Source organism: Drosophila biarmipes, chromosome 3R (genome assembly GCF_025231255.1).
Source record: "Drosophila biarmipes strain raj3 chromosome 3R, RU_DBia_V1.1, whole genome shotgun sequence".
Lineage (NCBI taxonomy): Eukaryota > Metazoa > Arthropoda > Insecta > Diptera > Drosophilidae > Drosophila > Drosophila biarmipes.
The window spans coordinates 21345134-21470795 of record NC_066616.1 but is presented as its reverse complement, the minus strand read 5'-3'; the positions used below and the strand labels follow the sequence as shown (position 1 = coordinate 21470795).

General features: G+C 42.6%; 17 protein-coding genes and 1 long non-coding RNA gene across 22 annotated transcripts; 10 read left to right on the top strand and 8 right to left on the bottom strand.

Moving 5' to 3' along the window:
* The first annotated feature begins 656 nt into the window (after positions 1-656).
* On the top strand, positions 657-1940 carry LOC108026354 (general odorant-binding protein 99a). The gene is made up of 2 exons (XM_017097261.3): positions 657-814; positions 1469-1940. The coding sequence occupies exons 1-2, from the start codon at positions 773-775 to the stop codon at positions 1883-1885; spliced, it is 459 nt and encodes a 152-aa protein (XP_016952750.2). The 5' UTR covers positions 657-772; the 3' UTR covers positions 1886-1940.
* LOC108026353 (head-specific guanylate cyclase) lies at positions 1925-5393 on the bottom strand. Its single transcript, XM_017097260.3, has 5 exons — positions 5260-5393; positions 4154-4417; positions 3791-4031; positions 2380-3725; positions 1925-2312 (listed from the first exon to the last, which is right to left on the bottom strand). Exons 2-5 carry the CDS (start codon positions 4387-4389, stop codon positions 2108-2110), a joined length of 2028 nt encoding a protein of 675 aa, XP_016952749.1. The 5' UTR covers positions 4390-4417; positions 5260-5393; the 3' UTR covers positions 1925-2107.
* Positions 5394-5880: 487 nt separating this feature from the next.
* LOC108026042 (lysoplasmalogenase-like protein TMEM86A) lies at positions 5881-7944 on the top strand. The gene is made up of 4 exons (XM_017096736.3): positions 5881-6086; positions 6819-6988; positions 7045-7235; positions 7384-7944. The coding sequence occupies exons 1-4, from the start codon at positions 6066-6068 to the stop codon at positions 7707-7709; spliced, it is 708 nt and encodes a 235-aa protein (XP_016952225.1). The 5' UTR covers positions 5881-6065; the 3' UTR covers positions 7710-7944.
* Positions 7941-12582, bottom strand: LOC108026376 (condensin complex subunit 1). The gene is made up of 6 exons (XM_017097297.3): positions 12362-12582; positions 11812-12283; positions 10859-11754; positions 10657-10798; positions 10514-10601; positions 7941-10457 (listed from the first exon to the last, which is right to left on the bottom strand). The coding sequence occupies exons 1-6, from the start codon at positions 12486-12488 to the stop codon at positions 8049-8051; spliced, it is 4134 nt and encodes a 1377-aa protein (XP_016952786.1). The 5' UTR covers positions 12489-12582; the 3' UTR covers positions 7941-8048.
* A 271-nt stretch (positions 12583-12853) lies between these two features.
* On the top strand, positions 12854-14256 carry LOC108026417 (mitotic checkpoint protein BUB3). Its single transcript, XM_017097345.3, has 2 exons — positions 12854-13164; positions 13218-14256. The coding sequence occupies exons 1-2, from the start codon at positions 12973-12975 to the stop codon at positions 14004-14006; spliced, it is 981 nt and encodes a 326-aa protein (XP_016952834.1). The 5' UTR covers positions 12854-12972; the 3' UTR covers positions 14007-14256.
* LOC108026416 (pickpocket protein 19) lies at positions 14061-15947 on the bottom strand. The gene is made up of 5 exons (XM_017097344.3): positions 14974-15947; positions 14770-14922; positions 14583-14712; positions 14332-14521; positions 14061-14274 (listed from the first exon to the last, which is right to left on the bottom strand). The coding sequence occupies exons 1-5, from the start codon at positions 15838-15840 to the stop codon at positions 14061-14063; spliced, it is 1554 nt and encodes a 517-aa protein (XP_016952833.1). The 5' UTR covers positions 15841-15947.
* A 145-nt stretch (positions 15948-16092) lies between these two features.
* LOC108026418 (general odorant-binding protein 99a) lies at positions 16093-16808 on the bottom strand. The gene is made up of 2 exons (XM_017097347.2): positions 16642-16808; positions 16093-16553 (listed from the first exon to the last, which is right to left on the bottom strand). Exons 1-2 carry the CDS (start codon positions 16678-16680, stop codon positions 16155-16157), a joined length of 438 nt encoding a protein of 145 aa, XP_016952836.1. The 5' UTR covers positions 16681-16808; the 3' UTR covers positions 16093-16154.
* Positions 16809-17301: 493 nt separating this feature from the next.
* Positions 17302-20379, bottom strand: LOC108026093 (uncharacterized). The gene is made up of 6 exons (XM_017096793.3): positions 20264-20379; positions 18390-18966; positions 18174-18323; positions 17906-18110; positions 17597-17833; positions 17302-17538 (listed from the first exon to the last, which is right to left on the bottom strand). Exons 1-6 carry the CDS (start codon positions 20374-20376, stop codon positions 17435-17437), a joined length of 1386 nt encoding a protein of 461 aa, XP_016952282.1. The 5' UTR covers positions 20377-20379; the 3' UTR covers positions 17302-17434.
* Positions 20380-20656: 277 nt separating this feature from the next.
* On the top strand, positions 20657-22701 carry LOC108026113 (pickpocket protein 19). Its single transcript, XM_050888791.1, is given in 7 exon segments — positions 20657-20869; positions 20872-21558; positions 21617-21917; positions 21968-22015; positions 22068-22212; positions 22274-22380; positions 22430-22701. Coding segments are annotated over 7 exon segments (1773 nt in total).
* Positions 22702-22712: 11 nt separating this feature from the next.
* On the bottom strand, positions 22713-24779 carry LOC108025988 (pickpocket protein 19). Of its 2 annotated transcripts, none has more exons than XM_044095564.1 (7): positions 24541-24779; positions 23938-24472; positions 23476-23881; positions 23360-23413; positions 23157-23292; positions 22992-23104; positions 22713-22928 (listed from the first exon to the last, which is right to left on the bottom strand). In XM_044095564.1, exons 1-7 carry the CDS (start codon positions 24777-24779, stop codon positions 22723-22725), a joined length of 1689 nt encoding a protein of 562 aa, XP_043951499.1. In that variant the 3' UTR covers positions 22713-22722. The 2 variants fall into 2 exon arrangements, with proteins under 2 accessions (XP_043951499.1, XP_016952170.1); XM_017096681.2 differs by having other exon boundaries at positions 24562-24779.
* Positions 24780-30033: 5254 nt separating this feature from the next.
* Positions 30034-59906, top strand: LOC108026385 (dopamine receptor 2). The gene is given in 5 exon segments (XM_017097306.3): positions 30034-30268; positions 30581-31148; positions 48147-49805; positions 50135-50216; positions 59019-59906. Coding segments are annotated over 3 exon segments (2403 nt in total). The 5' UTR covers positions 30034-30268; positions 30581-31148; positions 48147-48372.
* A 13032-nt stretch (positions 59907-72938) lies between these two features.
* On the bottom strand, positions 72939-74681 carry LOC108026437 (mitochondrial 2-oxoglutarate/malate carrier protein). The gene is made up of 2 exons (XM_017097374.3): positions 74063-74681; positions 72939-73993 (listed from the first exon to the last, which is right to left on the bottom strand). Exons 1-2 carry the CDS (start codon positions 74189-74191, stop codon positions 73160-73162), a joined length of 963 nt encoding a protein of 320 aa, XP_016952863.1. The 5' UTR covers positions 74192-74681; the 3' UTR covers positions 72939-73159.
* A 102-nt stretch (positions 74682-74783) lies between these two features.
* Positions 74784-76782, top strand: LOC122817762 (uncharacterized). Its single transcript, XR_006367328.2, has 3 exons — positions 74784-75355; positions 75581-76352; positions 76590-76782. It is a non-coding gene; the product is annotated as an uncharacterized LOC122817762 (long non-coding RNA).
* LOC108026284 (protein phosphatase 1B) lies at positions 76518-104593 on the bottom strand. Of its 4 annotated transcripts, none has more exons than XM_044090846.2 (7): positions 104213-104593; positions 102310-103192; positions 102129-102246; positions 99065-99170; positions 98944-98998; positions 91156-91228; positions 76518-76862 (listed from the first exon to the last, which is right to left on the bottom strand). In XM_044090846.2, the coding sequence occupies exons 2-6, from the start codon at positions 103120-103122 to the stop codon at positions 91196-91198; spliced, it is 1125 nt and encodes a 374-aa protein (XP_043946781.1). In that variant the 5' UTR covers positions 103123-103192; positions 104213-104593; the 3' UTR covers positions 76518-76862; positions 91156-91195. The 4 variants fall into 4 exon arrangements, 3 of the variants coding, with proteins under 3 accessions (XP_043946781.1, XP_043946780.1, XP_016952639.1); XM_044090845.2 differs by having other exon boundaries at positions 104266-104593; XR_001768254.3 differs by lacking the exons at positions 76518-76862; positions 91156-91228 and adding exons at positions 97213-98259; positions 98501-98631 and having other exon boundaries at positions 104266-104593.
* On the top strand, positions 95559-97197 carry LOC108025989 (dynein assembly factor with WDR repeat domains 1). Its single transcript, XM_044090853.2, is given in 5 exon segments — positions 95559-95598; positions 95660-95735; positions 95792-96214; positions 96252-96596; positions 96651-97197. Coding segments are annotated over 5 exon segments (1431 nt in total).
* A 1262-nt stretch (positions 104594-105855) lies between the features above and the next one.
* On the top strand, positions 105856-107041 carry LOC108026031 (uncharacterized). The gene is made up of 2 exons (XM_017096723.3): positions 105856-106482; positions 106738-107041. Exons 1-2 carry the CDS (start codon positions 106108-106110, stop codon positions 106960-106962), a joined length of 600 nt encoding a protein of 199 aa, XP_016952212.1. The 5' UTR covers positions 105856-106107; the 3' UTR covers positions 106963-107041.
* Positions 107042-107415: 374 nt separating this feature from the next.
* On the top strand, positions 107416-108138 carry LOC108026032 (uncharacterized). Its single transcript, XM_017096724.3, has one exon. It carries the CDS (start codon positions 107417-107419, stop codon positions 108083-108085), a length of 669 nt encoding a protein of 222 aa, XP_016952213.1. The 5' UTR covers position 107416; the 3' UTR covers positions 108086-108138.
* A 1046-nt stretch (positions 108139-109184) lies between these two features.
* Positions 109185-110042, top strand: LOC108026033 (uncharacterized). The gene is made up of 2 exons (XM_017096725.3): positions 109185-109605; positions 109726-110042. The coding sequence occupies exons 1-2, from the start codon at positions 109207-109209 to the stop codon at positions 109975-109977; spliced, it is 651 nt and encodes a 216-aa protein (XP_016952214.1). The 5' UTR covers positions 109185-109206; the 3' UTR covers positions 109978-110042.
* The last annotated feature ends 15620 nt before the right edge of the window (positions 110043-125662 follow it).

The following is a 125662-nucleotide window of genomic DNA, read 5'->3' as shown; positions in this document are numbered from 1 at the left end:
CATGCCGAAAGGCAGAAATTTTTATGTATTTATAATCGAGTTTTTGGTACAGAAAAATATAAATAAGCATTTTTCAGAAACTAATTTAAAGACAACAGTTCTTAAAGACAAAAATCACTAATGGTCCACTTTCTAAATTGTATAATCCTATTTTCCAGGTTCTTTCTTCCCACTTTAACAGTTTTAAAATGAATATTTTTTCTAATGGAAAACCAACTCCCAACAACTTTAAGTGTAGATTAAACTTATTTAATTAGCTAGAGATTCATTATAGTTTAGATCTTATAACCCTTAACTTATTGTTCTCAAAACAGGAAATAATTTTCATTTGAAAGATTGAGCGAGAGCAGATAAGTTACTGCAGGTGAATCACTATCAGCAATGCAAAGCCTCGGTTCAACACACTGGTGGAAATAGAAAACCTGTGAACTATCTGGAAATCTATTCAATAAACAAGTTAATCAGGAATCGGGTTTTGCATGGCAAATAGAGCTGAGCAAATGCTCGACTCGAAGCCAAGTCTGGGTTTCGTTCCCGAGTTATCAGCTGTGGGGAGAAATGCAATCGAACAGAGTGGCCGGGAACTGGACTGGAGAGATAAGCGGGTGAACTCTTGGCACAGCGCTTCTGGGGAGAGCATAGACACATAGGCATCGACCGATCCGCGATTGCCGATCAGCCGTAGCTATAAAGCCGGGCTCTTACCCGTCGGCGCTCCAGTTCAGAACTTCAACTACACCGCGATCGTGCAACTATATTTCACTTTTCCACTATGCTGAAGTATCTCATCGTCGCTCTGGCCCTGTGCGCTGTGGTGTGTATATTAAATGTGTAATATAGTATTTCCAGAAATATGTCATCGAGGAGAACATCTCTGGCTTAAGATGTGTAGTTGTTTCATTAATTTAGTGTATTCAAAATATTACACAAGTGAAAAAAGTTCTGTGTATTCTTATCAGAAATCAAACGCTTTCTTAATTTTAAATTTAAATAACTATAATTAAATTATAAATACATTGTTTTATGTTTTCTAACTATTTATTAACTCACAAATGCAAATTTCCTAACATTCCCTATGATAATAATATAAACAATAAAACATATACATATACATATATGTATTTCCATTGCCACATTGTCTGCTAATTTTGCAACTCGTAGCTTGCATAATTTAAAGGCTTATATAGGCCAGTCTAGTTACTGGTGAAAAACTGAAATATATAATTCCGAAATATGTTTTGTTTTAATGAAAGCCGGGGATTTACAGATATACCTTGAGAGTAAAATATTCAGTAACGTGAAAGTCACGAAATGTTATTGCAAACTCGCCAGATAAGATCATTAGGTTTTTAAAATAGGTAATAGTTTAATTGGAAAGTTATTGTTGTTATTAATTGAGGTATCTAGTTACAATTGTTTTTACAAATTTGATTACGAATTGATAATAATATAACTCTCTCTTCTAAAGGCCCACGCCGATGAGTGGACGCCCAAGACCGGTGAGCAGATCCGGGCCATCCGCGTGGAGTGCCTGAAGGAGACTCCCCTGAGCAATGAGCAGATTGGCCAGCTGAAGAACCTGGTGTTCCCCGACGAGCCCGATGTGCGCCAGTACCTGGCCTGCACGGCCACCAAGCTGGGCATCTTCTGCGGCCAGCAGGGCTACCACGCCGACCGCCTGGCCAAGCAGTTCAAGATGGACCTGACCGAGGAGGAGGCCCTCAAGATCGCCGAGAGCTGCGTCGACGACAACGCCCAGAAGAGTCCCACGGACGTGTGGGCCTTCCGCGGCCACCAGTGCATGATGGCCAGCAAGATCGGCGACAAGGTCAGGGCCTTCGTGGCGGCCAAGCAGGAGGAGGCCAAGAAGAAGGCCGCCGCCTAAGGATCCCATAAAGTAGCCCCAATAAAGTGTGTTCATCTCTTGTGCTGGAATGCAACCATTGGTAGATAGTTTATTGTTTTCAGGCTAAGCAGTGCAACAGGCAAAACCACAATACAAGTGCACCGAACTACGACGACTAAACAACTACTGAGCGTGTGGGTCTACAGGGGGATTGGGGACTGGTGACTGGTCGGGTACTGGCTCCAGGTCTGTAGATGGCCTTTAATCATCCCCGCCCTCGGATATGGTCTTCATGGCCACATTGATGTGCTCCACCAGCGGCAACTCGCTGTCCAAGGCTGGGTTGCGGAAGCTCTCGAGGAAGTAGCAGGTCTCTGAGCCGCCGGGATTGGGGAACTCCTTGGGCAGGAAGGAGGGATCCCGCGGCTGCAGGTCGAACTCAAAGCCCTCGTGCTTGGTGAGCCAACTGAGAGATGGGGAGAAAGTTATGAGATATTTCCAAATTTAGGTAGAACAAAAATCCCCCCACTTACTCCTTGGTAGTGGGACTGACGTTGATCTTGAGCGCCTCGCTGCCGGACTCGAACTTATTGGCGATGGTGACGCTGTGCCCGAAGAGGCAGTACCTGGGCATCTTCCTGCCCACCACTCCGGCCAGAACCGTTCCCGTGTGCAGGCCAATCCGCATTTTGATTTGCTCCCCATCGTGGGTGATGTGCTTTGAGCAGGCGTCGATCATCTTGAGGGCCATCCATGCCACCTTGTGAGCATCGTAGATGGAGGCCCGATGGAGGCCACTGGCCACGCAGTAGGCATCCCCAATGGTCTCCACCTTGTAGACATCGAAGAAGTCACAGAACTCATCGAAGTCCTTGTACAAACCCTCCAGCATGCTGATCACCATGAACGGCGTGGCCCGCGAGCAGATGCTGGTGAAGCCCACGATGTCGCTGAACAGGATGGTGACATCCGGATAGGTCTTGGCGTCGATGGAGGAGCCCAGCCAGAGCTTCTCGGCGATCTCGGCGGGGAAGATGAGGTGCAGCAGACTGACGTTCTTCTTTCGCTCCTTGGTCACCGCCGAGTTGGCCTCCTCGATGCTATTCTTGATCTTGTCCATCCGGCGACGCAGTCCATCCTGCGCCCTGGCCTGCTCGCCCACCAGGATCACCTCCCTGGTGGCATCGTGCAGTGGAATATCGGAGATGAAGAGACCATTGCAGGTCAGGCCATCCAGACCATCGAGGAAGGGTGATCCAATGAAGAGCAGCGAATTCGATTCGGGGCAGTGCACCATCTGACCCTTGATCTCCAGCCCACTGGCCGGGAAATCTACGGCTCCCGGAGGATTCTGCAGGCCAATCAGAAAGGGTGTATAGGTGCGCCGCACAATGTCCCGGAACTTCATGGTCAATCCCTTGGGGCGCTTGAAGTCAAAGTAGGTCGTCGCCTGGCAGCCATATTCCGCCATATACGGCTTGTACAACTTGCTGAATCCCCTGCCCAGCTGCACCAGCTCCAGTTGCTCGTTCATGATGAAGTGCCAGGGAAACATCTTGCAAAAGCTAGACGAGTTCATCTGCAGATCGGAGGCGTTGCTGGAGTTGGTCCGCTGCATCGTTTCCGGAATCGTCTTGGGAATCGTGGGACGACCCATCAGCATTGTCTGGGAGTTGTCCTTGACCAGCGAGAAGAGATAGCGATACCGACGGGCATCTCCCTCCACCGGCTCGATCTTGATGTTCACATCCACCTTATACAGCATGCGGGTGAGGGCCTTCAGGGAGCCCAGGAGCAGCCAGGCGATCACCGGACGCTCCGAGGTGAAGATGAGCTCTCCCTCGCCGGCACACACGAAGCCGGTGTCGGTCACGTCCTCCTGTTTATCAAGAGGATGTAGTATGATATTAAATAATATTATTAATGTGGTTGATTATGGCTTACCTCCTGCAGCTTCAGCACATCGTAGACGCCATCGAGTGAGCCCAGGAACTCCTGGAGATCGGTGCCCAGGCAGCGAAAGGCCCGTTCTATGATGCCCGTGCAGCAGCAGGTGATCAGCTCCTCGCCGAGGAGCACCAGGATCTCGCTGGCACTCGCCTCGTCCATCTTCAAAAGCAGCTCCTGAATGTCCGCCAAGTAATCGTAGTTGGCGCAGCTCTTGAAGGTCTGCGGATCCAGTTTTCTAAACGAGATTAGGGGTTATAATAAAGTCAGTTCTTATTTTAATGGCTTGGTAAATCCCAATATAGTTGAACTTAGAAATTTATTTATTAAACTAGCATATTGTAAATGATCTTTACTCACAGCTTGTGAATATTGGGCCAGTTCTGGCGGTACTTGGCCACCAGGGAGGTGACTGCCGTGTTGAGATCCTCGTTGGAAGGCGCCGTCAGGAGCTGGATGGCCATCTGGAGGTGCGTGAGGGTCAGGGCGTCATCCGACAGCTCCTCGTCCTCGAGCGCCCAGTGGCCCGCGGGCTCGGCGATGACCGAGGGCTGGCGTGACAGCGAGTCCGCCCGCCTGAAGAAAGGACACGCCATGTCGCGTGTTCGCCAAGCTCTATTCGATCTATTTCGGGGATTAAACAGGAGGCAGGGTATCAGTAGCAGTATTCAATTATTGACCACAAGTCAATTTCCTAACAAGGAGCTTCAATTCAAAGTTACTTCCTAATTGGATGCAGTTGCCATTAAAGTTTTTCAATGGCTTAAAAATACATTTTATTGATTTAAGAACTGCCAATACGAAATAAAAACAAATATTGGCCCTTTTGTTGCATAATTAACACCCCTAAAAGTATCTTTTAGCTTAGCAATCCCCCACTGAGAGCTTTCAATAAATCTAAATGAAATTTCTAACTGATATGTGACTAATTTAATGGGTTTTCCTTGGAGATTCAACCATTGATTCGATGTGTATCGTGCCTTTTCCGCCCGGGGCTTTTCTCTGCTCTTTTCTCAAGTTCAACGTGCACTCGTGTGAGGGCTGGCTGGGTGGTTCTCTGCTACGTGCACCACCCACTGGTGGCCCACAAAGGCCCATGTCCCTGCAGTATCTCGTGTGCCCCACTCGAGTGGCTTTCCTCGGAGGTCAAGTGTGTGCCAGTCTGTCTTTCTTGGCAAGGCTCCCACTCTTGCTTTCTGGCCCGCCGCATTACCATAATTTAATTTTGCATAATTTAAGAGGTTCCCCCTGGCCCAATTCCATTCCCCGCCAGCTGCTCCTGCCCGATGTGTGTCACACTGGTCAGCTTTAATTTTCACCACCTCCTCCTTTCTGTACAGGAGTGTGTATTTGCTTACAGGAAGCGAAGCCCCCACGGATACACAATTTTCCAGCACTTTCACAAGGTTTTCCCGCTTGTGGTACTCGCACGCTCAAACTTAGCATACTTTTGGGCACTCACTTACTTGGTTTATAATATTTAAATATTTTTCACTTGCTCTTTTACTAGATTTTCACTGCGTTAAGGTGGTGGAAAATTGTTGTGGAAATTCTTGGACAGCTGAGGAATTCTTTGGCACGCCTGAAAAATGCCACAACTCGAAACGGAATGAACTTTTGGCCAAAATAAGGTGGCGAAAAAGTCTAAGGGCAGCCAAGCTTTCCGGAGAAAGCTTTGCCAAGTGAAAGTGTGCAGAGATTGTTGCATTGTTTTGAAGATACAAAGAGAGCGTCGGAGCGATTGCGCATGAGTATCTTGCGGATTCAGTTTGATGCTGTCTAGCAAGCTTTTCCCAACGGTCACTTCTCAATTAACCTGTTGCGTGAGCAGCGCTCTCCAGAATTGCCGCTCTCAACGCAATTGCAAAGGTAGAAAATAATCAATCTGCCCTCCTGTATCTGTATCTGTATCTGTAGCGGCAGCGGCAGCGGTGGCCAAGTGTATCTGCAGAATGCTGCATATGCTGCACACCACATGTCCGGCAGAAAACTTTTCACTCTCCAGAAATCGGAACGCTTTTCAGCGTTTCGCCCGTCCGAGTCCAGCGAATCGAAAATGTATATGAAACGCGTACGCCTCAGTTTATTGACGTTGGCCGCCCGTGCGCAACGTGTTCTTATCCATTGTTTTCATTTCGGGGGGGGCTGCCACCACATAGTTTTTGTTTATTTTCGATTCCGCGCTCGCATCGTGTGAAAGTGCAGCTTGGCTAGACTTTTTTCTACGGTCTGCGGTCCCTAATAGTTGTAATTTGCACTAATTACGGCGGCGATGAACGATTTCGGGCAGTTCGTAAGTGACTCAGGTTCTGGTTTCCGACTCGGGGTCTTGAGTTTCAGTGACATTCTAGATCCAGCTGTATAAGCATAAATAACATAGTATCATATATGCGTGAGTGCACTGCGGATGCTTTGTCTAATCGCAGAAAGTGGGACTATAAAAAGAACACAAAGCTTCGTCCTTGACCTTGCACATCTCTCAGGTTCTCTGGAGCACTCTGAAAGCTCCTGCACCGAAAGTGAAAGTTTGAAGGTTCTTCGACACCCCTCAACCCAAACAATGGATAATGCCATGCAAATTTACATCTCCCCAAAGCCCATAAATGTTTGACGAGGACCTGGCAAGCCAGCCCCAAGAACAAGTGGCATAATCTAATCAGCCCCGAAACGGTTCGATTTGCTTAATCACTTAGTTTGGCTGTAGTTTGGACCTCCAAGGTGCGATTAGCGATAATCGCTTGGGCTATTTTGAGTCCAAGCAACATGTGAAGCCTAAATATATTTCAGAGTAATTTTTAAGTAGTGGGCAATAAATATTGAATGTTCTATAAAACAATGATTATAATAATGATCTACCCAAATCTAGAGGAATAATGGATAAAATTAAATCCATTTTAAGACCCTCTAAAGTGTACAATTAAAATATAAAATCATACTAAGGGTTAGGATCAGAATTAAATTGAAAGATTTCAAAATATACAAAATATTTTTAAATACCTTACTATTTATTTTTTAATTTATTAAGGCTAGGGCGCAGGGGCCCAAGTTGGTGCCATTTTTGGTGACCCTAGTCCTGTATTTCTCGCTGGTCAGGAAGGATCCCCAAGGCGAGCTATGGACCACAGTGCTCAAATGTCTACCCATAGTGGCTCTGATGTTCTATGTGGTGGCCAAAGGAATTTCGCTCAAAAAGGGGTAAAATCTATGAAAGCTTTTTGCTATATATTTTAATTTTCATATTATTTTCACAGATATCGTCGCTCGCTGTGGATACTTTTGGGGCTGGTCTTTTCCTGCGGTGGTGATGCCCTGCTCAATATAAATCTTTTTCCCTTTGGAATGATTTCCTTTGGAGTGGCGCACGTGTTTTATATAAGCGCCTTTGGATGGAAGCCAGTAAAGTGGTTCATTGGATCGGTTCTCTATGTGGCCGTCACGCTTTGTAAGTTAATACATTTCTAAAAAAAAAACTTAACATCATTTTGTTAGTTGAATTCAAAATACTTCCCTTTTCTATTAGTAGTCAGGAATACTATAGTTTTTCTTTTAAAAACACATTTCCTAGTTTAATTTTCCCATTTCCTTCACAGTTGTGTACTTTGTTCACAAGAACCTGGACGAGATTCTCATCGTCGGAGTGCCGATCTACTGCTACCTGATAACCACAATGCTCTGGAGATCCCTGGCCCGTGCTGTGGATTCCAGGACCTTTCTCGCCGTTTTCTGCGCCGTCGGAGCCATTCTATTCGTGATCTCCGACGCCCTGATCGCGGTCACCATGTTCGTGGGCGTGCCCCTGCCCTGCGCCCGCCTCCAGATCATGGTTACCTACTATGCCGCCCAGTTTGCCATTGCGCTGAGCACCGCCGACGACGTTCCTGCGCCCCAGCGATCCCTTCGCAAGAAAATCAAGTGAGGGCAGTGCCGAATGCTCATCTATTGGGAACCCATAGACAACATGAACGCAACCACCAAACTTAGTACTTCCAAACCGTCTAGAGTAATGCCATTTACGTGTGTTTGTTTCCCCATCCCAGTAGCATAGTGTAACCAAATATTTGTTCCGTTTTTTTGGTGGATGTGGAAACGGATCTTAGTAGAGTTTATTAGATGTTTGTTGACTTCAAAAGTAATAAATCTATTTAAATTCACTTCAGTGTGTAAAATATTTATTAAAACCAATCTTTGTACAGCATTAAAAATTTTCATTAAAAAGGCTAATCCTAGACATCATTTTCTGCAACTACCCAATGAGCTAGTCATCGCTGCTGTAGCTCTCTTCTGAGGTCGAGTCCTGACGAGCACGTCGCCCGCGTCCCCGCGCAGGAGTCTTCTTGGTGGCTGCTGGCTTTCGGCCACCTTTCTTCGCTTTGGCCGTCTTGGTCTTATTGACCTGACCTTCGGGAGTGACTTGATCACCGGGTTGCGTCGCACCATCAGGATTGACCTGCAGGCACTCGTTCAGGCGGTTCTCGAACTCGGTGACCACAGCTTTGAGCTCAGGTTTGGCCAGCTTGTTGGTGTTGCTGATGATCAGTTTGAAGGACTGGTAGACCTCGTCCACCTGGACCTTATCCTTAAAGTGCTGAATGTTGTCCATCAGCTTTTTCACCGCTCGCTCGTTGTATGTGAGCAGGCCGAGGCAGAAGGCGATGTCGCGCCATTGACGCTCCACCCGCGTCACCGGGAAGCGCAGACATAGCTTCTCCACCAGCGTCTCGATCTGTCGGTCCTTTTGGATGAGTCCCAAGATGTAGGACATGATAATGCGGTATTTGTCCTCATCCAGGTTAAGATTGATATCGCCCAGTCGAGAGATGATATCGGGCAGAACGTTGTACAGAATGTTGGACTTGTTGGCTATCTCCTTGAAGAACTGCTTCGTGATATTGCGAATCTCCTCGTTTCCGTCCACAATGCAAAGCGCCATGTCGGCGATTTGGCCCTTAACGCGAATCATCTCATTGAGGATCAAATGGGAGAGCATTTTGACGGCAGTCAGTCTCAGTTCGGTGTTCGATTCATGCAGCTGAGCGTAGAAGTGACCCGTCCATGGCTCGATAATGTTTGGGAAACGGAAAGTGAGATCCGAAAGACCCACCACTGTGTTGCACTTGATCCGGATGTTCTTTGTGAGGTTGAGGATGTTCATTAAGAAGCTCATGTTGGACTCGCAGAACGTGGAGGACACGGTCATCAGACGGGCCAGTGCCAAGGTGGCCGCCTGCTGCAATTTGGGATCCTTGAACTCCCCGGGTCGCTTGCAAATCTCTATGATAAATGGCGCTAGCTTAGATAGCAGGGCATCCGGGTTGTACAGCAGCATATCCTCGCAGATGCCGTGAATCTCCTCGGCAATGTTGTCCTCGGCAGTGGCACCCACCAGATCATCGTCTGGCTCCTGCTGCGGCTCCGCCGCCACTCCCGACAGTCTCTTGCGCACCTCCATGGCTGACAAATTGAGCGTTCGCCTGGCTGCATTTTGTGAATTTCCCGACTGCTGATTTCTATTCTTACGCTCTTCCAGCGCCGTCAGCTCATCGCGGTACTTCATGTTATTGTAGACGTCCATGTCGAGGAAGATCATCTCCTTAATGGTCATGTAGCCGATGCAGAAAACCAAACGGGTGACCAGAAAAACGGGAATCAGATTGCCCTGCGTCTGGGTTAGGCCGTCAGTTTGAGTTTGGGTGGGATTAAGGGTCTGCGAGTAGGGAATCTCCAAAGGCTGCGACTCCCGATTGTTCTCCTTATCCGCCACGTCTGGGGACTGGATCAGTGCAGTTCCCTCCTTGACCATCCAGCTCTCATTGAATCGCTTGAGCAGAGTCACCACCAGTTGCTGGGCAATTACATCTGGCGCTTGGCACATCCTGTAGAAATACTCGAAGACACTCATGGCCAGATAATCGAAGTCCGTTAAGTTCTTGTGGAAAAAGAAGTCAAGGAAGAGCCGCGTAATTTTTTTCACAAACTCTGCATCGCTATTCTGGCGCTTGTAATACTTGGCGTTGTTATTCGCATCAATGGAGTTAACCAGCAGTTGCAGGCAGGAGGTGAAAATGCGCGGATCGCGACGAACGCGCTCCCCGGTGGCAATATCCTCTATGATGCTGGTGTTGGCCGAAACAATGCTGGCCTTTGTTTGCGAGGCCATGATCAGGAGCTGGAGCGACAGGCGAGATTCGTTGGCGGTGGTGCCCTCCAGTTTAAGGGTGAAGCGCTCGAAGAGCACTGTGATGACTGCGGCATCGATATCGCCACCGGCCACCCACTCGGCCATCAGTGACTCCAGGGCAGTGTAGTGGCCGTACTCGATATCCGAGAGGAACTTGGACAGGTTCTGAACCACCCGAATGGCGTGAGCACGGCCCGTTTGGTCCGTGGAGAATAGAACGCGCTTGTAGGCATCGGACACGGCATCACGCTTCTCCTTGTCCGAGGACCAGACCAGCTGCAGCATGCGCTGCATTCCCGACTCCGTCCCGTGAATTCCGAACATGTAACCAGTGGTAAACAGGTCCACTGCCTCGAAAACGTCCGTGTTCGTCTTGGACATGAGCAGCTCGTGCAGTTTGGGGAATGCTGAAGTCATAAGCGTTGCGAAGTCGATGCTGTCCTTCAGGAACTGCACCGTTTTGATCTGCTGAAGCATTTCCTCGCTCTGGAAGTGAAGTTATGTTGAGTGATTTACCCCTTTTTGCTAGTGCCGATACCTACGCTCTGTTTAAACCCGGCAGCCAGCAAGTGATAGCTCTTTAGCAAAGCCAGCAAATATACGCAATGCTCATCGTGCTTCAACAAGGAGCTAAAAGGGCAACACATTTAGTTCACAATTTAGAAATCTCTAAGGGGCAACCTACCTCATCGGCTGATTTCCAGCCAGATAGTCCACTTTTCGCACTAGTACAATAACGTCCTTGTAGTTCTTTTCGCGCATCAGCGGCACGATCCTGTCCATCAAGGTCTCGTCGGTCTCCTCCTTGTCGAACTGCATGTCCGGGACTGTAAGATCACATTCGACTTTACAAAATATCATTCAGTACTATACTAAGGAGGACTCACACTCGGTCAGATTCGCCTCTATGCAAGGCAGAAGTTCGGGCGCCAGGGTGCCAAACTCTTCGTTGAGCCTCTCCGCCTCCTTGCGCTCTTCTTCGAGCACCTCGTTTAGTTTCTCCATGGCCTGTACCTCGTGCTCATGTTTGGCTCGCAGCTCATCTAGGGATAGTTTACTGGAATAGGGATTGCTCTCCAGGGCGGATTTGATAAGCTGCATGGCGGCTCGTCGCACCAGCGAACTCTTGTCCTCCAGTCGTCCGATGGCCTCGTCCAGCACTCTGGTCAGGAAGTTGAGTGGAATGGCGTGCTGCACTTTCAAGTGGTGCCAAATGCTAAGGACTTTGGAGCGGACATGAGCAGATACATCCAGGATGTGGGACATCAGGTGCTCGAGGAACTCGTTGCGCACTTCCTTTAGTTCCTCGCTAAGGTCTTCCGAGGTCAGCTCACTAACAACCGTGTCTCCAATGATCTGCAGCACACAATTGCGTAGCGTGTGCGATTGGCAGTCCAGCAGGTCATCTGCCATCTTCTCCAGATGCGGAATGATCAGCGAGGGCGCAATGTTGGAGAACTCCGCCAGGAAATTGGAGAAGTGCTTGGACACCGTTGAATCGGAGCTATCCAGCTTCAGGACATCCACGATGTTTTTAATGAGGATCGAGAAAACCGAGGAGATTCCGTATTCCTCATGCAGCAGTAGAATTCCTGTGGCCACGGAAGCGGCTGCGTGCTCAGTGCCACGCAGGATCTGCAGGATGCGGACAGGGAATGTCATGGCCTGGTTGAAGCGTTTAATCGAGGTACCCAGAATCTGGAAGATTGTGTCGAAGACATGCCTATTGTCTGGTCGAAGGGGAAGCATCTCCAGTGTGCGGTAGCAGATGTCGCACAGCAAACTGTGGACGGCAGGGATATACCAGATTAGAGCAATAAGACATAAGGTGAATACGTACGATATGAAGTCCTCCTCGGCGACGGGCGGGCTCCAGAGCTTCTCCAGCGGGCACTGGAGCACATTGAAGAGCTGCACAAGGAACTTCCCTCGTTTGGCGTCCCAGTTGGGAAACTGCTCCAGTCCCTCCGCTTGTTTAGCCCGCTTTTTCTGGACATTGACCTGCTGATCACGCTGCGCCTGCTGCACACTGTTGTTGATCTTCTTGACGGTGCTGACCTGGAGGAACAGCGTCATCTTGGTCAGGTTCAGGTAGCTTTTGCGCTGCTGGTTGGACAGGGGCTCAGTGGCCGTCAGCAGGGGCTGCAGATCCTGGAACAGCTTGTCCACCGTCAAGTACAGGAGGTCAAAGGACCTCATCAGGTTCTGTGAGGAGGCGGCATCCGAGCCACGGGCCTCGAGGATCGAGTAGTACAGATCGAAGTGCTCGAATATATAGAAAGGATCGCCCTGGTGCACTTTGCGCTTGCATTCTGTGGAGAAAATAGGTCAGGCTGAGGTCCCCACAACTGTATGCATTTTAAACAGCAACCGCGAAAACGGACACTCACCTTGAAGTTTCGCGGGAATATCGGCGCTGCCGAATATCTCCTTCACGTAGTACTGGTCGCCACTGGAGTTTATGAGGTCGGAGGCGTTCAGGGGGAGGACGAACTGGAAGTCGTGCGATCCCTCCATCACAAGTACTTTTTCCTATATCTGCAAAATAAAAATTCTGTTTCTAAAAAGTAGCGTCGTCGATAGAGATGGACGCATTCGCCGCCAAAACGATTGCATGTAATCGGCTATCGGTTATTCATCAGTGTGACCACAAAACACTTAAAATGAGTAGGGGCACTCAATGTTAATTTTAGTTTAAATAAAACCATAAAAAATTTTAATTTCATTTTGAGTTAAGACTATTTGCTGTGAGATGATAAATATGTTTTTTAAAAATAATTTTGTTCACATATGCAAAAACAATATTCGATTATATTACCGCATTAATCAATCATTTCAGGAATCCCCCTAAGTCACTGATGTGTGTTATCGATAGTGCTATCGAAAGTGGCTCATCTCTACCATAGACGCCGAACAAATTCCTGCTGCATTGTGTTAAATCAGTTTCAATTTAAAATTAAACAGCGTTTTAACAAATAAACCCCTTACAAGAACTGACAAAATGCGTCCGCCAGAGTTCAAGCTTACCAACCCGCCGGAGGACCTGATCTCCGCCGTGAAATTTGGCCCCAAATCGAATCAGTACATGGCGGCGTCCTCCTGGGATGGAACTCTGCGGTTCTACGATGTGCCGGCAAACCAGATGCGCCAGAAGTTCCTGCAGGATGCGCCGATCCTGGACTGCGCCTTTATGGTAAGGTCTAGCTAGACACATTCTGATCCACCCTATTAAACCTTGATCCGCAGGACATTGTGCACGTGGTCAGTGGCTCGCTGGACAACCAGCTCCGTCTCTTTGATGTGAACACACAGACGGAAAGTGTGGTCGGTGGCCACGAGGAGCCCATTAGATGCGTGGAGCATGCCGAGTACGTCAACGGCATCCTTACGGGCAGCTGGGACAAGACCGTTAAACTGTGGGACATGCGGGAGAAGCGCTGCGTGGGCACCTTCGAGCAGAGCAACGGAAAGGTGTATTCCATGTCTGTAATCGACGAGAAGATCGTGGTGGCCACCTCCGACCGCAAGGTGCTGATCTGGGACCTGCGCAGGATGGACAGCTACATCATGAAGCGGGAGTCCTCGCTCAAGTATCAGACCCGCTGCATCCGCCTGTTCCCCAACAAGGAGGGCTACGTGATGTCCTCCATCGAGGGCCGCGTGGCCGTGGAGTATCTGGATCACGATCCCGAGGTCCAGCGCCGCAAATTCGCCTTTAAGTGTCACCGAAATCGGGAACAGAACATCGAGCGAATCTACCCGGTGAATGCCCTGAGTTTCCACAATGTCTACCAGACGTTCGCCACTGGCGGATCCGATGGGATTGTCAACATTTGGGACGGTTTCAACAAGAAACGCCTTTGCCAGTTCCACGAATACGATACCTCCATCTCCACGCTCAACTTTAGCTCCGATGGCACCGCCCTGGCCATCGGGTGCTCCTATTTGGACCAACTGTCAGAGACGCCGGCCACCGTTCCACATCCGACCATCTACATACGCTATCCGACGGATCAGGAAACTAAGCAGAAATAAATGCTTTCATTTATTTGATTATGCCGTTAATTATACACGATTTTTCAAAGTAAGCTACTGTTTAATAAGTACCCACATAAGTTTGCCCACCACAATCGCAAGTTCTATAAAACTCATGACGGAGGCCCCTATGTAAAGACTTATTATGCCGCCAAAGTTGGCCAGTAAATCTAGGTTAGTGTACTTCAATTTCGTTATGATTTTGGTCATCACACGTTGGCCATAATAAATCTGGGCTTTTATCAATGTATCAGTGGAGTTTTTTGGGCTGTAACATCAGCAATTTTCATTAGCTGTACGTTAAGAAGTTGCATTAAGGACTTACTAAACCAACTTGCGCACATTGAGCGTCATTTCGTACTGCCTTGAGTTGCAGTTATCGGGGCAATCACAAAAATGTCCTCGTCTGGAGTCGTTAATGTACTTATGCTGGTCGCCCATTTTCACATAGCTGAAGATATCGGCATTACCGCCCAGACATTCGGCATCCACAATTCCGCATTCACGAATGCCCTCTGAAAGGGTAACTAGAATTATGAGTAGGATGTATAAGGAATTATATTTCCCAATATCTACCAATGGGCGGCAGAAAAACTGGCGTGGAGCAGTTGCAGGTTTTCAATACGACCTGGTGAAGGCATACAACCAGACAATTTTCCCGATTATAGGGCAATGAAGTGTCCGGAAAGTTTGGTTTCTTTTCGTTCTATGGAAATATTATTTCTTAGTGTCTTGGGTTACTTGGAAAGATAAGGGTTCTCACATCAAAGTAGCAACGCCTCTTGTTGGGACTCATTTTATAGGTGTTCAGGGATGTTTCCCTGACCGTTGGGTGCACAGCCACAAAGTTCTCCGTATCCGGATAGAGATGGTAGGTCATTTGATTCGACCACTGACGCGGTTCCTTGATCATTAGCTGTTAAATACAAATGTGAGTTACATTTTGCATAATTAACTATATATTTACGTTCAGTCCGAAGGGCATTTCTACACCAGCCTTCACGAAGGGATAACTTGCGTTAATGGTGAACTTTAAGCCCGACTCCTCTCCTGCAGTGCTCAACTTGTGCGGATAAAACTTGTTGGTTATTTGCTTTTTCCGGGAGTGCTCCGAAATGAGGGAGTTGAAGACCAAGCACTGACCCTTCTCCGTTTGCTCCGGCACAAAAAGCCTGCAGCAATCATAGGGCGTTTCGTCGAAGACGCAGGAATCGGAGACAAACAGCTCATCACATCGATAGGCCACGAAGTTCATCAGCTGCCTCATCTTCAGGAAACCCATGGAAGTCAGATTCCTCTTGGCGAGATCCTTTGCCCTGTTGAAATTGGAAAAAGTAACTAACTCCAGGACAACGAGTAGTTGGCGGAATGTTTCCCGTAGCTCTGCATCCGGATTCTTCGGCATGAAACGGAACAAGGCAGCCGGAGCTCTCTGCCAGTTGACATGGCTCCAGGGACAAATGGCCACGGCTGGAAAATCAATGTGGTACACCGGCAGCTGGGTGGTGTCTATCAGGCTGACCAGGAGCTGTTCACTATGTCGATGTCTCAGCACCGAGTACAGGCTAAATCCAGTGATACCCGCTCCCAGGGCGATAATTAGCCACAGACAGCGTTGCCAAAGATGCCGCTCCCCGAAGACGTGCTGCATTCCATGGATGGACGAGTGGGCGAAGGAGCTGCGCAGTCTCTCCCTGTACGACATCCCAGGTGGCTTGGTTCTGAAGCGGAGTAGTCCGTGTTTTGGCCGCGGAGCCACAAGTTCTCTGGTGTACAGCAACATGATGAATGGCGAAAGTTTGTTGAAGTTATAGTTAGCTGAACAGGATTCCATTAGCTGCCGAAACTTTCTTTTGCTGGGGTAAAAAGTACGGGTTGTATCTAATAGATACTTGGAATTGCTGTGATTTATTCAATTAATACTCATAATATCATAGTAATATTCAAACAGATATGTTGGTGGTCTATTTTTATGTGGATATGTGGATGATTGGTGTTATTTATTATAATTTACTTAAAAAATTAATTCATCTTCAAGAACCTATTTTCTCGTCCCAGGCCGTTAAATACTTAAGAAACACGCCAATTTGGTCGGAAATTGATTATTTTATTAACTAGAATTAAATCTTATCAGTAGAGTCATCCCCTTCAGACCTCCGACGCCTTGGGGGCCAGGCTCTTCTGGATCAGGGCGGCGTTCTCCCTGAGCAGGCAGGTGGCTCCACGGTAGGCCCACTCGCAGTCGCTGGACTTCTGCTCGTTCTTGTCCACACAGGCGGCCAGGGTGGCGTGGAAGGCCTCGTTGTGATCGGCATGGTTGCCCACCAGCTGCTGGTGGATGTGCTCCACATTGAAGCCGGACTGGGCATCGAACAAGCCCCACTTGGTGAACACGCACTTGATGTAGCACTGGGTCTTCTCGTCGTTGGGGTACTCCCACTTCTGGTATTTCTCCACCAGATCCACGGGAACTGCCAGCTCCTTGACGCACTCCTCCCGATAGGTCAGCATGTCGTGGCGGTTCTTCACCACATAGTCAGCGGAGGCCTTTAACCCAGAGCAAAAAGCAATAAATTAGATTCGGGACTCCAGATTCTGGATGTGGTTCACAGGGTTATCTGCAACAAACACTCACCAGACCAACCAGCACACAGATGGCAACGAAAACCTTCATTTTTGCTTTCCTTAACGTGTTTGTTCGACGATCAAGAGGAGACTGCTCGGAAATAGGGCCAGATAGCCGCTATTTATACCCCTGCGAGGGTACTGACTCGGGTGCGGGATTGGACTTGGTACCTGAGGAGGGGCCTCCAAGGCAAGATTATGCTCCTCAATTCGGTTTTTTATGCTCAAACATAGGGAGCTCAATTCTTTTGTGACACTGGGCATTTAAGGCTTTTGTGGTGCTGGCAAGTGGACAACAAAGAATTTCTGGATGCCTTCTAATAACCTCCATGGGCTGGGATGCTGATAAGACTGCTCCCCTTTAATCTCTGGCAAATTGGCGTGTTTGTTGTTTTTTTATTAAGAGATTATGATAACTATTAAATATTTTTAGCAAAGGCAGCAGATTAGAGGATTGTATATATGCACTGGGAAAAATGATGGGAACTAGGAATTATCTATTTTAAAATATATAGAAATAAGTAAATATTTGTGTTTTTCAAGAGCACGTAAACAAAATCGATGAGTTCCGATACCCCTGGGTTATATTTCGTCTGGTAGGAGCTGCAATTGAAAATTTTCCACTGCCTACGCAGGTAGTCAAACTCAAATCGATTCACCTAATGCGCTTTTGTTCTCAATTTATTTATGTGTGCATCCCAAGAACCAGGTGTATAGTGTATTTGAGAGTCTTTAGATTACAGGTAAGTATGGAAACATGAGAACGCAGCTGCGTAAGGTGGGGATTTCATGGTCCCAAGTCATTAGTCATGGGGTATACGACAACGGGCAAAGTGATCCAAGAAGTTGTTGAAGCATCCCAGAACAGATATGCCCATGATTAGTCCTGCTATTCCTCCATAGGAAACTGGGATTAGAAGAATGAGTATTATATAGCGGAGATCTCAAGGAGTCACAGCACATACCCATGAGATCGATGAGGGTGAAACGGAGCATGGAGCGATAGGAGAACAGGGTCTCCTCCTGAAAGTACACATCTATCTCGATTTCCTCATCATGGGCGGTGTGGGTGCTCAACCGTTCGGTGTAGGTTGAAGTGTGGTACTGGGTGTGATCGCACTGGGGAAAACATCCGCAATCAACGGTGGTGAATATATTATCCCTGGACTCTTCTATGATGTTGCTCATGGAAAACAGGGAAACTAAGAGAAAGAAATCATATAATATATAATATCTAATTTCACTGTTCAATTCGTAATATAAAATTTATTTACGTTTATGTTTATTAAAGCAGTGAAGATCCTTAACACCGCAAAGCCTGCGACCGCTGCTTTCCCTCGCATCCGTAATATTTACTTCATTGGAGGCGTAGATCGGTCGGGGCAACTCCAGAGAGCAGTTGCACTTGTCAAGGATGTAGTGAATGTGACACTTGTAGATGCATTCCGAACGGGATTGATTCAACTGTTCGACTTCGGTCTAAAGGCAGAGGGATTCGTAGTTGTTATAAACATGTTCTAATACACCGATCTTATATGTTACATCGAAATAGCAGCGGCGCATATTAACCGGACGGGCCTTCACATCTATTTCGGCGCTAAAGCGAAGTGGTTCTACCGGCACCACGATACGATCCTCCGAGGAGTAGTCAATACTCACGCCCAGATACTGATTTGGTTCGTGGACTATAACCTGATGAGTGTTGGCAATGAAGAGTTACTCAATATTAGTCTCTGCTATCTGGATCACAGAACTCACCCCCAGAGTGTTTATGGTAAACTGGGTGTACTGCCTTTTAATCTTCACATTTAGGCCGCTGTAGGCACCGCTGGCGGCCACGGACCAAGGCCAGGTTGCGTCCCTGTAGGCGGAGAGGTTCGAATTGAACACGAAGGCAAAGCCATTGAAGGTCTTTCCAGGACGGAACAGGTCACAGCAGTTCATCGGCTTGTGACGCCACTGGCACTCGGTGAAGAAGTGCTTACAATTGAACTGCCAGGACTCGAGAACTCCCCAGGTCTGAAAGTCCCAGTTGTCGTAGTCGGAGAACTCCGTGAAGTTCTCCTCCGTCAAACGAGCTGACATCGGAGTCTGCCAGATCACGGACTGGATCAGGTTATAGGCCTTGGTGAACCGTTGCGATTTCCTCGAAATATTAACACTGGTAAAGTTGATTGGGATAATGGTCACCGCAGGAAAATAGATCTCAGACACATGCATGTCTGTCCTTTCAATGGAGGTCTGCACCCAGTAATAGAAGTACCGCTCTGAAGATAAAATGCACACGTAGACAGTGGATAAGGCGGCGACTAACTTAAGGGGGACTCTGGTGTACCTTTAGTGAAAAATACGGATCGCAGAAAAATTAGTATTGCAACTATTCATCGCCTTATGTGAGTTTTTATTAAAAAGCGTATAATTTTATGGTTTTTTTTGTAGATATACTCTATAAATATCAGTATTTTGTGCTTAAAAAGAAAAGTAATGGTCAAAAAATGGAATGCCATACCTTGTTAAACTCGTAATAAAATTTGCTATCAATTTACATTCACACCTAAAAAATTATATTTTTGACCAATTTTCGCAAAAATAGACTATCCTACCCCTTGTAAAAAAGTAAAAATTTGGGAAAAATTCAAGTTCATAGAATCAGCCGGAAAATGATTGCGATCAATAATCTAGCTCGTTAGTTGTCCAAAACAGTGCGTCATTTAGGTTTCGTACCATTTTTGGTCAAGTTACAGCAAAAAAGCTCAAAGAAAAATATGGTGTTTTGGCTAAAAATAAAAGTTTCTATTTTCCACCCAATCAAAATCACTATTTCTTCCGTAAAAACAAAAGTCATGGTCCAAAAATGGAATGCCATACCTTGTTAAACTCGTAATAAAATTTGCTATCAATTTACATTCACACTTAAAAAATTTTATTTTTGACCAATTTTGGCAAAAATATACGATGCTATATGCCTTGTAAAAAAAGTAAAATTTGGAAAATTTTGAAGTTCTAAAAATCAGCAAGAAAATGATTGCGATCAATTATCTTGCTTGTTATCTGTTCAAAACAGCGAGTTTTTTAGGTTTTGGACCATTTTTGACCAACTTACACCTAAAAAGATCAAAGAAAAATAACGTTTTTTGGTCAAAAACCCGAGGTCCTCATTTTTATCCAAAAAAAATATCCGCATTTTGGGCTCAACAACAAAACTAATGGTCCAAAAATAGAATGTCATACCTTGTTGAACTCGTAATAAAATTCTCAATCAATTTACATTCCCACCTAAAAAATTTCATTTTTACCCAATTTTTCAAAAATAGACGAATAGAATAGAAAAAAAGTTAAAATTTTCGAATATTTTAAGTTCTTAGAATCAGCCGGAAAATCAATAATCAATGTAAAAAACGGTGCGTCATTTAATTTTAGGAACATTTTTGACCAAGTTACACCTAAAAAGGTCAAAGAAAAATTACGTTTTTCGTTAAAAATCCATGGTCTTCTTTTTCCTCCAAAAAATATCCGTATTTTGGGCGTAAAAACAAAAGAAATATTACAAACATAGAGCTCGTAATAAAATTCCCGATTAGGAAGCATTAACACCTTAACACTTTTATTTTTTGCCAATTTTGACCACTCACCTCCTGGTCGAAGCACATCCATTCTCCGCTTTCTTCTTCTGCTTCTTCGCCGCCCGGTGGTCATCATCATTATCCTCAAAGGGAGGTTCTGGTTTCCAATCAATTGCACTCATTTCGCTCAACGGCTGAACTATGACTGTGGGAAAATCGCGGCTAATTGGCAGTTCGGCCCGCTAATCAATGGGCTCGTCTGCCACTTCTGTCAGCGGGCTTATCAGTGGCAGGAAACATAACTACTCAATTACAAAGCTTGTGAGCCATAATGGATGGCCTATCCGGCCAAACTTTGGCCCCTGCAATTACAAGTTAACTGGCCATTGGGTCCGCTGTGGCCATAAAAGGGTTCCCCGAGTTCCGGCGCAAAGCTCAGTGATTGGGTGACTCGCTCGCAGAATGGCCAAGGGAGATAAACCGGTGGAGGCAACTGGTTTCGCTGGCAGCGACAAGTGCCTCGGGGATTTGCTGAGGGTCCACTTTCGGAGCTATTGCGAAAAGTCAACGATTCACTGCGTTCGCTACCTGTACGACCCACAGTTGCACAATGTGGAGAGGTGTGTGCGGGGCTCTAGATATTTTTACAATTATAATAATTACTATGGACATGTATTTATAAAAGTGCCTTCATAATCTCCATTTGCAGGCTCATCTGGTGCGTGCTGCTCATCATCAGCGTGGCCCTCTCCTGCTTCTTTTACCTTCTGCTCTCCGAGCGTTTTGTGTCCCAGAAGCTGCAGACAGTGGTCCATGATCCACAGTACCCGGTTTTTCTGGTCCAATTTCCGGCCGTCGGAATTTGTACGGATAACCGCGTAAATTGGAGCAAGCTGGAGGCGGCCAAGAAGCAGTTCCTCCCTGCAAATTCCAGCGTGGAGCTTGTGGAGAGCTTCACCGTTTTGGTTTCCCGGATGGAAACGATTCGTTTCGGCGGTTATCTGGCCAGTTTGGCTCAACTGGAAGACGACAATCTGGAGGAAGTGGGTTTTGTGAACATCACCGACCTGGCCATGTTCCTGACCCTCCAATGCGAGGATATCCTGGTCGCGCATTCCTGCATGTGGCGCAGCTCCTCCTTCAACTGCTGCGAATACTTTGTGATGGAGAAGACGGAGTTTGGGTTTTGTTTGATTTTCAACTCGGAGATTTCTCCACGCTCCAAGGCAATCAGACAGAAGGAGGGCACTCAGTTTTATCCCAGGCATAATGCCAAGGCGGGACAAAGTACGGGATTAAATTTTGATTTAATTCTCAACGAGAGCTTCAAGCGACCCAATTCCCAGGCTAATGATAATGTCTATGTAGGTATAGGCATAAATAATTAATTTAAATTTAAATTTACATTTTTTGCAATCCAAGGTAATGATAAAGAAGCCCGATCAATTGAACAATGTGCTTTATTCAATGACCCAAAACACGGAGACCTATGTGACCGTACGTCCGGATCTCACTTGGACGGATGAGACCACCAGGAGTATTCCGCCGGAGCGGAGGAACTGCCTGTTTGCGGACGAGCAGAGTGAGTTGGACTCCCTTGACGCGGCCAAGAAGTACGGCAAACCCTTTCAGCTCACCAACTGCCTGAATAGATGCCACGAGTCCTACTTGGTGCAGATCTGCAACTGCTCTCTACCCATGTTTTTCCTATACAACAAGAGGGGTAGGTTTTAGGTTTAAGATTAAAATTTAATAATTTAATTTTTCCTGCAGTTAAGGAATGCGACGCAGCCAGCCTGCGCTGCCTGGCTCGGCACAATGGTGAGAGTGATTTGAAAAGATAAATTCCGAAGATTACAGCATTTCGCTGCAGACATTTTCAGCTACGACAAGCGAAGGGACGAGGATGCTCTTTTCAGTGCCACAAAACCGGGGATGACCTGCTCCTGTTTGGTGAACTGCTACCTGCTGGATTATTATACGGCCACAACCACTCTGCCCTTGTCAGCTAATAAACTGTATAATTAAATGTAACCTTCCCTTGGTTTCTTTAGATATATATGAAACCATTCTTTTCAGCCCCAAGGATCCGCACCAGAAGATCTTCAAGGTGGATGTGCACTATCAAGTGGAAACTACTCCCCTATATCGCACAAGTTTGGAGTTTACCATTATAGATTTGATAGGTGAGTCATATCAGATGGTATTTCATATATTAATCATTTATGTTCACAGCCAATCTGGGTGGAATCTTTGGCCTCTGCTTGGGTGCTTCTATGGTCAGTGCCTTCGAATTGATTTACTATCTGACCGTGGGCCTTGTAATGCACCTATATGACAACAAATACTATGTGGTTCTGAATAAACAACTGCGCTTCAAGTGGCAGAAATTTAAGAGCTACCTTAAAAATGATGTCAGTCATCTAGCGGATAATTCTGCAAACGAAAAGGATAGTGGTGGAGGTAAATTAAGGCATCCCTTGAACCACAGAAGAAATGTTTGGTAAATAGTTTCAAAGATCCATACTTTATTTATTAAAACTTTGATGTATGTACTTAATTGGTGTTATTTTTCTCTGGCCAAATGGTATAGTTACAATGCGAGGCTCTGGTTTCTTAACTTCTCTCTTATCATGAACGTACATATAAAGACCAATAGTGAAGTAGTAGACCAACTCAAAGCCGCTAAGTAAAGAGGCGCCCAGAAAGAGCCCAATTATACCACCAAAACTAGCTGAAAGTATAAAAAACATTAGCTAACAATAAGTTTTAATAAGATATATGATTCTCAACTAACCCAGGAGCTCCACAAAGGTAAATCTCATGACGGTTTGATATTGAACGAACCAACCAGATTGAAAGAATATATCTATGCGCGTAGTACCCGCCTCAGTATCCGTCTCGTTATTACTATATAGTTCTTTTTAATTTATAATATTAGTAATCTATAAGTCTTACTTACTCTAGTGGGTTAGTGGTATAAACCCGCTCAAAAATAAGCTGAGTGCAACTGGTGAAACAGTCACAAATCATGCTTTCATTAAAAGGATTCTTAACAAAATCGTTCTCATCGGGATGGCGTTCAATGCTGAATGTAACTTTAAGTAAAATATAAAAGTGAAATAATTTATAATAATAGAAAAATAATTAAAGGAAAATACTCACGTCTGTTGTCATAGAGACACTTGAAGTCCGAGGGCTTGCAGAGGGTAAAATTATCTGGACAAGGGTTTTTAAGGGATATTATTTAATGATAACCTTAACACATGATCCCAACTCACCATTTTCGTTGAAGGGAAAAAATATAGAGGGAGAGCAATTGCAGAGGTCGAGGACATGTTCCTGGTGGCACCTGCTGCGGCAATTACCCACCCAGTACTGGAATCCCGGCAGGTTTTTGTAGTGCGGACTGTCAGTTTCGTCATCAAAAAGACATCTTCTGACCTCCGTAGGCACGGACCGGGTCCGTTCGCTAGAGACGGTGTAGCGTGGTGTGATGCTGACCCTGCTGTGTGTCTCTGGAGGCACGAGACGTATGGCATCGCTCCACTGCTGCGTCTGCTTGATCATGACATTTATGCCCCTTTTTCCGGGGCGGATGAGGGATCTATTAAGCCTCAGAAAAACATCCAGTCCAGTTCCTTCGCCATACTGCGCCGTCCTTCGGGGATAGAACTGGTCCTCCTTCTTCAGTATGTTATAGTATTATAGTATTGCATTTTTTAGGGTGTACCACAACTTACTGCTCTTTTTCGCGATCTTGGACTTATTTCCGTGTTGAAGACGAAACATAGACCAGACTCCGTGAACTGGTCCTCAAATACATCGCAGCAATTGACTGGATTGCCCCGCCATCGGCACATTTTGAAGAGATCTTGACACTTAAACTGAATGTACTTATAGACATCCCGAAGGTTTAGAGAATCTAACATGTGTAGATTACTAGCCAGAGTTTCGTTCATAAAGAATCTGGACATTTCGTTCATGCGGGACAAATGAGGATCGCCCGCCGCTGTGAAGAACTTGATAAAGAGGTCCTTTTTGACGGCAGACACATTGGCACCCAGGAAGTGCTCAGCTGCTCCGTTCTCCAGGAGCTTCCAGTTCAGTCGGTTTCTTGGACAGAGGCCAATCGAGGGAAATGGTATTCGAAAAATCGGTAGCATGGTGTTCTTAATGGTAGTCTGAATTCGCACCGATTGATACAGTTCGTTCAGGTCCACGTAAACCAAAATGGCACCAATGCTGGTGGCTATCAGAATCAGAAGCCAGATGAACCTGATCTCATGAAAAGGGGTATAATTTTTCATTTTCGAAGCAAATATATTTTAAGTATTTTTTATAACTTATAATTTATACTTCCATACCTCTCGAATTTCCTCAACTTGGGATCTGCCAGATATCGTATGCCATGTACAGAGGATTCTTCTGCGTAATCCTTGAAATACGGCAGATAGAAACGCCAAAGTCTTCCCAACCGACTCTTGTCCTTGGGATCCTTCTGCGTCTGGATGAGTCCTGATTGCCCCCCAAAAGCCCCATAAAGTGGCCTACGTGGCCTTGGAAGTTCCAGAGGATAGAACATCACTTTCTTTTAGAGCAAGACAATATGTAGGTGCTCCTCGCTCGACGGGTGCGAAGAAATTGGCCATTCAAATTTAAGTTAGGCGCGGAGGAAAGCCTCCGCAGCATTGAACTCAATCAAAAAGCAATTATTCGAACTGGTCAAGAGGGTGGCTCTGGATCCCGACTGGTGCTCCTGGTTCTCCTGGTTCCCCCGCCCCGCGGACGCTTAAGTCACGCACACAATTAACACTTGAAGGGGGCAGTGGGGGTGGTAGGACCAAAAGTGGACAAGGACGCGCAAGTTGTTTACTCAACTCGATTCTGGATGGCAGGATGGCGGGTTGGGGAACGGCGCAAGTCACTGTCCATTGGCAGCGTAATCCTCCGTTGGCTCCACTGTTTGTTCGTTCATTAAGCGGAGCTGCGAGTACACTCTAAAAATATTTTTCATAAAATTAAAATACACTTTCCACATATTGCTTATGAAAGGCCAAAAAGTTAATAGTAACTAAAAAATGGAATGCTTTATTATTATTTTGGAATTGAAAACTAACTTAAAAAGCGTATACGAATTTTCAGCGATTATCCCAAGTTAAGAAATATTGCTTCTAAAATAAAACATTTTTCTAACATATAGTTAACATATATTTTTTAATTGAACACACAAACCTTGATTAGAGTAAAAAACAAAAATTCAATAATGATAATGAGTTACCTAAACTAAAAAATGAATATCCAGAATTTCAAAGACGTCTAATTTTTTTTCCCCAGTGTAACAGACAGCGACTGGTGGTCGGAGGAGACTGCGATACTTTTTATTGAGTGCTGGTCTGGTCAAAAGGAAAAGTTGGGGAAGATGTCGGACATTTTTGTCAAGCTTTCAGTCGTTTGTCGCTCGTCCCGAATTGTTTTGTGTAAACAAGTGAAAATATTTTCGATTTATCATTGCGAGCATTCCCCGTCCTTGTCAACTGTCTGCTTCGATTGCCGGGATCTCGATGGCTTGGTTGCGTGATTTATTTGGCCAACAAACTATGCCCCAAGTTTCTGATTTGATTTTCTGGAGTCTTGTGCTTAGCGCCGGGGATTAAAGTCGACTCAGGGCAAAGCGGATGATGGCTTCTCGCCTTAAGTTGGCCTCGCTCCAGTGCTGCCAGCGGGGAATACATAAGATCAGGATAGTTTTGAAAAAAAAAGATAATCACTAAGGAACGAAACCGATATTAAATTTCGTTATATAAATAGCCCACGTTTTACTACGATTTTTATAAAAATATGCAATTTTTTTAAGGGCTTTCTGTGTTTTGTTACAAAATGAAAAAAAATTGTCTAAATTTTAGAAGCACTTTTTAAAAACTTATTTTAGCTTCGAAAATTATATTGATCTTACCGCAAACTCAAAAAATATCAAATTTTTTGAATTCACCTAGGTAAAACCTATCCGAAAAAAGGACGAATTGGCAGCACTTCTCCACTGATGCTCTCCTGATTACCCCCCACAAGGACACATGGAAAGGCACTCGCACACACGTGGAAGCCTGCTAATCCTGGCATTATGGACAACCCGAATGGTCGCCAATTAGCGTTGTGTCAATCACACATCAAGTCTCTTTGCCGAGAATCTGAATGCCAATTGATTTGCGCGCCCGTTCTCTATTTTACGGCGATGCTCGGGGGTTTCAGGGGGTTTTCCGAACCGCTTAGGGGGAAATGGCAAAATTTCAAAATTTTCAACATTGTTTGATGGAAATTAATTCGGGTATATCACTGCCGGCCAAGGGGGATTCATTGATATGGCCTGAATTGACACACTAATTAGGCACAAACTAGTGGGTCTGGCTTAGAATTAGTTATTTGATTTTATTTCTGATGTGAAGTGAGTATTTCCTAAGAAGCTATTTTCATTCTCAATCAATCCCCTTTTTGGAAACATCTGTTCTGTCCTCCTGCCATCGCCACAAGCTAAGCTGTCCAAAACTGAACCCCGGGTTCGTGACTTTGAACTCTAAAAAGCCTACATAGTTGAAACTCTTTCGATTGGCCTGATTAAATCGCCTGGGGCTGTGAAATAAATCCACCATCGCACTTCATTGTAAACAGTGCCCAGGAAACACTGGCACACCCAAATCTCCTCCTGATGAGTGCCTAGTTATAAATAAAATTCGAGAACACACCCGCACATGACACACTAAATCGACTCCGACCAGACGTTAATGACTTCCGCTTTCGACAGAAACTTTCAGCTACACTTTCGCTTCTACTCGGTGTCCCTGCGCGTGTGCAACAATTTCGTATCCTCGTCATCATCATCCTGCTCCCCTGGCAGGGTTCAAGTTCATGTGGCCTATTAAGCACAGACACCATGGATAGGATGGCAGAAAGTTAAGGCAATTCCGACTCAGAGGAGTTTCGTGGGGCAGGCCACCCCGTTCAAAATTCAATCTCGCTTTTATGAGCCAACAGAAACGTGACGAGGCACCGAATGTCACCGTCACCGTGGAGTGACAGGATCAAGGAGCAGGAGCAGGAGCAGGATGAGCAGCAGGATGTGGAAAAGGAAAGGGAGACGGAGACGGAGCACTGAATGTTGCCAACTGCCAGTTGGACTGTCAAGTGTCTGGCAAAATGCCATTTAAATATGCAAATTCCTTTTAAAAGCGAACTTTAACTCGTTCGCTGCCACGACGCTAATTTGCATGTTTCGCGGCCCGGCTTTTGTCTCTGCCTTTTGTCCTCCTCCGAAATGCTCAGAACTGCTCCGTAATTGCGTTTATCTTTTGATGGCTAAATCCTGGAAGACGAAAGTCTGGGACCCATCACTTCCGGTCGCTAAGCTGCCATAAACAAGCCCAGTAACGCGTGTTAATTATTTAATAATATTAGGGGATTACAAGCCATGAGCCCAGACCGCCATTTGCCATTTTGCCTGATTGATGGGCCAACATTTACCCCGGCTTTTCCCGCATTTTCCGCTTTCCCCATTTCCCATTTCCCCGCAGAGCAAAGATTTGCCATCGATGGGGCTGTCAAAGGGCCAAGGCTGTTGACTTGTTTGGCCAACGGAAAAGGTGTTTTGTTTATATCCACGCCAGGATAAAAGGCATCCCGGCAAGGACTGCGTCGTCCTGAGAGCAACGCTTGTCGCTCGCAAGTAATTTGAATAATTTTCTGAAGAAGTGCAAAATTTGCATATGAAATCTGCAATCTCGCATGCTGAAAGGGGGGTGGCCGGAGTTTTTCCACACATTTGCAGCGGCAGCTGCATTGACTCAGACGCATTCAGGCAGCAGGAAGTTCGTTCTGCTCCTGATTCTGGTCCTTCGGTTGTGCAGATAGAGAAAACAGTTAAAGTGTCTTTTTCAGGGCAAACAAACAATTCTAAAATTTTGGGCTTAACGCAAAAAGGCATTTCAAATTATTTAAAATAACATCATTTTTTTTAACCATGCAGTCTAAAGTTGAAAATAACGTCTTAATAAACCTTAAAAGTAAATATAAATGTAGTTTGTAAAATATTTTTATGTTCCCCTACTTGTTCATATTTTTCTTTATAAGTACATTATTTCAGGAACCTGTATTATCCATTGTATTACCCCCAATTTCCTCCCAGTGTCGTGGGGATTTGGCGGGCAGGCGGGGCGAGAAGATGCTTTTAACTTGTCTATGCAAATGCAAATGTTTGTACGCAATCGAGGAATAAACAAATGTGCTCTCTGTGAAAATGTGTGCATGTGCGTTTGCCCTTGTCGAGTTGTTGTAGTTGCTGGCTTCGGAAAAAAGTTGCTGTGCGAAAACCCGATGTGAGTTATGGGCGGAAGAAAATTAAGAAAACTTCTTATAATTGATGTCATGCATTTTTAATCTCATTCCAGGCGGCCTGCCATTTGCATTTTCCTATTTTCGTCTTATTTCGTTTCGCTTCGTTTCGGTTCGCAGCACAAATTTTATCAACTCATATATACGAGTATTAGAACTCTTGCTGGGGGACAGGATAACACTTAAGCTCTCAATTAAAACACTTTGCCGGGTGCTCAACTCGCCTTAGTTGGGCAGTTCTCAAATGTAAACACTCGCATTATGGCTTTCTTCACAATTTTAATTACTTCTCGCAGACAGAATTCCTTAATTTGGTGCTCTTCACACATCCTGAACGTGGGCGAAATAATAAAAACGCTCTTTGCACATGCAAAATGCAATAAATGAGAGGAGAATGCACTGTGCCAGGCATCAAGTACCAAAGGCCGGGCTGCCAGGACACCCCGGATATCCTCGTGCGCCCCCAGAAAATATAGGTACGTGTGCCAGGGGAGCTCGCACAATTTAAGCTCGGAGTATTTAATTTGAAAGTTTGCTTAACAACTTTTTAAATACCTAATGTGCCAAACTGGTAGACAAGTATTTCATGTGCCACATTTTTGATAAATATTTTTCAGTTGGCAATATGCTGAGGGGAAGCGCTAGCAAGGACCACACAAATATTTGGAGGGACGAATGAAAGTTTATATTAAATAAGTAAAGCTAAAGGAAATTCTGATTAGACTTTTTAATGGAGAAAATACACAGATGTCTAATCCAAATGTATGATTTACAGGGCATATTGTAATACCGATTTGAATGATAAGTTTTTCTTTAAAAAAAAGTTTAACAGGATTAGGTATATAAATAGGGTAAGCAAAATAAATATATTTTTGGATTCTACGATCTTTATTAACGCATCTGATGAGTTTATTTATAAATATATAAATTAAAACTAAAAGAAAGTGCTTGAATTGATTTATACAATTTTTTCTTGGACCGACAAATTTTTTAAAAATAAATTTTCAATTTTGTAGGCTCTGTCAAAGTCCGTTCCCGAACCGCTCCTGTGCAGACTGTTCTACCACCCACAGGACGTAGGCCGTATAACACTGCCGGCGTCTGCGCGAAGGTGGCTAAGAATTTTGGCGCCAAGCGAACAGCTGGCCAAAATGCCGGGCTTTGGACCCCTTTCCGAGGGCCGAAATGCTGTTCCGAAGCAGCGGCCCGCAAAAGTGTGCTACACTTTTCGCGATGTACTGCCAGTTGCAACAAATGGGTGAGTGTGTGCGTGTATCGGTGTGTGTGGGTCGGCTGCTGCTGCCTCCCAGCGAACCGTCAATGGTAGCTTCTTGCAGGCAGAGCTGCCATCATCGTCCTCGTGTGTTATCCTGCCAGCTCGACGCTCCACTGGGGCCGAGGCGAAGTCCTCGCCCGAGCGTCCTCGTCACTCCCGTGCTGTGAGCCTTCGTGGCAGGTCCTGGCCGCGCGCTTTCCTCCGATTTCGATTTCGGCCGCCTTCAGTCGCTTTCAGTGGCGTTCTGGTCGCGCTGCTCTTTGGTCCGCCAATTGCCCAAAATCGCGGCGTTTTTGTGAATGAATTTCGCGAGCGAACTCAGCGAGTGAATGAATGAACACGGTGTGGTACGCGTTTACGGAGTGATTAAATCCAAAAGTGCTACGAAAATAAAATTACTTTAGCACAATAAAATGGTAAAAAAAATATAAATTTTTAAAGTGATTAAAACATGTTTTAAATAAATATGATTTCGGATTAGAACAATAGACCTTTTTATTTATAATCCATTTTGATATGCAAATTGTTTGATTTTAAATTCGTCAGCTTATTTTAAAGATTTACTACATTTAAAAGCTGGGCGTATTATTAAGGCATAAAGATAACTATCTAACATTAAATGACCAAAATTTGATAATAATTTTAATAATGTTTAGTAAGGCTAATTAATTTATTTGAATATACCAAATTAAGAGATTGTAATTTAAAAAAAAATAATTCATTTTTAGATTGAAAACTATAATAAAAATGGCAGCTTATATTCGACTTTCTGCCAAAGGCTTACTTTTAATGTGAAATTAAATCAAATGCACTACTTTTTTTATAAAAAACAAATAACGAGTGCTTAAATCGAAGTATTAAATATTGGTTTTCGGTACTTGAAAAGAGATGAAAAACTGGTGAGTGCAAAAAATGTAAGCATTTTTTAAGAAGGATACTTAAAAGCTAATGGCCGACCGGAATCTGCCAAATGGAATCAGCTGCAGTAAACGAGTTAACGGACTGCGGTCCCCCGTTTCAGGATCGGCTTGTGCGGGTTGTATCCTTGGCGCCGCTTGGCGACCATCCCGCTTCGTTAAGTGATTAATCATGCTCGTATATTTTCCAAGTGAAATTCAATTTGGACCGCAACGTCAGTGCAAGAACCACAACAGCCGTCCAGGCGACAGCAAAAAATATAAGAAATAAAAAATAGAGCCCCGCAAAATTCGAAGGACAACGGAACGAGAAACTGTGCCTTCTATACAGAGGATATACAGGATACAGAGGAGGCGGCAGGAGGAACTGCATCCGTCGGTGAGTTGAGTTTGGGCCATCATCGCCGTAAATTCTTGGCAACTGAGTTGCAGCTCCAAAGCCAAAGGAGTTTAAACGCCAGGCCGAGTCCCATTGGGTGGGCAAGCCAATAAACTTGGCTAAAATCGAAGCTGGCTTTGGGGTAAAAGTGCCTCAAAAATCCCCTTTATTTATTTGCCTCTTTATTTGTGCTGGGCAAATTAGTTGTCCTTTTTCGGCCATTACAAACAAGCCGCAAAAACAGCCTCATGCACAAGGATGTGAAAACAGGACCTTTTTCTCAGCGGGAAATAATTTCGGCCTCGGGCGATATTCTTTTTAGTTTGGTAATTTAAATGTAAAGCAGGGGGAATCAGGGCCAAACATTTAGGTTAATCATACGCCATGTCGTCCCGGGGCAGCCGAGCCTCAAGCAGGCCGCCTGCTTTGCATAAATTAGTAAGTTTTTACTTGGGTTTTTATATTTTCTTGGTGGAGCAAGAGCAAGAGCAAAAGCAAGAGAAAAGGCAAGTGAAAGTAATCAGGATATAAGAGGCGGCCGACTGCTAGTTGTCCTGGCTGCTCCTGCCATATAAATCAATTTTAATTTAATCGCTTTATCGCTCCAATAAATCATGCCGCTTATGAGGATGCGCGGATGGTTGTTAACAATAAAGCGGAGAGCTGCTGACAAAACAAAATTTAAATATCAAGTTGAGGCGGCGCCAAAGACGACGGCAGTGACGACGTCGGTGACAACGGGAAACAATGGAAAAAACTTTCTTCATTAAAATTTTTAATGACTTTCCCTCTATTTGCGCAAGGTAATGAAAGTCAACAGCGTCACTATGTCGCTGTGTACATAAATATTTTACAGAATTCGCCTCTTTTTTTTTCTTGCCGCTTTTTGGCCGATGCAAATTCTATTCCGAAAAGTCTTTTGTTTTTCTTTTTTCGAGCGCCCGACTATTTGCGTAATTTCATTTCCAGCTTTTTGCCATAGTTCGAGTTTGTTTTGAATGCCCTTCTGACGATTGGCGTTTTTTTTCAAACCCCGGCATTTAATTACATTACGGTCGATTAAGGCGCAACAAAACCATAACATATGTATGGCAAATACCACATCACAAAAAGGCGAACACATGCCGACATAAAAGTAAATTCCATAGAACTAAAACTGACATCCTGGTTAATTAAGCGGCTCATTCTTGTGCAAATTCCACGGGCCTTTGTTTTCCTATTGATTTTATAATTAAGACGAATTCCAGGCAATTAAACCAATTTGCCCATCCCCGCACCTAGGCCAATAACCCATGACCTGTCTTATAGACGAGGTCCTAGCCGTAGCACCTCAAGGTCCTGTCTTCGCACTAATAGATTAGCAATTAAATGCCACACACCATTAACGGGTAATAATACGCCGAGCTCGAAGGATTCGCCTTGCCTGGCAATCTGTGAGCCATTATAATGTGTGTGCGCTGTTGTTTATGACACGCCCCCTGCCGAGTGCCGCCCCTGATATACGTACATTACGCATAATGACAATAACGCCCAGCCGCCCACTCTGCGTACACACACGCGCATTTAGCCATGTTGAAGTTGATAGCCCGCTAAACTATTTATTTGCATATAAATATTTCAGCAAGGAGCCCAGGAGAGCAGGTCTGAACACACAGTTGTGTGTGCACAGCTGCGGTCAAAATAATAGCAGCCTGCAGCCGAATGTTGGCATATTGCATTCTGCAAGACAATTTGCTGGTGGTTTTGTGGATCAATATATTTATTTGGCAAATATTTGCTGGCAAACATTTTGAGGTGGATAAGCGATTGAATAAACTGCTGAAATCACAGATGTTCACAGATGTATTTGCCAGCTTAAAGAGTCAATTTATTAATGAAATTTATTCATATTCATAAATAATAATACTTAAAAACAAAGATAGGCAGACATTAATGGTAGTTTATGAGATGAATTCTTAGAGTTTATAGAATCTCTTATTTATTTGTGATATTAGACTTATGATTTCCATTTCCATATTTAAGAAATCTATCCAGATTTTGAAATTCTTTAAGGTTTTATAGATCACACACATTTTGAGATGGATAAGAAATGATTTCCAAATATTTGATATTTCCAGCATTTATTTTGAGAACTTCTATAATTCGCACCGCTACAGTGAAGCCCGCGTGCATGTAACGGCACTTGTGTGTTGCCAGAAGGAAATAGAAAAGGCCCTTTTCCCATTTTTCCGCTTTCCCCAGAACACTTACACAGGTACTTGTGCCTCCGCCGGTTCCAGTCGACTTTTCTCCTCTTTGTAATTGAAATAGTTTGTGAATTGGATATTTATGGGGGAACGTGTGTGTTGTAGGCGAAAAATGCTTTGGATAATACAAAGGCAAATCCATTTGCCACAGCGGAATTGTTTGGCCGCACTCACAAGCACTCAGTATTGAACTTAAGCTCGAGCCTGGAAAATTCTGACATCCTTGCGAGCATACAGATGAACTTCTCCAGCTGTAACTTAATTGAATTCTCCGTAACGCAATTAAAATGTAGTGAAAATGGGGTTAAGCCCCTAAGTTTTACAAAGTATTTTGCTGAATTTCAGCTTGGTCAGTGTGGGGCTAAAATTTTGTTGGCACTTAATGCTTAAATAATTATATTAGCAGAGATGGGCAGCTCGAAATTTAAGGTTATTTAAGATAAATAAAATGGGTGTTCTACTTTTTAAGTTACTTTGTTACCTTGAAACATGAAAAAAGTGGTTTGTCAATATATTTCAAAAAAAAGAAACATTTTAACATTGTTGTTCCATAACTTTCGTTTGTTTCAATTTAAGTTGTCAGGCAATTCGTGTTGCAGAAGTTCCACTGTAGCCATTAGAAACACCTGAGGTGATACCCCTCATTCATTGTGGATGTTTCGGTGCGTCAAATGCAAAAAGCATTGCGATTTATTTGTGCCGCAATCCTTGATTGTTTCGCTTTTACTTGGCCACCACCACCACCAGCTCACATGCAAACAGTGACACAGGACAAAGGACAAAGGACAACATTGTGTGCACAACACCACACCACACCACACAGCACAACACTGCACAACACAAACAGGGCACCAACACAGACAAATCCGCTTTCAGTTTTGTTTGCTTAGTGTTGGCGAAACCAAAAATCCCCGATAAACGTCGACGGAATGTCAGGTGGAATAATTTGGCATTTGCCGAGGAGGGAGGCAGGTTGGGCAATGGGTGTTTCATTTATGTAGATTTACGCTTTACTGACATTGACAGCAGTCAACATTTTTGGGGCTACGCATCGGCGGAGCCTTCGCCATATTTAAGTACTTACATCATGTGCATTACATTTTATGGCTGTGTGGGTAATAAACCAGCAAGTGCAATTACCACAAGAGCAGCAACGCGAGCGGCGAGCGGCAATTTGCAACATTGTTTTTGAGGGGGTTGACCTGGGAGGGGTTGGGGCACTTAAATAGTTTTACACATTAGCGCCACTCCAAAGTTGACTGGCCACCAAAATAGCGGCGGTCCATCCAGTTTCAAGGCCGCGGTTCACTTTTAAAGGGCTTTAAAATGACTTTTCTCATAATTTTTAAAAATTTCTTTCCGTTATTTTCCTTTTTTTTTAATTTTACAAAGTTTTATTTCTATAGAAACACTTTTTTAACATCCTTTGGTTAATAATGTAATATACATTTTAAATTAGTTGAAGTACTTAATTTTAGTTACCATTAACGACTGTAAATGTTTGTCATAGCATCAAAAGTTTTACAAACCTTTTTAGATACTTGTATCTTTGTTTATCAAGTTTGGGATATATTGAAATTTCTCTCAGCCAATGGAAAGATATGCATTGTTTGTATATGAAAAGTGGAGGAGGTTAAAATAAGATCTTTAAATCAAAGGATGGCATAAAAAGAGCTGGAATATTAGATATATTGCCAGTGATATTCTTAGATCAACTAGATTAATTACCTATGCAATCACAGATTGACCCCATGAGGGTCTTTATTAAAGTGAGTGGCCCACTTGGGAGTCGCTTTAAGGTCCTTATCCGCCGCATATGGAATCCCTTGCATGGCTCACATGTGTCTGAATGCTGTTAGCAACGCCCCTGAAACCGTGCTATGCCAAACATTCCAAAACTTTTGCACTGCCCGCAGCACATTAATCTTGAGCTTGTTTGGATATTTCACTTGCACGCACACACTATACACTCAACCGCTGGTGACCCCGCCCCGTGCGTGAGTATTTGGATTCGCAAAGGTCACCGCTTTTTTCAGCGCTTTGTTGGCTTGGCGACTTGGCCGCCCGTCTCAATGGCGGCGCACTTGTAACACTAATGAAAATTCCAAATTCCAATGAGCTGTCAGCCGCCGCACAGCGACGTCAGCGTCAACGTCCTTGGCACACTGCCAGTAAATTGGGTCCGAGTGGTCATAATTTCAGATGCACCACGCCCCGTGGGCCACCGCCCCTTTTTGGGCCGCACAAAATGTAGCAGAATGCAGCGAACTTGAAATTCCACACAAAATCTACAAAACGCTACCGACGCTTGTTTGTTCAATCAGTGCAGTGAGAGAAAAGCTTACATCCTTTAATTTTTGACACATCTGTTTTCTTGATTTAATTTTGAAAATATTTTAACAAATTATTATAAATTTTAAGCCCCTAAATATATTAAAAACAGTATATTTTGAAGTTTACATTTTAGATAGCATATAGTATTTTTAATATCTGAAGGATGCTGTCTATTTAATAAGTTGAATAATATAAGCTAGATAAATCATAACAGATACTGACAATTTGTATCTTTTAAGTTCACTTTGTGGATGTTTAAAACATCAAGAAAACTAGACTGTTCCATACTGATTTTGCAGTGTAGTTTTCTCTTTCGTTCGAGTGTGTGCTCAAAGTATTGTCTTGGATTGCAGTTGCCCCTCGAGTGTGTGTGTGTGTGTGTTTTTGTGTTCGTATCCTGGTGTGTATCGATGTGAGTATCTGTGTGGGGGCGTGAGTAAGCCTGTGATGGCACTTTACGAATTGCTTTGGCGTATGTGGGCTAAAGGGTCGTTTTGTTAATAACTTATGACAGGCTACCAGTTGGGGTCCGAGGCGAGGCTCACCTGGCCGAAAGAGGGCTGTTGTTGTGGTCGCCTGACCAGCCGGGGGATGATTAATGTAGCAGCTGGCCGACTTGGGCACTTGGCCAAAAAGGATTGAGGCCCGGAAAATTGATGGCAAGTCGGCCGGAGAGGCTTCCAAGGTAAGCCGGGCAAAAATCAGACGTTTCCCGTAGAGATGCAAGGGAATGTGATCCGGCAAATAATCGTATATCAGTGTGCTAATGAAGAACGAAGGCTGGCTGGGCTGTGTGTGCTTTCTTTGAAGCCCGAGTTCAATGGAATACCGGAGCTCTCTCAGCCGTCAAATGGGTTTCCATTATTTTGCCGCCTCATTGGCAAACTCCCCAGAGGACTAGGCTGTTCATTTTCATTCCGTACAACCCATGGAGAAGATCGACAAGTCCCCGTCATTTACTTAACTAATTCCCAACACGTGCTGTCACTTAGAATTGTCCGTTCTCTCCAATTTTCGGGGGCCTCGGAAAAACTTTTGGCTTTCCACGAACTGCCGGAGCCCTGCAATTTTCAGGCGCGTCAGTTCAATTGCTCTAATTGACTTTTTCTTTTTGCCGTCTCTGGCAGAAACTTTTCGACGCCCACCCCGCAACACCAGAGGAATTAACAGGCAATAATCGATGGAGTGGCCTGTTCCTTGCCAATCCAATCCGCCCACTCTCCACCCGGGGATTTTTCTCTGCGCCCTGGAAATTATGCCACAAATTTGAAATGCCACATGGAAAAAGGTTCCTGGTTGTGGGGTTTTCTCGGGCGGTTCGGCGTATAGTGCCCGAGGGTGGGACGCTCGGCGACAACGAAATTAAACGAAAATCGTAATAAATTGCAAAAAATTTACGAAAATTGGCTGCGCTAGGGACGAAACACTTTACAACAGCCAGCGACGGGCAATGGAAACTTTCTGAATTGAAAAATTGAAAATAATGAATGGCACGCACACATACACACAGCTCCAAATACTCCAAGGAACAGAGGCGGGGTGGCAAATGCACAGGAAGAAAATTTATAAATTAAAAAAATTCTAATTTTAAAAACAAGAATAATAATATAGAATATTTTGACTCTTAGGAAGTACTTTAAAGATTGATAATCAAGAAAATACTCTTATATTAAAGAACATTATATTTTCCTAAAAAGTAGTTTACTAATTTATAAATTAATACAATTTTTAATGCTTTTATCAATATTTAAAAAATTAAATTTAATTGCCAAATATTTTGATGTTCAAGATGTTTAGATACTATTGTATCTCAACCTAAAACTAAATAGATCTGAACTAGTGAAGTAACATAAGACGATTCCAGCACCTTAAGCACTGTTAAATATTCCTAAATTTGTTTTTTTTAAATATTATTTATATTTTTCTCGCTGTGTAAATTCAGATTCAGGCGGCCGCTAAGCGCAAAACGCTCAAAATTACAGCAACAAATAAAATTTGCAGTAAACTGCGTGCTTGACACGCCTCCCTGCGCCCCCCTCCCCCTGCCACGCCCCGCCCCCGTTCCCGCCCATTAGGCGCCGTGGGCGATGCGACAGATTTGAATGACAATTCGCCGGTGGCAGCCGCAGGATGATGGGATGAGATCCTGTCCCCCAGTTGGGCCTGGGCCCGAGCCTTTTCTCGGCGCCTGATGAGTGCGGATGAATGTAGACGCGTGTTTTCCTGGTAGCATTACGAGGTGGAAAACCCGGGGTGTTGGGGGTGGTAGAATGCTAAAGCTGGGCTGCGTGGGCGCGAGCCACGCTCAGGTATTTAAATTCATTTTCATTTCATGCCAAGGATAGACATCTCGCATTTGGCCTCTTTACGCGAAAAGGGGCCAAGTGGCAGGGCGGGGGCGAGCGGGGGGCGAGCGGGGGGCCTATGAAAATAATGTTCTCTTGCAAATTATTACACCAAAATTAAAATAATATTTCTCATGATTGCAAATAGCTCAGCCAAGCAGATTTTGTGCCTCCCATGCCGGGCTTTTGTTTTGTTTTCCTTGGCCGCACCTCCATAAATATATATACTTATTTATATTTCTAATTTTCACCTTTTTGTTTGGTTTTACCTCCAACCTTTTCGGGGCTCTCGTCGTCGTGTGTTTTTGTGCAGCGTTAGCTCAGTTGGATTTTAATACCCAGATACTTTTTGTTGGCCTGCTCCTCCTTTTTTTTATATTATTTTCGCCTTAATAAACTGCCTGAGTTGGCAGAAAAAGAGATGGCTAAGGAATATTGCCGGTGACTATGAGCAAATTCATTTTATTTCGCCGCCGAACGAAATGAGAAATGCTGAAGAGCACAGTGGATGGGTTTTCTTTTCGGGGGTCAGGTGACTTCGGCGCTTCCCCCAACTAATTATCTCGAAATGAGTTTTTCGAAGCGCAGTCTTAAGATCCGCCTTATAGTATGTACATAGTGTGTGCCATATTCCCGCCATCCGGCAACTTACTCGACTTCCGTGCCGCACAGATTGCCATTTAATGTTAATTTTGCGACTTAATTAGCCATAAAATCTGTGCCCCGCCTCGCGCAGCGGGGCGAACTTAATCAGCTGCAGGAAAATGTGTGTTGCATGACTGCCGAGCGGATCTTAACCCACTTCGAAGCACTATTCCAGCATGCTAATGTGCAGTTGATTAGAATGTCACTCCAGAGTGTGCCCACATGCACTTCTGCTCGGCCAAGATGCCCCGATTAGGCTGAAAACTGGCACAACCACGATAAGCCACCAGGCCAAGAGATTTCCAGCAAAGTGGCCAAGGCCTGCGGCTGTCTGGTGAAATGGTAAAATATAGTCAAATCCAGCCAAGTGCATTATGTGCGGACAGGACTTGCGTGCTCGGTGGCCGCAGAGAGAGCCCCAGCATGACATTTATTGTGTAAATCGTGTTGCTACAAGTCCACTAAAAATAAAAAGTTAACATGATTTAAAACGGGAAAATAGTACCAAATAAAATGACTGAACAGCCCAATGCAAAAGCTGTACCAATTTTAGCACATTCAATATTTATAAAAGATAAAATATTATTTTTAAACGTCTAAAATATTGTTACTCCATATCAGGATTACTTAAATAAATGATCACAAATTAAGAAAAATGGAATTATTTCCTAAAGAAAAGTGTATTTTCTTTATTTTTTACATATATGTTAGGTATTTTAAATACGAATTTACCATCTTTATTAAAAAGGATTTATATATTATATATAAGTTCATTATTTTCACCTATATAAATTCGTTATTTTGTATACTTTTCGTACATTATTTGTACTTATAGAACTATTTTTTTCTCAGTACCCTGCAGACAAAATTGATACGCCAACGCACACGCCCTCGCAGATACGGCTGGCAAATTATTCGTAGAAAATTGTTTTCTCCGGACAGCCAGCAAATCAAAATTGATACGAGCCCCATAATAAAACTATAAGTGGCCGTTTTGCGTGGCCATTAGGAGCAGTCGATAAATGCTGATATTGGAGGGGCAGAGGGAAAAGAGAGAAAGTGAAAGTGAAAGAAAAGTAATGTAGTCGCTGTCATTGTCTTTCTATATTCATCTGCCTGCGGCAACTCCTTGTGTCCTTTGTCTTTGTCGCCTGTGCCTGCGTCCTTATCTGCTTTCCAGCAGTCAATATTTCAGCTCGTCTTTGACAGGACCGCTGATGAATTCGCTTTCACTCATCCAAGGAGGCGTTGTCCACACCCCTAACGACGTGACTTTTGCCATCTTGTTATTATATCGAAATTATCCGGGCTGCAACTGAAATTGTTTCACAGTCACACGTGCCGAGGCCATTTGGGAGTTTTCCGAGGGGAGTGGGGAGCGGAGAGGCCAATTTGGATGTTTTCCGGCCAATCATAAATCGAGAAATTGAATATAATAATTTCTAGGAACTTACTGGCTTTCCTAGAACTAGCAACAGATATTTTAATGATCTGAATTAATATACTTTGATGTTATACTTACAAAGTGTGATCCACTTTTTAGATACAATTTATAATATATACAATTTCTATGAAATAAATTTAAAGACTTTGTAAAGAAATCTTAGGAACTGATTTCTTTTTCCAAATTAGTTGACAGAGCTTATAAAATGTTCATGACTTTTTCAAAAATTTTAAATATTTCACAATTTTCAGTTGAATTATAGATGCTTATAATATTTAAAAGTTAATATTTAATAAGATAATTTTTTTAGTGATATAATATTGTCAGAATACAGTAATTTAAAAAATTACATTTAAACTAATGGGATTTATATGAAATAATATTAATGGTTTGGCGTTTTTAAAGCTTTTGTAGCTGTTCTTCCCTTCTTAATTAACAAACTCGGGTATTTTTTCTAAGCCTTATCCACCAACACTGTTGGGGACTCCGAGGCGGATTGGGTTTCATTATTGGAACTGGAAATTGGGGATGCGAACGGCGTGTGCGGCCGATTTGTAATTTGCTCATGTTTGCTCGAGGACCCGCTGACAGAGTTCTTTATGTTATTATCATATTAGGCAGCCCTGCCACATATCTCATGCGGTCATGAGACTGGAATTCATTGCCGGCGCGAATCGCCCTCCCGAAAATTATGCAAAACCCATTAAGTTCTGGCAATCGGAAGGGCCGGATTCCCAGCCCCATTTCCCTAGTTTCCCCATTTATTCTTGTGATGTGATACATTTTTAATTTATGGCCCCACGGCTTTTAGGAGACCGATGCTCATCGAGCAGCCTCATTCGGCATGTGAAGAGCTGCGTCAAAGGGAAACTTTGGGCGCCGCTAATAAAACTCATGCCAACTCATCAAAAACTAACTTTAAATATGTCCTCTGGGTCCTGGTCCCAATGAAATGAGTGCGTGCGTGCGTCCTGAGACGATGAAACGAAAGTGAACCTATTGCCTGGCAGTCACTGGAGCAGAAGTTGAGAGGGTTCCCAGTTGGAGTTCGAGTTGGAGTTCGTTAGTTTTTCGCTTTTCCTGGGAAAAAATGGGTAAGGCAAACAGAATACGAGAGCACTGAAGGCCGTAAACATTTCATCTGTCGACTGCAACAAATTAATCATAATCCGTATGCGAAGAACTCGTAAGCCCAGGTCGCTGGGAGCAGGGACCTCGTGGGCGAGGTATTGATTTCGAATTATGCAAATATTTGGTCAAATGATTCGCTCATGTGTGCTCAGCTCGACAGCTCACGAGATTTGGATTAGTTGGCGTTTTTTCCCTCGGATGACGTCAGGTTGGTTTTCAGCTGAATTCTCCGCATTCCGCTTTACATTCCGCGGCTGACACGCTTGTCAGGACTGCCAGGACACGCCGTGTGTTCGCCGCATGTCCGCTGGGTAACTTGATTTGTCAGGAGAAGGGACGAAGGGCGAAAATCGCACGGGTAGGACTTTCAGCGAAATTGGTCATCAAGGGGGCTTGTTTCGCAAATCAAAATAGCTGGCAGTTCTGAAGGGGAGGTACATTTCTTCAGAAGAACCCCTAAATATTAGATGAGAATTGAAAACATCTTAATAAATCACATACTAATGGAGGGATTCTACTAGAAAACAGGGTATACGTAAGCCACCAGCAGTGTGATTTCTCCCCGTGCACCCAGAGCATCCCGAGTCCTGACCCACTTCCAATTTGTGACAATATTTAATTATTAATCACGACACACCGGGGAGCAAGGGGTGGCGAGATGCTGATGGCTCTGCACCGGAGGGCACCACATGTCGCATGAGCAATATGCCACTTAAAGTAATGCCCGGCGCTCGATTGGCTCAGTGACAGCGGGCAGACGTTGGCATAAGTAACATCGCTGCCTCCAGCCGATACATCCTGAATGCCGTGAATGTCCTGAATGAATGTTGCCGTTGTCATTCACCTTGTTGTTTGGCGAAGAGTTCGCTGTAGTTGTCGTTGTATCTGCCGCTGTATTTGTCCTTGCCGCTTGTCGTCCTGTCCAATCATTATTCATTGCGTGACAAGCGCGTTAAATGTGTCTCTGGCCGGGCGTGTGTGTGAGTACGCCGGAGTTGGCAATAACTTTTAACATGCCAAAGGTATTTCCGCAACAATAACAGCCGAGCCACGAAGGGGATCCCACACTCGGAGAATCTTCAGGCCAGGGCAATAAAATAAGGTCGATCGAAATGCGTTTGGTAAGCATTTTTCGTGTTTTGTTGAGCACTCAAATGCTTAGTGAATTTATTGTAGCCCAGGCTAAGCAGCATTTTTTGCAAATTAAGTATACGTCAAGTGGTGCTATTGATTAAATGTTGAAAATAAATGGTTCAGGGAACTTAAATTTACTTAAGAATTTATACTGTAACCACTGATTTCGAATTTATAAAGAAGTATTGCGCTTTATGTATAATATTCATCACCAAAAACATAATAAATGCGTTTTTCTCAATTTAATTGTAAAATTTGTTTTATTACGTATTTAGATCTTATATTTTAGATTAATAAAATTAAAACTAAATGAATGAAAACTGTCAAAGGCACATTTTAGTATTAAAACTCATTAAAATTGTAAATATTCTAATCGAACGGATAATGTTTATTGCTTTATTTGGCTTAAAAAATGGTCAGGTAATACCCATAATTTCTTGGTATTAAAAGACATGGCAATTTTTCGAGTGCAGAATGAAAAGGATAATTCTCGTGTTTTCCCTGCCGACGCTTTTAGTTCGGGGTGCCAATCCTGAGGGCCAGGGTCTGGGCTGTCGATTCCGTCTCACGAGCTGTCTGTGCGAGCCGCAAATTAATGCCAGCCATTATCACGGAATCCACTTTTATGCCCACCACGCCGCCAGCCTTATTCGTCCTTGATTGCCTCGAATGGCGAACAAAAAACTCAGTTTATATATAGTACAGTATACAGTAGCCGAAAAACAAAGGCCTCCCCTGCCCCGCTGTTTCGTTTGATTTCTGTTTGGCCCGGCTAGATTCCTTGCGTGCCATGACACTCTGCCACCGGTGTAAATATTTGTGACATAATTAAGCAGCCCAGGCACCGAGGGGAACCGGGCGCTGGGCTGTGAGTTCTGAGCTCTCCAGATATAGAAGGCATTATCAAATCGGGGTGCGCAGCAAAGTTGCAAAGCCGAAAATAAAGCAAACATCGGAGCTTTGAATGGCGGAGCGCCTTCGCCACGCGCGTGATTAAATTTCATTTGTGGACCCAACCAAAACGGAACCCAACTGACTCAATGAATCCTTAGTCCTTAACTCGGCGTATTTACCGTCGTTTTAGTGCCTCGCCTCGCTCGGGTTAGTCGGAAAAGCGGCGCTTGCCCCCGCTTTCCCTCGCTTTCCCCCAAGCTTTTCCCCGTGCGTGTGTTTGACTTGGATTCGCATTAAGATTGTCAAAGATTTGGACGCCAGTGGGGAGCCACTCGAACGGTTCACTTTGTTTCGCTTGGCTAGCCTACCTGCCAGAAAAAGAGAAATAAAGAAAACAAAAACCGAAAATCCCCGAAAACGCCAAAAACGCTCGGGGAGCAATTTGGAAGATTTTAGGCGGCGATTTATCGCTCAGCTCCTGAGTGGGTGCCACCGATACTTTGGGACCCCAGATAGCAGTCTATCCAGCTCAGCATCGAGTTAATTTGAATACGAAGGCTCCGAAAAAGAGAAAAGGTTGCTCAATGTCACCGGGGCTTCGCACGTCTATCCGCCATGCGATTCCAATTCAGCGATAGTGCACGGAATTAATGGATGTTGGGATCCCAATAGCAGTCCCAGACCCAGTGCCGCCTACATTACATGCACATGTCACTGCTCGACGGCCTCCTCTTATCGACACGAGCAACAATGGCAACGGCACTAATAAATTCTGGCATTAGGCCTCCTCTCCGAGGGGCGTGGCACTCAAAGTCGGGCATATTACTTGACATCAGGGGAGTGCTTCGTGGGGCCGTAAAAATTGTGTTGCCTACTTAGAGGGGCCGCTCTAGGAACTACAGCCACCCACCGGAAGTACAGGGGAACTTATTGAAAGAGATCTGTTTTCAGGTATATTTACTTTTTTTTATAAACATTTATGTTTTTAAGAATCCAAAACGAGAGTATTTTGTATCTACATTTTATACTTTGCTAGGGAAAGTAATTAAATACTACTTGAAAGTGTGAAATTCCATAAAAATTTAATAAATATATTTTAAATTTGAATTAAGATTTTATGCATTGTTATTGAGAACATTAAGGTACTACTTGGCGAGGAATTTCATGTTCATGAGAAGGTATTACCTATATTTTATATTTTATTTAAAATTTTTGTTTATTTTTGATTGAAATGCAAGTTAAAAAACCCACACTTTGTACACAAATTGAAAAAAAAAGAAAAACCCTGCAATTTCTTAAAGTAAATCACATGTAGGTGGCAAACAAAAAGTATCTAAGCTTCGCGAAAATTAAATTTCGCAAAGTTTAAGGTCGAGAAGTTGGACTGTAGCTGTTGTTATCCCGCTTCCCCTAGCTCACACATTTCCCTAAGCTTTTTGGGTGCCAGTTGGCTGGCAATTTCAATAAACACATCGACTCGTCTCGCAAGTTTTAATAATTCAATAGGCAACAATGCTACATGGAAAATCGCTTCATATAATTACGGTTCGCATAAAAATTCAACAAATGGCCGGCGGCTGGCACTTTATTGAATGTCTGCCGCACGGGAATGGCCTATTCGGTTTTCTTGACTTCAATTTAAATTCAAAGACTGTTATTGCAGCTGTCACAGAAACGGTAAGAGAAACGGCAACAGAAACCGAGATACATGCCAAACATTGGCCATTTGGCCATGAGAGGCAGCTACGATTTTCTGTGGCTGAATCTAAAATGTTATGTTGTGATTTGGCGTGATTCTATGCTGCATTTAGAGTCCATTTCAATTGTGTGGCGTAGACGATACGCCATTGCAGGGAATTAATTTTCGGGGCCAGCTAGAGAGGACCCTGGGGTCCTCGAAATTGAAATACCCTGAAATACACTGTGCTGTGGGAGCTTATGAAATTCATGTTGAAAATTAACAACTAAATGAATTTTCGCAATCATGCTGGGCAAGAATTGGCCGACCGCCTTTCCTGGAAATCTCTCGCCGGCTATACCCGCATATAAATGCGGGCCAGGCATTTGCTTAACTTTCATGAGGCCATTCAATGACTTAACCATTTCCATCCCGCTGCCCTTTCGCAGCCACGCACGCACACAAGCTGGCCGGCTGGAAACTGAAAAGGGTCAAAAGGTTTTTCACACATACACAAATCGCTGGCCTGGTCGAAAGCATTTTGCATAGAGGCCAGACTTGGCTTTCGGCCAGCTTTGGCCAGCTTTTAGCTGCAACCTTTAAGGTTGCCTCAATTAAATTTCTCGGGCCAGACACAAAAAAATAAGGAGAAAACCCCAGAAAGCTGCAGGGCACCGCCCACTTGTTCATATGAATTTCATCTGCACGGAGAAAATTAAAGTATTTTGGTGAAAAAATATAAACTAAAATCATGGTATCGTATTATATATGCCATTTCAGTCGTAATTTTCATTTTAAAATCAAACTCTAGTTAAACTAAGTGTTGGTTTAAGTCCGAGAAATGAGGTTCAAAAAATCTTCAAAAATCTTGTTTTAATAGTTTTTTTGTATATTTTATATTTTTCGTGAATTGTTTCTCCCAGTGCACACATATTTTCCGTGTTTTCTCATTTGGTTGCCCTGTTTTTATGCCGACTCCCTGGCCCCGTGCTCGCGTTTTGACTTACTGCACATCAACAGCCTCATCAGGCGGGCGAGTAAGTGAAAAAAATGTTTGCTTTTTTAGCCGAGGCGAGTGAGAAATGTGCCAGGAAATTGTGCTAAGCAGCTGAACAAAAAACGCAGGGAAGACGCTGCCTCTGCTGTTTCAGCCGTTTCTGCAATGTGGCCAAGGAAAACATAAACCATAAACGTGTCAGGTTGGGCTCAAGTTCTGTTTCTGGACCCTGTTTGTAGGGGGGCCGGAGTTCGGGGTTCGAGATAAGCCAACAACAGCAGGCAGCTGAATTTATGGCATACGCGACCCGGAAATGAGCAACCAGGATGTTGAGGCAGCAGGCAGCAGGCTGGAGGCACGAGTCCTGAGTCCTTCGTCCTTCTCCGCTCGATTGGCTGCAGACCATATCCAGTTTTTGCCCGCGCCTGACGGTGACAGGTGATAATCGAGAACGACAGCCCAAACGTAACTAAGTTACAAATGATATAGACCGGATGAAAGGCGCACAAATTTGCAAATTAAGCCCTGTTTTTAAAGACCAAATTAAGACCGTGATGGGGAGGCCTCAAAATATGGAAGCAAATTTGCGCATAATTGTGCTTCGTCACCAGGTGAAGGATGTTTTGGGGTTTCCAAGACTTAACCGTAATTTAATTGGACATTTAAGAGACACTTATGTCATATTTCCACAAAATCGGGCAAAAAAATGGTAATTATAATTTTAAAAAAGTGTAATTCGCTTAAAAAATTGAATATATTATACTTTTATTTTAAAATGATGTGAGATACTGGCTAAGAGGTTAAAGGATATTCTTTAAAATAAACTTGTTTTAGCACTTTTGGTGCGGATTTCCAAGTGAGCAGCTAATAAATGGAAAAGAAAAATGCAATTAGAAAGCCATGATTCATCCCTGAATTTTTCACTGATTGGGTCCCATTCAAAGTGAAACAGGTACCTAATTCCCAATCCGCTGACCATGCTCGTCCGGCTTCCATCTTCATCGCTTCGATTAAACCGACCCGAAATTCGTTGTGTTGCATGGAACCTTTTGGGAGGGAGGGTGCCAATGACAGATGTACTGCAAAGCTCCAAGGACCTCAGTGCAGCCAGGATCTGGCAGTGAGTAGCCAGTGCAAGCCAAGCTGGAGACAGTCGCCGGCTGTTTACATTAAGTACGGAGCTTAGCAATCAACTCGCGCCGACAGGACTCTTGAATAATGCGCTGCACAGTTGTTGACTTCCTCTGTCAAATTCCGTTGACAAAGGCAGCATCCACTTAGTCAGCCCCCGACGCTCGTCCCTCGTCCTTCGTCCTGCGACCGGAGTTCAAGTTCGTAGTGGTCGCACGCTTGACTTCCTGCCAACCCTGGCACTCGAAATGTAATTTAATTTGTTTATTTGTGTGGCACTCGCCTCCCCAGGACCTCCGCTTTCTCCACTTCCTGCCATCCTCCTCCTGGCAGCATCCTCCATCTGGCGTGTCTGCTTGCCAATTAATTGCGCACCTTTTGGGGCCCGCAAGCAGCAGGTGGAGTTCCTCCCGATTTCAGGCCAGGCAACCCAAAAAATCCTCTAATTAATGTGTTTGTTTAGCTTTTGTGCGCGGGAAATTTGCTTAACTCGGTTACCTGTGGATGCGAGAGTCAACATTTTAATTGAATGAAATTTATAGCCCGCGCTGAGAGCGATTCAATTACAATAGCTTCATTAGACTGGCACAAAGTTTTAGTCAAAGGAAATGAAGCTCTTTTTACTTGGCCCAACTTTAATAAGTATTAAAATCAGAAGGTTGATAGCAGGGAAATAATATTACGATATTATGTTGAGGTAAAGCTAATTTGCTGAGAGCCTCTGTGGGTTTCACTTAAAATTAGGTAAGGTCTTTTAAAAATATTTGAAAATTTTGAAAGGCAATTTAAATGATTGGTACAATGAACAAATAAGTTTTTAATCCCCAAGGTTAGCAAAGAGTGTTTTTTCATGTTATATCACAAAAATTAAACAAATTGTCTTCTTAAATTTTTAAATGGATTACTTACTTGCTGCAAAACATATTAAATCTCTTTTAAATGGGTTACACTCTAACTTTAACTCAAGTTTGTCCTGATTGCATTGTGTTCACCAGCCTCTCCGTCTCTTTTGTCGACAGCTTGGCAGCCCGGCGGCGAGTCCTGGCCGAGGACATGAAAATGCGCTTCATTAATTTGGCCGGCAGCCGCGGACTGTCTGAGGGAAATCAGCAGAAGCTGCAGCTGGAGGAACAGGCGCAGGAACTGCCGGGGAAATTGGAACAGGAACTGGAACTGCAACAGGAACAGGAACAGTCAGCTGCAGCGACACAGCACTGAGCACTCAGCACTCAGCACAGAGTTGCAATGGTGGAGGACAATGGGTCGTCGGAAGTGGAAGGAGGCGCAGTCGCCCCGCTCTTGGCGCTCCTCCGGATGGATGGGCTCAATCAGACCCAGACCCAAGACCGCATCCCCTCGACGCCTCCCTTCTTCGGCAGCTACAACATCTCCGAGGACGTGTACTTCTACTTCAATGGCCTGCCCACGAGCACGGAGGTCGTGCTGAATGCCACCACCCTGAGCACACCTTCCACAAGTGTGGCGACAAGCGGTGGCACCACCACGCCGGAACCCGATCTCTCCGAGTTCCTGGAGGCCCTGCCCAACGATCGCGTGGGTCTGCTGGCCTTCCTCTTCCTGTTCTCCTTCGCCACCGTCTTCGGCAACTCCCTGGTCATCCTGGCCGTCATCCGGGAGCGGTACCTGCACACAGCCACCAACTACTTCATCACCAGCTTGGCGGTGGCCGACTGCCTGGTGGGTCTGGTGGTCATGCCCTTCTCGGCGCTCTATGAGGTCCTGGAGAACACCTGGTTCTTCGGCACGGACTGGTGCGACATCTGGCGATCCCTGGATGTGCTATTCAGCACAGCCTCCATACTGAATCTGTGCGTGATCTCGCTGGATCGCTACTGGGCCATAACGGATCCCTTTAGCTATCCCATGAGGATGACGGTGAAGAGGGCTGCCGGTCTGATAGCCGCCGTATGGATCTGCTCCAGTGCCATCAGTTTTCCGGCCATCGTTTGGTGGCGGGCGGCGAGGGATGGCGAAATGCCGGCTTACAAGTGCACCTTCACCGAGCACCTGGGTTACCTGGTCTTCTCCTCGACGATATCCTTCTACCTGCCGCTGCTGGTGATGGTGTTTACTTACTGTAGGATATACAGGGCGGCTGTTATACAGACGAGGTCCTTGAAGATAGGAACCAAACAGGTGCTCATGGCCTCTGGGGAACTGCAGCTCACGCTGCGTATACATCGTGGTGGCACCACCAGGGATCAGCAGAATCAGGTTTCTGGAGGAGGTGGTGGAGGAGGAGGAGGCGGCGGTGGCGGAGGATCCCTGAGCCACTCGCACTCCCATTCGCACCACCATCACCACAATCATGGAGGCGGAACCACCACATCTACGCCCGAGGAGCCGGATGATGAGCCCCTATCCGCTCTGCACAATAATGGATTGGCCCGCCATCGGCACATGGGCAAGAACTTCTCGCTGTCCAGGAAGCTGGCCAAGTTCGCCAAGGAGAAGAAAGCGGCCAAGACGCTGGGCATCGTGATGGGCGTGTTCATCATCTGCTGGCTGCCCTTCTTTGTGGTCAACCTGCTGTCCGGGTTCTGCATCGAGTGCATCGAGCACGAGGAGATCGTCTCGGCAATCGTCACCTGGCTCGGCTGGATCAACTCCTGCATGAATCCTGTGATCTACGCCTGCTGGAGCAGGGACTTCCGCAGGTGAGTCCTGATTTATTTGAGCAAGCCTTAGTTGGGGAAACAAATTTTATTTAAAATAATATTACATTTCCGAAAGTATGTATATTATTTTTCCAGATACACAAGTATTTGGTTAATTTTATTTTAAGGGTTTTTGCCTTGATATTTATTTTAAGGGTTTAACAAATATATTTATTTTCCTCTTGAAGAGCCCGGTAAAATCTACCCATTTTATGTGGTACATTTGTTTGCTCTGCGTTTTTGTGGCTTTTGAATGCCGAGCTTCGCCCTTGCTGCCCCGTTCCTCAACTTTAACTGGCTTCTCTGCCTTCTTCTCATCTTTTTCCCAGGGCCTTTGTGCGACTGCTGTGCATGTGCTGTCCTCGGAAGATTCGCCGCAAGTACCAGCCCACGATGCGTTCCAAGTCGCAGGTGAGTGTCCCCATTCCCCGAAAGATTACACATCCTCGCCGGGCGATTCGATTTGATTCTCTTTCTCATATGTACGAGCTGGAAAACTTGGCAGTTTTCCGCATTTTTCACTCGCCTGAGTTTTTGTTGCATCCACTCTCTTCTGGCGAGCCAAACAAAAAGCAGTTGATGGAAATCGCCTCCATGAATTACGTCTCCACTTTTGTATGCTCCAAAAACAAAACTCAACGAACGGCAAAATTAATTTAGAAATTTAATGAATATGCAAAAAAACTGACATTTGCCCCCGACTTCGCCCTTCACACACATGGCTCACAGCCATGAAAACTTCCTGACATCCGCTGCGGATCCATCCTCACCCACTGACATCCTCGCATTTACGAATCCCTGCATAAATCATCTGGGGGGCGCATCACTCAACCTGTCGACCCTCGACCCTCGACCCTCTGCGTGATTTTAATGAATAATTTTCTAATGTTTGGCAACTCAGACTGCACCTGAGTGGTTTTGGCAGGGCTTTGGGTGGAATAAGAGCGTTGCACCTGAAGTTTGCTGATGGAGAGACCCATTGTCGTCCGCCCGGAGACCTACTGTCAATGGGGTCTCTAAGTAATTACCCCGAAGTCACGTGTTTGTTTTCGCGACTACAGTCGAACTAATTAGAGCTGCTAAATAAATTAATAAAACTTGAAGTTAGCGAAAATTTAAAGATAGCAGATACAATTTAATTAAGAGAATAAGCCTTTTCTTGTAAAAGGATGAATTGATATATAAAATAAATAATATTATAATTCTTAAATAAAGTTAATCTAAATACTTTTTTGGAAAATATTTAAGGCATAGTTTTCCCATGAGCTATAAAAAAGGTTATCTTTTATATGTTACATAGTTACAAATATTTATTCTGAGTTCTGAAACTTCTTTGCTGTAAAGCTTTCCACGACGACTCTAGGGCAAGTAATTTCCAACCTATCAAAAACACTTAAAGTGTCAGTTCTGCGAAAACAGAGGCCTGTCCCAAAATAGCGCCTGTCATCACGGCATTAAAGTCATTATCGTGTACCTGTACCCCCGGGCCCTCCATCATACACCCCATATCTCCTATGTACGGTGTATATATAGTGTCGCCTTGTCTGGCGATTCTGAAGCTGATTGTGATTCCGGCGGCGTTCTTGATTTTGCAGAGATTCGCGACGCGGCGCTGCTACTCGACCTGCTCGCTGCACGGCATTCAGCACGTGCGACACAACTCCTGCGAGCAGACTTACATATAGTTTAGCTTAGATTTAGTTGACAATGATTAAGGCGCCGTCCCGCCCCCCTAGCGCCCTCCATTTGTCCGCAAGTCAATGGCAAGGTAAGCGACTTGTGACTTTGTCTCGGTGTCTGTGTCCTCTGACTTTCTCTCTATCTGTCTGTTATGTGTGTCCTGTTGTCCTTTCAAAGGCACCCACATAAAGAACCGGGGGGAAAAACACTAGCATCCTGTCTCCGTTTCTCGGATTCTGCATCTCTCACTGTTGCCGTCTCTGTCTGTGACTGCGCCGTCTCACTCGCACTCACTCCTGTTTGTTGAATTGGCCATGGCATTGTTGTTTGTGTCCTTATTTCCGTTTCTTTCCGGGGTGTTCTGGAAATCTGCATAGATTTTAAAGTTAGTTTTTAGTGCTAAGAAGTATGCAATGAAAATTGCTTTTTTTATACTTCTTAAATTTTTTGTAGAAATAATAAAAGTTTTACCAATAACTTTAAAAATACATTATTTATTATCGTAAGTTTTAAAACCCCTTACAATTTCCGGAACACCCCCTTTTGTATGTTTTCTTGGCTCGTTTACTTTGCTGCAAAAGAACACTCAGCGAAAACAGACTCTGATTCAAGCACCTGTTGAATGTCTTGCACCTGTACACACACACTTAAGAGCACACACACGCACACGGTGACACTAACAAAGATGTCCACCCACGCAAAAAAAAGTCCCTGGGCACCAACACCTGAGCCCTTCTCCGTTTGATGATGTTGTTTTTTTGTATGTTGTGGCAGACAAGCTGAATAAAAAATTGAAAATAGAGCACAAGCAAAGAAAAAGGAAAATCGAAAGTTTCCACAAAGTCTCCGGGCTCGCACACACTCACACACACACTTGCAGGACACAATGTCCTTTCATCGTTTTTGTCACCGTTTCCGTTTCTGTTTTTGCTCTCCATGTTCCTGCTCCTGTTGTCGATGTTGTTGTTACTGTTGCTGTTGCCTCTCACAAAAGATTTTCCCAGTGTACACAATGACGAAACAAGGAAAAACCGAAACACAAGCCCCGCTCTCTCATAAAGTGTTTGTTGATCTTTTTATACTCGCTTTCGGCAGGGGAAAATCGGTATATATGATTCAGGAAAGCAGATGAAAAGGCCTAAAGATAGACTGCATCGGCTTTAAAAGGGACAGATACAGATACTTGGGTGTCAAAGCTAGAAAGTTATTGTTAAGTTGTTGAAAGCCAGGAAAACTGACCTTTAAAGGTGCAATTTACAGGAAATTTAAAATAACAAATGATTATATTATGTAGAATTCTTTCTTTAAGATTCTACTCTCCTTTAGCGTTTGTAAAACCTTCTAATATTAGTGAAAAATATTATTAATTTTTTAAAGCAACAATAAGTATTTAAAATTTGCTTTCCATATTTATTTTTGGTTGGGCTTTAAAAGTGTGTAAAACTCAAGCCGGCCTTTCTTTTGTGTTTTATGGTTAAGAAGAGAGGGTTTCTCCTTTTTAGTTCGGTATTTATTATTTTTGAATTTATACTTTGCCGGCCTTTTTGACCTTCTCTACGAGCCATCTGAGTTCTTTTTCCAGAGACCCCTAGTTCTCACACGAACCAAGCCCGAAAAAATCCCCACAAAGGAGTCACGCACACTCGGTACTTGAGAAATGTTATCAAGTGAACCATAAACATTTTTTGCACTTAAAAATTTCCAACTCAATTTTCGCTACGCCGATAAGCGTACACAGCCCGCACATTCGCACATACCACATGTAATTGTATTGATGAAAATGTTATTTACAGCAATCAACAGTCAATATGTGTCTGGCCTTGGTGGTCCTGTGCGCTCGTATGTGTGGGTATAAGGATGCGGATGCGAGGGTATTCTCGTGCCTTTTCCGTATCCGCTCCTTTAGGATTTTCGGGTTTTTCTTCTGCGATATGTGTCTGTCATCATATCAATTACACCCAAGAGCATGCCAATTTATTTGCCAAGTGTTTCCACAGCCAATTGAAAGCGGCATTCGCAGAACGCGGATGTGAAGTTTCGAGCACGACTGAGTCCACACTCGAAGCATTCAAACTCGGGTGTTCCTTAATTCAAGTTCAATAGGCAGGTTTACTCATAAGGTTACTTGCATAAAAACGCCCTGAGCAATTTTTTAATAAAACTTTACAGGATTTAAAGCTTATGGGGCTTTGAGCACAACAACAACAAAGGTAAATGGATTGTCAAAGGATAAAGTTTGTGCACTTTATAAGTTTTATTATCAGTTGCAAAGCATTTTGCCAGCCAACTTTATAGCCAATATAAATCAACAAGAAAGCACTTAATTTAATAGAAAGTTGTTCAAAAATTTTTAAATTAACTAAAAGAGGGTTGAAATAACTTTGTGGCTCACAAGGGAAACGGGAAAAATGGTCAGATGGAAATAAAATGGAAAATAAAGTTAAAAGGTTGCATATTGCGTATACGAGTCATTGTACAGCAAAACTTGAGAAGCAAATTACAATTACAATCGCTATAAAAGATAGAATTCCAAAATTAGCATAATTAAATATATAATATTATTTAGCTTACAAAAGGTGCGCACTTTTCCCAAGATTATTTTTCATGAGTTATAATAGTTGACCCTTTCGAAAGCCAGCTTTAGATGTCGCCTGGCTAGCTGTTTGCGATTTGTCTAATTTATTGCAAGTCCTTAAGCCAGGAAGGACCCTGACTCTGCCCTTTGGCCGACAAATGAGGCGACTTCCGGTGGCCGCAATTTGCCTGGCCGACGGCAAATGGAAATGGGCTTCGGTCAAATGAGGATATTGCCGACGTGTGGTTAACTCCCAGCCCCAAAGGACTCGATTTCCGCCCTCAAAAGTCTGGCACTCTGTTGGCCATCTTTGTGCCACCTCAAGCACATTGCGGTCAGCCGCAAGTTGCAGCTGTCTGTGTGCCAGTGGGACGCCGACTGCCCTTTTCGACACTTAAAAATTAACTTCACAGGAGTTTCATTCAACTTTAATGCCACCGAACACTCGCCCACCCGCATACACACACTTTCACATGAACACTCAGCACTCTGATTAATCGCCCCCTGTCGTCTGTGGCCCGCCTGACATTTAGTCCCACTGTCACCGCCCACTCGGTGTCCTAATGAGCCGTAAAGGATTCCATCCCCACCCAACACCTAACACCACATCCCCACACACATACGCATTCTGCCTGCCAGGGCCAATTTGCATACCATTTCGACTGGCATCTTCAGTATGCGTGCACATGGGAAAAAATCGGCAAAAGGTCAATCACTTTGTACTTTACATATCGAATATTATGCCATTTATGGCATTTCATTGTGACATTTTAAAATGTGTATACCACCGTTTAGGTCGTCACCTTTTACCAGTCTCCCTATAGACTATTTATTAATTAAATGTTGCAGTCAAAATGTGTAAATAATATAGTTATCGTTCAAAGCAATAAATAAAAAAACACAAGCAACACACAAACATTGACCCTAGAATAAAGGCAACATTTAAATGTGGAATATTAGGGAATTTCTCCATGAATTCATAGAGGTATCCCACGTCTAAATCGGGTGCAATAACTCAAGTCATGGAATCTGGAAGTGCCGATTTGGGGTCTTATAATGAAATCCATTGAAAATACCAAAAAACCGAACATGAAAATAGGTTAAAAATGTGACCCTCGAATAAATACAAAATTTAAATGTGGATTTTTACAGAATTTCTCCACGAATTCATAGAGGTATCCTACGTCTAAATCGGGCTCTAATAACTCAAGTTATGGAATCTGGAAGTCCCGTTTTGGGGTCTGATACTGAAATCCATTGGAAATACCAAAAAACCGAACATGAAAATAGGTCAACATTTTGACCCTCGAATAGAGGTAAAATTTAAGTGTGGATTATTAGAGAATTTCTCCAGGAATTCATAGAGGCATCCCACGTCTAAATCGAGTTCCAATAACTCAAGTTATGGAATCTGGAAATGCAGTTTTGGGGTCTGATACTGAAATCCATTGGAAATACCAAAAAACCGAACATGAAAATGGGTCAAAATTTTGACCCTCGAATAAAGGTAAAATTTAAATGGGGATTGTTAGAGAATTTCTCCACAAATTCATAGAGGTATCCCACGTCTTAATCGGGTTCCAATAACTCAAGTTATGCAATCTGAAAGTTCCGTTTTAGGGTCTTATACTGTAATCCATTGAAAGTACGGAAAACCAGAATATGAAATTGAGTTAGCTCTAGCACTTACGGTTTTTACTGTGTTGTATTTTTTACATTTGGATACCATCGGTTAAATTTCCTTGTAAAATTTTATAAGAGTACAGGTACTTTAACCTTTTTTAATTTTTTTTATTAATTTTAAAATATTATATAAGAACCAAGAAATTGCCCATTTTTCCCTGTGCACCCGAACGCAACAAGATGTTTTGATTGAAAATGCCAGCCGGCCAAGACCATGGCCACTCACCCACAAATCCCGAAACCGCACACACTCGCAGCTGAGGCTGCTTAGCATAAATTTGTAAGCTTGTAAACCAGGAATTTGTGATTCTGACTGTTTGCAGAGGAAACCACTGGCCAGCCGGAGGCCAACTCCCACAAACACGTCGGGACTGCTTCGATTCGGGGCCTTCGAGTAGCTCGAAAGCGGGCGAAAACTGCACGGAAAATAGCACGTACTTTAATCAATCCTTAATATATATAATTATTCGCTCCTTGTGGCTGCTAAAATGCTAAAATGCTGCTGCTATAATCGCTGCTAATTGCATCAATTATTGGACGAGCCTTTTTGCTATTTATGCGGGGCAAAGCAAAATTGAATTCGAAAACGAAATTGTTTAACCGATTAATCAAACTGATTTCGTTCCACTGAATCGAACTGAGGCGAACTAAATGGAACAATAATCGGGGACCCCCTGTACATATACAGTATATACTTAGCTAATACATAGATTCGATAATGGCTCATTTCTCTGGCAGGACGAACATCAAAATGTAATTTACCACAAATGTTGCGCAAACATCAATTATCCCTAATTGACTGTGAACGTGAAATTAACGTTTATAATTATGTGACAGAGCCGTTGGAGCGGAAGTCCGAGTTCCAGTCCAGTCCGTGGGAATTCGTGTAGGCAGCCATGTAACTTTTAATGTCCTTTTGCAGGATACCAAACCGAGGGAACGGGATGGCAATCAGGCATTTTGTGCCTGTCATCCTGCAAGGTCGCCGGTTAAGCCGCCAAGATAGGGTGCCCAGAAGCTTAGCCTTTGTCAAAACTTTGAGGTCCACCCAAGTCGGGGTCCCAGGACCTCGAAGAGGTTTATTGAGTGCCAGGCAATAAATTACCAAAAGAGGCGTGGTCGCGGCAAGTTCGTGCGCGAAAAGCCCACTTGGAAATTCACGGTGTCATTGACCTCTGGGCGGAATCACACGAAAGGTTCATTACCTTCTTCCTTTGGTGACAAGCCCCTGGGCCGACTTATGAGTCACTAAAACGTTTTGATAAAAATATTCAAAGCTTTAATAGCTCTAGATAACACGGGTTTGTTGAGTGGACAAGAAGAGAAAGCGGTGGAACATAGAAACACTGGCAATTTATGGAAATTAAGTAGATAAGATTAGTAATGTAAATTTTTTCTCGATATTTAACCACAGTTTAAAAGTTTTAAATTCATTATTTCTTTTTAAATTTCAAATAAATCAAAGGTACATTAATGGTTATTTTTAAACTTTGTAAGTAAACGTATGCCTCAAGACATATTATAAAGGATAGAAACCAATTCCGGTCAATGACACTTAAGTTTTAATTGGTTTATTCTTAATTTAAAATATTGGCATAGCCAGCAGAATGTTTAGAACCAAATTGGCTGAGGTGATTATGTGGCCAGCGCTCGGCTTTCCCACTCCTGCAGATATTTTTTGGGATCGCCGGGGGGCAATAAAAATTGCAAATTACCCAGCTGGCCCGGGGTGTCTGCTAAGCGGGCCATTCGGTCTGGCTCTTCAATTATTTAAGCTAATTGCGGCCGCCCTCCCAAGGGCAGCAGGCCACTCGGCGTATACGCAATGCAAATTGCACGCAAATGGTTAGGGATTTTCGAATTTTATACGACCTGAAGGAGGCGTCTGTAAGCCCGTAATTGAATTGGCCAAACCAAAGATGATGTGATGTGTTTTTTTCAAGGGGGCAGAGGAAGGGAACCCAAAATCAGGTTAGAAGGAAGCCACTTGCAGCACACAAGGAAAAGTCCATATGAGCCCTTGGAATTTCCCACCCGAAAGCACACAAACACATACGAACACTCACAAATTTGGTTAATGTTGTTGTTACTGTTATTATTCTTGGCCCCCTTTAAAATAAAAAAAAAATGGAATCCGAAAATTCTACGAAAAACCAGAAATTGGAATTTCAGCTACCGCTTTTCTTTTCCCATTTTCCCGCTCTTTTGTTGTTCTTATGGCTGTTTGTTGTTGCTCCTTTCCTAGTTTTTGCCCACGTTCATTGTTTTGTTGTTTTCAATCATGCATTTTGCTTTGACTTTTACTGCACCCCGGGAAAAAGGAAAAAGACTGGGGAAAATGGAAGAAAATCAAGGGGAAATCTGCCAGCGAAAGCCGCAACAGTTTTCGTCTCTCTTGTTATTGCTGTTGCTATTGCTATTGCTATTGTTGTTGTTGTCCATCCGCCCCCTCAGTTTTCCCGCCCACACCTGGTGTTGTTGTTATTGTTGCTCTGGCTGTTCATTGTTGTTGTTGTCGTTTCACTTTGTTGCTTTGTTGTTGCTGCGGCTGCTGCGTTGAAACGGCAATTTTGTTTACAGCCACACTCACTACAAAAAGAATGCGGAAAAGCAAAGAAAATAAAAACGCCCAAACTTATCCGGAAACACTGCCTGCAAATTGTATGCAAACACTCGAAACGAAATAAGACAACAAAATGTTAATTAAACGCTTTCTCTCGCCTCTCTCTACTTTCACCCCTTTCTGCTCTTGCTTTCCTTTGACTTGTTTTGTGAATTTAATTGCTGCCTTTCTCCTATTTTCACGCCTTTCGTGTACTCTCCCTTTTGTTATTGTTATGAATTCAAAACTTTGTTTCGAAATTTTATTTATTCTTAATAATAACTTTTTTTCTTACTTACTTTTCATATTTTATTTTTCACAATTTTATCTAAACAATGTTGTAATTGTTTTAATGACTTTATTGTTATTCAAAATGTATTTTAATTTCATGGCTTTCATTTTCAAATATTTTTTAATTTTTAATATATATATATTTTTTTTTTTCTAAATATTGAACACATTTATACATTTTTCCTTACTTTTATTAATTTTGAATATATTTTTTTAATTGTGTTTATCTTTAATCTTAATCTTTTATTATTTCCATTTTTATTTGTTTTTCTTATCATTCTTTTATTAAATTCATTAAATATCATTCAAATTTAAATATTTTACCCTTTTGTTTCCTTCATTTTATACATTTTCTGTTTGTTTCAATCTCTTTCTCTAACAGTGCCACGTGGCCGCTGCAATGGTGGCCGCCTCCACCTCCTTTGGCTACCACTCGGTGAACCAGATCGACAGGACTCTCATGTGACGGCAGCTGAGCAGTTGCAGCACCTGCAGCGGTGGCAGCAACTGCGGCGGATCGCGCTCCGCCCACCACCAGCACCACTCCTCCGGCACGGCCACGCCCTCGTCCTCGCAGCGATCCTGCACCAGGTGCCAGAGCTTCCACCGCCACCACCATCGCTCCCGGCGCCGCAGCTCGGGGATGCAGTTGCGCGGGGACTACAGCTCCACCACGGCGGTCAACAGTGCTCTGGCCAAGACGATAGTGACGATCAGTGCTCCTCCGGTGGCGGCTGCCTCGGCCAGCTCCCTGCACCTGGGCGCCGGAGGAAGACCCTCCTCGGTGTCCACCCTGACAATAGCCTCTGTGCCGCCCACTTTGAGTGGGGCAGGAGGCTCAGTGAGTGGGGCTACTACTCCCCTGGCACCCAGCCTGAAAGCCCTGACCCCGGGACCCTCGAACTCATCGGGTCACCATGTGTCCTTCATGCCCATGACGGGCATGAAACGGTTGCGCAGCTCCAATGCCTCCCTGGGCTCGCCAAATGGCATCATCAGCCCAGCTGGCGGAGCGGACACCACCTCGGCCCCTTCGCTCATCGATGCTGGCGAGGATCAGGCAGTGCAGATGAGGACGAACCACCACAGGATCCTGGAGCAGTGCCACAGCGTCCAGAGCCAGATAACCACCTTGGGCGACGTGGAGGACGACGAGGAGGCGAGCGACAGCGAGAGCGAGAGCATCGGACTCGCCCTGGTGGAGACCACGCCCCAGCTGGAGAGCCAGCCGGTGGAGGCATCCAGTTCCTCCAGCTCCTCGGTCAAGTAAACTCAGCCCCAGAAAAGCAGAAACAAATCCCAGACATTAGCGTTAAGATACAAACATATAGGTGTGTTTATCAGGTAAAGTCGAGAGGAAATACTAGGTAGGAAAGTTTTGGACACTTCTAAGTCTTTTTGATCTAAAGGGAACTATATCCTAAGACTTTTTAAGGTTTCTTTAAGGATCCATAACTGAGATAAGATCGTTTTTTATAATACTAAAAACAAGTTAATTTATACACTCATAAAACTACTTCTTGTTACATCATATCCTTTAACTTTAATACTAGATTGTTAGAATAAGCTCTTTAAAGATATAAACAATATTTTTTTAAACTGCTTATAAAATTATGCTTATAAATTATGCTTATGTTTTTTTTTTATTACACAAACTAATAATAAATCTTTTTCAATAATAGGTATCAATCAAAATGGCTTAGAAACGTCCATTAGTTTGCCTGCCTGTAAATCGACCCATCCGAAGTGTGTACATAGCAATCTAGTCTCGCCTAGTCACTCATTAGCTTATCGATCGGTGATAGAACACTATGCAACAAGGAACCCCATCTTTAGCGCCCCCCTACTACCACTGGGTTTCAGTTTCATTCGACGGCGGTGGTTGCATAGTGGGAATTAGTGTTACTGTTAGCTGTCATATCTTAGATCTTCCATTATGTAGATGTATTCCGTTCTGTAAATGTCTCAAACGTCTAGCAATTGAATTGAAAGCTACGTCTTCAACCTGTCCAAGTACCTGACTATCTCTCGAGCCCAAATATTACGCGAAACTGTATATAGCTTATCTTCGACTCCCCCAACTCGCTCAAGCTAGCTTTCTGTTACTCTATACTTGTTTGTTATCAACTGGAATTAACTCTACGGGTGCAATATGAATTTATACCGACTAAACATAGCCTCAGTAAGGACTCGAACAATCAGGCAAACAGGCTTCAGAACCAGCTCGCAGTGGTCTCAAGTACAAAATCACAGAAGAAGCACTTGCAAATTGTTTAGATAATTACCCTTTGTCCATCCTTCGATGCGTTCTTTGAACCTTCTAGCAAGAATACACATAGAGTGAATGTTAAATGTGCTTCACACACAGCCGAAACTCGGCGAATTGATTGTGGCAGCTTAATGAATTAATCCTTCAAAGGGTTTCGCCCCCCATTCTGTACTATTACATGTATGCTTATGATGGCTAAGCTCATCCGATTCCGATTTTGCAATAATTAATGTGTGCAATTAGGATTGATTTCCCCCGCCCACAAGGCCCTGGAAAACGGCAAACAAATCGAGGATGTAAGAATGGGATTTTGGATGGAGCAAAAAACTGTTGAGGAAAACTAATAACAATGGCGAGACGTCAGTTTGGTGGATGAGTAGGAACAAATCATGGGGCGTCCTTTGGGGCGAATGGAAAAACGTTGCTCATTGTTTTCAAAACAAACAAAGCGAAATGGAAAATGATGGAAGGCCAAGTCGGGATGGAAGACAAAGGCAGCGGGAAGAGCAAACAAATGGCAATTATTAATATTGAATATGGTAGCGCATAAGTGACATACATAGCTCATAGAGTCCTCGTTGTGTCTGTCTATCGGTGTGCATGCATGTCTAGTCCTAAGTGTACATGTAAATGCATTATCCTTAAGCATTATCCCCAAGCTCCCGGGCAGCATTGGTAGGAAAAACAAAAATCAAAACAAGATGAAGAGCCGAAAGACAAACTCAATTGATTGCCACGCATCTTAGGCTAAGCTGCAAACTGCAAAAGTTAGATTTATATATTGAGTGTACTATACTGTAACTGTATCTACCACATACAACTACGCAAGGAGATTAAAAAGCGACAACTAAGAAAGAACTCTCGACGATGACTTGGTCTTATTTAAATTTCAGCCGGGGCAGTAAGGGAATCCTTGCGGATTTGCGGTCTTTCGGGATGGGGGAATGGCTTTCAGGCACTGGAAATGCCATGAGTTGCCACACTTGATGGCTGATGGCCAGCCAAGCAAGAAGACAAAGTGCAGTGGCAGTTCAGCAAACAACTGGCAGAAAGTTTACACTTTACATTTTCGGATCATGGCCCTGCAACCCTCAAACCCTTTGCCCCTCCAGGAGGTTCAGGAGGGTAAGTATGTCAGTCAGCCAGTCAGTGGGAAAAAAGGGATATGGCCAAGATGGAAAGACAGCTGCAAGAGCTGCAAGAGTTGCAGTCAGCAAAGTGCGAAAGTGCGATGCAACGCATCTTAAACAACTCTCCGGGGCAGCTGCATGTGTGTCTGATTTTTCCTTTTTTTTTTCACACTTCTTGGCTCCTTGGAACCTTGGATCCTTGTGTCCTGCCAGCAGAAAGGATAGCAACCTCATCATCCCCTGGCGAAAGTGTCCGAAGTAACAATGTGGGGACAAAACGTGCTGCGTGTATTGACTCACTAATGAGAAAATGAACAAGAAACCAGCAGAGCAAACCGGGGCAAAACTACGCAGCTCCAGCGCACTAATGACCCACAGTTGAACCCAGAGATACAAATGGAGATGGGGGCTAGCAGATGGAGATACAGCTACAAAGCACAAGGCACTGTGCAACACCATAAAAGTCACTGAGAAAAAGGAAATATTTTAAAGGATTGAACTACGAATGACTAAAAATACGTTCACTTTAATATTTTAGATCACGTTTATAAAGAAACGTTTAGGATACAAAATATTATAGATAGATGACCAATATATATTCCATTTCACCTTCTATGGCCTTAGGACACTAGTTTTTTAACTACTGAATGCATTTATCTTCATGAGCAACCTCGAGAAAGGAAGATTTATGTTACCAAATTGATATATTAGGTCATATTACCATTTCTTAGTCAAAAAAGAAGTGTCATAGGAACTTGAACAAATTTTAAATGTAGCAAACAAGATATACCATTTTGTAACCCATTTACAATCGTTACTTTTCCACTATTTAAAATATGTTTACTTTATTTTATAAAATATTATATTTAATTTTTAATATTTCCTCAAATTTATTTTTTCCAGTGCTGCAGTTTAGTTTCAGCTGGCAATCTGCGACTTCCACACCTTCGATTGCCCGCAGAACTTTGTTGTGCGGGCGTTGTAAAAATGTAGAAAGATGGTTACAGGACATCAACGCTCCAGATACAGATATAGATACAGCTACAGCTCCCGCTCCATTCTCCAGATGTTTTATGTAGTAAATATACGGCACATCCGCAGTTGTGGATGCAGCTTGTCCTCGCCCGTAATCAGCCGAGTAACGACTGCCAAAATGGTGGATAAGCGCGGAACTAATAAAACGAGGAAACGTTGCAAGCTGCACACAATAAGCTGCGACCAGGGCTCATCCTTCGGGGAGGTCCTTGCCCCTCGATACCCCCTTGAGTCCCCTTCCACCCCCTCAGCTTATCACTGGAGTTGAAGGCTGCGTCAAACCCTCGACGACATTTTATTTGCTCGCTGGTAATTTTGTTTCCGTTAGCTACTAGTATTTCTCCCACTCCGTTCCTCGACTATCTCGTCCTTTCTGCTCCTTTTGTTGGGTTTGGTTAATGAACCGAACTGCGTGTTTGTCTCCCACGTTTCGGGTTTGTATTTTGTGGCATTTCGACTGGAGTTCGCTGCTCTATTCAGGTCCTGCCACTTCGTCCTGCTTCCTTCCGCCAGATCCTTCAGCCAGCCATGGTGGCGAAATTGTGTTGCCCCAAATATGTATTGCAATCATTGTTTTGATGACTTTGTTGCTGGGCAAAGTCAAATTCGCGTCTCCGGAGGAACGGCTGGGAAAGGGGGGATTTTATTCGGTTGTTTGGATTATTGCTGGAAGCTTATGTTCTGGAATCGGATTCTATTTATGGTTGCGTCTTTTGTATGTGGCTGCCTCCCACACACAGACACACACGCAATTACAAAATCGCTGTCTGGCATTTCCGCCTCGCCGACTTATAATGCCTTTAATTACACGGGAATAATAATGTCTAGTCTTTTGGCCAGCAACTTTAATTACATTGTTTATAAGATAATGAGTATTTGGGTTCGTTTGTTGTGCCGGCACATTATTCTAGAGATATCAATCTATCGGTAATAGAACCCTATCTATGTATTTTCAAAATCCAGATTTACTCAACCTGACCCTATTATTTTTTCTTTTTTTAATTATTTACACATGTTCTAGAATTATATAGTACATTACCCACTCAACTAAAATTGTATAGATACCGAGCTCCTGCGTATAGATAAATAAAATCCGGTTTTTTTTAACCCTTACTAATTACTTTTCCTTTTTTCATTAACAATGGCATACTCCAATACAGATTCTACAGATATTATTACATGACAATTCCATAATAAAATTAGTTTTAATTTCCGGACCAGCCTTCGAAATACATATCCTCGAATGCCAGCCCATGAATCTAAAAACCCTCATTAAACGAGCAGAAATACCATCATAAAATCGATGTAAAACATGGCGACAAATGAACGCCATAATGAAATCAAAACTCACTTACTACCACATCGGAAAACCGCAAAGGCTAAAAAGTCACAATGTTGTGTTCAAATTTGCCAAGAGCAGTAAGAGCCGTAAAAAGTTGCCTCCGCACCGTGATTACTTTTTCTTTTTCCGATTTTTTGTGGAGTGTGTGTTTTACCATTTTTTCGGGCTGCGGAAAACGTTGCTTTAATAAAAAATATGCCGTAACGTGCATTGAAAACATGAATTATTAATGCAAATCCTTTGGTAAGCGAGAATCGGGGAGCTCCTCTTGAATATGCAGGGTGAAATTAGTGGGCTGCCTTTGTCTTTATTGGCCCTTAAAAGCCGCCAATGAAATCAATATAGCCGCTCTAAGCAATTCTGCCGGGCCAGAGCGACATAAAAATGCTAAATAAATTGATGAACTGCGGCCAGGCGCAGTCCGGAAAAGCGAATGGAGCAGGGACGGCGGGGAAGTTCAAGGAAAAACGGCTCGAGGATGACGAGATGGATGGCTGCCGGGCTGACTGCCTTTTGTCGTAAAGGGCGCCGTTCCCTTCCTGTTGTAAAAAGGCGACCGGACGACCCTTTCATTGTGTTGCGATTCAGAAACCGGCGACTTTCGGTTGGTTTTATATGGCATCGGGTTTTCGGGGCACCGATAGGCACTCGCACTTGCACTCGCCTTGTATAAATATAAACGACATTAAAGCGCGTCTGGAAATAAAACAAACAGCAAGTCGGAACCAATGAACTGAACCCAGCGGAGGACCCACTCCCTCCCCGGGAAGTAAAGAGGCCCAGGCCCACCTGATGTGGCAATTCAAGCGCAGCTTCATTGTGCTCCGCGTTCTCGGTTCGATTTTCCATATCTCTACACAATGCCCCAGCTATTTTCGTAGGATCCGCGGGTGGGTGTGACAGGTCCTCCGCCAATTTGCCATTGTGCGTTTATATTTAACCGTTTATAAATATGTGTGAGCGGCAATGACAATGTCCTTCGACATAAGTCGTTGCTATTTGGGAGCCGAAAAAGAGCAGTCCTCGGGGAAAAACATAGTTACAGAAAGGATTCGGTAAAGCAATAGAAAGGTTTTTATGTTATATTATATAAATAACTTACCGTATTTGTTTTTTGCAAGCTACTATTATTTAAAATTAATATTATATTTTAGAAATTAATTGCAAACCAGTAATATCATTAATTTAAACTGTAAAAAATCTGTATATTAAATAAACTCTTTAAAAAAAGATTATCACTCATATTGCATAAATTCATTCATATATCTTATAAATGAATATATTAAATAAATACTTTTTGGTCCTTCGAAATATCCCCTATAGCGACCACCAACTGCTTTGAAAAACTGTAAAAACCCTCGACGACGTGTCAATGCCAAAGGTTCACACTTTCGGGCGGGCGTGGGAGGTCCTTCTCACATCGGATGGGTTATTGCTATTGGAGTCCGCTGGCCCCTGTGTCCCGACGGCTGTGATGGCAACACATTGTTCTAAATATCTAATGGCGCCCAAACAGGGGAATTTGCAATTGAAGCGTGAATTTGCCCTGCCCAATTCCGGATGCGTGAACAATTTCCCCGGCCAAGACAAACAAACGAAGAGCCCCGAAAAAATGATATGTGCAAACTCCAAGCTGTCGATAGAGATATGAAGTTTAGTTGGCACAAGGAGCCGAAGGATGCGGAGTATCCGAAGGATATGCATTGAAGCGGCCAAATGACATCAGTGGATTATCGCCGACATCGGGGGGCGAGCATAAACCAAGCAATTTCCTGCTCCAGTCGACGCCCTCATATCCTTTTCCCTTTGTGCGGAATAAAAAATTGAATAAAACACACCGAGGACTCATCGTGACTCGTGTGTGCATGTGTGAGTGGAGCGAAACAAAAGGATGAAATATCACAGAGGCCAGGGAACAAAAAAAAACAAGAAAAGCACAACACATCACAACAGGCGCCCCTCTAAAGTGTCGAAGTTTGAGGGCAGCACGTAAATTTGCGTTATCCTTGGGCTGACCTTGACAGGCGACGGCAGCGGCGACGACGACGGCGACTTCCAGTGCTTTGGCCTTCGCATTGCCTCCACATGCCTCGCACATTCTTTCGCCGCTCTTTCCGAGGGTATATGTTAAATAACTTCACGCACTCACGCAGACGTGCACTGAGAAAAATAGGAGTTGGATTTTTAATCATTATTCCTTATGAGCTACATTATGTATCTATCATGAAGAACCACTTTAATTTATTTTTACTTAATCAAAAGTGTACTATCCATTAAAAAACTAGTAATATAAATATATTGATGTATTTCTTGATATCTCTAATTTTAAGTGCCCATTTCTTAATTGCTTAAATTTATTTTTCGTTTTTTCTATCCTATCTATTGAAGAATCTGTCAAACTAAAGTAACAGACAAATTCTAAGATACATTAGGTTTAAAGTCCTAGTATTAGACATATGGATGAGAAAATTGATCTTTATATTTAACATATACTTTTGAGTTAAGCATATGGATGAGAAAATGGATCTTTATATTTAGATGTCTTTAAGATTAACATATAGATGAGAAAATGGAAGTTAATATTTTGTATTTAATAATATACAATATTTATTTAATTTAATCCTTGAATATAAAAAAAAATAATATTATAAAAAAGAGTTTTGTTTTTGATTTTTTATTCTTTACCTTAAAATAGATTTCTTTGATTTATTTTCCAGTGTAAAAAAGGCGAGTTGGAGAGCTGGCTGCTGTTCATGAATGCAAGTACAAATTACAGGCTCATTCAGTTGGCCAAAAGGCAGAGGCTGGCGCAAAGGGGGCCGCGGGTCGGTGGGCGGAAGGAGGGGGGCGTGTCCCGGCAGCGGGAAAACATGAGTTGCGCGCTTTCGCTTTTGCGGACCGCTGGGCCGCTCCTCTGGCTGCCTCTGTGGGAGCCCCCCGCTGGTGCAGTTGGCCTTCAGCGGCATTCACACGTACCAAACATGTCCTGTGCCAACAAACACACAGCGAGGACAACAAGGACAGCCGGGATGATGAGCCGCACGCTTAACATCGACATTGACACTGGTAGTTGTCGATTTTCCCCGCCGCCACGCCCCCATTTCCCGCTGGGTCGTAAAACTCCCCGCTTCCACACTAAATTACAAGTCTTAAATTTTATGCTTCAATAAATCCCGCGAGCGACAAAAATGTGTGCGCACTCGTTGGCAATTTGTAACAAATTGAATTCAATTAAATAAATTAAAATGCATTCTACATAAGCGCGACTGTTAAATGGAATCAAGCGGAATAAAAAGAAAGACTGAATTAAAAATTGCTTTCGAAAACGGTGGAAAATCCCTCCACCCATCAACGCTGTTCATCTGCAACTTTCCGTGAGCCAATTTACTGAGAGCGAGTGCAAAATCAAAGCGAAAGTTGAAACAAGGGAAAGTTCTGCGGGGCGAAAGTGGGGGAAAACTGGACGGGGGGAAATGGGCGAGGTAACTGGGATTTTTAGATAAATAAGAGTGTGTGCAAGGTCTTGAGAGCGCATTAATAAAAGCTGAGCATGTTGAAAACTTTTTGCCAGTCAATAGAAAAGTTCGTTCCGAGTTTGCTTGTTTTTTTTCATCTTATTTTTATTTTTTTGCCACCCAACAGGAAGCATATATTTTGAGGTTTCTGGGTTACGGAGGCGTGGCTGAGCGCCCTAACTTGACAAATGACAATTTTCACTAAATAACTGCAAGAACTCATACAAAAGGCAAACGGAAACCCCTGGAAAGAAGTCACCACAAATGACAGGACACGTCAAAACAAAGGAGAGCTCGGGGAATCCTGCGGAAAACTTGCGAACGGGGCGGATACTTGATAAAGTAAAGGGGACCCATACATTAAAAGGCTTCCTTCCCAGCTTAACCTCCCGAAACCACTTCAAGAATTATCTAAGCAAGCGGCAAAAGAGTTGGTTTTGTGTGATCCTTGAGGAAATCAGCAACTTATAGTACTTAAGGGCCTGCTTGAAAAACAGATAGGATTGGCCATATGCGAAAAGAATGAATTTATTTTTTTTTTTCATTTTAAAAAATATTTTAAGATGTTGACAATTTGAAAATTTAAGCCATTTCTAATAAAATATAAAAAATATTTCATAAATGTGTCTACAAATAAAAATTCGTTTAAACTGGCAGCTACTGTGTCCCTGAAAATGCCTTAAACACCGCGAAGGAAAAACAACGCTTTCGAGAGGTTTTAGTGCATTCAATTGAGCCGACAAGGAGCTGAAAGTCTCGGCAAACTTTGAGGTCCAGATTGCCACTCCCCCGGCCTCCAAAACCCCTCTATAAACATGTTTGCTGGGCCGGGCTAATTGAAATGCAGCCACTTGGCTAATGTCGGTGGGCCGGCACTGGAGGGAAAAGAGTGAAACCAGAGGATGCCAGGATGCAGTTCCAGTACCAGTTCCAGGGGAGCCCTGAAAAGCCTCCTACGATGGCTACAAACTAATCAATTTAAAAACTTTCAACCGACAGCAAAGTTCTGCGTGCGATGAGCGCTACTTGTCTGCCTTCTAGTTGGGTAAATCTCGAGCGCTGGTTCAACGTCGTTTCTATGTACACGCCTAATGGGGAAAACGGAAGTTGCAGAGGAAATTCGGGTTGGCGACGCAGCAAACAGCCAGGGGAAAAAACAGAAACAGCGCTCGAACACAGCGAGCAGTTGTTCTGCATTTCCGTTTCCGTTGTCGCTGCTTTGCCGCCCCCTCTCCTCGTTGTCCCCTCGCTGCAGGACCTGCACACAGAAATAAACTCAGCTGTAATGTCCGTAGGACGCAGACCACTTCCTACTGCATTTTGTTGAATTTATTTAACAAGTTATGGAATTGATTTACAACAAGAACGGAATTTCTTTATCCAGTGGTTATTCTGGGGAAGAAATGTTGCCTGCATTTCTGTATCAATTTATTGGTTATTAATGTTATGGGGAAAATACAAATAACTTGTACATTTGCCGATGGGAATCTCCCAGAATGCTTGTGTTGGAAGATATTTAAGATTTTGTTCACCAATAATTTTAATATATTTTCAATGATTAGAACACATTTATTTTCTACCAGGATTCCAGGAGATATGAATATTATTAAATAACTCCTTGAATCTTTTAAATCCAGTATTTTAAATAAAGATATATTTCCTAAAAAAGTGCTAATAAAACTAACATGTTTTCTATATATTTCTCAATTAAATTACAGATACAATTAGTTAACAAATATATTTTATATAACATATTAGACCCCTTTTTTCCCCGTGCAGCCAACCGAAAGTGCATTGGCATTGTCCTTGCTTATGATAAATCCCCGTCCATGTAACAGAACACTCAAGTGGGGGGACATTGTCTGCAAATATTCGCCAGAGGACGAGCGCGGGCCGCACATCGCTAAATAGATAAATTGAAAAAGTTGCGCGCTTCAAATGTTTTTTGCAGAAGCAATTAGTTTGACGCCTCGGGCCGAGATATCCACTCCACTCCACGCAGCATCGTATTGCAATTAGCGTAACTAAAGAGCAGAGGAAAAACAATACGAGCGCCAAATGGCCGGCAAACTAGACCAAAAGCCAAAGCCAAACCGGGCCAAAACCAAGTGCAAACCAACCAGTTAACTGAAAACGCTGAATTATGAGCCATGACCACGGGAGAGAGCCCCGCCCGCTGTGCCTGTTGGCCACATCGGAGTGGCGCCTCCCGATCCCAAATCCAATTCCACCGCCAATCCCACAGCCACTGCACCCACTCCCCTTCAGCCAGCCGCTACCCAGATCGATGGGGGAGCTCCCTTGGGCGGTGGAAAACGCATTAATACCAAAATCAATCGGGCCAAATTTCGAAAAATAAAACACGCCTTTGTCGGAAATGTGATTGCTTTCTGTTACCACTTTATACCCTGAAATGTATTTTAATTTGTATCTCAGACTTTTATTAATTTAAAACTATGATTGAATTAAAAAATAACAGTATTATGTCGGAATATAACTTATTAATTTTAAATATATTCCTTCTTCAAGTTTTTAGTTCCAAACCAGATCTCATAAATAATTTATGTGAACAGTATTTTTTATGGCCTGGCTTGTTCTTCATTTTTATGGTGACCTTTACTGACCAATAAACTCTTTATAGCAAGTTAGAGGTTGCTCTTAAGAAATGACTGCTTTTATTTCCTTTAAACCTCAGATATGACTTTATTCAATATTTTTGTTAGACTTGTAAGAAAATAAAATCTTTCAATATAGAAAGCAAATCCCATAGCAAATGAAATATACTTTACAGGAAATATTTTGTGCAACCATTTTATGTTTGCTGGTTACGAATTATGTAATTAAATTTTGGTTTTACCGGGATAAATAAGTTGAAGCGCCTAATGAAAGGACTTAGTCGGAAAACGTAAAAATCATAGAACACAATTAAATTTTAAAATACGTCCTAATGCGGCAAAATATTTTATTGACTGGCCTTGACCCGTCCTTCTACAGGGTATTGCAAATGGTCGCAGCTGCGGCCGTGGTAAAGAATTCCACGAAAATCGGAGCGATTTTCCACAGGCCAGCAGCGGAGGCAGAGATAGCCTGTCGATGGGTCTCTGTATCGGCCTCTAATTGAAGTTCGTTTGAATGTGTGGGTGGGCGGAAGTGGGTGGCTGGGTGGACGGGGATCCGGTGGTTATGGATGAATTGGCCTGGCTGTTCGTGTGGGACATTGAATTAATTACATTTACACGGTCCTCGCCTGTTTCCCGCTCTGTTTTCCTTTTCGACAGCCTGATGTTTTGAGTGTTAATTAAAAATTGCATGTTAAATAGGCGCTGACATTTGTGGTTGGTTTAAGCTCACTGGGTGCCGAATTCCCAACGAGAGAATCCTTCAATCTTGGCAAATCACCGGATCATCGTTCATAGGCAGAAATTTTTTTAAATCATATTAAAAGTTTAAGAATTAAAATAATTTTAAAAATATAGTTGAAATCCTCTTTTCTTATTTAATATAATAAAATTTGTGAAACAACTTCCGCTCTTTTTAAACCTCAAAAACTTCCCTCCCTAACCATAAATCGAATGTGGCCCAAAGCAAGTTATTTTCCCCTAATGAAGCCACTTACCTTTCTTCCCCTCAGTTGCCTTTAATTACCCCAAAGTACAGCATCCAAAGGATAACTAATATCCCTTAGAATCTTTAGCCTGCTTCAGCTTAAACTTTGTCGGAGAAACTCGGGGCCAAGAAAGTATCTCCAAGTGGCAAGCTTAGCTTTTTGTGAGCCAGTGCAGGATAATTTTTTAATATAAGCAAACTTTGGGCCCCGTGGTCAAGTAAGATTTTGCTCATTTATTTACGAGATAAACTTTTGATTTGTTGTACCAGCTGGAGGGGAAAGGCAGTGGACGGGGAGGCGGTTAACTGCCGGCCAAGCTGAAAATATTTTATTACCCAAATACTATTTCTCAGCCCGTGGCCCCCACATCCACCAAAGCCAAATAAAATGAATTTAATATGCGATTCTTGCCCCTGGCTTCTTCGGGGTAATTCTCACTTATTATAACCCCCTCGAAGCCCCGGCCGGCGAAAACCCACTTCCGCCACACGAAAACTGTAACGCTCCAGTTAACAAACTTATGGCATAATAAAAAACTTTTTAAATAAATTCTCGCGAGGATTTTTATGGCCAGTTTGTAATAAATAAAAATTCACCACACAAAAAAACCGAGCGGTTGGTAGGCAAACAAATTTAAAATAAGCTTTTTGTGGTCTGCCTCTGGACTCCTTTGACCGACTGCAGGAATTCATCAAATGAAACAAATTAAATAATCCAATTATCGACTGTCATAAGGCTGAACCAATCAACAGCGAAATGAAAAGCAAAGGTATATAGGTATATGGCTGCCATACAGGAAAACAATCCGAACGCTAACTTTATGGCAGCACTGTTTATTAAACTACAAGTTGAACAAAGGTTATCAGCATGTTTTTCCTTATCAATGAAAGCGAAATCTGTCGATGGCAGGGGGCTCGGAAAGCAAATATGCAGTCTTCAGCCCCGGAGTTTATCGTCGGGATTTATACTTTGCACGGGCAAACGAGGAACGGGAAAATGAGCCAGTGATAAGGCTTATCGGGGGAATTAGCAAACAGTAGCTGAGCGAAGGGCAGGGTGTGTATGGGGAGGAGGTGTCTTCCGCATAGACACACGGCACATAATTAATTTGCAATAACAACATATGGGCGGGGCGACAACACCCACTTCACACTCATGACGAACCATCCGCAAACTGGGACGTGACTTTGAAGACTAGATAGCGGTTGAAAAGCCAGACGCATGCGATATAGAGCTGAACCTCTAAAAATAACACCACCTAATCTGGGTTACCACTTATGATTTAAGAAAAAATATATATAAGTCAGATATTCCCAAAAACAATATCATAATTTATATACCTTTACTTCCCTTTTATGACAGCTCTTCTGAAGTTTTCCCATAACTCAAGTCGAAACTGACAGGTTGGTTATAACATTTTTGCTTTATTGAGAATCCACTTTATACTTATGGCGCTACAAAAAACTGTTCAACATTCAAGCTAATCGTTATAATGTAATATTGTCCCGGAATTGCCGACATTTAAATGCCCTATGTTTTTGTTTAAACTTAACGTTGTATATACACGCTGGTTCATCGTTCGCAGATCGTTCCATATGGTATTGGGATACATCCCTATACACATTTTACAGGCCAGTGCTCTTGTCCACGCCCAGGACGTACTTGTTGTAGCCTTGGTTGAGCTGCTCCAGCAGGATGAAGGTCAGCACGGTGTGCGGACCGAGGCGGCAGTAGTAGGGCGTGAATCCCTTCCACAGGGCGAAGACTCCCTCCTGGCGGGCCACCCGCAGCAGGACATCGGCGGTGCCGCGGTACTCCGGCTTGCCGTTCACCGTCTTCATGTTCTGGATACGGGTCTTGGCAATGTCCAGCGGCATGGAGGTGATGGTGGTCAGCAGGCCACTCAGCATGCTGGCGCAGAAGTGCAGCTTGATGCCCTCCTCCATCTTGAGCGGTCCATTGCGGAAGTAGGTCTTGAACTGGGAGTAACTGGCCAGCTGGGTCATGTTCACCACCATGGCGCGACCCACAGTGGGCAGGCTGCCCCTCCAAAGAGCGGTGATGCCCTCCTCCTTGGTGATCCTGGCCAGGGCGTTGGCCACATTGGTGTAGTTCCTCCTCTCGGCCACGGGTAACCGGCCATCGGAGGTCATGCGTACCAGAGCCACCTCCGCGGGGGTGCCTATGAAGGCGCCGCAGGCTCCAGCGATGGTGCCCATGGCCATGCTGTCCGTGATGCCGGGCGCCCTCTGGAAACGCTCGCGGAACAGATCGTTCAGGTAAGTGTACATGCCCAATCTCCCGGTGGTGTAGGTGGCCTGCCTCAGCAGAGCTGCTCCAATGCCCTGGTACAGGGCCAAAGGTCCCTCCTTGCTAACAATGGTCTGGATGCAGTGCAGCGAGCTGCGGTACTCCTTCTTCCCGCTGCCAGCGCCCGAGATTTGCATGCGGGTCTTCACCTGGAGATCAGAATGCACAGGGTTCCAGTGAGATTTATGTGATGATGTTACTTCTTAGGTGTATCTTACCAAGTCCAAGGGCTGCACCACCATGGTGGCCCCCATTCCCGAGAGGCCGCCGAACAGAAACTTGATGGCATTGGAGGCCACCGCCTTTTTGGGCGCCTCCTGGACACTGCTCGTAGCGACGTTGCTCATTTTGCCGGACTCTGGTTTCTGGTTACACAACCGCAACACTTGAATAAATGCCTGACGATGATATGTTTGCAAGTTCCAGTTTTCGCTGGCCGGAAAAATCGACTCGCCGCCGCGGAGGGGAATGTGGAAAATGCGCCGAGGGAAATGGCAAAAGGCACCTCTCTTCGCCGATGGCACAATTAATAATGAATTTTTCCGCCGCGCGCCGCACGCACTTGCCAAACAGCTGATATCGTTTTGTTCGTGTGGGTTTTATTTCCTAGATTTATTTTTGCACCCGCGAATGTTGTTCAATGTCAAAGGCGTCCGATTTTCCCTCCCCCCGTTGTGTGTTATTTTCGGACCGAGAGGCACGTGCTGCTCCGCTGATATCTGTTGCGTGGCCGCGGAATGTTTGGCACCAATTGGTTTATTTATTTGTCTTTTGCGGCCTGCAGTTCGCTGGGGAAACTTAATGCAACTCAAAAATACATCTGCTGACGAAGGTTGTTGTTGCTGGCCCCAGCTGATGACGTGTGCGCGCAGAGAGCGAGAGCGGCGCCGCCAGCGAGCGCAGGGTTGCCAGGTGGGCAAGCAGGGATTTTGGGATAAATACGCTTGTTGTTGACTTCTTATAAGTTTTTCTTAAAAACTACTCATTTAAATAATACTTCTAGCAAAGTTATAAGTTTTTATGTCCTATAAAGCACTTTGTCAGTAACATAATGAATCCTTAAAAACTAATTTTATTCTCTGTATTAACTTGACAACCCTTATTACTCTCTTCCCATCTCCCTCCCTTACACTGCACACCAAGAGAAACCAAAACCGGTGTTGATAAACGCCAAACAGCTGAGCGCCTTGACCGCACTTTCAAATTAGAGAGCGCAACGTCCAATTAGCATTTCCTCAGTATCTTTGTATCTTTGTTTTTTTTTGTTTACAAAATTGATTCGCCCACTCGCAAGTCGAATTCCCCAGATTTTCACAGAACAACACCTTTGCGTACATATGTTCTCTTTATCTCGACTGCTGCCTTTATATGGAATCTGCTTATCGACGGCAAAGAAATGTTTGCCGCGCTTTTATCGTAATTGCGCTAATTAGAATCACAATTGGGCCAATTCGATTTTGATTCGTTGTAAACAGACTGCTAATGGAAGTACAGTATATATAGGGTATAAGGTAAGATGATAATACATTAATATTTATGTTGAGAATAATAAGACTCCACATTCTAGCATAACAAATAAATTGAATAAAATATAACAATAACAATATTATTTTAGAAAGGTTGTTAAGAACTAAAACCATTTATGTTTATAGAATTTAAAAATCTTTTGATATGATATCATTGACTAATAGAAATATCTACTGCCTAATATAGTTGTTTTCGCTTCGTATTTTTAGCTCTCGTCTGCTAATTACCAAGGTAAATATTTTGAATTGGATACAACTATGATGGGGCATCCGAGTATTACTGCTTTCTCCCTGTTCGACAACCTTCACAAGGCCGTAGCGCCGCGAAAGACGTTCCACGGATCAATGGTTCCCGTAAATTTACCGAAAATGACAGATAATGACGATGGGGCTTGCCGCACAACATGTTATCATTAAATCGCACTCGTATCTCGGGACGCCATTCGGTCGGGATTCATCCATCCAAGCGCATTACGCGCATTCGTTCCGCATTTCTCCTGCTGCCCGCTGCCACCCAACGCCCCCGGCCACTGCCACGCCCACACCTCCAGGACGACCTTGGTGCCGACCCCCTCATTCAATCAGAGGCGACTCAACAGATTGCCTGTCGTTTGCCTGCCAGTGGAGCTGAAGCAATTCCAATTCAATTTTAGCTGCGATGACGAAGCCGGCGACAACGCTTGCTCCGACAGGGATTTTCGCATTTTTTTGTAAAAAATTCGAAATGGAAGCGGGAGTCGGCCGGGAGGTGGGCGTGGTGCCCGGCCGAGCACATTGTAAGCAATCAGCGCAGGATGGGGGGCGGGAGAAATCTCCAGCTGTCAAGCGGGGCTCCAGATAAAAACTACCTCCCATACAGGACGTACAGGACATGCACACCATTCACCACCGGAACGGACCCCCAGCCACGGTTAATATCATCTCAGGCTCAGACTCTCGAACAAACAGGTTGTGCCATAACCTTTCCACACTCGTGGTCAAGGTAATAGAACTTCCTTTAAAAATGTGTAAGCTTTTATAAATAAATGGTATTTTAGGAAAATTGATTGTTTTAATATTCTAAATATTCTTAAATAATTATTTATACCTTCCAATCTTCAAAATATCTTCCTCATCCTTTTTTCTTCGAAATAAAATTAATTAGTAATTAAGAAAAAATTTTTTTTATTTATTTTAAATTCTTTAAAACAAGTATTAATTTTTAAAATACATTTTGTAGTGCTAGTAAATTGACTGCCTCCGTTTAAACAAGCAACCGCTGTGAAAGACATCGTAAGTGAAATTGAACGCTTGGACTTACGGCAGAAAAAGAGGCGTTGAACCTATGTGGCTTCGATTGTGACAATCCAGGCGGATAAACAATATTTTGCTGGACTTAAAATATAACTAAAAAAAATACCTTTAAAAATCAATACCTTGTGTGAAATGTTCGTTGTTTTATTTTAATAAAAAATGTAATAGAAGTGTGTCTTATTGAAGCCATCATCAGCAACTGAAATTATAAAATTGCAATATGAGTTTTAGCATTGATATATTTTTTTTAACTGGTTATAAATTTTATTTGATTATGAAGTAAAAGTAAATGTACCCGAAATTCGCCTTGAAGATCTTGAATATAATTAGCATTCAAGATACCCAAATGCCATGTGTAAAAGCAGCCCTCGAAAGTGCTCAACTCAGAATAAAATTTCGCCATCTTCGAATTGCTCGCCTCAGCGAGTGCATTCAATCTGATGGTTTGCCAGGTACGTGGGATGTGGCACTGGCACCGGCACCGGCACTGGGTTGTGGGATATGGGAAATGGATGTTAATGCTAATGGGGCGTTGGGGATGGGTTCGCCGACTCAAGACCCGAACGGACTGGTTTCCAGCGCTCATGTGAGGCTGCCTGGCCAATCAATAAAATTTCACGGCGCAGTAATCAAAGCATGCGACATTAGCGTAAAGTTGAATGGGTCCATGGCCCCGGGATCTGGTTAGGCTTTTGTGTGAAAGGCTGACATGATAGGGTCGCTCGATAAATAAACTGTCGCCCGCCTCCCCCCCTATTATGCTATATTATTTTCCCTGGCAGAATCAACAGTTTGTCGCCTGCTAATTTTAAAACGGGGCAAAAGGGCAGCACGAGAGAGAGACGAAGGCCAGCGAAGTTCACCTGCAAGTTTTTGAACATTTATTTTTGTGCAGCGCGCTTAGTGATGCGTTAGGGTAAACAGCTTACGGGGGGCGGTGGAACTTTCCCACCAGTTTCAGCCAAGCAGGCCCGGTTTTTGGCTCTGCCAACCGACCAACTTGGGCTGCAAATCGAGTGGAAGACTTCAATGCGTTGGCAAACGAAAATAAGTTGCCGCTCTCCTTCCTGTCTGCCAACATTTATTCTTGGCTCCGGTTCGAATAAATAGCGATCCTTGAAGTTCAGACAAAGGTCGCGCTCCTCAGAAGGTATCCAGCGATTTGTGTCACTGCCAGGCGGGGAAATGGCAAAAATGGCCAAAAAGGAAACGCCCCGGCGCGTGTTGGAAAGCCGAAAGGAAGTCGAACAATTGGAAGCCGGCTAGAAGTGCCGCATGACTCAGTCGGCAGTGCACTGCATTTGGCCCAGGAGTGCAGGCCAAGTTAAATGGAAAGGCAAATGGAAGCAGCTGAAGTGAGGAATTGTTTTGGCAAACTCAATTTCAGGCAAGTTTCCGACAGAGTCCACTTAAATAAACATTCCCAAGGTGGAAGGCAGCTTTTTCGGACATTTAATTAATAAGCTCAGAGGGATAATTTCAGGAGAGCTAAACAGTCACCAGCAGTCGAATCTAGGGTACAAATATTTAAATTTCTAGTCCAAAGCTAAGTAAAAGCAAATAAAAATATACTTGATGTAAGAAAACCATGTTAAAAGATTTGAAAAACGTTATTTGGCCAAATCGTGTTATAACTCATGAGATGTGACACATATCTTATACAAAATTCAGCAGAACTTTTCTGAATTTACAGCATGCATGACACATGAGTCATCTGTTCCGAGGAATTTCCAACTTATCCTGAAGCACCCCCACACCCTGGCACAATTTTCTGCTGACTGTCGCTTAAATTAGAGCAGCATTCAGAGATCCTGCGTTCAGTAATGAAATCCGCTTCAGGAATTCATGTGGGGATAGAGCCGGAAAAAAGGCGGGTCGGGCAGGCTGCCCCCCTCGAATGGAAAGTTGAAATTGCTTTGGCCCGAAAGGACGGCGGAACGGAGGACCGGGGCTGGCATGGGTTAACCGAGGGTGTCCTTTGGCTATTTGCAATATGCAAAATGCGACAAAATAGTTTAGGAGGGGGCCACGGCCACGCCCGGCCACTCGACCGCCTTGGCTGCGTAAATAAACATTTAAGTTTCTATTAGGATTTGCATGGAAAGCGAGGCGAAATCGCTGGAGCGTCGAAAGGGACGAGAGCTCGACAGGATTACCGCGGCCGCAGCCAATTTAAGCGGACTCCCAAGGGGAAAAGCGCGACCCAATCTGATTGTGGACTAAACATGCTAATGACATTATAATTACCCCCCGGTAGAGGCGCAGCCACCTGCCCCAGCGATTTGCGAATAGCTAACTTTTTGCCACTTAAAGCAGCTAAATTGCATTGTGGCTGCAGCGGCAACTGCAGCTCCTCCATGGACCACTGTTCCCGGTTCGGGTCTGTGCCTGGGTTCGAGTCCCAGTCCGAGCCCTCTGACACTAGCGTATAATCAGCATTAATGGCCAAGATAGGACACATCATCCTGCAGCCGGCGGATGCCAGCGTAGGATTCCAAGGGCCATTGTGCTGCAGCTTCTGCTTTCCATTTGCTCGCTGCTCGGGGATTATATCCGCATCAGCTCAATGAAAAATTATATGCGTGCTGTACATTGTTCAGGGCTGGATTGGGATGGGCATTGGGATTGGGTCTGCCATGTGGATAACGCCCCTTTGTCTGCTCCTTGGGCGACATTGAAATTAGTTTGCATTATTGGGAACAAGCGCGGGCAGTTAATTGTTCTCCAGTTGCCCTTGCTGCAGCTTTCCTCATCTCTTTACAGAGAAAAAATAATAAGGTTACTTAAATTTGCACTTAACTAAAAATTTAATTTGATGTGTATTCTTAAAGTGCTAGCATTGAATATGTTCTGAAGAACAAGTTGGAAACTGTTGTAAAATCAAACTAATAAAGTTGTGATATAAAATATTTATAGCGATGGTAATAAAGTTGCTGAAAAAATATTTCAGTTCTTTTGTAAATTATCTAATAAAACTCCAGGAAACTCAAAGGAACAACTTATATCTTAAGTGTTTAAAATTATAATAGCTACTCAAAAAATTCAGAAATAAAATATTAATAGTATACAATTTAAAGGCACTCAACAGAAAAATTTTGAAAGCTAATTGGTATTTAATAAACTACTTAAACAGTTCTTAAACTTACAATACATTTTTTGGTTTAGAATTGTATTATTTGCAAACACTATTTTTTGCAATGCAACGTAATTGTTGCCCTTTGGCCGCTGACAGCCACCTCATGATTACCTCAAGGTCCAGGCCAAACCGCCTGCTAGTAAGCGCAGAAAAATACGTTCATACGCCCCGTTGTCCACATTACGTATACGCCACCGCCACTCAAAGAGCCACCGCCTGCTGATTAAGTAAGAAAATTTATGGCTCCTCTTTGTACTTTGTACACTGGGTGGCCAGGAACTCTTCTCGGCCGGAGCTTCGTTTTGTTGGCTGCGTGTCAACCTTTTTGGCCATATAAATTAAAAGCAGCTCAGTCTCGGCCTCAAACAACTAAGCCACTTGGCTAAAATGTCTGTGGCTTCAACTGTGTAACTAAAGTCGCTTCGGCATCATTGTCAGGCCCAGATAAAAACTTGAAATCTGCTGCGGGTGCAACTTTCGGCTATATAAATGCGGTCGGGCGGCCAGAAACCACTTTCAACTGCTCCCAGCCGAAGCACTTTTCCTTGGATTTCCCCCTCACATTTTTCAAGGGCAGGGGAAGCAACAGCAATGCAGGGCTACACGCCGAAGAACAAACAAACCAGGACCAAGGGCGACAGAAACAAGAAACAAAATGGGAAAAACAACTTGGCTGCCCACTTTTCCTTGTCCCTCCCCCCGGAAAGTCAATGGCAAAGGCAGCATGCCGGGCATAGTTTAGGCTGCAAAATTTATGGTGTTAATTCCAAGTATGGGATGGTGTGTGTGTGTGTGCGAAGGTCCTGGGGCGAAACCTAATGTGTGTGGGCCTCCGAGTGTCTCAATTCGGGACCCCGGCATACCACTTTGCACCATGAAGGGCAATAAGCTGCCAGCAAATCCGAAATGTCTTCTCACATGGAGGTGAAAAGCAGCGCGGATGTGAAAAGGGAAATTTTTAAATGCCCTGTACGTGAGAGGTTTATAGCAACATAATTCTCGAAAGAGGATAAATCAGAAGATATTTAAATATAATAATATTTGTATATACCTTTTTACCATCAAGATGTATGCTTTATTTTATATTTCACAAAATAACTGCGATAAACTGGAAAAAACATGGGTTTTATTATAATCATATACTCGTATGACTTTTATGAACACATGTCGCCACACAGGTGACAAAATACAAAAGTTTATTCCAAATAAATTGAGTGAAACTTGTTAGCCCTCCGAATTGATTGAATGATGAGGCGAGCAGAACTTTTCAAGAGCATGCTCTACACAAGTATAATCCCCACAATAAACACAAATATTAGAGACTTTCGGCGCGGGAAGGTGATGACACCAGCTAATCCATCATGGCTCGTGCATCAAAGGCGTCCTTGAGTCCATCTCGACTGGCACGAGAAGAAGTATCAGACACCCGTTCCCCAGGGTATTCGTCTGCGTAGTCAACTCTCTATTTATACTTTCCCCATTTCTTTCTCGTACTTTTCCGCACTTTTCCTGCCTTAAGAGAGGCTGGAAGACAGAAGTTCAGGCTCAGCAGACAGGAGGATACGTGGTTGTCGTCGCAGTCATCGGTGATTTATTGTTTCGAAAGTTTCACTCGGCCCTGGCCTCTGCCTCTACCTCCTCCTCGGGTCGTTGAAATGGCATAAAACTTTATTGAAATCCCAGCCACATCCGCCTCGTCGGAGGAGCGCATCAATCAGGGCCCCAGTAACATATGTCGACAGATTGGTTTAATGCCACGCCCACTGCGGCAGCGGCAGCGGCCAACTCATAAAGCGGGCCCAAATGGAAAATTGACTTTGAGCCACATAAATTAGAAAGCCATAATGAAGCCGGCAACCGGATCGAGGCGGACTGCAGTGAAATAATAAAAAATGTGCGGCAAAAAAAGAAAGGTACATATAGAGCGAAATCTGCTCTTAAAGTTAAACGCCTGGAGCGGGTCGGGAAGGTCATCGGGGGTCGGGTGTAGCCAAGCGCAGCTGCAAACAATGGCATTTTAAAAGCTCAGGGCAGGACGAGCTCCGGCTCTTTGCTCGACCTCAAAGCCACAGACAGACACAAAGGAGGGGGCTGGGAAAGAATTCTGACGGGACCGCACATGCAGAGAAAGAATATTCTAAATAAACTTTTTACCTCCAGAGAACTAAAATTGCGATTTTATTCAATTTTTAGTTCAGTTTTGTGCACACACAAAAAGGTCAAAGAAAAATATCGGGTTTTGCCTAAAAAACAAAAGTTTCCATTTTCCACCCAATAAAAATCACTATTTTGGCCGAAATAATAAATGTAGTGGTCCAAACACAGAATGATATACCTTGATGAACTCGTAATTAAATTGAACTCCAATAAATTGGCATTAACAGTTAAAAAGTTTTATTTTTGACCCATTTTCGCAAAAAAGTCCATGTTACCTCTTTGAAAAAGATTAAAAATGTACGAAAATTTTAAGTTTTTAGAATCAGACAGGAAATGACTGCGGTTTTTTGTTTAGCTAGTTAGCTAACCAAAACAGTGAGTATTGCAGGCTTCGGACCATTTTTGACCAAGTTACGCCAAAAATGTACAAAAAAAAACGGGTTTTCGTCCAAAAACTAACATTCTATTTTTTCACCCAAAAATATTCATTATTTTGGGCGAAACAAGAGAAGTAGTGGTCCAGAAATGGAATGGCATACCTTGTTGAACTCGTAATAAAATTTCCCATCACTTGGCATTCATGGCTAAAAAATTTTAATTTTGACCCATTTTCGTAAAAAAAAAAAGTCAAAATTTGCGAAAATTTTAAGTTTATAGAATTAGTCAGAAAATGCCTGCAATCAATTATCTAGCTCGTTAGCTGGTCAAAACAGTGCGTCTTATAGCCGTCGGACCATTTTTGACCAAGTTACACCAAAAAAGGTCAATGAAAAAATCAGTTTTTGCCAAAAAACCAAGGTCTTCATTTTCTGCACAAAAATTATCAGTATTTTGGACGAAACAATGAAAATAATGGTCCCATTATGGAATGCCATGCCTTGCTGAACTCGTAATAAAATGTCCTATTGATTGGCATTTACGACTAAAAAATTTTATTTTTGACCCATTTTCGCAAAAAACGACAATACTAGCCCTTATAAAAAAATTCAACATTTTTTAGTTTTTAAAATTATTTAGCAAATGACTGCGATGAATTATATACCTTTTCAGCTGTGCAAAACTGTGCGTTATTTAGGTTTCGGACCATTTTTGACCAAATTACACCAAAAAAGGTAAAAGAAAAATATTGGTTTTTATCCAAAAACAAGATTTTACGTCAAAAAAATTTACAATACATTTCGATCTTAAAAACTCTTAGTTTTAAACACCACACAATAAGGTTTTTCTTTATAACTTAATTTAATAGAAATTAAATATAAATTATACAACTTAATTATAAATATATTTTCCGGTGTAGACACCGAGCAGTGCGCGGACGGCAAACCTTTAAAGACAAACAAGGCAGCACGACGGTGACACAGCGGCACACATGGCGTATGCGTAATAACATTTTGCGTTACATTTGCTTTTTATTGCATACCGCAAGGCGGATGCCCGCCCTCCTGCTCTTGGCTGCCTCTACCGCTCCTTTGTGTCCTGCGGCCGCCTTAATTTCCGTGCCATGAGGCACGGTAAATGTAAATGTCATACGGCTAATGCGAAAACTTTAAACTGCCCAAACAAGTGGGGACCTTCCGGGCCACCGGTATGAAAAACTTTGCCAAATTCGTCGCGTCATCCGGGCATTATCGCACATAATAATTGCCGGTGGCGACTAACGAAGGGACCTTTTCGTATGCCTCAAGTGGATCTTTTGCCTGATTTAGGACCTTGTTTGCTTTAGGGTTTTCATGGAAGAAAAGCAAAGAGCAACTGAATTAGAATTCAACATTTTTTAAAGTTGTAGTTCATATTGCTTTGCCGTAAATTTTCTTTAAAAACTTTTAAAGTACTTTTTAGTTCTAGCTACTTCAACTTAAGAGAAGTTAAAGCCAAGTTAAGTTGCCGTCGCACTACTGCCCCAAAAACCGGTCAAAGGCGGACAGGCTCCATTGGGCAATCGACAGTCAGTACACAGTCAGTAGTGGCGAAATATCCCCCCAGAAGCGAATCCAACTGACGAATGTCGGGCACAGCCATCGGCAGTTGGTAATTGGGAGGGCAAAGTGGCAGAGAGACTGGCAAAAAAGCAGCAAATTGTGTCATTTTCCGTTTATATCTGTATCCCAGTCTGCGAGTTTCCCGCTCAAACTCCCATTGAGTAAGACTGGGATCTTCGGAAGGGAAAAGGAGTGGGCAGAGATGGCAGATGGAGAAATGGTAGGAATGCCACTGAAACGGAAGCCGCGATTAAATACAAATAAGGCATTAAGTGCAAAGGCGCTGAGGCGCATAATACAAATTGCGTCGATTGGGGAGCGACGGGGAAGTACCGATGATTGGGTGGGTGGTCCTCTCGGCTGTGGGTGGCTGGAAGTTTGTCTGGGCGCTACTGATTGCCATGTTGCTGCCAGTTTCGTTTGGAGATGGTCCTGTTTAAATGGGACTTGGTTAAAGATTAAGTCATTTTGCAATTTCTAACCCATTAATAATTTATTAATATTATTTTATATATACATATATTTATTTAAAAAAGGTTATCGTGACTCAAAATGAATCATTAGTTGTCTGATTTTATTTTGAAAAATGACTTTCAAACCCTATTTTTGGGTATGAAATGTACATTTTTCATTTCTCAATAAAATCCTTAAATCAAATCCCCAATCAAAACACCTTCTCCTTGGAGAGGGCGTGTCCTGGTCAACGTTTTGTTGACAATTTTCATAGATTTTAGCAGAGTCCCAGCCGTTCGCCTGCCAATTTATGTTCGGCGACTGCTCAGCCCATAAGTAGGCAACGCTCTTTATTCCATCCGCTGCTATGCAAACTGCCTGCAGTAAAGGACCCAAATGGGGGACAGGATCCTGGGAAGGAGTGGATGAGGCAGACAAAGGCCATTACATTGCGGCTGGACGCGCTTCGTGGGGCACTCACAACATACAAATAAATATATATAGAGGAAAACAGGGGGACTGGCAATTGAAAGTGGTCTGCTTAGTGGCAGAGGAAAGCCGAACTGGGCTTTAAAAATGTATGAATGTGTCGGGTGCGTTCGGCCGAGTCCCAAGGATCAAATCCAAGGCCGAGTCAATGGGTGCAAGTATGCCAATTTATATTTAGCCTCTCATCGGGGGCCCTTCACCCACAGACACACAGACGAGCGCCCTTCTTTCCCTATGAAGTCGTGTATTCTTTTTTCTCCCAGCTCGGCCAGCTGCACAATTTTGCGGTTCATTTAATATTTTTTCGTGTTGTTTACCTGGCCGCTTGGCCAATTCTGTGTGGGCCAGGTCGAGTGGCCAGCCATCGGCCAATGGCATTAGCATCGGCATTAGTATTAGTCTTAGCATTAGTATTAGCTCTGCCATTAGCCTGCTCCGCCGCGGGCTCTTTGAAGCTAACGAGCTGCCATGGCAATTAGGGCGGGCAGGTGAGTTGGCCTCAGGTACGAGATGGTACGATGCTCTGTAGGTGTGCCCCAGGTTTTTCCATTTATATTTTATTGGCAAGAATTGTGAGCTGCCAAAAAAAGTGGCGCCAAGTCATCACAATATGAATAAGTCAACGCTCGGTTTGCACCGGATCCGATGGCCTAGAGCAGAGACCCGCAGCACTGAAAGCCAATCTGGGTATATTATTATAAATTCATGGAAGGTACCAGCATCACAAATGAAAAATGTATCTTTATCTGAAATTGCTAAGTACTCTTAATTAACTTCAGGAAAAAATATGACTTATTATTTTTTATTTCTAAGTACTAGCTCAGTTTTAGAAAATAATGAACAACTTTTAGTGATCATTAATATTAATTAATTAACATAAATTTCAGTACTTTATCATATTCTTTCAATATTATGGCATTGTTGTTGTTTACCCATAAGGATTTTCCACTATTTAATTATCAAATGCGTACATATTCCTCGAAAAATCTTACTTTAAGACCTCTAAACTTTTACTTTTTTTTTTACTAGTCGACCTCTTTTTGCTCAGTGTGGGGGCATGTGTAGTGGTAGGTGTCAAGCACCTGAGCGGCTGAGCTGAACTCGAACCACCCCGGCGTCCTGTCAATAATGTGTATGCATTCAGTTTGTGTGTGAAATCAACAGGGCGTGCAGTTCCAATTAAATCCAAGCATTCAATTACTGAAAAGGCGACAAATGCACACACCTCCATATAGAATTTTTTTGCAGTTCGAGATGAGAGCATGAAATCCGTATTCAAGCAAACTTTTTCCATCATGGCTATAAAAAACGCCAACAAAAAGATGGAAATTGGCAAAACTTTACAGGAAATATTGGCTTACAAGCTTCTGATCCATTTTTAAATTTAACGGAGTGTTTAAGTTTTAAAACCTGCATACAAGAAAGTACAATGTGCTACTACAAACTTTTCCTCTGCAAATTATTCTTATTGATGGACGCTGCGAGTTGAATTGATTAAAGCTGACAGCCGCGAGTGCAGCATTGATTCGAAATAAATGTGGAGGATGGCACTCGAATGGAAACAATGCCAGCCGCGCTTAGACAAAAATACCCAGCAGGGGTATATCCCCGCATTTTTTATGCCATTGTTGTTCAGATGCCAAACTAGTTCCATATGCGGATGTTTTTCATTTAGAGCAGGCGGAAAAATATCCGTGAGGACGCGATGGGTCTGTCAGCAGCGGAAAATTCATTTTACATGTCGAATGGAAAATTGGAAAAAAATGAAAGTCCCCTAACTGATTTCCTGCCCCCGTTCAAGAACATTGCATTTTAAAAATAGTTTCTAGAATTTATTTGAATTCAACAGGGGTTTACAGGGTTTAAGGGTTTGTATTGAAAAATATTAATTTATAGACGATAAGAATATACAGGATTGAGAATCAGAAATCGGTTAAAAATTTTTTTGGCATTTACCAATGAATTTAATTTGATTTATTTTCTCTAGGAGATTGGAATTTTTAGAAAGTTGGGGGCAATGTCGTTAAGAATTTTAAATAATATAAATATTATCAGTTTTCTCATGCTTTTCATAGCTGAACTTTTTCACATCTATATATTTAATTTTATAAATATACCGAAGCAAGAAAACATGAGTAAATAAATCGAAAAACCTTGAGTATACTTCATTAGCCAATTTAAAATCACCGGCTGTTATTTTAGTTCCCGAGCTAAAAATACCTGGAAACCCACTTAGATCAGGTAATTCTTGGGCACAAAGTTGCGCTGGCAGGCGCACATAAAACTGGAGCACACACTCACGTCCATGCACGCAGGAACATAAAATGTGGGCACTGATTACATTTGCATATTACGTATACGACCAGGATATCGATGCAAGGGTTAGCCCTAGCCCCTTTCCTCTGCTCCCCAAAAAGGGGCAAAGTGTGTTTACGCAAGGAATTTAATTTCCAACTTTGGCTTTGGCCAGGCGGTGTTCGGTGCCCGGTGCCTGGTGCCCGAGAAAAGTTCGTGTCGGGTAAACTTCGTCCTGCCGGTGGGCCACTGATCTAATAAAAGGACCACGACCGGGCGCCATGTGTGTGACACTTGTGGAGCAGCCAGCCACCGGGATTATGCAGCTGCAGAGCGAACTTTAAATTATGTAATTCAACACGTTGCCGGGGGGTGAGGTGATGGGTGAACTGGCGGCCAAGTGGGCAACAGGCAGCGAGGAATGCGCAAGGAGCAACATGCTACATGCAACATGCAACGCACAGGGGCAGACAGGACATGCACACACGGCTCACGTAGTAGGTACACCATGATAAAATATAAAGTACTAGGACCTCGAATATCAGATACCCGTAACTCAGCTAAGAGAGTGCGAGGGAGATGGAGATATGCATGCAACAAATTAGCTGTTTTTGCGTTTTTGATGATTTTTATATTTAAAGATAGTAACGGGTTTGAAAATCCCTCTTTTCTTAAATATATTGTATTTAAGAATCATCACCATTATATCGTTCATTTTTTATCAGTGCCCGCATAAATTGTGGCCGCTGTCCCAGGACCGCTGTTCGCCTTGTCGATGGATGAATATGCCCCACCTGGGATCCACGAATTTCAATTAACGTGCCAACACGAACGAGTTGCTCCCCGTGGCGCCCACCAGCCAATGCTCCGCCACCTTGATGGTAAGCAATAAATTTCCAAAACAGAGGAAAAAACGAAAAACAACCCATGTCCGTAAAACCACCCACGGGGCGTTAAGGAGCCTCAAAATACCCTACTTATCGCCGAATATCGTAATCCCACGTGCAGTATATATTTCCAATTTCTGTAGCTTTTCGCACTCACATCCTCACTGCACTTTTGAGTTTATTTTAATCTGAAAAGCGATTAAAACGTGACAAAGCGATTTCATTCAGACCGCCACGCCCACTCGCACTGAAGTGCCGCCTGAAAGATTGGCAGAAATTTATAAACATACATACATTTTTTGCTGCAGTTTGGGGAAATGTGCTTGTGCTGCGAGCGATTTTATCTAAATTGCAATGCGAATGAAAATCATTTATAAGAGTTGAATAAAAACGGAACGGAAAGACAAATCGTGCCAACGATATGATTGGATTTTCTCCGAAGCACCAAGAAAGTGGAATTAATAGCAGATAGGGATTTATGTCGGGATTTTTATTGAGATGCTTGTTATAAAAAGAATAACATGATTTGTATGGATGTCTAAAATATTAAACAAGATTTGGGAAAAGCGTGATAATAAGTTTATAAAACTCTTCACCTATGTCTAAAAGATTTTTTTTGCTTGTAAACCTCAAATGGCTTAGGGTCTAGTTGGTAGCATTTCGATTAGTACCATATTAAAATAATATTTGAGGCACTTTAAAAAATTAGCCTGTGGAATAGCCTGTGATGTTAGATAAAAACCTGAATAAAATCTGAGCCCAAGCCTGCTTGGGTGAACGAACTGAATGACTTGGGGCAGGATCTGCGTGTTGAGGTGTTGCATGTGCCTCGGAAAATATAAAAAGCAAACGTGCGGGTGCTAAGCAAACACACTCTCACGCGGCAAAGGACATTCGGGCTAGCACACACACGCAGGCAGGGAAAGTCAGGCAGCTAAGCTTATTTTACAAACGCCAAAGGCTGACTTGAAAGTGAGCTTAATAGGCGACGTGAGTGGAACTTTGTGCCCAAGGAACGAGCGGTTGAATGACTTACTCCGCCATCCTTCCACGCTTCCTTCCAGTGTCCTTTGAACCAGCTGCCAATATGCTTGGGTGAGTGTGTGAGGGGGTGCCGTATCATTGGATTAGGGCGATTATCTTTCTCAAATATCATTTTGCACGAATGCCAACAATGTCTAAATTTCCCGCGATTATATTTAAGGTGCCCTGTGACGGTGGGCGCAGATTTTCGCCAGCGGGCAGGGGGCGTGGTCGTCCTGCAGACCGCACACAAATGTTGCAGGTGTGCGGTTGCGTGCGCTTTTGTGGTTGCCAAAGGACCAACATGGAATCGGAGGACCACACACTTCGGTGCCCACTTACACGTAGGAAAACTCGGAAAATTTAAGGAATATTCTAGAAGCTTTGAAATAAATATTATGGGGGATTGGAAACATTTTTTAGCTAGCATGGCATAGAAACTTTCTAAAAATGGGCATTATTGGACCAAGTTTTTGGGGTGTCCCCGAATATTATTAATATATATTCAACAAATATTCTTGAAATGATTTTAAAAACAATATGTTGAGTTTCAACCAATTTTTGAGGTAACAAGGCGATGACATTACTACTCTAACTATTTATTGTGCAGTAATCTGACACTTCAAAAATCTAATCATATCAATTCTTTAAATATTTTTTAAATGTATATAATATTTTAAACACCATATTTTGTTTTTTGAAAGCGCTTAGAGTCTACTGTTTTTTACTCGGTTTCACAGAATTTTTAGTCCAGCATTTAGTCACTGTGCAAAAAACATGAGCCCAACTACTCGCACGCTGCTGTGGCTATTTACTTTTATGGCTTGTTTGCCAGCTCGTGAAAACTTTCGGGCCGCACGCCCAAGTGACCCATTAAGCGAATTGAAAATGAACAACAGCTCGTCCAGAAGCGTACAGAAACTGCTTAAACCAGATGATAGGGCTTCTGCCTGGCCCGGCTTCGTTTCACGGCGCGTATGTGTAATAAATTTTGATTGAGTTGCACCGCATTGCAGCTTTGAGGCGGCCAAAAACAGAGAGAGCTGGCTGATGCGGAGTCACATCAGATTGAGATTGCTGGCGAAAGTTGTGGTCATTGTGGTCCAATGGATTTCATTGAATTCACCGCCCTGCAGATTCACAAAAATCCCAATATGCCACGGCAAATGGAGGAACTTTGCCAGCCAGAAACCAGAAAACTTTACCCATAAGCACAAGTATGGCAGAACAGAACAAGCCAAACACAAAAACGGGTCAAAAAAATGAAATCACCAACTCGTGCCAAACAACTGGCAAACGGAATAACAAAAACGTTTGCCACTTGCCACTCGTGGCCCTCGTGGAGGCAACGTGGCGTATACGCAATATGCAATTAACTCGACCATTTCCTTTCGGTTATGTTTCACTCTGGCTGCTGCCCCGCACAGGTGCAAATTGAAAATATGTTGCCAATTGATGTTAATTAAATTCATATTTGCGCACTTTGAGGTCCACAAGTGTTTCATTTCCTTGGGTAATAATAATTTAACCGAATTATTGAGGGGACTACACTGTTTAAAAAGGTTGCCTGAATGATGAAATGATTTTAAAGAGTCTACAAATTATTAGTAAAATTGTTAACCTGATAAATAGCTTAATTTTGTAATGAGTATATATTTAATTGTTAGAAAATTATGGTTTTGTGGTAGTTTATTTCTAATAACCTAGCTTATTGCTTAAGTTTTCGAGTGCTTAGTGGAATGCGCTTGCAAGATGCACTATGCATGAACTAAAGCGACTTACATAAGCAGCTCCAAAAGTCATTTGCACACATGGAATCAGCCATCCAGCCAACAGCCAAAGCTGCCATTTTGGCCATCGTCGCTTGTTTGCATAAATTTCACGCACATTTCCCTTTGCATACTAGTGGGGGAAAATGAATTTTGCATAGATAGTTGCATGTCTGCCACTACACACTATATAATATATGCGTATCTGGCTGCATTAATGGATTCCATTTTATAATTTACAACGATAGCATTTTGAATACAAAATAGTGAATGGCAACACACAGTTATAATTGAAAGTGCTCACCTTTAGGCCAAGTGAATGAGGGTAAATGGATTTATCTCCTCTAAAAGGGAACAAAATATGATATTCCACCGCCCTGGAAAAGAAAGATAAATAGGAAAATTAATAATAGAAAATATGGTTATTATATATTATATATAAAAATATATATATATTATATATTATTATTATATAGTTACTAGTAACTATTTGATTTAATATTGAATAATATTATGAAGTTCATGGTAATATCTTTAGGTTAGTGTATGAATATTCAAGCTTATGCTTAATTTATTTTCCACATTTTCTCTGTGTATCCCAGAGATACTTGTTGAATGCCCGGAGCTAAGACATGGCTTATTGGTCACTTGACCATTTGCATAATTAATTGTTTATTACTTTGTCATTCGGTGTCAAGTGCAGACGACCTACCGACGACATTCGTAGCCAAAGCCGCAGTTGATGGCAAAAGCGAAGCCCCGCAGAAATCGGTGCAGATAAATGGCCAATATAATGCGCACAAATTAACATGTCATTCATCTTGCGAGCCAGTTGAACTGGGACCAGTTGATGGCAGGAAAATCTCAGCCAACGAATGTGGGCCGCAATCGCTCCTTAAAAACGAACACACACGTTTATTTGCCCACGTGGAGGATCCATATATAATATATATATTTAATATAATATCAACCGACGGCAATGCATAATTCATTTTAAGCACCACTTACCGTTATGACGAACGGCCATGTTGGCGATTTAAGAGCGAGTTTAATGTCTTTAATACGTCGTTTTGGCCCGAAAAAGGGAGCTTCTGCCGGCGCTGACCCTGATTTATGGTGCGTATACTTGATGCGGCCGCCAAACCGCACAAACTGCCTGCCGAACTTCCTCGTCGGCCACTTCTTTATAAGGCCCACAATAAAACTTCTAAATATGAGCATGGCCTTTATTAAATTTTATAACATTTCGATGTGTCTGCATTTCAATTGGGCGCAAAAACGGTTTAAGGTTTCCGGCCTGCACACATTTTGACCATAAACTTTAGCCGGTTGCCTGGCTGCCGGGCAGAACTCAGATTTTGATATATTCCAACCTGAGGGATAGCAAGGAAAGCTCACTGCTGGTCGTGTGTTTTAGGCCAAGCGCAATTTAATTTATCAAAGTCATAAACTTTTCATTGGCTAAGCCGCAGAATGCGTCATAAAGGGGATTCGCACAGGCTCAGGTTTGTAGGTTGTTTATTGACTGCAAAATGGTGACTAAGCAAGGGGAAATCTACTGCCGGACTATCCTTTAGTTTATAGGATTTAAGATTATTATATCTTTAAAGCCGCAATGAAGAATATTACTAGAAATATATGAGGAAACTAGAGTTATTGATTTTGGTTTCATTGGGAAATATGTCCCACTTATTAATAAAGTTAAGTGTTGACTCTCTGTTAGTTTAAAGATTCCATTTTTAAAGGCTCAGATAGCTTTTATATTTAATACTATTATTATATTTCATTAATATAGTTCAAGAGTAATATCATATAAAATCCTATAAAAAGTATGCCCTCTGCTATTTGTTTTTACTGATAAAAGGAGCCAAACCGAAAACCAAGAGCACAGTAAACAAATATGCATAAAATTCGATACAGTCCACCCATTTAACTACCGCACAGTGGACGATGCTTTCACTCCGAAATCTGTGAAAATGATTTTAGTGCCGCATGGCACGGCAATTCGATTAGCAACCGTTTGATGTGCTGCCGGCCAGCCAGGCTCCCAGTCTCCCACTCCAATTAGAGAGCCACTAACGACTCCTTTTAGCCAAAAACCTGAAAACCGGCCACACACGTCAATAAAAAAGGGAAAAAAAAAACCAGAACAAGTTCCCAAACAACCGCGGGGATGGAAACAAAAATCGAATTTTATGTCGCTTAGTCAAACACAAACCGAAAATCTGTTTATAAATCGCTCCATGTTGGGGTTCGAGGGGTTCCTGGGGCAGCTCATTTCTCTAATTCGACTGGTCTATCGGCTTAGAAAATGTGCGGTCTCTCAGAGTTTGTGCCACTCAAGCATTATTTTTTGCCAAAATGGGTAACGAGGAACCCGGCTCTCAAACTGTCGAACAAACAACCATAAAATGCGGTAATAATCATTTTTTTCTGGGCTTCTCCAAGATGCTCTTGGTAAAAGTTAGGGCTCATATGTCTATAATTTATGCAACGCCGCATTTTCATGGCTAACACACACACACACACACTCAAAAACACAAAGCCGGAAATCAACAAAAATTTATTGAGCATAAATTCAAATCCGACCGATGCCATTCGCCTGCCCCCGACTGTTGCTTTGTTTATGAAAGCGTTTTATGGGCTTTTAAATTGATTTTATTTCCATTCGTACTCTCATTTACTCGTCTCTGATTTCCTTAAAGCTTCCGTTTGTGGGCGTCCCAATTACATTGGGCATCCCGATGAAGAGATGAAAACTGTGGAGCAACGCAGCTGTTGCTTTTGTTCACAGCCACCCAGATGATTGGCCGGGTGGGGCGGGGTGATTGGAGTACGGATGACCTCCTCCCAGGTGGCTCCTGCCCACCCAGGCCCCCGTCTCCATTTCCATTTCCACGTCTTCGGCGTGCCATTTCCCACTCGCCGCTCAATGGACATTCAATGAAATGTTTTATTATTGACAAAGACACAGACTCCCGCCATCTTATCGCACTTTTGCCTCCCACACAAGTTTTCTTCCCCATTTTCCAACACACCGAGAAAATCCTATATAGATATTAATATCATACCATAAAAGGTGCTGAATTTTAAGACCATCATTTCAAAACGTTTTTTTAATTAAAATTTGGAAGCTAATATATTGCATTTAATCTATCAACATTCCTATAAAGTCCTATGACCATTAAAAAGTAATGTTTAAATACCAACTATTCAAAGAGAAATAATAAATAAATTTCAAAATTTTAAGTTTGAAAGGAACATAACACAGTCACTAAACCATATAATCTTGAAGTTGAACATTATATTTTCCCAATATAATTTAATATTTTAATAAAGTGATATTTTTTCTCAGTACCCACAAGATTTCCTCACATTTTTCCCTGCCCATTTAGTTTTTCTTTGTTCAACGTCCGCCTGTCGCTTTCAGTTCTGCCTCCGCTGGGCACCGAAATTGGGTGCGATAATATCTAATCATTACTTATCATTATTGGCCATGGTCAGGTGGGGGTCTGATTGTCCTCCACCTCCCGAAAATCTATCCTGCCTGCCTTTCTTTTTCGGCTGGCTAATGGGCGTTCCTTGGGCGCCTGAGTCGGTTCTCCAGGACTTTCGTCCTGTGGCTGCCAGACAATTCCTTTCACCTCCTTTCCCCGAACCCGACGCAACGATTACTGAACAAATTAAATTAGTGAAAATGCCGAAACGAGGCGGAGGAGCCAGCTGAAGCAATCTAATTGTAGGTGCGGTTGGGGCTCGTGTCTGGCCACGTGGGACATATGTTAAATCTGCTGAAAGTGCCACCAGGTGTCGGCAGCCAATTGGCCTCTGGGGTGCCGGGGCTTCCTTTTCCCCATCTTAAACAAGCTAATTAGGTTTAATGGCCAGAGACCATTTAGCCGCTCGCCCCTGGTCTGCCTGTCAAATGCCAAAGGGGTTCGGGCTCCCCAAAGGACAATCGTAGGTCAAGGGTTAGAGCGGGTTCACCGAGTAGTTGCCGCCGGCAGCACAAGTGCGGGACAGGAAAAGTTAATTAGTCATGTGCTTTCGGGTATTTAAATTGACATTTCCTAGGAAAAAAGAACATAAAAGCAAAAAATATCAGACAAGAATCAATAAACCGTTTTATAAACTATTCGAACATCATTGTAATTCCCTTATCAAAGAACAACTTAAAATCGTTTTAAAATATTTTTAAAATTCTAAAGACAAAAATATCAACGAATAAATATTTTAAGAAGCGTTTTTAAGCTATCAGAAGTAGGTAAAGTTTTAATTTGGAATTTAAAAAGATTTTTCTAACAGGTAATTTAAAAAAATATTTACATGGTTACTACAACTTTACGTATTTAATGGGGTTTTATGAATGGCTAAGTAGAAAACACGTCTACGAAAGCTTTTTGTTAGAAAAGCTCTGATAGAAGACACATTCTATTCATTTCAAATGCAGACAGGGCGTTAGAAAAGACAAATTCCTGCACACAATCTGAATACAATTACCCTAGATCCTTGAAGGGCTCACTCCGAGACCTCGACATAGACCTAGTACAAGGAACCCAAGGTGAATCGATCAAACTATGTCTTTGGCATGGCAGCCAGTCAAATCAACAAAGGCTGAATTAAAGCAGGTCAGCAAACTGACAGGCCGCCCTATTCGTTGTGCAGGAATTTCCCGGTTGCCAGTGCCAGAGTCACACCAACCTCGCAATGAGTGCCAACAAAATCTTTCTGCGCTACTATCCGCCAGGTGGGAAAGGTCATTACACCAAGTGCTAAAATAGATATCACTTTTTCTTGGGTAATCCTAGGACTAGCCATAAATTATCGAACCACAAAGGGCACTGAACGACTGCGTCACTTCGATCTGCTTGACCTAGATCCAAAGTGAGATGATTTTAGTGGAATTTAACAATATAATTAAAAAAAATATTTTCCCTTAGAGCAAACATTGAGCCCCTGGCGGATAGGATTCTACTTCAAACCCTGGCTGAGGCGGAGGAGGATACATCTGCCACGGATTCGGAGAAGTCTTCTCCCCCGCGTCCTGTCAGCGGAACCGTAGCCAGATCTCAAAACACCTTCAGTGCCTTGAAACAGGCTCTGGAGAAACTTCAAAAGAAACTGCGCGAGCCAGTGAAAAAGAAGTTCTACCTGCACAAGTGCCACAATTCGCACATCCTGCCGCTGACCAACGTGTCCTTCGACCGAAGTGGCGAGCGCTGTCTCACCGGCAGCTACGATCGCACCTGCCATGTGATCAGCACCCAGACGGCAGAGGTGGAGCACATCCTCACTGGCCACGACAACGTGGTGTTCTCCGTGGGCTTCAATCTTCCTCATTGGTGGGTTTACCAAACAAAGAAAAGAGCATTACTAATTATAAAATATTTTTCATTTGGTCCTCACAATTAAAAACACTTTTTTCAGCGACAAGATAGTGACCGGATCCTTTGATGGAACCGCCAAGGTTTGGTCCTCCAACAGTGGTCAGTGCCTGTGCACCTTCTATGGACACACTGCCGAGCTGGTGGCGGCTGAGTTCGATCCCATGCATGGCAGCTCCATAGCCACAGCCTCCATGGATGGCACTGCACGGATTTACGATGTGGAAACGTCCCACGAACTCCAGCAACTGACCCACCATGGAGCCGAGGTGATAGCTGCTCGATTTAATCGCGATGGTCAGCTGCTGCTCACGGGTTCATTCGATCACACGGCAGCCATTTGGGATGTGCGGAGCAAGAGGTGGGTTAGGTCTTAAATTGTAAATAAGATCTTCTCAAGAAATCCTCTTTACAGTCTCTGCCAGCAGTTGCGTGGCCATAGCGCCGAGTTGTCCAACTGCATCTGGAATTTCAGTGGCTCGTTGATAGCCACTGGTTCCCTGGATGGCACAGCCAGGATTTGGGACATACGGAAGACGGATCAGGAACTTTATCTGGCTGCCAAGCACAGTGACGAGGTGCTGGATGTGAGCTTTGATGCGGCGGGCAGACTTTTGGCCACCGGCAGCAGCGATTGCACGGCGAGGGTTTGGAAGCTGGAGGGTTCATCGGAGCTGGAGATGCTGTCCCTGATGGCAGGCCATGCGGATGAGGTGTCCAAGGTGTGCTTCAGTCCCAGTGGTTGCATGCTGCTCTCAGCTTCGGCGGACAATACGGCTCGCCTGTGGCTCACGGAATCCGGACAGTGCTCGCAGGTTTTGGCTGGCCACGAGGGCGAAGTATTCAGCTGTGCCTACAGCTATGCGGGCGATGCCATCCTCACCGCCTCCAAGGACAACACCTGTCGTTTCTGGAGGTGATACGACTGGTACACCGTGCAGATGGATCAATTGACTGATTAACAACTTGGGTGGTGGTGCTTTTTTTTTCAACATTTACTACAAACTCGAGCGTAATTTTGCTTTTCTCTCTTAAGATTTTCATCATCAACTTGCTTCTTATAAATTAATAGTTCTTAGTTTCATTCTCGTTTCTTTAAGATCGGACATTATTGTGGATTTGCTTTTGTTTTGCTTTGCTTACTTTAGGTTTTAGGTATTACTTTTTTTCGTTTCCGTTTATAGATAGTTACAGGTTTTGTTTGCTAGTTTGGTTTTCTTTTACCATTTTTTTCTGGTTTTGTTTTAACATTTTTTACTTTACATTATTAAGTTTCGCTTCAGGCTTGTCGACACATCTTCTCATATACATATAAAAAATGGTGAACAAAAAGTGTTTTCGGTAACAAACATTTTACAACTTACAAAAGTCCGCTTTCGTTTCGGAATCAATAGTTAATACATGTTTTTTTGAAAAAATAAAAAGTTCTTTTACACAAAAATTGAGCGAGAGACTCTCGCCTTTTATAAGTGTCCTCCGTTTTTAATTACATTTGTTTCCACATTTTCAATAGGTTTCCCTTTTCTCTGGCGGTTGTACTGGTGATTGCTGATGGATGAGGAGTGACGGAACGATAGGGCACACAGAGGGTTAACATTCACATAGATGGATGGGTCCTTTAGAGGGATCTGATAGGATTAATCTGTTTTGGTGTGGTCCTGATGCTGGCTGGGCGCCATCCACTGATTCGGATCCGATTTCGGGTGCTCTGAGGTCTGCTCAGGTACGCTCTGCTCAAGATCTTTCCTTTTTCATCGAGTAATATGGGGCGCGGCTGTTCGTATTCTTGTGTTTAGGACTGCTTCGTATAAACTATAAATGTATCGTTATGCTTATTATTATCATTATTAGTAGGTTTTTCTTTTGTGTTTATCAAAGTAGAAAACTGTTTGGTGTGTGTTCTTGTTTGTTTGTTTGTTTGCTTCGTTCAAGTTGTGTGGCTCTGCTTTCTGTTCTGATCTGGTTGCTGCATTTGTTTAACTGGTTTTGTTTAGTGTTTCGACTGCAACCTAATGCGTTGGACTCTGCAAGAATAACAAATATCTCGATTATTGACCATGATGGGGAGCCGGTTGGTTGTCATGCAGGATGCGGACTTGCGGCTGAAGCGGAAACGGAAGCGGGTTGAAAAAAATGTAACATGCAGGAACATACATGCGGTACTCTCGGGTCTTGAGACAAATGGAACGAAAGAAAGCGAAACACAATGGATGGAGGTCGAAGATCGAGGGCCGAGACAAGCAACATAATGAATTATCGCCTTACATTTAGCGTATGTGAAGCATAGGGTGTTTAGTTATCTTTGTTCTCTTGCTGGTTGGTTGGTTGTTGGTTTTTGTTGGTTTAAAAATGAACAATAAGCATTACAAAATTCATATATCATCATATGCATACAGCTAGAAAAAAGAAAGAGAATAGGTGGCCACGATTAGAGGTTACAAGTCAGTGGGCGACGGGGGAACCCCAACTACAACATGGGACGATAACAGTATGATGTTGATTAATGGTGACCATCGAATGAAACTGTGATAGCACAATCATTACCAAATCCGCTGGTGTAGATCTACTGATTGAATCAGAAAAACAAGGCAATTTCAAAGGCTATAATGACCAAAAAACGGTGCTATGCAAGCGATAAAAATAAATGTGTGTTAGCATTGGCGAAAGCGCAGCGAACCAAGTTATAGATTATAGAACAGATTTCGTACTTCACATGGTCGATCCGGAAACTCTTGCTTGAATGTGCGCTCGATAACGTGATATCTGCCGGGGTAAACAAAATGTTGATTAGCAATCGCCGCTCGCTATTTTCGGACATGATCCACTCACTTGGACTGCAGGCCGCCCCCGGGTGGAAGACCTTCGATGTCGTCTCTGTTCTGCAGACACTTCAGCAGATCCACGTAGTCGGTTATCTTGCTAGACTCTATCTCGTCTGCAACAATATCAGAGAAAAAACAGAGGTTAGTTTCAGGCCGCCTAATAGTCACGATCTTAGCTTAAAAGATTAATATTTATGTACATAAATGGTTCATAAAGAAATACGAATTATATAGCTAAGCTACTTTAAATCAAATGCAATATACAGATATGAACTCTGGTATAAAATATCAACTAAAACGAAATATCCCATCTCAAGCGATTTTTAAAAAGGGAATATAATATACTTGATGCAGGTCGATGGGTGGAAAATGGCTATGGAAGTCTACTGTCTTGCGTAATAATTAATTTTTCGAGACTTTGCAATTTCGTAACGATTAAAAACACATTAATTTTTGAGGAAACAAAGTTGAACGTATTATTTTTTGTAAATAAAAAAAGTTTAAAAAAGGATTCCAAAGTAAGGGTGGAATATTTAATTATTATTTTAATCAAAGAAATTGCTATTTAAGTGATTTTAGTTAGTTTGTTGTTTAATGCTGACGGGGGCATGCAATTTCGATTATCTTCTGAATTGCGTGGATCGCTTTTTACACTTAATACACAGATAGCAACTCATTGGAGGCGGGGCGGGGCTCGGGTGAAGGCAAAACAAAATCAAACCAATCAATCGATAAGATAAACGATAACGAAATGACAAAGTGGCTTTCGAAAATTTACAAACTACAAAATTATAGACGTACCTTATGCTCACTCATCTTAAATTTGAATTGCTTTCTGTTTCTTGTTCTTGCATTTGACATTTCGCCCATTTGGCTAATTCGCGCTTTGATTTGGCAATAGTATATTAGAAATTGGGGTTTTGTAGTACGAGGCGCGAACAACAACAACCATAAAAGAACGACTGCGAATGGCTAAAATTTTGCTTTTGGCAAATTACTTTAGATAAACGTTACGCATTAGTTGAAACTGGCTCGTAAGAAATCAGGAAAATTAATGAAATAAATATGAACAAATGATCTGAAGGAGTTTGTTTTCAAAATGTGTAAAGGTATAATTAAAGAAAACTAATTTTCCGCTTAATGGAGTGTGAAAAGAAAATGAAAGGAAGCAAATGAAAACCAAATGAGAACTGAAAACTGAATCCAATAGAACAGCAGACAAACACTTTGGCTTTGGTTTTCGAATCGTTCGTTAAGTTATATTTTTGACTTGCATCTGTGGTAATTCTTTAATGACTATAAAACGTGTATGTTGGGATGTGGTTTGTGTGTGTCTTACACTCTTGGCTGCATCACCAATTCAGCAAGGAGCCGGGATACAACATTTCGGGGGAACTGCTTAGATTGTGTGGAATATGTCTGATCGTTTTTCGGGTAAAGTAATCGTTTGCCTTCGACAGCAACAAGCACAACAGTTGGTGAGCATAAGGTTTACAATTCGGTTTCACTAAACCTAGGTATACGTATCATTCAAAACCCTTTGGCTAGTCTACTCTAGGCTAAGTAATTCGTCTGGACATTGAGTATTTGCCATCTTTGGTTAATTGCTTAATCTAGGTAATTTCGTTATTGGCTTAGCTACTACGACCAATGGTGGGCAATGCATGCTCTACGTCTATTTACTAATTCTTTAAATCGCTAATTGTAAATCGTACGAATTGGGCTAAAGTATTTGTCTATATCAACAAGGTCACGTCTGAAGCTCGGCCTCTGGATATCGGCCGAAATTCACTTTGGTGTTTCGAATACTGAAGTCTCGGAGAAATTCCTCCCTGCTATTTATTGCTTTCTATACATAATTCGTGTAATACGACTACAGTTCGTCTGAGCGATTGCTAGTTAATAAAATATATGATTTCATTGCTTTTCTTTTGAAGGTTTCTGTCAGCTTTTCAGCTTTTCCTATTTACAATCTATCTACAACGTCGGGTCTTCTTTGAAGACACTCCCCTATCCATTTTTTGCTTAGAAAATATGTGTTAATTCGCTATTCCTACTAGTTACATCAATTCCAAGTGTTTGTTTTGAGTGTCAATACCTGCGTACGTTAAATATTGCAATTTGATTGATTTGCTTCGTGGCTAGTATCAAATGTGGGGTGTACGTATACGTAAAAGTATATACAAACTGGCTGACGGGGGTCATTTAACTACTTAGCTCGGGCAGGTTCGTCGATAATTGTTATTATTTTGGTGTATATGTAAGACTAAGGCTAAATGGGCTGGATTTCGCATACATGGAACGCTTTTGGCAGTGGCTGTAGTACACACGGGCATGTATAAATAATACTATAACTCAGGCACACACACACGGCAGAGGCTCCTCTGGTCAGCCACACGCACAGCCACCAGATATGACAAACGAACACGCTATATAGGTATTTGCTATGCATTAGCGATAGGATATTGGTAGTACGCCCGCACACTCCCCCATTTACATATTTATACAGGCGGTATACGGTGAAAGCTCTCTGGAGGAATATGACTAAATATTCTATGAAGGATAAATATCATGAACCACACTACAAACCAGTCAAATTATGTAATTATATTATTATATATCTCAAAAGAGTTAGACCAAAATGTAAGCCAAGTTACTTGAGCATATTAAGTAGCCTTTAAACTGGAGATAAACCTTATTGCTTTTGGTTAAATTTGTCTATAAAAGGATCCGCCAGAGAGCTTTTACTGTACTACATGTGGGTGTGTGCGGGGTCACTCTTGGCATTAGTTATGGCAATGGTTTGGTATTCGGTTTGGTATTGTTTTCGTTTCGGAACTACTTTTGGAAGGAACTATTTGGTTGGAATCAAGTTTTGAACAAAATGGGGCAAATACAACTTGGATTGGGGCTGTTGGCCATTAAAAGGCCCACGTAAAAAGTGCTCGTGGCACTCAAGGTACAATGTATACGTATTTCGTTTTGATAAAGACACGGAGTCCGAGGAGACCACTACGCCATGGACCAACAGTTTACGATTAGTTATAAACAGAGTAGACGACTTAGACAACCTCTTGTGATCTTCTCGATTTGCTTCTCCAGCCGATGCTCAGCCTCTATCGCCTCCCCAGTGGGCTTCGGAGCTCCGGGGAAGGCAATAATGATGATGCTCATGTTATCGCGACTACCCTATAGTTGGAAAATAAACAGTGGGTTAGAGCACGATAGATTTTCAATGAATTAACGACTTACCTTGTGCAGGCAAGTGTCCACCACCTGGTTGGCGATGCTCACTAGGTCGCTGGTCACCCGCATACGCGAATGGATGAAGCTGCACACATCCTCGTTGGTCATGACATCCCAGATACCGTCGCAGGCGAGCACCAGGAACTCATCGCTATCCTGGCGGCTCTGGCAGAATATCTCCGGTTCTGGCGACACCAGCTGTTCGCACTGCCCCTTTTCCTTCACGTTCTTAAAATCGTAATCCCCGAGAGCTCGCGACACGGCAAGGGTGCCATTCACACGCTTTATCATAACACTGCCGCCGGCATTGTGGATGCGCTCCTTTTCCTCAGGCAGGATGGGTTTGTGGTCCTGCGTGGCGAACACCGGAACTCCCTGGCGGCATAAGACCGCCCTGGAATCCCCACAATTGGCGATGTACACTTGGGTGAGGCTGACAAAGGCGCAGACGGCCGTGGTGCCGCCGCATTTCTCCGTCTCCTGGGTGAACTCCGGCAAGTCCCGCATCACCTCGTCGATGCGCAGGAAGCCGGTGCGTATGCCCTTCACGTGGTCGCCCCCAATGAACTCCTCGGTGCTGACGATGCTGTCCAGAAGATGCTTGGCACAGTGCTCCGACACCTTGGCTCCGGCATGTCCATCGAAGACGGCAAAGAAGCTCCAGTCCTGCAGGACATCCCCCAGCCCGGCACGAGCGTAGTAGGCGTCCTCCATCTCGGACCGCCATCCCTGCATCGAGCTGACCCCGAAGAGCAGCTTGTTGCCCTCGCCCTGGTCATTGTGCTTGGCGGTTTTCGGCTTATCCAGGAATCCGCCCATGTCCACTGAACATGCTGTGTGCTGTGTGCCGGGCGGGTGCAATTCGTCCTCTCAGCCGTTGCCAAGGAATCTACGGATGGAGGACACAAGGTTAGGGCACCATTAAACGACTGTCAATCAATAAGCAAAGCCTTGAACATGAACTTGCTTCAATGGTTACACAAAAAGAAATGTTAGACAAGTAAATAAATGCTTCCTTTATAGCATCACATGGTATGATATATGTATATTAGAAAGAAGTAGTTCAAACTTATGAAATTAAAGGCGGATTTTTCCTACATTAAACGGAAGTGGGGGTCGCGGCTTTTTAAAATCAATTAGATTTCGTAGAAATTTCTTGGGAAACTAGGTTGACTCATGGTACTTGGATTTCAACCAAACGTGAAATAATTATTTGAAATGTTCTGAGGATCTCTTGACTTGAATAAGTTTTAAGTAAAGGGATGTCAAGGGTATAATTGAGGAAACTACGATAAAGAACTTATATATATGTATCTATTATATTAACTATTTTGAGTCATAAAGTTGGAATATTATATTTTCTGTTAATATTTTACTTGGATTATTTTTTAAGCACGTTTTTAAGGATTATAAACAGTAATAAATATTTATAAGCCGGTAAAAACATGGAAAATCTGAGTTCATAATTAATATGTGCTACCGACTTTATAGGGTTTCCCAGACAGGTGTACGCTAGTTTCTGAACAATAATTTTAAGCCGACTGCAAGGACACGGAAACGGAAGCAAAGGGGGCGGGGCGGAAGTCCTCGAGGCAGCGCGCCGCCCACGCTTTTCACCGCTATTTCCCTCTGCCCTTCGCCGCTTTTGCATTCCCTTTTGGCACATCGATTTATCAAGGACGCGCCTTGGTCCTTCCGCCTGGCTGACTAAATTTAGCACTCGGCAGTGGGTGTAAAGTACAATTGAAGGAAAAGCGGAAAATTGCGCGCGACAGCATCCACAAAAAATGGCCCATTCACAAAAAAAAAGAACCGAAATAAGAGCAGGTTGGCAGTCCCATTTTCAAAAGAGCGGGGGTCGGGCGGCCGGCTGAATAAATCCGGAAAATTGTTGTTAATGAAAACGCACTCGCGATTTATGAACTTTGGCGCTGGGAAAACCTTCGTTCTCGCAATTTTCACCTCGCAAATTTTAAGTTTGGTGGTGTTCTTCTTCTGCTTGCTGCTCTTCTCTCCGCGTGCGTCTGTGTGTGAGTGTGTGCGAGTGTGCGTCGGTGAGCTTCGTGCGTGTGCGTGTCTGCCGTAAGTAAAAGTTTAAGAACAAAAAACGGTGTGTTGCAGGTTGTTTTTCATCGCTCCTTAGCGCTTTCCGGAAAAACGAACTAGTCGCTCGCTAATTTACACTTTCGCACGATCCCGAGCTGCACTTTTGAGGCGGAAATGGAGTTTTTCTAATATTTTGATTAACAAAGTGACCAGTGTGACCGCGCCGGGAACGATGAAATATACCGTCCGGCCTGAAAATAAATACCACTCGGTTAAGTTGCAAAAATAACCTAATAAATACCACTAAGCACAAGACTTAGTATATAAAATACGAGTATACGAAATACGACATAAATTTGGAATTAAATAACGAAAAATAACGAAGCAAACTTTTTTCATTACTATTAATTTTTAACTCTTTATAGTACTTAATTTTATTTTATATATCTGTTAGGAACGCTTAATAAAAAATAGCTTCGTGTTAAATTAAAATTTGAACTGGCGCCCAATGCATGGCGCCTCTATCGGCTTTTTGTGAAAGTACAAGAAAAGAGTGCACCGCTTTTCCGCCAGAGGGCTTTAGTTCTTAAGGTTAAACAAATTCAAAATTCAAATTTTCCACAAATGTGGAAGGTGTGTTTTTATTTTGACGGTCATAAATTTCTGCACAAAAAATATCAGTATTTTGGTCTAAACAATGAAAATAATGGTCCAATTATGGAATGCCATACCTTGCTAAACTCGTAAAAAAATTTCCTTTTAATTGTCATTCACACATAAAAATTTTATTTTTGACCAATTTTTGCATAAAATGACGATGCTACCCCTTGTAAAAAAGTCAAAATTCGCGAAAATTTGAAGATTTTAGAAAAAGTCAGAAAATGACTGCGATCAATTATCTAGCTCGTTAGCTGGTCAAAACAGTGCGTCTTATAGGCGTCGGACCTTTTTTGACCAAGTTATACCAAAGAAGGTCAATAAAAAAATCGTTTTTTGCAAAAAACCCAAGGTCTTCAATTTCTGCACAAAAATTATCAGTTTTTGGACGAAACGATAAAAATAATGGTCGATTATGGAATGCCATACCTTGCTGAACTCTTAATAAAATTTCCTATTAATTGGCATTCACACCTAAAAAACTTTATTTTTGACCCATTTTCGCAAAAAAGAACTATGCTACCCCTTGTAAAAAGTCAAAATTTGCGAAAATTTGAAGTTTTTAGAAATAGTCAGGAAATTACTGCTAAATTTTAGCAGTAAAGCAGGAATTTACGAACATTGTATCGTTCAATTGGTTAGTTTTTATGGTTTCTGCAACGGAGTGCAATAAATGAAATGACTAATTAAATAATCAGCAAAGTCTTGAAAAAAGTCCATCCCGTTGGTAAGATTAAACTTCGGATGATAATTTATTTGCCTTAGATAACAAAAATAATTAGACAAACAAGCTTCAGATATGTCCAGTTAAAAACGTGAAAATTATGATTTAAGTCAATAAAGTAGACAGAGAGAATTCAACCGAAATTGTTTGAAAAAAAAGTAATGAGTGAATTTTCGGGGGTTTAACTGATATCATTTTTTTGAGAAGCTTTCAACGAAGCGTCATGATAATAAAGGCTGAATAGAAACTACACCCGATAATTGGAGGATCATAAATCTCAGAAATCCATATTTTGGTTGGCGAGGGAAGTATAAAAGGCATATCTGGGTGTTGGGGATCCTCACTGTTGTCGGGTTCTTCAAGTGCTGAAAGTGAAAATGTTGGTCAAGGCTGTGGCTCTTTTCCTGGCCATTGGCGCCGTCTACGCAGCTTCGGTGCCCACTCCCATCGAAATAGAGTCGCAGAACTCGCTGGTGGACCTCCTGCTCAGTTCGCCGGCCATGCGATCGGATATCTTTAACCCTGACTGCGTGGACTTCTACACCCCGCTTCTCAAGGGACACGTCGATAAGTACAACGAAGATTTCAACACGTGCAACTACAATTACGAGAACGCCTACTCCTTGATCGACGAGAGTTTCGCGTACGCCCGCAACCAACTGGCCAATTCCGTCAAGGAAACCTGTGTTTCCCTCTTGACATGCGATGGCAAGACCCAGAATTACGATGCCTTTGAGTGTTTGGCTGTTGGGGTAAGTGTTAGATAAAATCAACTAGTATTATTTTTCGTAATTCTACGAAAATTTTGTTGAAACTGAAAATGTTGAGATTTGAAATCCCCTATATGGGTGACCAAAAGTATGCAACACTTATTTTCATAAGCGAAAAAAGTACGAGCTCTGTTTTTTAAGGTATTCTTGTAGGGGCATTTTCAAACGTGCATTCATTATTGTTATATATTGTTTACTTTGTGACTCTTTATAATATGTTTTCTTATTTAATAACAGGGTCCTTTCGCATCTAAGGAGCTGGAGCAAGCTTCCTACAAGGCAGCTGATAACCAAACTAGCCTGCAGGGCAAACTGTCTGAGATCCAAGCCACTCGTTCTGTTTGCCACACCGAAGCCTACCGAACCTACAACATCAACCACGGCGAGTGCTACTCGGACATGATCGCCTGCCTAGGTGATCCTAACTGGGAAATGCCCACTACCAACTATGTGGAGTACTAAAATGCAGATCAACTTTATATTTCTGTCTTTGCGGTCTTCTATCGCTGTAAATAAAGTCCGTTGATATTGATAATATTGTATATATTGTTGTTAAGACTGCTAATCGATTTCTTTTATGTGGCATAAGTTGATAAATATATACAGATACACGTTTTTTATAGATAGAACAGAACATATATTCAGGTAAAAAATTTATAATATTTATTTTACTAAAATAATTGATTATATTTGGATCATCAATTTAAGCGACACTTAATGAGCTAATCAACATCTGAGGGTTTTGCAACCTAATCTAACACATTCCCCTCATAACATTGCCAACCATTGAACCCCTTATAATCGCTAATTGAACATACCATACATTAATGTGTAATTAAAAAGATAGTGTAGAGCGGGCTGTACTCCATATAAATACTGGTTGGTTCTGCCTTCCCAGCTAAGATATCTGGCCAAGATGTTCGTGAAGCAAACCAAGATCCTGGTGTTCTGCCTCTTTCTGGGCCTCTCGCTGGCGCTCAAATTGCACATTCCCCTTAAACCGGACGCCCACATCCAGGAGCTGCAGATGGAGAGCCGGGAACTGGCTGCCGCCCACGCGGACTACTCCGCCAGTTGCTTCTTGTTCTACAAACCCATTTTGGGCAACGTGGCCGAGGAGTTCGAGACCAACTATGGGGCTTGCCTTTCGTCCTTTGACAAATCCACGGCCTTGGTCAATGCCAAGTACTCGCAGGATCACGAGAACATCTTGAGGTCCGCCAGTATCGGTTGCTCCTATCCCAGTACCAATTGCCAGGTGTGGACAGTTGAGCAACAGGACCTAGACACCGTGGTCTCCCGCCTCGAGTGTGCCTCCATCAATTCCGGAGATAGCTCCAAGACCTTCTACAGCATTTCGGCAAATGCCACGGAGATTGCACTCAAGATCAAGGAGGAGTATCGTGTTCTAGACAGCCAAAAGTTGCTCTGCACGAATGAAGCCCAGCGAGCTTATGTGGAGGACACTGCCGACACCTACGAAAGGCTGAACCACTGCCTGCAGTATGGAACCTTCGAAACAACTTTGAAGAACGTTGAAATTACCACAACAACATGTCAGACACCAACAACACCACCAGCATAGAAGAGTAGAAAAATGTACACATTATAAAGAGTTCAATAAAGAAAAATCAGGCAATCTAATTGTTGCGTTTTCCCAAGTGTTCCTGGTTGAAAAGTTGTAGTATATAAGGGCAGTTTTCTGATTCACTGATCGCAAATTTCCAAAATGAAGCAGTCTATTTTATTTACTTTTTTCAAAACTTTTTCAGGGATTGATTCTTGATTTGGACATAATTTTTCTTTAGGTTTTAAATTAGACAAACAAACAAAAAACAAACAAAATAAATCTTGTTATTAAAATAAACATCTTTAAGCGATTTTCAAGTCAAGAAAATTAAAGTATCTTTAATTGGCATTTCGGCGAACGAAATTCTGATTGAGAATTATTCCGGATTACAAAGATTTTCGGCGGTAATTTTTACACGATTGCAGCTTTTGTAGTACTGGAAATAAAGATTTTCATTGTTTTTTTTTTTTATAGTTAAGCCATTTTCTGTTTGTCCTAAACATAATGCTAAATATATTTACAAACCTTTTTATTTCTCTGTTGATGCCTTATTTAAAAAAAATAAGTCATTCACAAACACAACTAACTAACTAAGAAACTTTTGTTTTAAAAAGTATAAACTAGGCCAACTATTTGTTTTAGGATTATAGTAATAATATTTTTGGAAATAATTATTATTTTATGATCATACTTATTTAAAGTCGTCATTTTAAGAAAAATTGGGAAATTATAAAGACAATTGAAAAATCGCAATATACTCTTTTTAAATCATTAAACAATTTAAAAATTTAATTAATTTCTAAGCTTGAACTTAAAAATCAAATTATAGAACCAAATCATTATACAAGAATGTGAGTTTCAAAAACATTTTGAATGGAATTTTTTGCTTCATTGTTATTGTTCAAAGTTTTCAAGAACTAATTTCCGAACAATGTAATTCACCTTGTTCGCTGATAAATTAAAAATTATTTATGAATTACCGAAAACTGATTCAGAAGAAAATTGGTAGCCGACATTTCCGACAACAAGAGGCAATTAGGGCCGAAATAAGATAAGAAGCTCCAGAAATGGATATAAAAGCGTTGGGTTTGATACCCAAGGTATCCAGTAGGAAGTTGAAACTGATACTTTCAGCAATGTTCTCCCGATCTTCTCTGTTGGCAGTGGTACTTGCCTTTGGCCTGGTTTCTGGCCTGAGCATTACCCTCAAGGTGCCCTCGAAGCTAAAACTGCCCACCAACAAGAAAGTCCTTGGACTTCAGCAGCAGACGGAAATCCTGGCTGCCCAGAATGCTGTCAGTTCGAAGTCCTGTTTCGACCACTACATCCCCCTAATCAACGGTGTGGCAAGCCAATACGAGGTGGACTATGCCCAGTGCCAAAGGAACTATGACGCCGCCAGTGAACTGGTGCTCAAGGCCTGGAACAGCACTCTGTATGGCATCCAGGAGGCTGGGGACAACGGCTGCACGACCTTCTTCGACTGCTCCTCGATTGTGGACTACGTCCAGGCCTTTGAGTGCTTCGCCGAAGTGGTGAGTCAACCAAAACTATAATTTACTTTATATATTAGAGGTTTTATTGCCTGCTTTATTATGAAATTTTGTTTTGAAACAACTAGAATATTCTTATAACATTCGGTATATATTCTGTAGGGAGCTGAGCAAGCGAAGACCATGTACGCCGTGTCGGCCAATGCCACCGAAGCCGCCTCGAGCATCAAGATCCACCTCCAGACCTTGGACGCACAGCAGGAGAGCTGCAACAACAATGCCGAAAGGAGTTACGTGGAGAACACCGCCAATACCTACGAGGAGCTAAACAAATGCCTCGGCGGGGCCCCTATTCCAGAGGTGACTACCGAACGTATTCCTGGAGATTCGGATTACACGACTAGGATCTATTAATTCCAAAACTGTTGAAGAACTAACCAATAAATAAGATTAGCCTGAAGAAAATGTGCTTACTTATTTGATAGTATTTCGAAGCTACGGGCTTTTTTTTACCAAAACAGAAAAGGTTCCAAAATAGAATTTGTATCATTTATCGATCATAAAAATATGATTTTAAAGTAATCATATCACTGATTTGAAGTTGTTCTTCATATAATTTCTAAAATAAAATTGAATAAAATGGAACGAAGAAATGTCTCAATTTTATTCCTTTTCAAAACCCCAACTTGGACCACCCGAAAGGCGGTGCCCTATCAGTGCCGAAACCGAAACTATCCAGCTAATTTCTTTTATGTCCGCATTTAACGACAGTCCCGCAGAGTTTCACCAGTTTTCCCACAGTTGGAGAAAGATGTTCGACGGTATCGGAGCATCTATCAATGGTGGCCATCCACCTATCCATCCTTTGACCCGTCCACACCCAACATAAAGACCTGTGCCGGCACAGGTATACGGAAATCAGTTCGCATCTTGTCTTGACCTGCGATATCTGTGTAGACACATTCCTTTTGAGGGACTGCCGACACACCCCGACTGTTCACAAATTTTGCGCTTAATTAATTGTAAAATATTGGCTGGAAAATCAATTGCAATTGACAATTGCGAGTTGGCCCGCCACAATTGAGTTGTAATCGCAATGGCCAAGTAGGCGTCGAAGGATCGTCGAACTCTGGGTTTTTGTGGAGCTGGTTTTGCGGGGGGACTGTGACTACAATTGCCAGTCATGTCTTCATAAATTTCATTGAATCGAACCGCCGCTCGGAGTCGGAGTTGCGGCTTGGAATCGGACTCCTCAACATGCGCCAAAAACACACAAAAAAAAGGGGGGGCAGGAGGCCGGCGGGGCTAGGATATACTCGTACCTATTCCGACTATTTCATCTTTTGCCGACGGCGTACGGCTCATGTTGTATGTAGCCTTAAATTGAATCGTTACAAATTTTGTTGCTCGTTATAGCAAGCGTTTTATTGCCCAACCAGTTTCGGACGCCATGCAAAGCAGTCGGGAACCCAGGAGCCCGGCGATCTTGGTCCCTGAGATTATGATCGCCCAACTAAGCCGAACCGAACTGAGTTGAACTGAGCACGCCCCCTCCTGGAGAACGGTAGCCCCTGGTTCTACGGGCCCAGCGTTTAATAACTTCATTAAATGCCCTTTGACATTTATGCCAGACACACACTTATTTATGTGGCACTATCTGCTCGACGGATCGGCACAGGTAGCTGGCCTCCCTGGAACCCTATAAATTACATAATCATCAGATAGTGAAACTGTTTACAAGCCGAGACTCGAGACAGGCACACCCACAGTAGCCGCACGAAGGCACCAAAAAAAAAAAGGTCATCAACTATTTCTATTCCAATTGATTAGTTGTCTTCGTTTTTATGCGGAACTCTTGGGTTTTTATGGGGCAGCCGCGGTTGCAAGCTAATTGCTCTAATTTCTAGCTAAGACATTCTTCTGGCTGCCCCCCGGGCCATAAATATAGTCGATCGGAGATCGGTGATCAGGGATCGCAGCTTGCGCCCGCCGATTTTATCAGGAGTCGGACCAAAAAGTCTGCTCTCCGAATTTGTCGTCGACCCTTTGGCCAAAACAATGGCCATTTGAATTCGAGCTGGCCCAGAGCCCCGGGCCAAAAAGCCCAAGATTTATTACGCCCAATGCCCTACAATCTGGCGGGACATTGCCCTGGCCCGCCTTATCGCGCACCCTCCCAGACACTCCACTATACAGATACTATAGGTTTATATTAATTGCGAATGCTCGTGGGTGCCACAGCCATAATCTGAAAAGTGATAATACGAGCAACTCGTAATTGATCGAGTAATTGCTGCGAAATCTTGTTTTTCTTTTTTAATTAATACAAAACTACAAGAAATGGGGAACTAAATGTTAAAATGTATAGTAAAGGTATTATTTGGATTTTTAAAGTCTTAAACATTATAGATGATATTTTATAAATTTTTTCTTAACTGATCATGCCTTCAAAAAGAAGTTTTTTTGAAAAATGCCTAATATTATATTACCTTAAAACACAACTTAATATTTAATATGTTTAATATATAATATCATTTGTATTTAGAGCGTTGCCCAGTCGACTTGGGAAACCCCTACTTTGCGTCCGATCTGCCGCTGTGATTTTTGCGTATTCCGTCCGAATCCGAGTCCCCCTGAAGTCCGAAATCCAGAAAGTGATCGATATGCGGCGGCCAGTCGACAGAACTTGCTTATTCGCTGTAGTGGCCATTGTGGCTGCTTGGAGCACAAAATTATTATGTATCTCGGAGCGATTAACAGACGCATTTCAATTTTATTGCGCCAGATCATTATCGGAGCGCGGATTGGACCTTTTTGTTTGGCTGTCGTTGCTGAGGCCGAAAACAGTACGACAACAAATCATTAGATCATGATCACGATCATAACAAAATCATAATAAAATCGAAAACGGAGAAGAAACTCCAGCCAGGCGGTCAGAGCCGTCGATGGTGGATCAAAGGCGGTCCGAAATTAACATCGAGGCGCGAAGAGAAACTTTCCTTTCGCCGGACGATGCCAATGATTTCACCCAGTGCCACATATTGGCCAATGCCGCAGCAAAGGAGAACGCGACATTGCTAGAAGTGCACTGAGGAAAAAGCTTGTTATTTATTAGAATATTAAATTGTCATCAAAAGCGCGAATTCTTCAGGAAGTCATAAATCTTTACATTATTGAGATACATGCAATTATACAAAAAATTCCCCTTAAATTTATTTAATATTTTTTAAGTCTACTTCAAGTGATGCTGGGTAACGTAGGGGTTCTATAAATTATGACAAACTGCACGAATTTAAATCAACACCTTAAAATAGTTATTGAAATGAAAATTCCTGCCCATTTTTTCCCCGTGCAACCTCATCATCGCCATCTCCCAACGAAATGGAGACGTGTCATTGCGGGTGGCTTTGGCAATTAGACAACAAGTGCCTGGTTGGTAATAAATAGCGGCGGCCAGTTCAAAAGCCCGATCCACTAATCAGCTGGCCAAATGGCCAGAGAGCCGGAAAGCAAGAAGGCCCGAAGGAAAACCCGTTGGGGAGGTGTGAAAATCGTTTACCGATCGCCGAGAACAACAACGCGGCCATAATGGGCTGCAGTGGAGCGGAGCCTAGCAAATAAATTAATCAAAAGGAAATCGACGGCGAACGCAAACGCAAACGAGTTACCCACCGTTGACCGCTAATTCACATATGATTTATTTTATAAATTAGGCAGCCCACTCGGAGATCAAAGCCAGCCTCGCACTTAGCTCCATTGGCTTGTCAAACACTCTTCTCCTGTTTTTCTTTTCTTTTTCGAAATTTTTTTTCTTTTTACTTTTTGATCGCACCGCCCTAAGACAAAGCACTTCGGAAGCGGCTTCTGAAACCAGAAAACCCGAAAAAAACGATCGAAACGGTTAAATTTGTTTGCGCAGCGGCAGCGTTTGGTAATGAAACGCTAAGTGGCCAACAGTTGTTTAACCAAGGGCCTATTTACCAATCAGCCGGATTCGCCTGACAAATTGTTTGGCCCTCCGCTGGCTGGCTTGCCTGCCTTTTAAGCTGGTTTTAAATAATAAAAGCCAAGGGTTAGATGCCAAAGTACTGGTCGTAATTCCCTGCCCTCACTCCCCAACTCCGCTGCTTATCAATTTAAGAATACAACTTTATCGCCTAATCCCCGACTTTTCCAATTACGGCACTGAGAATATGTTTGCTTGGAAATTGATTTGCCGTGCACCCCTTATAAGGGGGGTGTTAACCACCCGTAGCCAGAAAAAGGCGGCAGCTCTCTGTTTATCCCATTCGTTCCACCCCTCGGCACAATGCGCTATGATATATGTAATTTTGATAACGAGAGCATTTAGCCCAGAAAGGGTGGAATGAGGGGGCAGTGTTGCGTTCTGAAAAGGCTGAAAATTATTCTATTAATATTCAAAATTATTTATATACAATATAAGGAAGCTAGATCATAGTATAAAAAAGACACACAATATATATATATATGAAAAGTATTGAAAAATAGTGTAATACCTAAAAGTGCCGGAAAGAGCAATCAAATATTAAAAAAATATATATGACTCGTTCGATTTTAAAGTTCAAAATAAAAATAATCTTTTATAATTAAAAAAAAAATACTTTTATTACATTACAAGTATTTTTTGTCACTAACTGATTTAGTAAAAAAATTCATTATAGAATAATGAAAATTGAAATCGTTTAATTAGCTAGAAAAAGGACAACTTGACGGTTCTGAGTGGGAAGAGCTTCTTGGCTGCTCTCGTAATTTGCCCGCCTAACGAGTCTCCGGACCAAATCCCAAGAACCCACAAACCACCCTCGCTTCTCCGGTTCCCCCAGTGGTGGCTGCCACGTCCTCATCCTCCTGCCTAACCGACTCCAATGCTCTGTTCTGCTGGCTGTCGACGCATATTAATCCAATTATCATGCACTGCGCACGGAATCACTTAATCGTTTTGAATTGCGGAAGACCAGAGGGAAGGGAGTCCCACCAAAACGGCTGCATTTGGGCAACACAGCCCAAGCAATTCCGGTTTAGTTGCATTTAGTCACTGCCCTCAGATTATCATTGACTGTCGTTCTGTGACAGCACCTAAATTGCTTCTAAATTTAATAAGCTCGGGAAGGTTGTGGTTTGGGAAATTTTAGTGGTTAATCATTAAACAATTGTGTGGGCGTTGGGCTCTAAATTGCCTTTGTTGCTTAGACTTTACAAATTCTATAACAATTGCTTTTGGAGAAAAAATAGGTAAAATATGGAAAAGCGTTTTCAGTTCCTCAGAATCCCTCCTCCTGCAGATATTTGATCCTCATAATTCTTCTTGAATTTGTGCTGAAATTCCCTAACAATCTATATTAAAATTTTCCTTTTTCCTTAAAAAACTAAACTTCCAGATTCCATAAATTGAGTTATTGGATACTGATCGGGACGTGGGTTACTTTTTTGAGCTCGTGTTGGAATTCTCTAACCATCTACATTAAAATTTCTGATTTAACCGGGGGTCAAAATTTTAAACCATTTTCATGTTCAGTAATTTGGTATTTCCATTGGATTTCAGTATCAGACCCAAGAACTACACTTTCAGATTCCATAACATCAGTTATCGGACACCGATTTGGACGTGGGATACCTTTTTGAGTTTGTGTTGGAATTCTCTAACCATCTACATTAAAATTTCTGATTTAACCGGGGGTCAAAATTTTAAACCATTTTCATGTTCAGTAATTTGGTATTTCCATTAGATTTCAGTAACAGACCCAAAAACTACACTTCCACATTCCATAACATCAGCTATCGGATACCGATCGGGACAAGGGATACCTTTTTGAGTTTGTGTTGGAATTCTCTAACAATCTACATTAAAATTTCTGATTTAATCGGGGGTCAAAATTTTAACCCATTTTCATGTTTGGTTTTTTGGTATTTCCATTAGATTTCAGTAACAGACCCAAAAACTACACTTCCACATTCCATAACATCAGCTATCGGATACGGATCGGGACAAGGGATACCTTTTTGAGTTTGTGTTGGAATTCTCTAACAATCTACATTAAAATTTATGATTTAATCGAGGGTCAAAATTTTAACCCATTTTCATGTTCGGTTATTTGGTATTTCCATTGGATTTCAGTATCAGACCCAAAAACTACACTTCCAGATTCCATAAATTAAGTTATTGGATACCGATCGCGACGTGGGATACCTTTTTGAGCTCGTGTTGGAATTCTCTAACCATCTAAATAAAAATTTCTGATTTAATCGAGGGTCAAAATTTTAACCCATTTTCATGTTCGCTTTTTCGGTAATTCCGTTGGGTTTCAGTATCAGACCCAAAAACTACACTTCCAGATTCCATAACATCAGTTATCGGATACGGATCGGGACGTGGGATACCTTATTGAGTTTGTGTTGGAATTCTCTAACAATCTACATTAAAATTTATGATTTAATCGAGGGTCAAAATTTTAACCCATTTTCATGTTCGCTTTTTCGGTAATTCCGTTGGATTTCAGTATCAGACCCAAAAACTACACTTCCAGATTCCATAACATCAGTTATCGGATACGGATCGGGACAAGGGATACCTTTTTGAGTTTGTGTTGGAATTCTCTAACAATCTACATTAAAATTTATGATTTAATCGAGGGTCAAAATTTTAACCCATTTTCATGTTCGCTTTTTCGGTAATTCCGTTGGATTTCAGTATCAGACCCAAAAACTACACTTCCAGATTCCATAACATCAGTTATCGGATACGGATCGGGACAAGGGATACCTTTTTGAGTTTGTGTTGGAATTCTCTAACAATCTACATTAAAATTTCTGATTTAACCGGGGGTCAAAATTTTGAACCATTTTCATGTTCAGTAATTTGGTATTTCCATTAGATTTCAGTAACAGACCCAAAAACTACACTTCCACATTCCATAACATCAGCTATCGGATACCGATCGGGACAAGGGATACCTTTTTGAGTTTGTGTTGGAATTCTCTAACAATCTACATTAAAATTTATGATTTAATCGAGGGTCAAAATTTTAACCCATTTTCATGTTCGCTTTTTCGGTAATTCCGTTGGATTTCAGTATCAGACCCAAAAACTACACTTCCAGATTCCATAACATCAGTTATCGGATACGGATCGGGACAAGGGATACCTTTTTGAGTTTGTGTTGGAATTCTCTAACAATCTACATTAAAATTTATGATTTAATCGAGGGTCAAAATTTTAACCCATTTTCATGTTCGGTTATTTGGTATTTCCATTGGATTTCAGTATCAGACCCAAAAACTACACTTCCAGATTCCATAAATTAAGTTATTGGATACCGATCGGGACGTGGGATACCTTTTTGAGCTCGTGTTGGAATTCTCTAACCATCTAAATAAAAATTTCTCATTTAATCGAGGGTCAAAATTTTAACCCATTTTCATGTTCGCTTTTTCGGTAATTCCGTTGGATTTCAGTATCAGACCCAAAAACTACACTTCCAGATTCCATAACATCAGTTATCGGATAAGGATCGGGACAAGGGATACCTTTTTGAGTTTGTGTTGGAATTCTCTAACAATCTACATTAATATTTATGATTTAATCGAGGGTCAAAATTTTAACCCATTTTCATGTTCGCTTTTTCGGTAATTCCGTTGGATTTCAGTATCAGACCCAAAAACTACACTTCCAGATTCCATAACATCAGTTATCGGATACGGATCGGGACAAGGGATACCTTTTTGAGTTTGTGTTGGAATTCTCTAACAATCTACATTAAAATTTCTGATTTAACCGGGGGTCAAAATTTTGAACCATTTTCATGTTCAGTAATTTGGTATTTCCATTAGATTTCAGTAACAGACCCAAAAACTACACTTCCACATTCCATAACATCAGCTATCGGATACCGATCGGGACAAGGGATACCTTTTTGAGTTTGTGTTGGAATTCTCTAACAATCTACATTAAAATTTATGATTTAATCGAGGGTCAAAATTTTAACCCATTTTCATGTTCGCTTTTTCGGTAATTCCGTTGGATTTCAGTATCAGACCCAAAAACTACACTTCCAGATTCCATAACATCAGTTATCGGATACGGATCGGGACAAGGGATACCTTTTTGAGTTTGTGTTGGAATTCTCTAACAATCTACATTAAAATTTATGATTTAATCGAGGGTCAAAATTTTAACCCATTTTCATGTTCGGTTATTTGGTATTTCCATTGGATTTCAGTATCAGACCCAAAAACTACACTTCCAGATTCCATAAATTAAGTTATTGGATACCGATCGGGACGTGGGATACCTTTTTGAGCTCGTGTTGGAATTCTCTAACCATCTAAATAAAAATTTCTGATTTAATCGAGGGTCAAAATTTTAACCCATTTTCATGTTCGCTTTTTCGGTAATTCCGTTGGGTTTCAGTATCAGACCCAAAAACTACACTTCCAGATTCCATAACATCAGTTATCGGATACGGATCGGGACAAGGGATACCTTTTTGAGTTTGTGTTGGAATTCTCTAACAATCTACATTAAAATTTCTGATTTAACCGGGGGTCAAAATTTTGAACCATTTTCATGTTCAGTAATTTGGTATTTCCATTAGATTTCAGTAACAGACCCAAAAACTACACTTCCACATTCCATAACATCAGCTATCGGATACCGATCGGGACAAGGGATACCTTTTTGAGTTTGTGTTGGAATTCTCTAACAATCTACATTAAAATTTATGATTTAATCGAGGGTCAAAATTTTAACCCATTTTCATGTTCGCTTTTTCGGTAATTCCGTTGGATTTCAGTATCAGACCCAAAAACTACACTTCCAGATTCCATAACATCAGTTATCGGATACGGATCGGGACGTGGGATACCTTATTGAGTTTGTGTTGGAATTCTCTAACAATCTACATTAAAATTTATGATTTAATCGAGGGTCAAAATTTTAACCCATTTTCATGTTCGGTAATTTGGTATTTCCATTAGATTTCAGTAACAGACCCAAAAACTACACTTCCACATTCCATAACATCAGTTATCGGACACCGATTTGGACGTGGGATACCTTTTTGAGTTTGTGTTGGAATTCTCTAACAATCTACATTAAAATTTCTAATGTAATCGAGGGTCAAAATTTTAACCCATTTTCATGTTCGGTAATTTGGTATTTCCATTAGATTTCAGTAACAGACCCAAAAACTACACTTCCACATTCCATAACATCAGCTATCGGATACCGATCGGGACAAGGGATACCTTTTTGAGTTTGTGTTGGAATTCTCTAACAATCTACATTAAAATTTATGATTTAATCGAGGGTCAAAATTTTAACCCATTTTCATGTTCGGTTATTTGGTATTTCCATTGGATTTCAGTATCAGACCCAAAAACTACACTTCCAGATTCCATAACTTGAGTTATGGGATACCGATCGGGACGTGGGATACCTTTTTGAGCTCGTGTTGGAATTCTCTAACCATCTAAATAAAAATTTCTGATTTAATCGAGGGTCAAAATTTTAACCCATTTTCATGTTCGCTTTTTCGGTAATTCCGTTGGATTTCAGTATCAGACCCAAAAACTACACTTCCAGATTCCATAACATCAGTTATCGGATACGGATCGGGACGTGGGATACCTTATTGAGTTTGTGTTGGAATTCTCTAACAATATATATTAAAATTTTCCTTTTATTCGAGGGTCAACATTTTAACCCATTTTCATGTTTGGTTATTTGGTATTTCCATTGGATTTCAGTATCAGACCCAAAAACTACACTTCCAGATACCATAACATTAGTTTTTGGATACTGATTTGGATGTGGGATACCTTTGTCAGTTTGTGTTAGAATTCTCTAACAATCTATTTGAAATTTCCGCTTTTAATCGAAGGTCAAAATGTTAACCCATTTTTATGTTGGCAGCACCTAATAAAAAATCGTTTATCAAATCAAAGCTTATTTTTTAATTATTTCTCCTCGAGAACTCCGTTGACCTGTGAGACCCCAGAATATATCGCTTCCACTATCCCACGAGCCTTAAACGAGAGCGAAACAATTTGATTTAATTAAAAAATTATGGGATTACACACATTAATGCTTGTCAAGCAATATATATGCAAATTTTCCTCACACACACCAAGGGCGGGGGGAAATTGGGAAATCAGGATGACAGGGAGCAGACTGCGGCGAGTGTCGCATATTAAAGAATATTTTATTTGCTTTTATTACACAGCACGCCCAGTTTCACCCTGGTCGAAGGCCAGTTTACCCGCCCACTTTTCCCTCCCCCTTTTCCCCCGCCGCCCACTTTTCCACCGGAAACTTGCAGCGCAGACGCTGATGATATGGAACAAAACTGAGAAAAAATGGCTACGTTTTTGGGGAGGGAGACGCCAAGGACCAAGGAACACCCAGACGAAGGCGGAGGCTGAGAATCTAATAAATTGTGGCACTGTCACTTGGCTTAGTGAAGGATAACTGGCCACACGCCCGGCGAGGACAAACAGCAGCCACAACAACAATGTTACTGGGCGGCAAGGGCTCATCAAAAATTCATAACGCGCCACGTAATAAAAATTATTCAAATTTTTCGCAGGGTGGTGGCGTGGGTTTCGCTCCGGGTTCGCAGAGTCAGCTAAATTGCGGTGATGTTTCATAAGGATGGCTGGCAAAAGGCAGGCGACAAACGCAGAAAAAGGACAAATCACACCCTCGATTATGATGCGCACAGTAGCACACAGCTAATACCTATATTTGTGTACAGACGCGGTGGAGATTTTAGAGTTACATTTTTAAAAAGAGTGTACTATAATTCAATAGTTTGTTTTTTTTCTCATATATTTACTACTTAGAATTAAAATATTAAAAGTGAAATGTGCAAATATATTCTCTATTATCAGTATTAAACAAATGAATATATTTTATAAATAATTCCATAATTTTTTTTATTATTCTTTGTTTTTTAATTTAATACAATGTTTTACCGAAGATTACATACATACAAATATACTATTCTTAATAATAAAATAACTTAAAAACCTCGTTATTAAATAAATGGCATGCAAATTTTTATAAAAATGTTAAAGTAAATGTAAGCAAAAGGGTAAGTAATGTTTGTTAGGCACTGGTAATTTTTTTAAAGATCGATTTACAGATCTTAAGGGAAATCTATAATCTTGGGTTACGTTCTTCTACCCGCCGCTGTGCCTAAATCCCATATCATAAAAGGAAGGTCGAGGTATACTAGGATGTATTCATGGGTCGTGTGGCCAAACGGAAATTGAATGATTTTGCGCAACAGTCGCGGAAGTTGCTACTTTATAGTCATTTAGTGGTTGGTCGTCGGACAATGCATCACGGGCTTATCACATGGCCGAACTTTCCTTCTCCCGCTGTCACAAGCGGATTATGACCAAAAACCACAGGCATCGGCAGGGGGATGGAGAGGGGGACATGGCATGATGCTTAAAAATTTTACAGAAATCGAAGCCTGGCTAGGATGTCCGATAACAAAATAAAAGTGCCGCAGGGACGAAGTGACAGCCATGTCGCTTCCCAGGCGTCGACGCTGTTTCCGCCGGAAGTGTAATTTGATACTTTTACAGCTCCGCACGAGCATCGCCTTGCTTATCGAAAAGGGTTCGCATAGTGAGGCCCGGCTCTACTCCGAGGCACGCTAATTTCTGCAATTGACTTTTAAACCTGGCGAACGGCGGATGGTAGATGGCAACGGCGCCTGTCAGACCTGCAGAACGCACATAACGAGCTCCTTTTTTGTGCATTTCAATTCAATTTCCTCTCGCATGCGGAATTGCACACTGGCGCGGAAGAGGGTCGATGAGGGCCTAGACCAGGAGGCAGGCTGAATGGATGCCATGGCAGCAGGGCAAATACCTGGGCCAGCTACAGTAGTCATTGGGCAATAAAGGAGGCATTAATTTGGTCGTGGCTTCTTGTGTTTGTCTATTAAGTAATATTATAATCTCCCAAATATATTTTATTTTACACTTATTTCAGATTTAAATATACTTTTAGGTGGAAGCTCAAAAAATATGAAATAATCATTGTAATATTCCTTGTTTTCAATTCTATATCAATTCCTTTCCTAAGTTTCTCGATAAAATCACGTGTTATATGTGCATTTCTAATTTTAAAAATTTTTTTATAGTATTTCTTTTTAGTAACCAATTTTATTTTCCAAAAAAATGTTACTAATGGTAGGTCTAAGAATTCTAATAAATGTCTTTCATTATTACAAAATCTTTTTGATTCTTTTATTGTTAACTTTAAATATGGTCTTACTTTCCTGTCTCAGGAACTGGATATTTCTCTGAAGTTGCGCCCACTGTATGAGCTGTACGCGCATATTCGCAATTTCGTTGCCCAGTTTCCATGGCCTCTTTTTGGCCATTGAATGAGTGGCTTTGGCTCCGTGGGCCAGCTCTGAGCCCCCGGTTCCTCCGGTCCCCGATCGGTCGTCTATATCTCTGTGGTGATGTCCGTGAGTGAGTGAACTGTCACAATTGACGTGGGGCGTATAAATTTTACATTTAACGAAAACGTAATCGAATTGAGCGAGCTGTATATGGCGCGGCCAAAAAAGACGAGGAGAATTATAAGAAAAGCAGGGGGATCGGAGGAGCAGCCAGTTAGCCAAGTTGGCTTCTAGCCCCGTCTCTTTCTGGGACGGCATACCCCTCTCTTTCGCTCGCCAGGCGGGGATTATGAAGACATCAGGCGAGGCGCATGGCAATTTGTGGGACGCCACAGGAAAAAACAGGGGGGATTTCGGCGGTGGACTATGCCAATTTGATGGCAGCATGCACAGAATGCATTCATCAGGCCAAGATTGTTAGCCATCGATGGGGTCTGCTGGGGATTTGCGATTCGATATCGGACTCTCGGCATTCCCAGGCGCACATTATTAACTGCTTGGATGCGTGTAATGGGCCACCTTGGAAAATAATATAATGGCAAGGCGATGCCATTTGAATCCGGGTTACAGCTACAGCCACCTGGGGACACATTTGGCCAACGTTTTTCAATCAGCATAAAAATTTATCAAATCAAACTCAAATACCTGCTCCCGAAATGCAAAGTAGCAGCGCTAAAAGGAATAAAAATCGCATGACAATCAAATGCCACCCCAAATGCCGGGTGAAATCAATCGGGACGTGATGTTTGTTCGACCGGGAAATTTGCATGTGAAAAGCTTGGCTTTTCCATCAAAACGTCGTTTGGCATGCAAATCGATTAAAATGAAATCAAATCCAATCAGCAGGCCAATCGCAGCTTTGTTTGCCTCCGTTCAAATGGGCAAATGGCCAAATCATTGCCGCCGGCTGGCAGTCAGGACATCTCTAGAGGGATTGCAGCTATATGGTGTGCCTCCGTTGCCAGCTGCTCACAAATCGTTTAACTCAAATTGACTTGTCAATATTTAATTAGGCGTTGGCCGGGTAACAAGATGCGGGTTCCAGTTCCACCCGCTTTGATGTCTCCTGGCGCAGGACGCTTCCTGCGGATTAGTTGGCGGTTTCCTTTAGTGCCCGTGTTTGAACAGTCATCGCCCAGCGCCTAAGGAGTGTCCATGTGGGCCGAGAGGAAAACACACAGAACCTGATCTTCAATTTGGAGGTTTTCGGTGTAGGATACCTTATAAATGTGGCTTAGAAGAGTATTTAGGAAACACCACTATTATACATTAGTGGTTTTCCATTAAGAATGAGTTTTATCTGCCAAATAAAAATTTATTTAAATAAAATCTATGCATTTCGTTAAAAAATTTGTATATTTTCTTATAACTTTTAGCCTTTGTGGACCTATGATAATTATTTTTATTTGAGTGTTAAGTATTTGCATGTATTTTGGGGCTTTATAATCTTATATTTATTGTTTTAATTATGGCCCTTATTGATTTATTTTTTGTAATTCCGAAACTTTACATTTTATTTTCTTCATGTGTCATACCTTAAAGCCAGGAGCAATGAGGTCGTTATTCATGTGCCACTGGGGCGTATGCGCAACCTCAAACCCGCTGGATAATCAATCATTTGAGCTGGCAATCGGGCAAACAACTAGCCCAATATCTTCGCTTCTCACAATAAATGTCAAATGCGACCTAATACAATTAAGAGCCTTTTGGTGGTAGCGCCCAGGCATTAAGAGGCTTAATTTTTTGCCGGCTCTGATTTCGATTTCGATGCCGATAGCTGCAAAATCGCCTTGTCGTGTCCTTTGTCAAAAGGCACGTGAAAAAACGTGTCCCATTGACATTCAGCTTGATGAATGATCAGAAGCTCCTTGGGCTCAGCCCGGAATTCCAGTGTTTCGCCTTTTTTCCCAGATATCGCTGGACCTTGACTGACTGCTGACACGTGACTGGCGATTGACGAACTTCCCATAGGGTTTTTGAAGGGGAGTGATTATTCGGGGGTTATATATTAGCAGGAGGAGTGCGAACCGGTCACTACAAACAGCCAAAGGGTCTAATGAGAAAAATGCGAAATTGAGATGGTCGCTGGGTAATGAAAAAGGTAAGGGAAATGGGTTAAAAAAGGGAAACATTATAAATCATTTATTTGTTGCCTAAATAAATAAATAAAAATAAAATGTACATTATAAACTTAAAACCTGAAAAGCAGTTATTAAAGTACCTAGAACAATATTTAAGAACTTTTAAAGAATAGCTATGTATTTTTATATGTTATTTTAAAAATACATTTATCTCTTAGATTTTCCAATTGTTATATGTTTCCATATTATACCTGGAATATGTTAAAAACTTGTTAAGTTTTAAGGCTTCTAATAAAGTTATCTTTCTGTTCTCATAACCACATTTGCACACCTTGTTTAGCAACCTTACCGATGCCACAATTTGCTACGATATTGACAAAAGTGTCAAACGATTCACAGCCCCCTGACAAGAGTGAAACATGGAAAACTTTGCCCAAACGCCAAACAGCAAACAGCACCCTCATCCGATCTCATTAGCAACGTTGGATAGCCCCGTCAAATGCGCCGTGCGGACAACCTCAATATCAGAATTCGATATTCACTTTTTGCAATAGTAAACGGAAATTTCGCACAACGCAGGCGAAACTTTTTGCTTCCTGTTGTTGTCAATAACTAATTCGTTTGTCATTTTCCGTTTACATAACATATCAGCAAAGAGGGCGGAGGAGGAAGCTCCACAGCCGCAACGACCGCAATTCGAGCAACAAAATGCTGCACATATGAGGACAAAGTTTTTGCCTCAGGATTCTTGTGGCGAGGTCCTTGCCGGGTCCTTGTTGTTGTTGCTGCCGTCGGTTTGTTTATCGCTTCAGGGGCCACAACGACAACATTATTGCCAAAGTGTTCGAAACATATTGAAAGCTCAAAGCAAACACCCAACAGCCCACTCCCAAGGCCCCATTTCCACCCCCGAAAATGGGAGGAATGTGAGGGATATGTTGGTGCTGCAACTGTTTTGTAGGCGTTTTCACACACTTCAAGTGTCAATTTCGTTGTGAAGCTCATAAAAGGGCAGACTTTCCGCACAGCCAGCGGTGGAGCTGGAAAAAGAGGGAAGAACTTTCTATGCCAAGGAGCTGAAAAATGCTAGTTCTACAGAAGTGGTAAACTTTGCATGGCAAGAAGAACTTGTACAACTGGTGTGTAATATAATAATTATATACAAGAAATATTTGAATGCGATTCGAGAGGAAATAACATATTTATAAGGTGCCAAAAGCTATGAAATTAAAACTATTATACTCTTTATACTCTAAATATATTTATTAATATTAAAAAAAATATATTTTCAAACTATTTGTTAGATATCTTCAAGACCAAAAAGAAAAAAATATTGAAGAAATCTGATAATGAAATAAAAATAATTAACACTTTGTATTTTAAACTCTTAAAGGCTTAATAATATTTTTTCTGAATTTTCCAAAACCCCTTTCTGCGCGCCCCTGCCTTCTGCCTATGAGGGCTTTGTGTTGCCGCTGCGATTTACATTAATTTGCCATTTTTCATGCTGTGCCCGGCACTTGAAATTTATGTCTATGTGCGGGTGTATCATAAAAAGTACGTCAAGACCTTCCT

Coding starts and splice junctions, on each gene's coding strand:
- LOC108026284 (XM_044090846.2), bottom strand. CDS start 103,122: ATGGGCGGATTCCTGGATAAGCCGAAAACCGCCAAGCACAATGACCAG. Junction 102,247..102,309: donor TGGACACTTGCCTGCACAAG/GTAAGTCGTTAA, acceptor TTCCAACTATAG/GGTAGTCGCGATAACATGAG. Junction 91,229..98,943: donor TTCCGGATCGACCATGTGAA/GTACGAAATCTG, acceptor TTTCTTTTCCAG/GGCGGTGGAATATCATATTT.
- LOC108026418 (XM_017097347.2), bottom strand. CDS start 16,680: ATGAAGGTTTTCGTTGCCATCTGTGTGCTGGTTGGTCTG. Junction 16,554..16,641: donor TCTGTGTGCTGGTTGGTCTG/GTGAGTGTTTGT, acceptor TCTGGGTTAAAG/GCCTCCGCTGACTATGTGGT.
- LOC108026437 (XM_017097374.3), bottom strand. CDS start 74,191: ATGAGCAACGTCGCTACGAGCAGTGTCCAGGAGGCGCCCAAAAAGGCG. Junction 73,994..74,062: donor TGGTGCAGCCCTTGGACTTG/GTAAGATACACC, acceptor TCTGATCTCCAG/GTGAAGACCCGCATGCAAAT.
- LOC108026093 (XM_017096793.3), bottom strand. CDS start 20,376: ATGAGTGCAATTGATTGGAAACCAGAACCTCCCTTTGAGGATAATGAT. Junction 17,834..17,905: donor CTGCTTTAATAAACATAAAC/GTAAATAAATTT, acceptor TCTTTCTCTTAG/TTTCCCTGTTTTCCATGAGC. Junction 17,539..17,596: donor CACCCTCATCGATCTCATGG/GTATGTGCTGTG, acceptor TTCTAATCCCAG/TTTCCTATGGAGGAATAGCA.
- LOC108026031 (XM_017096723.3), top strand. CDS start 106,108: ATGTTGGTCAAGGCTGTGGCTCTTTTCCTGGCCATTGGCGCCGTCTAC. Junction 106,483..106,737: donor TTGAGTGTTTGGCTGTTGGG/GTAAGTGTTAGA, acceptor ATTTAATAACAG/GGTCCTTTCGCATCTAAGGA.
- LOC108026416 (XM_017097344.3), bottom strand. CDS start 15,840: ATGGAATCCTGTTCAGCTAACTATAACTTCAACAAACTTTCGCCATTC. Junction 14,713..14,769: donor AGAGGCGTTGCTACTTTGAT/GTGAGAACCCTT, acceptor ATATTTCCATAG/AACGAAAAGAAACCAAACTT. Junction 14,522..14,582: donor AGTTTTTCTGCCGCCCATTG/GTAGATATTGGG, acceptor TTACCCTTTCAG/AGGGCATTCGTGAATGCGGA.
- LOC108026353 (XM_017097260.3), bottom strand. CDS start 4,389: ATGGCGTGTCCTTTCTTCAGGCGGGCGGACTCGCTGTCACGCCAGCCC. Junction 4,032..4,153: donor TGGCCCAATATTCACAAGCT/GTGAGTAAAGAT, acceptor AATCTCGTTTAG/AAAACTGGATCCGCAGACCT. Junction 2,313..2,379: donor GTCAGTCCCACTACCAAGGA/GTAAGTGGGGGG, acceptor CCCATCTCTCAG/TTGGCTCACCAAGCACGAGG.
- LOC108026033 (XM_017096725.3), top strand. CDS start 109,207: ATGTTCTCCCGATCTTCTCTGTTGGCAGTGGTACTTGCCTTTGGCCTG. Junction 109,606..109,725: donor TTGAGTGCTTCGCCGAAGTG/GTGAGTCAACCA, acceptor TATATTCTGTAG/GGAGCTGAGCAAGCGAAGAC.
- LOC108026417 (XM_017097345.3), top strand. CDS start 12,973: ATGCGTCCGCCAGAGTTCAAGCTTACCAACCCGCCGGAGGACCTGATC. Junction 13,165..13,217: donor TCCTGGACTGCGCCTTTATG/GTAAGGTCTAGC, acceptor CTTGATCCGCAG/GACATTGTGCACGTGGTCAG.
- LOC108026376 (XM_017097297.3), bottom strand. CDS start 12,488: ATGGAGGGATCGCACGACTTCCAGTTCGTCCTCCCCCTGAACGCCTCC. Junction 10,799..10,858: donor AGAGGCGAATCTGACCGAGT/GTGAGTCCTCCT, acceptor GTGATCTTACAG/TCCCGGACATGCAGTTCGAC. Junction 10,602..10,656: donor GCTGGAAATCAGCCGATGAG/GTAGGTTGCCCC, acceptor TTGCCCTTTTAG/CTCCTTGTTGAAGCACGATG.
- LOC108026032 (XM_017096724.3), top strand. CDS start 107,417: ATGTTCGTGAAGCAAACCAAGATCCTGGTGTTCTGCCTCTTTCTGGGC.
- LOC108026042 (XM_017096736.3), top strand. CDS start 6,066: ATGAACGATTTCGGGCAGTTC. Junction 6,087..6,818: donor TGAACGATTTCGGGCAGTTC/GTAAGTGACTCA, acceptor TAATTTATTAAG/GCTAGGGCGCAGGGGCCCAA. Junction 6,989..7,044: donor GGAATTTCGCTCAAAAAGGG/GTAAAATCTATG, acceptor TTATTTTCACAG/ATATCGTCGCTCGCTGTGGA.
- LOC108026354 (XM_017097261.3), top strand. CDS start 773: ATGCTGAAGTATCTCATCGTCGCTCTGGCCCTGTGCGCTGTG. Junction 815..1,468: donor CTCTGGCCCTGTGCGCTGTG/GTGTGTATATTA, acceptor TCTCTTCTAAAG/GCCCACGCCGATGAGTGGAC.
- LOC108025988 (XM_044095564.1), bottom strand. CDS start 24,779: ATGTTCTATCCTCTGGAACTTCCAAGGCCACGTAGGCCACTTTATGGG. Junction 23,293..23,359: donor GTGTCTCTATGACAACAGAC/GTGAGTATTTTC, acceptor TTTTACTTAAAG/TTACATTCAGCATTGAACGC. Junction 22,929..22,991: donor TACCTTTGTGGAGCTCCTGG/GTTAGTTGAGAA, acceptor TTATACTTTCAG/CTAGTTTTGGTGGTATAATT.